Source organism: Pseudorca crassidens, chromosome 2, assembly GCF_039906515.1.
Source record: "Pseudorca crassidens isolate mPseCra1 chromosome 2, mPseCra1.hap1, whole genome shotgun sequence".
Lineage (NCBI taxonomy): Eukaryota > Metazoa > Chordata > Mammalia > Artiodactyla > Delphinidae > Pseudorca > Pseudorca crassidens.
The window spans coordinates 9,150,225-9,272,120 of NC_090297.1; the positions used below are offsets into that span (position 1 = coordinate 9,150,225).

General features: G+C 51.4%; 4 protein-coding genes, 1 long non-coding RNA gene and 2 other non-coding genes across 11 annotated transcripts; 5 read left to right on the forward strand and 2 right to left on the reverse strand.

Moving 5' to 3' along the window:
• The first annotated feature begins 21,262 nt into the window (after nt 1–21,262).
• Nucleotides 21,263–21,379, forward strand: LOC137220396 (U5 spliceosomal RNA). Its single transcript, XR_010941685.1, has one exon. It is a non-coding gene; the product is annotated as a U5 spliceosomal RNA (small nuclear RNA).
• A 6,986-nt stretch (nt 21,380–28,365) lies between these two features.
• KIAA2013 (KIAA2013 ortholog) lies at nt 28,366–33,478 on the reverse strand. The gene is made up of 3 exons (XM_067720777.1): nt 32,261–33,478; nt 29,081–29,934; nt 28,366–28,620 (listed from the first exon to the last, which is right to left on the reverse strand). The coding sequence occupies exons 1-3, from the start codon at nt 33,291–33,293 to the stop codon at nt 28,603–28,605; spliced, it is 1,905 nt and encodes a 634-aa protein (XP_067576878.1). The 5' UTR covers nt 33,294–33,478; the 3' UTR covers nt 28,366–28,602.
• Nucleotides 33,479–38,163: 4,685 nt separating this feature from the next.
• Nucleotides 38,164–65,184, forward strand: PLOD1 (procollagen-lysine,2-oxoglutarate 5-dioxygenase 1). The gene is made up of 19 exons (XM_067720814.1): nt 38,164–38,344; nt 45,090–45,181; nt 46,590–46,723; nt 47,185–47,348; nt 48,502–48,614; nt 50,388–50,451; nt 51,754–51,851; nt 52,715–52,816; nt 53,390–53,521; nt 55,004–55,125; nt 57,072–57,176; nt 57,608–57,733; nt 58,021–58,162; nt 58,789–58,902; nt 59,571–59,636; nt 60,280–60,384; nt 61,610–61,756; nt 62,525–62,650; nt 64,084–65,184. The coding sequence occupies exons 1-19, from the start codon at nt 38,269–38,271 to the stop codon at nt 64,237–64,239; spliced, it is 2,184 nt and encodes a 727-aa protein (XP_067576915.1). The 5' UTR covers nt 38,164–38,268; the 3' UTR covers nt 64,240–65,184.
• LOC137215525 (uncharacterized) lies at nt 61,142–70,845 on the reverse strand. Of its 2 annotated transcripts, none has more exons than XR_010939306.1 (3): nt 70,446–70,845; nt 62,697–69,371; nt 61,142–61,392 (listed from the first exon to the last, which is right to left on the reverse strand). It is a non-coding gene; the product is annotated as an uncharacterized lncRNA (long non-coding RNA). The 2 variants fall into 2 exon arrangements; XR_010939307.1 differs by having other exon boundaries at nt 70,370–70,845.
• Nucleotides 70,846–70,963: 118 nt separating this feature from the next.
• Nucleotides 70,964–98,608, forward strand: MFN2 (mitofusin 2). Of its 3 annotated transcripts, XM_067720784.1 has the most exons (19): nt 70,971–71,192; nt 72,403–72,538; nt 76,845–77,023; nt 81,097–81,232; nt 84,263–84,425; nt 85,109–85,233; nt 85,951–86,059; nt 86,173–86,280; nt 87,922–88,075; nt 88,243–88,310; nt 88,452–88,573; nt 89,976–90,102; nt 90,513–90,617; nt 90,893–90,995; nt 91,780–92,000; nt 92,581–92,736; nt 94,158–94,354; nt 95,161–95,295; nt 96,522–98,608. In XM_067720784.1, exons 3-19 carry the CDS (start codon nt 76,849–76,851, stop codon nt 96,589–96,591), a joined length of 2,274 nt encoding a protein of 757 aa, XP_067576885.1. In that variant the 5' UTR covers nt 70,971–71,192; nt 72,403–72,538; nt 76,845–76,848; the 3' UTR covers nt 96,592–98,608. The 3 variants fall into 3 exon arrangements, with proteins under 3 accessions (XP_067576895.1, XP_067576903.1, XP_067576885.1); XM_067720794.1 differs by lacking the exon at nt 72,403–72,538 and having other exon boundaries at nt 70,964–71,192; XM_067720802.1 differs by lacking the exon at nt 92,581–92,736 and having other exon boundaries at nt 70,969–71,192.
• A 7,435-nt stretch (nt 98,609–106,043) lies between these two features.
• On the forward strand, nt 106,044–106,170 carry LOC137220315 (small nucleolar RNA SNORD22). Its single transcript, XR_010941618.1, has one exon. It is a non-coding gene; the product is annotated as a small nucleolar RNA SNORD22 (small nucleolar RNA).
• Nucleotides 106,171–111,094: 4,924 nt separating this feature from the next.
• Nucleotides 111,095–120,934, forward strand: MIIP (migration and invasion inhibitory protein). Of its 2 annotated transcripts, none has more exons than XM_067720843.1 (10): nt 111,095–111,215; nt 112,948–113,143; nt 113,393–113,728; nt 114,155–114,236; nt 117,890–117,998; nt 118,084–118,136; nt 118,837–118,966; nt 119,127–119,223; nt 120,187–120,321; nt 120,606–120,934. In XM_067720843.1, exons 2-10 carry the CDS (start codon nt 113,030–113,032, stop codon nt 120,636–120,638), a joined length of 1,089 nt encoding a protein of 362 aa, XP_067576944.1. In that variant the 5' UTR covers nt 111,095–111,215; nt 112,948–113,029; the 3' UTR covers nt 120,639–120,934. The 2 variants fall into 2 exon arrangements, with proteins under 2 accessions (XP_067576944.1, XP_067576954.1); XM_067720853.1 differs by having other exon boundaries at nt 113,393–113,719.
• The last annotated feature ends 962 nt before the right edge of the window (nt 120,935–121,896 follow it).

The window sequence follows — 121,896 nt, forward strand, 5'->3', positions numbered from 1 at the left end:
AGGTGTGGGTATTCCTCCTGCCAGAACCTCAGAAAGCTGCACCTGGAGCTCAAGGTAGGTGCCTGACCTTGCAAGGATAGATGGATGGATGGATGGATGGATGGATGGATGGACGGACGGATGATAGATGGAGGCGTGTCAGCTGCTGAGGGCCAGGCTAGGAGGAAGGTTGGCTAATTGTTGTATCATGGAACAAGGCAATTTTCTGAACAATGCCCTGGCTGTTTGAGTCCAGAGAGATTGGACAGGCCAGCTGGAGCCTCATGTCATCTCTATTTCTGATCAGCCTGAAATTTTCACAACAATCATGACTATTAATGAGCCTGTGGCCACTGCCACTATAAACCTCCCCTATCTTCCCTCTCCCAGCCTAAGTGTCCACAGAGCTTCCGCTGAGGGTTGTCTGGGGTGACTGGCCTCAGGAACCTAGGAGAAGCAGGCAGCTCAGCCCTAGGGAGGGAAAGGAAGAGATCCAGGCTGTTCCCCACAGCTAACATCTATCAAGCATGTCCTTTGTGTCAAATCCTGTGTCCACACACAACACACAGGGTCACATGGACCATGGCTGTGACCAGTGAGGGAGGGACGCTCGTAACCAGAGTCGTAACCATCAGCGTCCACAACCCTCTGCCTAGATGAAGGTCTCCAGGACCCAGTCCTCCTGACCACCTTCCACTGTTCAGGCCACAAAAGGAGAGGCATGGTTGGAGTGTTAAGCAGGCAGCCTCCAGAGCCAGACAGTCTGTCCTGGTCATCACCGATCAGCAGTGTGATCCTGAGCAAGTTACTTAACCTCTCTGAGCCCCACTTTCCCTGTCTCTGATATAGAGGTTGTGACGGCACATACCCAGGGCTCCTGATCCCCCAGCTGGCACAGCCAAGAGTCAATTCTGACTGGTGACCGTGTCATGTGGTTGTTACATTATTTTTCTATTATAAAAATGTCAAACATCATAAAAGTGGAGAACATACTATATAAGAATCCCCACAAATATATCATCATCATTCTACCATATATCACCTGATCCTTGTGTTAGTGCTAAAGCATTATACACGTAGAAAATGTTCTTACTGAAAGAAACATACAGAAAGTAGCCATCTTGGTGGATTTTTCAGTGAATCAGATCAAAATATAGACCATTTCCAGCCACCCCACCTCCACCCTGAAGTCCCTCTCATGGCCCTTCCCAGACATGGGTAATCACCATTCTGACTTCTGTCATCATTGATTAGTGTTACCTATTGGGGGAATTTATAAAAATGGAATCACCAGTGTATACTCTTTTGTGCCTGTCTTCTTATTTTCGACATCAAGTTGGGAAGATTCATCCACATAGTCATGTGTTCTGTGGTTCTGTCTCGCTGTGTTTACATTTATGAATGTATCACAATTTATCCATTCTAATGTTCGCGGACATTTGGGATTTTTTTTTTTTAAAGAGAAAGGTGAATATATGATCCAATTTTTTTTTAATTTTATTTATTTAGTTAGTTTTGGCTGCGTTGGGTCTTCGTTTCTGTGCGAGGGCTTTCTCTAGTTGCAGCGAGCGGGGGCCACTCTTCATCGAGGTGCGCGGGCCTCTCACTGTTGTGGCCTCTCTTGTTGCAGAGCACAGGCTCCAGACGCGCAGGCTCAGTACTTGTGGCTCACAGGCCTAGTTGCTCCGCGGCATGTGGGATCTTCCCAGACCAGGGCTCGAACCCATGTCCCTTGCATTGGCAGGCAGATTCTCAACCACTGCGCCACCAGGGAAGCCCCCATTTGGGATGTTTTATGTTATAATTCTGCTGTAGATGTTCTTGTCCATGTCTTTTGGTACATATGTATACACACACTTTTTTTTGGTTATGCACCTAGGAGTGGAAACACTGGATCATAGGACATGTACATGTCCAGCCTCATTAGATGCTTCCATGTAGTTTTTCTTTTATATAAATTTATTTTATTTATTTATTTTTGGCTGCGTTGGGTCTTCAGTGCTGTGCACAGGCTTTCTCTAGCTGCGGTGAGGGAGGCCTACTCTTCGTTGTGGTGTGTGGGCCTCTCATTTTGGTGGCTTCTCCTGTTGTGGAGCACGGGCTCCAGGTGCACGGGCTTCAGCAGTTGTGGCACGTGGGCTCAGCAGTTGTGGCTCGCGGGCTCTAGAGCGCAGGCTCAGTAGTTGTGGCACACGGGCTTCAGTAGTTGTGGCTCGCGGGCTCTAGAGCGTAGGCTCAGTAGCTGTGGCGCATGGGCTTAAGTTGCTCCGCGGCATGTGGGATCTTCCCGGACCAGGGCTCAAACCCACATCCCCTGCATTGGCAGGTGGATTCTTAACCACTGCGTCACGAGGGAAGCCAGTGGTGGTTTACCTTTTAACTCTCTTAATGATGTCTAAGCAGATCTTAACTTTAATGTAGTCCAGTTTATTGCTCTTTTCCTTTATGCAAAAGTGTTTTTAGACTCCTGTTTGAGAAATCTTTCAAGGTCATGAAATCCTCTCCTAGTTTTTCTTTTCCAAGATTTATTGTTTTACCTTGACTTGTAAGTCTATGGTCCACTTGGAATTGGTCTCTGTGTATAGTGTAAGACAGGTGTCAAGTTTCTTTTTCTCCATTTGGATGTCCAGTTGATACAGCACCATCTATTAAAAAATAACATTAGGGCTTCCCTGGTGGCGCAGTGGTTGGGAGTCCACCTGCCGATGCAGGGGACGTGGGTTTGAGCCCTGGTCCGGGAAGATCCCACATGCCATGGAGTGGCTGGGCCCGTGAGCCATGGCCGCTGGGCCTGCACGTCCGGAGCCTGTGCTCCGCAACGGGAGAGGCCGCAACAGTGAGAGGCCCGCGTACCGCAAAATAAATAAATAAATAAATAAAAATAACATTAGCTGACTAATATATGGGACTCTTGTACATCAGGTGACTGTATATACGTGGCTCTATTTCTGGACTTACTATTTTGTTCCATTTGACCATCTTTGCACCAATACCACACTATTTTAATATCTGTTGGTGATAATAACTTTAACATAAACAGCTTTATTTTAGCCAATACCATAGTCCTCACCAACATTTGGAGAAGTAGGTATTTTTACTTTTAGCTATTCTAAAGGGTGGTATTTCACTGTGGTTTAATTTTCACTGTCCTGATGAGAGATGATGTTGAGCACCTTTTACGTGCTTACTGGGCATTCATGTATCTTCTTTGGGGAGGTGTCCATCCAAGCCTTTTGCCCATTTTTTCTTGGGTTCTGTTTTTCTACATGGATTTCTGGGATTTCCTTATATAGTCTGCATACAAGTCCTTTTCTAGATGGATGTGTTATGGATATTATCACCCTGTCCGCAGCTTGCTTTTTCATTTTCTTATTTTCATTTTCATTGACCTAATGAGCAGAAGTTTCACTGTTGGTGGAATGCGAACTATCTATTTTCTTTTCTATTTAATGCTTTTGCTTATCTCTAGAAGTAGTTTTGCCTATGCCAAGGTCATGAAGATATTCTATGTTTTCTTCTGGAAATGTTATGGTTATACTTTTTATAGTTAAGTGTATGACCTATATTAATCCCCACTTCGGGGTTAATTTGCTCTTCTTTTTCTAGCTTCTTAAGATGGAAGAATATTTATTTTTAAACGTTTCATTTAAAGCTACAAAATTCCTTCTAAGGACTACTTTAGCTTCATCCCACAAGTTTTGATGTGTTCGTTTTTATTATCACTGACATTGCAAAATAGCTCTTAATTTCCCTTTTGATTTCTTCTTTGGACCATGGGTTATTTAGAAGGATAGTGTTTAATTATCTAATAGTTAGGGCTTTTCTAGATAAGTTATTTGTTTTGATTTCTAATTTAATTCTCTTGTGGTCAGACAACATATTCTGTAAGATTTTAGTCCTCTTCCTTTAGTTCTGTCAGTTTTTGCTTCACTGCACTTTGAAACTCTGTTATTAGGTGAATAATCATTTAGGATTATGTCTTCCAAATAAATTGACCCTTTTATCATTATGAACTATCTTACTTATCTTTGGTAATATTCCACGTCTTAAAATATACATTGTTTCATATTACTACAACCACACAAGCTTTATAATGCTTACTAAGGCGTAATTTTCCATCCTTTTCGTTTCAACTATTTGTGTCCTCATCTTTGAAGTGTATTACTTACAGCAGCACAAAGCTGAGTCTTGCTGTTTTTATCCTATTGGATAACCTCTGGCCTTTACTTGGAAGATTTCATTCATTTAGATGTAATGTGATGACTGATAAGGTTGAGTTTAAGTCTACCATCTTGCTATTTGTTTTCTATTTATTCTATTTCTATTTATTCTATTTCTATTTATTCTATTTCTATTTATTTCTATTTCTATTTATTCTTCTTCTTTGTTGCTCTTTTCCTGACTTCTTTTAGGCTAATTGAAGAATTTTACATTCCACCTTATTTCTTTTACTAGTTTTTTAACTATACCTTTTTATATTGCTTTAGGGATTATAATATGCATTCTTGATTTTCCAGAGTGTACCTAGAATAAATACTTTACCACTTCAGGTAAAAAGTAAATACTTTAAAACAGTATAATTCCATTTAACCTCCTCCTTTGCACTATCAATGTTATATTCTACCTATGTTATAAACTCCCAAATACAAAATCACTATTTTTGTTTCAGACAGTAGTCTTTTAGAGAGATTAAGGAAATTAAAGATAGTTTTATATTTAGCCATGTGTTTACCATTTCTGGTGCTCTCCATTCCATGAATGTCAGTTTCCACCTTGTATCATTCCTTTCAGCCTGAAGTACTTGCTTTAGAATATCTTGTCATGCAGTTCTGCTGGAGACCGATTGTCTCAACTCTTTTCCTGTGTGTCTGAAACAGTCTTTATTTCACTCCTGTATTTGAAGGATATCTTAGCTGGACATAGAATTTTACATTCACAGTTTTTTTTTTTTCTTTCAGCACTTTAATGTGGGCATTCCATTGTCTTCTAGCTTCTGTTGTTTCTGATGAGAAGACAGTCATCAGTCTATATTCAAATTCCCCCAGTTATCTCCAAAATGACTTTTTATCATTGTTTAGTTCAAATCAAGATCCAAAAAGGACCCTCATATTGCATTTTGTAATTATGGATTTTTTTACTCCCTTTTAATCAATGGCTTTTGTTTCCTGACACCGTGTGTATGACTGTGTGTGAGTGTGTGTGTGTGTGTGTGTGATTTTTGAAGGACTGGATCAATTGTCCTAAGGAATGTCCTCATAGTGAATGTGTCTGAATTCTCCCCTCATGGTAGGTACTTCTTCCTCCAAATTTAATTTGTCCCTATATCCCCTAAGCTTCTTGTAACCTGGACATCAGCTCTGCAAGCCTGATTAGATTCAGGTGTGTCATTTTTATATTGTCTGACATTAATTATATTGAACAAAATCTCTCCATCTCCCTCACAGGGTTGGCAGGGGGATTAAAGGATCATAAAGCGTTTCTCAGCACCTACCTTAGAGCAAGTGAACATAAATGTTAGCTAGTGTCATTATTATCATTCAGTCAGTTATGCCACTGGTTATGCTACTGACAGCCCGCTGGTTAAATCCAGACTACAGATGTATCTGGTCTTATTTTTTAGTTTTGAATTAATCTCCAATGTTTTTTTTAAAGATTTGATTATTATTTATTTATTTTTGGCTGCGTCAGATCTTAGTTGCAGCATGCGGGATCTTCATTGAGGCATGCAGGATATTTCGTCGCAGCACCTGGGCTTCTTTCTAGCTGTGGTGTGCAGGTTTTCTCTTCTCTGGTTGTGGTGCGCAGGCTCCAGTGATCATGGGCTCTGTAGTTGTGGCGCGTGGGTTCTGGAGCTCATGGGTTCTGTCGTTTGTGACACACAGTCTCTCTAGTTGTGGCGTGTGAGCTCAGTAGTTGTGGCACTCGGGTTTACCGGCCCCGCGGCACGTGGGATCTTAGTTCCCTGGTCAGGGATCCAACCTGCGTTCCCTGCATTGGAAGGCGGATTCTTTAACACTGGATCACCAGGGAAGTCCCTCTCAATACTTTTTTAAGTACTGGAAATTTTATATAAAATTCTAAATTTATGGCTTCTCTGGGAAAATGAGAAGTGACAACACTCGGTCTCTCTTTCTGCATAGCCTTGATCAGCTGGAGCTAAAGTGCGGATGCTTCCCTCAGAGGGGTCCCACTCACCCCAGTTGGTAGTCATTGCCTCTCAGTCTATGTGGGTTTGTAATTCCTGGTCCAAGCTCACCCCGTCTCTTGTCTAAAGAGCTGGGACCATTTCTGAGGTCCTTTTCCTGTAGTTTCAGTACTCTGATCTTCAGAAAGGCTGTGACTGCCACTGCTGAGAAGAGTTCCATTTCAATTCAGCAGATATTCACTGAGTCCTTTAACCACTCAATTAAAACAACAAAAGCCATTCTCAGCAACCATTCTGTCAATAACCCAGGGCTCTCCAAAGGGTTCTACAATTACTCTCAAGGGCAAGTGAGCTAACCCTTGGGAAAAAAATTTGACTCCATGCTTGTGCTAAAAAATGGACAAACCTACCAGTGGACCAAAGGTGGGGAAATAGGAAGGACTTGCTATGATTCATGTAATTCATTCCTGTGTATAAAGTAAGACCAAGATAGAAGTGGCGTGAGCATCATGGTGGCGTGAGATGCTCTCTTTGTCTCTCCCCTTCAATCTACACACAGAGGAGGTGGAACTGGGAGAACAGTGGAAATGACACCTGCAGTCCCAGACTCCCAGCTGTGGCAGCTGAGTCTGCAGCCCCAGACAACCCAGTGGCAAGAGGGGCGGTGGTGCACACAACTCCAGCCTCCTGGCTATAGCAGCTCCCACGGCCACAGATAGCTGGGCAGCAGTGAGGGCTGTGAACCCATCTCTCTGGCTGTAGAGGCATCCATGACTCTGACCCCGTCCCCACCCACCGCGGTGAAGCCTGAACCCGACGGACAAGGTATATGCAACCCTGACTCCCCGCTCCTTCCCCTTTCAACTGCAGTGTAGCCTGCAACTCAGGAGGTCCTGGACTAAGCACCTACCATTCTGGTGCCCCAGACGGTGATGCCAGTGACACCAGCAGCAGCAAGGCGCCGACAACCCTTAGAGGCACAAGCAGCACTAATGATGGCACTAGGTGACACCTACGACAGAGGCAGTGGAGGGTGGAAAGTGCTGACTCTCAAATATAACCAGAGGGAGCGCCGCTAAGAGAACCCAAAAAAAGTGTGCTATAGCGCCACCTACTGGAAAACTAAAGAAAAGCCTCTAATTTCTAATCCATTGAATTGTTAGAATGAATTTTTTTTAAAAAGCTTTACTTAAAAAAGAAAGGTATTCATTACTTCAAATGTGTCAGCAGAGGGACAACTCATCAAGTACCATGAATAAGCACAGTAACTCTATGTCACGAAAAGAAAATGACAATTCTCCAGAAAGCAAACGTAACGCCACAGAATATTGTGATCTACCTGATAAAAAACATGTTCAAGGGCTTGTCTGGTAACGCAGTGGTTAAGAATCCGCCTGCAATCCACCAGGGGAGGGATAGGTTGACATCCACCCACCAGGAAGCCTGAAGTTGCTCAGAAACTACCAAAGCGTAGACAAAGCGGGTGGCAGCGTGGTACCAGGGCACCACACCACTTGGGGGCAGCTGCCACTGCCAGGCCTGGAGCAGGAATGTCAGGGCCACCACGGCAGCCAAGTCAGGGCCGGTCTTCAGAGCTGCGAGCAATTCCTTCTGGTCTTTCAGGAGCCGAAGCAGCTCAGAGATGGCACCTGAGAAGAGCAAGCTGGGCTCAGGGACCTGACTCCAAGGGCACGCTGGGGTGCCTGCTGCCGTCTCCACGTGTTGCTTGCAGACTAAGCCTGATCTCCCCTCACACTAGGCATGGTGGGCACATATCCTGCCCAGTTCCCCCTGACAGAGGGCCTCCATCTTCTGAGCATCAACCTGTCCAGGACCAGGGCTCAGCATCGCCCAGGGCGTCCCAGCAGCAGAGGGCTTGCTCTGCTTGGAGGAAGCAGATCAGCAAGGCTCGGAGGACGTGCCTGCAGGACAGAGCCCCCAGTGGCCTGGTCCATGGCTGCCATTGGCTAACGCAGGTCCAATATGACAGCCCCCATCAAGGCCACCGGAGAAACTGCACAGGTGGCCAGAATCCTCCACATCTGGCTGGCTCCAGAGATGAAAAGGAGGCACTGGGGATGGAAAGCCCCACCGACACGCCCAGGGATGTGCTGCTGGACACCTCAATGAGGCCAGGGGTCCAGGAGTGGAAGGAGGGGGAGCTAACAATTTTACAGGAGTTTCCAGGGAGGACAAGGATTCATGGGAAAGTCAAGGTCCCGCATGAGAGTCAGCAGGGGTCCTGGACCCAGAACTATATCCAAGGTGATGGCCCTGACCAAGGTATATTTCCTCATCTGCAAATCCCTAATGATGACAACAGTTATCCCATTAAGCCATGAGAATTAAATGAAAGGATGTGGGTAGAGCCCATGGGAGGGGCTCAATAAATGGGAATATTTAGATTATGACTGAGGGAGGGTAGAGTCATGGTTAGGGGCATGGACTCTGGAGAGACTCTCCTGGGTTCAAATCCAGGCTCTGCTACTTACTACCTGTGGGCTTTCACCCCTCTGTGCCTGTTTCCTCATTTGTTTGTTTGTTTGTTTGTTAGTTAATATTTATTTATTTGGCTGCATCGGGTCTTAGTAGCAACATGCAGGATCTTTCATTGCAGCGTGTGGGCTCTTTGTTGCGGCGCATGGACTTCTCTCTAGTTGTGGCGCCTGAGCTCAGTAGTTGTGGCACGCAGCCTTAGTTGCCCCGCGGCATGTGGGATATTAGTTCCCCGACCAGGGATCGAACCCATGTCCTCTGCATTGAAAGGCAGATTCTTTACCACTGCACCACCAGGGAGGTCCCCCGGTTTCTCAGACGTAAAGTGAGGATGGTAAGAATAGTGACAAACACATAGGATTGATTTAAGGATTATAAGAGTGAAAATAACTAAAGATAATTAACACTCATATGGTCATCCCAGTATCAGCTCTCATTCTCTCTCGATCTGAGGGTGATTACCAGCAACAGATTTCTAATACTAGCCCTTCCCTTTCTCAAGCCATCTTCTGAAAACTGCAGAGGAATTCTTTTATCTATGACTAAACCGAATATCAGTAGGAAAGTAAATCTACTAGAGTCACAGCATGCACTCCCAAGCCAAGGCAAAACGATGGAAGTTCCCTGAAGTTTTTGGTTTGCCCACTCTATCGCTGTGGATGATGGGAAGTTAACTGCGTTAGTAGGCGGGAGCTTGGGTGGGTGCCGGGAGTGAGAAAGCAATGAAGCAGGAGGAAGCCGCCTTCTCCTGGATGCCCAGGGTCTAAGCCCAACTGGGAGAAGCGCAGGGGCAGCTACGGAAGGAGGGCTCCCCCCACCCCTTCCCTCACACCCAGCAGCGCAAGGTTCAGTCCAGAGACTTGAATTCTGCAGATTCAGGGACCACCTGGGGTGAGGGCTTCATCTAATTATCTGCAGCCAGCAAGTCTACGGGAGGGCTGACTGGGGGGATCTTGGCTGGTCCATATTCTGGCTCAGAGCCCTGTGGAAGCCGGGGAGAGCGTGGAAACTGGTCGAGGCTGCGCTTGAAAAGGGGGACACCTCTGGGAAGGACCAGGGAGGTTGGAGGCTCAAGGACTCCAGCCTCTCACCTGCTCTGGGCTCGGCTTCCCCTTAGGGTGTCCCTGACGCCCTCCTCTTCCCTCCGTTCCTCCTTCCTTGCCTCCCTCCCCGTCAGGCAGTGGAGACCCTTCGTTTCTGTCTAGGCTGGGCCAAGCGTGTCGGGGAGAGCGGGTCCTCCCCTGCTCTGACTCGAAACAGCACACCTGTCTTGGCCGCGGGGCGGTGGAAAATGAGGACCTGTCTGGATCCGAGGGCGGCTCCTGTCCACGGTGCTGAAATGCGGCAACCGCTACAGGCCCGGCCAAAGCATCTGCCCTGCGCGCTCCCGGAGGCGCCCTGCCCTCCATGAAGCCCCCGAGTAGGATTTGTGGTGCGGTGTTCATGGCTCTTCTCTCAGCCTCTGTCCTTACGTGATCAAATCCTGCTTTCTGTCCCCTAAAATTGTCCCTAGTGCTTCCTGGGGATCTCTCTGGGCAGACATCACAGGCTGGCCCGTTTGCTCATTATTTGCACCTTTGTCTTACACTCCACGCCACCTCCCAACTCTGTCCCCCACTGTCTTTTTGGGGGGACATTGACGTTTCCCACCCTTAACCAGGCTTTTTTTCTGATTATAAAAGTAACTCTTGGGGCTTCCTTGGTGAGGCAGTGGATGAGAGTCCGCCTGCCAATGCAGGCGACACGGATTCGTGCTCCGGTCCGGAAAGATCCCACATGCGCGGAGCGGCTGGGCCCATGAGCCATGGCCGCTGAGCCTGCGCGTCCGGAGCCTGTGCTCCGCAACGGGAGAGGCCACACAGTGAGAAGCCCGCGTACACAGTGAGAAGCCCGCGTACCGGGGGGGAAAAAAAAAAAACAAAAGTAACTCTTGGGACTTCCCTGGTGGTGCAGTGGTTAAGACTCTGCGGTCCCAATGCAGGGGGCCTGGGTTCGACCCCTGGTCAGGGAACTAGATCCCACATGCATGCTGCGACTAAGAGTTCGCATGCCACAACTAAGGAGCCCCCGTGCTGCTACTGAGGAGGCTGCCTGCCGCAACTAAGACCCAGTGTGACCAAATGGATAAATAAATAATTTCTTTAAAAAAGATCATGTTATTAAAAAAAACCCTCTTATTTATTGCTGGGAATAAATTATTTATTATTAATATTTTTATGTTTACTCTTAAGCCTTTTATAGGCACACACGTCTTTTTTTCTACCTAACTGGAATATACTTTTGTATCTTTCTTTTCTACCAAATAAATTGTAAACATATTCATATGTCATTATACATTCTTTGGAGAAAAACATTTTAATGGCTTCAAAATAGTCCAGTTTATGGAGCTACCACAATTTAGTTAATTGCTTATTGCTAGATGTTCATATCACTTCCAATTTTATTTTCATTGTAAAAAGTGCATTTTTCCACACGTATATTTTTCTACATTTCTGTTCCCTTAAAATATATTCCCAAATGTGAAATTGTTGACTTGAAGTACATGAACTTTTTTTTTCTTTTTTTTTTTTTTTTTTTGCGGTACGCGGGCCTTTCCCTGCTGTGGCCTCTCCCATTGCGGAGCACAGGCTCCGGACATGCAGGCTCAGCGGCCATGGCTCACGGGCCCAGCCGCTCCGCGGCATGTGGGATCCTCCCGGACCGGGGCACAAACCCGTGTCCCCTGCATCGGCAGGCGGACTCTCAACCACTGCGCCACCAGGGAAGCCCATGAACTTTTAAAATACTCTTTTTAAGACTCTTGATAACCAAGTGAAATTCTTTTTTTAAATTTATTTATTTATTTATGGCTGTGTTGGGTCTTTGTTGCTGCACGTGGGCTTTCTCTAGTTGCGGATTCTTAACCACTGCGCTATCAGGGAAGCCCACCTGTGCTTTCTTTTTTTTTTTTTTTTTTTTGCGGTACGCGGGCCTCTCACTGTTGTGGCCTCTCCCGCTGCGGAGCACAGGCTCCGGACGTGCAGGCTCAGCGGCCATGGCTCACGGGCCCAGCCGCTCCGGGGCATGTGGGACCTTCCCGGACCAGGGCACGAACCCGCGTCCCCTGCATCGGCAGGCGGACTCTCAACCACTGCGCCACCAGGGAAGCCCCCACCTGTGCTTTCTTAATAGCCATTTTCTCTACCAGTTGTTGACTGCAAGGCCTTGGGTGAGCTACTTCATGTCTCTGTTCAAACGCTTTTTCTGCATCTATTGATATGATGATGTGATGGACTAAATGAATTGATTTTCAAATATTGAACCAGTCTTGCATACCTGGGATAAATCCCACTTGGTTGTGGTGTATAATTCTTTTTATATATTGTGGGATTCAATTTGCTATTTTTTTAATATTTATTTTTTATTATTATTATTTTTTGGTTGTGCCGGGTCTTACTTGCGGCAGGTGGGCTCCTTAGTTTCAGCTTGTGGGCTCCTTAGTTGTGACATGTGGGCTTCTTAGTTGTGGCATGCGAACTCTTAGTTGTGGCACGCATGTGGGATCTAGTTCCCTGACCAGAGATCAAACCTGGGCCCCCTGCATTGGGAGCATGGAGTCTTAACCATTGCACCACGAGGGAAGTCCCAATTTGCTATTATTTTGTTGAGGATTTTTGCATCTATATTGATGAGACATACTTGCCTATAGTTTTCTTTTCTTGTAATGTCTTTGTCTGGTTTTAGTATTAGGGTAATTCTAGCCTCATAGAATGAACTAGGAAGAATTCTCATCTATCCTCTGAAAAAAATTGTAGAGAATTGGTATAATTTCTTCCTTAAATGTTTGGTAGAAGTCACCAGTGAATGTATCTGTGCCCTGTGCTTTCTGCTTTGGAAGGTTATTAATTATTGATTCCATTTCTTTAATAAATATAGACCTATTCAGATTGTCTATTTCTTCTTGTGCAATTTTGGAGGATTGTATCTTTCAAAGAATAGGTTCATTTCATCTAGGTTATCAAATTTGTGAGCACAGAGTTATTTATAATATTCCTTTATTATCCTTTTAATGTCCAAGGATAAAAGGAACTGTAGTGGTGTCAAAAAATAGGATGTCTCATCCCCCAGTTTCTTTCAGTATTGGACTGGGAGTCCTGGTTAGTGCAATATGATGAAAAGGAAATTAAAGGTATACAGATTTGAGAATTCCCTAGCAGTCCAGTGGTTAGGACTCCGTGCTTTCGCTGCCGAGGGCAAGGATTCAATCCCTGGTCAGGGAATTAAGATCCCACAAGCCGTGCAGCATGGCCGAAAAAAAAAAAAAAAAAAAAAAGGTATACAGATTTGGAATGAATAAATAAAACTGTCCTTTTCCACAGATGACATGATTATCTATGAAGAAAATCCAAATTTTTTTTTTTTTTTTTTGCGGTACGCGGGCCTCTCACTGCTGTGGCCTCTCCCGTTGCGGAACACAGGCTCTGGACGCGCAGGCTCAGCGGCCGTGACTCACAGGCCCAGCCGCTCTGCGGCGTGTGGGATCTTCCCAGACCGGGACACAAACCCGTGTCCCCTGCATCGGCAGGGAGACCCTCAACCACTGCGCCACCAGGGAAGCCCCCAAATAATTTTTTTAAAAAAACACCTCCTGGAACTGAAAAGCAATTATAACAAGGTTGTGGGATAAAAGGTAAATATATTGATACAAAAGTCAATCAATTTCCTATATGCCAGCAATGAACAAGTGGAATCTGAAATTAAAAACACATTACCATCAAGAGAAAGAGAAGATAAGACACAGATTTGGGGAGAATATTTGCAAAAGACATATCTGACAAAGAACTATTATCCAATATATACAAAGAACTCTTCAAACACAATAAGAAAACAACCCCACGGGCAACAAAAACAGACAAGTAGGACTACATCAAACTAAAAAGTTTCTGCATAGCAAAGGAAGCAATCAACAGAGTGAGAAGGCAACCTACAGAATGGGAGAAAATATTTGCAAATTGTATATGTATTATAAGGAATTAATATCCAAAATGTATAAGGAACTCCTATAACTCAATGGCAAAAAAACAAAAAAGATAAAAAATGAGCAAAGGACTTGAATAGACATTTCTCTAAAAATATACCAATGGCCAACAGGGGTATGAAAAGATGCTCAACATCTCTAATTAGGGAAATACAAATCAAAACCACAATGTGTGGGACTTCCCTGGCGGTACAGCGGTTAAGGCTCTGTGCTTCCAATGCAGGGGGTGAGGGTTCCATCCCTGGCTGGGGAACAAAGATCCCACATGCTGCGCAGTGAGGCCAAAAAAAAAAAAAAAAAAACAACAATAACCCACAATGTGATGTTATCGCACACCTATTTGGATGGCTATCATCAAAAAATAAGAAGTGTTGGCAATGAAAAACTGGAACCCTTTTACACTGTTGGTGGAAATGTAAAATGGTGCAGGCACTATGGGAAACAGGATGGAGGTTCCTTAAAAAATTAAAAAGTAATAGTATCATATGTTCCAGCAATCCCATTTCTGGGTATTTATCAAAAGAATTGAAATCAAGATATCAAAGAGTTATACACACTCCCACGTTCATGGCAGCATTATTCACAATAGCCAAAATGTGTAAACAACATAAATGTCCACTGATGGATGAATAGATAAAGAAATGTGGCATATCCACACAATGGAATATTACGCAGCCTTTAAAAAGAAGGAAATCCTGCTAAATGTAACAACATGGCTGACCCTTAAGGACATTATGCTAAGCGAAATGAGTCAGTCATTGAATAATTCCTGTTATGTGAAGTATCTAATATAGTCAAATTCATGGAAGCAGAGAGTAGAATGGTGGTTGCTAGGGGTTGGGGGAAGGAGACATGGGGAGTTGTTATTCAATGGGTATAATATTTCCTTGTGCAGGATGAATAACTTCTAGAGATCTGCTGAGTAGCATTTTGCCTATAGTTTAAGTGTATTGTACACTTAAAATGTTTTAAAAGAGTGTATCTCACATTAACTGTTCCTACTGCAATAGAAAGAAAGAGAGAGAGAGAAAAGGAAGGAAGGAAGGGGAGGAAGAAAAAGAAAGAAAAGAGAAAGAAAGAAAGAGAAAAGAAAGAAAACGAACATTCAGATTAAAAAATGGGCAAGACTTGAAAGACACCTCACCAAAGAAGACATACAGACAGAAAGTAAGCATATGAAAAGATGTTCAACATCATACGTCATCAGAGTTGCAAATTAAAACAAAGAAATATCACTACGACCTATTAAAATGGTCAAAATTCAGAACACTGACAACACCAAATGATGTTGAGGATGTGGAGCAACAGGAACTCTCATTCGTCATTGGTGGTCATGTAAAATTTTACACACACTTCGGAAGTCAGTTTGGGAGTTTCTTACAGAACTAAATAAAGTCTTACCATGTGATCCAGCAGCTGCACTCCTTGTGGTCTACCCAAAGGAGGTAAGAACTTATTTCCACACAAAAGTCTTCATGTGAGTGTTTATAGCAGCTTTATTCATAGTTGCCAAAATCTGGAAGTAACCAAGATGTTTAAATAAACCATGGTACATCTGACAATGGAATATTATTCGGCACTACAAAGAAATGAGCTAGCAAGCCATTAAAAGACATGGAAGAAACTTAAATGCACATTGTTAAGTTTAAAAAAGTCCATCTGAAAGTCTACCTCCTGCAAAATTCCAACTGTATGACATCGTGGAAAAGGAAAAACTATAGAGACAGTAAAAAGATCAGTGGTTGCCAGGGGTTAAGGAGGAAGGAGGGATGAATGGGTGGAGCACAGGGGATTTTTAGGGTGGTAAAACCACTCTGTATGATACTACAATGGTAGATAAGTGTCCTTATACTTTTGTCAAAGCCCATAGAATATACAACACCAAGAGTGAGCCCTGATGTAAACCAGGGGTTTTCGATGGTAATGATGTGTCAATGTAGGTTCATAGATCATAACAAACGTGCCACTCTGCTTGGAGACGTTGGTAGTGGGGAAGGTTGCAGGGAGGTGGGCAAGGATCTACAGGAACTCTCCGTACTTCCTGCTCAGTTTTGCTGTGAGCCTAAAACTGCTCTAAAAAATAAAGTTTGTTAATTTTTAAAAATCTAACGAAACAATTTCACACCAATAAATTTAAGAACATAGACAAAATGGATACATTTCTAGAAAAATATGAAGTGCTGAAACTGGCATAAGAAAAATTAATACATTTCTGTACATTAATAGCCAATTAAAAAATTGATATGAGAATCAAAAACCTTCCATCCCCAAAGCCTCAAGCCAAAATGGTCATAGATAAGTTCTACCAAACTTTTCAGGAGTATTTATCTCCTATCTTATACCAGCTGTTCCAGTCATTTGGAAAAATACAAAATTATATTCATACCTGACACCATACACCAGAATAAACTTCAAACACACCAAAGATCTAAATGTTTAAAAAAATGAAACCATATAAGTACTAGAAGAAAATATGAGCGAATTCTTTTTATAATATGCATGAGGAAGCCCTTTCTAACTATGACTCAAAACCTAGAAAAAAATAAATGATTGATAATTTGACTCCATCTTTAAAAAAATACTTTTGCTCCGCAAAAATGAAAAACAGAAAGAAAATATTAGCAACTTACCTGGCAGATAGAGGACTAATATCCTTAAATATAAAGAACTCTTTAAAATTACTGGGAAAATCTTTCCTTTCTGCGATATGCAGCTGCAAGATGGTAGTGCAGGTTTCCAAGAAAAATTAACTGAAAACGCACACAAAAAGAGGTAGACAAATGGCCCTTAAACATACGGAAAGATGCTCACGGTTACTTTAAGAAAGAGAAATGAAAATTAAAACTATATTGGGGGACTTCCCTGGTGGCGCAGTGGTTAAGAATCCGCCTGACAGTTCAAGCGACATGGGTTCGACCCCTGGTCCGGGAAGATCCCACATGCCACGGAGCAACTAAGCCCGTGCGCCACAACTACTGAGCCTGCACTCTAGAGCCCACGAGCCACAACTACTGAAACCAGCGCATCTAGAACCCATGCTCCACAACAAGAGAAGCCACCGCAATGAGAAGCCCGCGCACCGCAACCAAGGGTAGCCCCTGCTCGCCGCAGCTACAGAAAGCCGGCGCGCAGCAACGAAGACCCAACGCAGCCAAAAATAAATAAATAAATAAATTTAAAAAAATAAATAAATAAAATAAAGGCCTTTCTATCACTTAAAAAATGTATGGAATCTAAAAGATTAAAAAAAAAAAGACATCAAGATACCATTTCTCACCTATTAAATGGGCAGAACTTCTCGACAATGTCCTATCGGCAGCTCCTAGTGGCCACCTGCACTTCTTGGCTCATGGTCCCTTCCTCCATCTTCAGAGCACATCACTGCAATCTCTGTTTCTACGTTCTCCTGTTCTGTGGTCAAATCCCACTCTGATGCCTCCTTAAAAGGACCATCTCAAGATGTTTAGTGTAAGCACATCTGCAAAGTCTCTTTTGCCATATAAGGGATTAGGACCTAGGTATCATTGGGGGCCATCTTTCAGCCTCCCACACACACTACTGTCCATTCTAGAGCCAAAATCAGGGTACAGGGATTGGAAGATGTAATGGAAGCTGCTAATTTTCTACCTTGAGCCGCTTGCCCTACTTTTACCTGGGCACTGTGGTGTACTCAAAAAATGGGTTGTGAGACTTCCCTGGTGGCGCAGTGCTTAAGAATCCGCCTGCCAATGCAGGGGACACGGGTTTGAGCCCTGGTCCGGGAAGATCCCACATGCCGCAGAGCAACTAAGCCCCTGCACCACAACTACTGGGCCTGAGCTCTAGAGCCCGTGAGCCACAACTACTGAAGCCGGCATGCCTAGAGCCCGTGCTCCGTAACAAGAGAAGCCACCGCAATGAGAAGCCCGCGCACCTCAACGAAGAGTAGCCCCCGCTCGCTGCAACTAGAGAAAGCCCATGCGCAGCAACAAAGGCCCAATGCAGCCAAAAATTTAAATAAATAAATAAATGAATAATTTAAAAATGGGTTGTTATACAACAGATAAAATGCATGACCTGGAACTAGGTCTACAGATATACCCACACAAATAAATATTGAAAACATAAATGTTGCATGAAAAAGGCATGTTGCAGAAAGATGGATCAAATATATTATAAATCTGAATTTTAAAAACACAAGATCAAAGCTTTTTGTGTTTGGAGGACCCACCTCAGCTTTACTGGAGAGGAAGCAAATGCAGGTTTCAACTGTATAAAAACAGACCTAAAGCATATTTGGAGAAATGTTGACATCTCTTAAATTCAGGTGTCAGATGCACTTTCATTGGTTACAATTTTCTGTGGAGTTAGAAGTATTTCATGATTTTTTTTTTGGTACTATTGTTGTTAATTTGTTTCCGCTTTATTGATGTATAATTGACAAATAAAATTGTAAGATATTTAAAGTGTATGTTGCATTAATTTAAAATACATATACATTACTAAAGGATTTCTCCCATCCAGTTAATTAACAAATCTATCAACTTACATATTTATATTTTCTTGCATGTGTGAGAACATTTAAGTTCTACTCTCTTAGCAAATTTCCATTATACAGTACAGTGTTATCAACTATAGTCACATGTTATACCTTATTTTTTTTACAGCTGAAAGTTTATAACCTTTTACCGAACTCTCCCTATTTCCCCCACCTCCCAGCCCTGGCAACCACTTTCTACTCTCTGTTTCTATGAGTTTGATTTTTTTTTTAAGATTCCACATATAAATGATACCATGCAGTGTGTATTATATCTGTCTGTCTCTGATTGGCTTATGTCACTTATCATAATGCCTTCAAGTCTCACCCATGCTGTTGTAAATGGGAAGATTTCACTCTTCTTTATGTCTGAGTAGTACTCCACTATCTATCTATCTATCTATTCCATTATATATATATATATATATATATATATATATATAAAACACATCCTTTTTATCCATTCATCTGTTGGTGGACACTTAGGTTGTTTCCATGTCTTGGCTATTGTAATAATGCTGTGATGAACATAACGGTGTATATATCTTTTCAAATTAGTGATTTAGCCTTCCTCAGGTAAATACCCAGAAGTGGAATTGCTGGGTCATGTGGTAGTTTTCATTTTAATTTTTTGATATAATTTTGGCCTCTCCTCCTACCTCTTTGGAGCAGGTCCTCAGGGCTGTCTGAGGAGCTATTTCCCAGGCTGTAGTCCTCAGTAAGGTCCCTGAATAACGCTGAAAACCACAACTCTTTTTGTTTTTTGGTTTTGGGGTTGTTTTGGCCGCGCCGTATGTGGGATCTTAGTTCCCCTGAAAATCGCAACCCTCAATTGTGCATTTTTCATTGTGTTGACAAGGGGAAGATACTGACCAGCTGGTAGATTTGGGGGTGGGAAGATAAGGCTCCTGTTCTCTCAGTGAAACCCTTGGGAGGTCATGGGCTGAGAGTGAGTCAGGGATGGGGGGCATGAAGGTGAGAGGAGAAAGTTTAAAAGGAGCATACTGGGGGTTGGACAGCCAGAGAAATGTCCAAAAAAACTGAGGCCCTCCTTCGAGTTTTGCTCAATTGTCTGATATTTCCAGCAGTTCAGCCGCCCCAGAGCAGATGCTGAAAAGGCAGAGGGTGGGGTATTCCCAGCTGAGGAAGTTGGAGGGAACTTGGGGCAGGCAGAAGGAGGTGGATGGAGGAACGGGCTCCATCAACGCCAGTCTTTGGGGTGGAGGGATCACCATGCTCCCCCTTCCCTCCTTTCCTTCTGCTACCTAGGGCTTGGGGTCCTTCCTCTAACCTGAAGTCAGCTACTGCCCCCTCCCCATTTCCCACCCCACCCTCATCTATTGTTTTTCTTTTTAAAATTTTTATTGAAGTATAGTTGATTTTCCATGTTGTTTAATTTCTGCTGTACATCAAAGCGACTCAGTTATATATATATATATATTCTTGTTCATCTTCTTTTCCATTATGGTTTACCACAGGATATTGGATATAGTTCCCTGTGCTGTACAGTAGGACCTTGTTTACTTCCCCTCTCCTGCATCTTCATTCTCTCCCTCTGCGCTGCCTCCTCCCCAGCGAAGTTTGAACCCCTTTAACACTTTCCTGATGTCAAAGAAAGAAAAAGTCCTCCTCTAACCTCACACCCCTTCCGGCCGGTCTCTCTGGAGCCTTCACTCTTCACCCCACTCACTCCCTCATCAGCTCCCCACAGTGGGGCTTCTAACACTTCCACTCCCTGAAAACGCCTCTGGTCAAGGTCATGACTTCTGTCCCGTGACATCCACTGGCCTTTACAGTCCCCACCTTAATTGACCTCTGGTGGACATTTGACACAACTGACTGCTCCCTTCTGCCCTTGATTTCTCGGTGGTCCCCAGTCCTGGTCTTCCTTCTGCCTCCCTGGTCTCTTCCTAATGACCTTCACATGTTTCTCCTGCTGCATCAACTCCCCTCAATGCCACCATCCCCTAAGGATCTCCCTAGAATGTTTTCTCTCCTCGACTTTGACCCTTTCCCAGGCCTTGTCCCCCATCCAGGCCACCGTATTTCTCTCTGCTTTAATTCTCAGGCTCCTAATTTGCTTCCCCAAACCTCCTTGCTTTCCAACAATAGCCACACTTTAACCAGAGTGGTTGTCCAACAGTGTTTCTCAACCCAGCCGGCATCACACTCACCTGGAGGGCTTGTTAAAACCCAGCTGCTGGGCCCCACTCTCAGAGTTTCAGATTCAGTGGGTCTTGGAGTAGGACCCAAGAACCTGCATCTCTAACACATACCCAGGTGACACTGATCTGCTGGTCCCAGGACCACTGTGTTAAAAAGCTAATCTGATCATGTATTCATTTTTAAAGCTCTTCACTGCCTCCCCACTGTCCTCAGGGTAAATCCAAGCTCTTAGCTGGCACTGATGGCCATCTGGTTACTTGCCCTCTCAGCACTGTGCCTCCCTGCCCGGAATACCCTCACCACCCGGCTCCTGTTCTGCCCAGATGTCATCTTCTGTTAACAGTGCTCATCACTGACACCTGGCTCCCCATCACACTGAGCACTCCTTGAAGATGAAATATTACGGTTATCACTCTATCCCTAGAGGCCGGCACGGGGTTGAACACAGTGTTCAATAAATTTTTGTTGAATGAATGAAGATAATTATTTCAAGCTTTTAAATTATTTTATTTTATTCTATTTTATTATATTTAACTCCAAGAGAAATTTTTACTTGTAATGCCACCTATAAAACAGACTTTTTCTAGCTGGATCAGCCTCAGCTCTCTATCCCTGTTAAGTCTCGCCTCCGTTCTGTCCCCTGGCGGTAGTCTCGGTCCCAGCACAAGATGAATGAACTATTTGAGGTATTTCCGGAAACCGGAGAGTAAAGACTGCGGTTTTAATTTGCATATCCAGAATGCATTGCACCCAGGACAAACTTTCGACTAAAAATGACTCGATTCTCCTTCTTTCTTTAATTATTTTTTCCTAGAAGTGAGAATTCTTTCATAGAATTGTCTGAGAAAAAAGCAGATATTAATAGCTCTTTCAGTTAAATAATCACCATTACTGTGTTAGGGGTAGCAGTTACCCGAGGAATGCGTGCCGCCCACAGAAAGGTATACTCTGGTTTCTCTTCAGATCGTATAAATCTTTCGCCTTTTACTAAAGATTTCCGTGGAGAGGAACAATTCTGAGTTTGTACCCAATTTTTTGAGGTCTTGCGTTTTGCAAGGCCAACGATAACGTTTAAAAACAGATTATCAGTTTTGGGTGTTCTCGTTGGAGTGCGATGTTTAACTTCGCGCACCATGTTTGTTTTTCAGAGAGAAGTTTGTTGTGGTTTTTTAGACTGCTGCCGTTTTTGAAAACGTTATTTTCGGTCTCCATCATGGGAGTAAACGCTGTCAACCTACTTAAAACAAAAGGACCGAACTACGGAGAGTGGAGTAGTTGCTGTTGTTAAAGTGGAAGGGGTGTAGTTTATTCGTATTCTTTGGTTGCTTTTTCGGTGCCAAGTGCGGCCCGCGGTGGGAGAATTTCTTAAACTGTGGCGTGCAAGTTTTGGCGCTCCGGGATTTAATAATGGTGGTCAGTGGGCATAGTTCCCCCGCATTATGCAGAATCATAGTTTCGCGACCACGAACCTAGACGCCGTCCCCCGAATTAAAAGAGAGATTCTTAACCGTTGGACCGTGAAGGAAATCTTTAAAATTTTTTCTTCAGAAAAAATTTAAGCGTGGATTCATTGTTTCTTCTAGAGCGTAAGTATCGTTGTTTTATTCTGTTGAGGTAATTTAGGTTTAGAACAGAAACTCTACTATGCGAAAAATACCACTCAAGAAAGACGTTTGATCACGGTTACAACGAATTTGATAGAACCCGAACGGAAGTGAATATTTTAACCGATCACAGTGGCCAGAATTCAACTTTCTGAGCCCGCATAACTGCAAAGCAGGCTGGGAAATGTAGTTTTTTCTCCAGGCAGCCATGACGTTTGCGAGATCCTAGGAGGGAGGAAGTGAATATGCGGAAAGAAAACTAGCAGCGTCTGCCCAGTAAAGAAAGGAGGGAATCCATCCGCACGTTTCCTTCTTGCAAGTTCCTTTGTTGAGTTTCGTGTTCCTGCCTTCCAGGTTTCTACCTGTGGCCAGATCTCCCATACATGTACAAGAAACCTCTCGGAGGCTGTCATGCGGCTGTGGGGATCACCCCTTCCCAGGCCCTTTTGAATGTTCTCTTGTGTAGAAAACCAGAATCCCAGGCTCAGGCAGTTGTCCTCCGTCTACCCCTGCCCCACTGGCGCGGGTAGCTTTCTTGTCCCCCTAGAAGAAGCGCTGCTTTTCTCACGACGAGGTCTGGTCAGTGAGAACGAAATACTGGTGACAGTGCTTTCTTGGGCTCTGAAGACCGAGTGTTCATCCAAAGTAGGGGTTCTAACATTTTTGTTGTTCACCTTCGGCAAAAGCAACGATCCAGAGTAACGAGCACGCCGAGCAGCCAGAGAGCTAGATATTATATGTCTCCGGGTGAAAGAGTGCGCTGCTCCCATGAAATTGTCTGGCCGGGGAAAATCGAACTTGAGTTCGCTGAAGACTAGATCTGACCACTAATTGACAGAAGAGCAGAACACAGTCGAGCTTGTCTGCATCTCTGCGGGGATGGACGCAATCAGCAAAGCCCTGGCTGCGAGGAGCTTTTCAGGGCGAACCATCAGATTTTTTCAACAAATAAATTACAAGAAGAAATGAGAGAGGGAGATAAAAAGGGAATCTATAGGTTAAAAGAGTTAAAAGAACCCATCTTACCAAGCAGAACTTACTGGGATTCCGGTTTAAACAAACACTATTTTCAGAACTTATTACATTTATGAGATGTCTTCATTTTTCAATCTGACCAGATATTTGATGATATTAAGGAATTACTGAAGAGTTTGGGGTACGATTACCATATTGTGGTAATGATTTTTGTTTTAACCTCCTTATACTTAGAAGTAGCTAAAGCAATATCTACAATATAAAGTTTTTTGGGGGGTGGGGCACACCGCACAGCTTGTGGGATCTTGGTTTTCTGACCGGGGATGGAATCCACGCCTGCAGCAGGGAGAGCATGGAGTCCTAACCACTGGACTGCCAGTGAATTCCCCGGAAATATCTACAGATGAAATGATATCATATCTTGGATTTGCTTCAAAAGAATGAGTGCAAAGAAAAAGCCCCACCCCCCCCCAAATAAAAAGAACAAAGACAAAAATAAAATTTTGTTTACGTGATGGTTGTTGGACTTGGTAACCAGCACACGGAGGTTCTTTATACTATTACGTCTACTTTTGTGAATGTTAAACATTACTCATAATTTAAAAGTTTTGAATATATTTTATTTATTTATTTATTGTTTTTTTGGCCGCACCGCTCGGCTTGTGAGATCCTAGTTCCCGGACCAGGGATCGAACCCAGGCCCCCTACAGTGGAAGCATGGAGTCCTAACCACTGGACCGCCAGGGAATTCCCTGAATACATCTTAAAAACAACTTTGCGGTTGGTAACATATGCACTTCTTTATTAATAGATCAAATATTGGTATCTAGTGGGAAGTCTCATGACTACCAGCATTTAAAAGTCACGATGAACGTGAGCAATATTTCAAGATGCCTGCCACCACCGGGCGCGTCATGACTGCATCTGTGATTTCTATTTGTGACAATGATGCAAATGTCAAAGTTAATCATGGAAGGAGATGCTGAATTTCAGTTGGAGGTTAGCGAAAATAAAGATTTCTTCCAATCCAATTTCGCAGACCCCCTGACTTCTGTTCAGGGACCCAAGGTTTAGAAGTCCTGATCTGCATTCCCTTGCCTCTAGGCACATAATACAAACAATTCCCCCTTGTATGGGGAGAAGGTTTTGAATTTATCAAAGCACCTTCACACAAGAGTCATTTATTTCATGGGAATTCCTAACCATCTTTCTGAAGTTGGAAGGTGTTACTAGACCCATTTTACAGGTGGGAACATAGAGCGTAACACATAACCCACTTGTTTGAGGTTACAGAATGATAATGACAGAGCTGGAGACAGAACCCAGGTCCCCTAACTCCCAGCCCACTCCCCACTCTTTCGCATCAAGCTCCCAGCTCCAGAAATGCTGCTTAGTTAACTTTTCTTGAAGTTTTCTTTTGAGAGACGCCACAGCCTTTCTCCTGAGCTCACCTGTCCTCCGTTTGGTCATCTCTCAGGACCCCCTTGAACAGCCACATTGATTCCTGTGGTGCTCGCGGGCAACCAGGAGCTCTGATTTCCAGCACTCTCCTTCACATACTAGCAGAGGTGATAATTAACCTGCCACTGGGAGAGTGTCAATCCTGCAAGGTGGTCAGTGACCTCTGGCAAGTCTCTTTCACTGTGTCTCAGTTTCTACTTTTGTAAAACAGGATGATGAACTGTCGTCCTTGGTTTTGGAGGAAGCTGTAAAATTGGCTAAAATTATGACAGTAACTAGGGGAGAGTAAGTGATTCATCCTCCGGAGAAATTATTACCCGTAATGTTATCATTGCCATGAGTTAGGGCCAGAGCCCACCTATACCTTGCCTTTACAGGTCAATGAGGTGGAACCATAAATCCCAACTCTCTAAGCTTATTACCTACTTTACTTCCCTTCCTGGATTCTATGCTCCAGACAAACTGAAGTATTACTGTCCATTGCCTCTCAAACTTCCCCATTTCTGTATGTCTACTCGTGCTCTGCCCACTGCCTGGACGGTCCTCTCCCACACCTTGACCTAGGATGTGGGATCTTAGTTCCCTGACCAGGGATCAAACCCATGTGCCCTGCAGTGGAAGCGCAGAGTCTTAACCACTGGACCGCCAGGGAAATCCCAAAGATTCACAATGAACATTTACTGAGTCAAATGATTTATTTGAAGCTTCCATCAGCCTAAGTCCAGAGGAGAGGCTCCCAGGAAGCACGATTATGAGACTAGGTAGCTTGTTCACGGAGAGGCTGCTTGCTCAGCTCAGCTGAGATGGGCCTCCTTTCTGCAAGGGGAGCAAGTGCCCCTCAGCAAGTGAGGGGATCCACCCAATCACCAGACCCCTAAGCCGATGGCCGGAGGTCAGACCACTGCTGCTTCTTGGGGGTGGGGTGGGGGGCTGAAAACAAGACCCCAAAGTGCAGGTTATCTTGTTCTTAAGGGTTTTTTTTAAAAGGTCAGGAATCCTTTTAAGAATCTGAGGAAAGCTACAGAAACTCTCCTCATGAAAAAAAAAAGTACATACATTTTGCAATTCCAGGGGTTCACAGGTCACTTGAAGCCAGGTTACGGACACTTGAGCAAAAAAAACTCTAAGGTTTTTTTAATCTAAGACCCTGCAAATGTCTGGATTTTTGGCTTCTTATCACCCTTGAAGAGTTCCATTCCTCCACTGGAAGAATATGACTGTCTTAGTCCGTTTGGGCTCCTACAGCAGAATACCACACACCAGGTGGCTTATGAACAACAGAAATCTATTTCTCACAGTTCTGGGGGCTAGAAGGCTGAGATCAGCATGCCGGCGTGGTCGGGTTCTGATGAGAGCCCTCTTCTGGGCTGGAGATAGCTGTCGTCTCTGTGTCCTCACACGGCAGGGAGAGGACTAGAGAGCTCCCTGGGGTCTCTTGTATAATGGCACTGATACCATTCATAAGGGCTCCACCCTCATGATCTATTCACCTCCCAGAGGCCCCACCTCCCCTAACCTTGGGGGTTAGGCTTCAACATGTGAATCAGCCCGTAACAACGCCCACAGGAGAATCCAACTTCCTCCTGGAAAAGCCCTCCAGAGGAGCCACAGACCTCCTGGTTAGTGTCTTAACCCGAAGCAAAACTTGTGTTCAGGTAGTTTATTTAGGAAGAGATCCCAGGGGACAGCAGAGGGAGGCTGGGGGAGGGTAAAATGGAGGGAGGGAAATCGAATCAAGGGTGTCTTCCCAAGTTCTTCGCCACTGTGGGCAGTGGGGGGCCTGATCTTGCCGTCTGAGGAGCCGTGTAGAATGTGTCACAGAACTGTCTGCCCAGGGGATGGCGGAGGGAGCACTGGTCCACTGGCTCCACCTCTCATGGGAGAATGGCTGCCCCTAGCAGCGATATCCTTGGCCTGCTTTGAGGCTACACACATGCTGAGTGCCGAGCAGCTTCCTGAAGGTCAGAGAGAAGGTGAGGTCAGATGCTGCCAGGGACCCGCACCTGGAAAGAGCTGGTGGCTGCAACCACGGCAGGAGTGAAAGGTGGCCTGAGAGGACATGAGATGGGGCATGAGAGGCCAAGGTGCCCGTAGGTTTTCAGGGAGTTAATACATTTCCAAACCAACTTTTCAGCTGTTGGGAACTGCTGGGTAGTATGCAATTCCATACCAGGTGTCTACCCCTGAAAAGCAACTTGACCAAGCCTCTTTGCGCATCCAGCCCAAGAAGAGAGCTCCAGTGCATTACCGGACCGTGAGAGGCAGACCCACTAGAGTTAGTGGATGGCCTGCTCCCAACTGAGGCTGAACTGGAGGCACTGCAGAGGCTCACGGCAGACGCCCAGCAGCTTTCAGAGTGGGCTGATGTCATCCCAGAGGGCAGGAGCAAATGCATTACCCACCCCATCCTGTGGGAGCCATCAGAGGAGTGTGTGGGGAGAGAGCATGGGCAGAAACAGAGTGTAGGGACTGAGAGAGAGGCTGGGCTGACAGTGAGCCCCAGTTTGCATCCCAGCCTGGGCTGCTCGGCCTTGAGCACATTTCCTCATCTCTCAAATTGGGATCTTAACCCTTAGCAACCTCCTCCCTGCATGAGGCCGTGTTGATGTAAAATACGTAACACACGTGCTCGCTTCAATGACCTATGATTCGCAAGTGTTCGTCTACTGAAATTCTAGTCGTTGGCTCGGTATTCTCCAGGCACAGGTACATGGGTTCATGTTTACATGTATGGGAGCCCACACCATGCCTGGTTCCAAGTTAACAGGGTGAGTGGGAGCCCTGAAGCGCTGCTCCTGTGGTCAAGTAACTTCCAGTTGAACGCAATGACTAGAGGGCATGTCACGCCAGACACCACAGCCCACCACACCCCGCCGCCAGCCAAGGGCCCCTGGCCATAAGGGTGAGGCACCCCCAGGGCAGGAGTGGAAGGCGCACAGGACTGGAGCGACAGCAGCAAAACCAGAGCAACTCGTAGAAGAGCCTGAAACCCTTGTGTACTTTCTCTCCCAGCCACCTGCGGGGGCCGGACACTCGGCAACTTGGCAAGCAAACCAGGCTTCCTGGTGAGCCAGGGTGCTCAAAACGCCCATCTGGGAAGCCAGGGAAACCACCAAGACACTGAGGGTGATGGTCCACACTCAGCCCGGCCCCTCTTTGCTCCATTCTCCCCACAAAGGAAGGACTCAGACCTTAGCTTCGAGAACAATCTGCAGGAGGCCCACTCAGGGTTTTTCCTGCCCCCGGTCCTATGGGCAGCAAAACCGGGGCAGGCAACTCTCTTTAGGGCAGGCAGGGGGAGAGGCACTGCAGCAGGAAGGGGCCAGGGTAATGCTCCTCGAGCAGCCCACTCAGCTGGGACATGCAGCAATCCCCCAGGTGGGCAGCACGGGGGCCACCTCCACAGCCTCTGAGTGGGCTCCTCTGAAGAGGAGAGGACGTGGGAAAAGTATACTGTCACCACGGCGGGGCCTTTGCTTCGGACTCCACCCAAAAGCCTGGTGACCGAGGAAGGTCCGATGTCTCCAGAGGTCTCAACCACACGCAAACCGGTCGTGGAGGTTTGAAAGAGATTTATTTAAAAACAGAACACAAAAAAAAGCTTTGGTATTCCAAAACCCAACAATCATCGATCACTAGAAAGTTAAACACCTCCCCTAAAGCCCAGAGGTACAAAACCACAGATCTCCATAGGCTCACGATGAGAAAGACGCAGTGTGCAAACCCGAGGGTGACGGAGACCCACTCCTTCACGCAGGCGGCGTGCGGGCCTCCAAACCTCCCGAGGTGGTGCATATTGGAAATCATTGCCAAGATTCCCTACCGAGAGTGGATGCAAAAGCCATCCAGCAAAATCTCAACAATAAATTAAAAATTCATTCAAGAAAGAACACATTAAATTAGGAAAAGAACACATTTTTTCCTAGACAAGAGTCTTTTCAAAAGAGGGTCTATTTCCTGGGACAGAAGAAAGGGGGAAAGTGGAAAGAGTGAATTCAATTTCAAGTATTTTCCATATAGGTTCACTTTATTGAGTCGAAAGCTTACAAAAGGTCCACCAGCCCCGCCCCTCCCGCTCCCTGATGCAAACTCCTGAACATCCACGCGCACTTCCGAGTCACTGGTGTCCCCCAACAAGGCACAAAAGGCTGGGTGCTTTCAAAGGATCCCTTGTTCGCAGCAGCAGGACTTTCAGTGCTGGGTGTCTTGTGCAAGTGGCGACTGAAAGCAGGACTGATGCCACTCAGACACTGGGATCTTCCTGTTCAATCAACAAGACAGGTCGTTACTGCTCACGCCAACCCCGGTGGACAGCTACAGAAATCTCAAGGGAAGCAGGCGATGGAGACACCCTGCTGGCACCCCACCCAGGCTCCGAGCCCACCTTGCTGACAGCACTTGGCCCAGGGGCGGGCTAGAGCTGCCACAGACTCGGGGGCCCAGGCGCCTCCTTAGGCGGGTGCGGCGAGTTCACGGGCTCTGCTCTGGCCAGGCCCGGCTGGAGCTCAGACCTGCCTCTGGCCCTTCTCCCACTCCTTCAGGTCAAGTGCTACTTCCTTCTCCAAACCAGAAGCCACAGAGCCCCTCTCTCCTGAGTCCGGGCTCTTTAAAGAGTGGGAGCACAGAGCTGGAGCTTAACGTACCCTCCACCCCACTACACTAAACTCGGGACAGAACGCGAGGCCAGGGCCCCGGGCTCTGGAGGCGCAGTGGCTTTATACCTTACTCCTGAAGAGGGGTTTGGCGCCAGGCCCACAGTACTCGTTGTAGATGAGCTTGAATAGGAAGAGGTGGAAGAGGGTGATGAGGGAGGCCACGCTGAACCAGAAGAGGAAGGGCAGCCCGGGGTCCTGCTGGGCCATGTGCTCGTCGTGGGCCAGGATGGCCTTGAGGTGCAGCGTGTGCCGCAGGTCCTGCAGGTGCGTGAGGTCAGTGGAGATGTAGAGCAGCGGCGTGATGGGCTGCGTCACCATGACCGAGAAGGTGTGGCCCTGGGGCGCCGAGGTCAGCTCCACAGGCTCGTCCAGGCAGCCCGCTTCGCAGGCGTAGATCTTGACGAGCTGGCCGCGGGACTCCACAGACACGTGCAGGTACGGCTTGCCCTCGGGGTCCGCGAGCACGGCCAGGTTGATGTGGTCATTCTTGTAGCGGATGCCATGCAGGGCGTAGCTGTTGTGCAGCACGTCGGGGTCAGCCTGGAACTGGAGGTGGTTCTCGGTGAACTGCAGGCCGCCGAAGCTGAGCACCATGCCCTGCAGGATGCCCGGGGCGCCCGCCCGCACCAGCCCCTTGCAGCCGCGCTTCTGCAGGGTCAGCCTCCACAGGTCCCAGAGCTGCAGGATCTGCTGGATGGAGGACAGGCGGCCCGGCCAGAGGTTCCCAGCGTGCATGGTGGCGTGGCCGCTGAAGCAGTGATCTTCATAGTTGAGTGTCGACTCCATCTGGTCTCGCTCCCTGTGGCTCAGGTCGGGGCTGAGCAGTGGCGCGGGGGAGCAGGAAAGCATGTAGTACAGCGTCAGGTTCACGGTCAGGCCTGATGGAGTGTGAGCATCGGTGATCTTCTTCATTTCCACACCTGCAACACCACAGAGGTTGTACATTAAGGAGGAACGGCATGGCCAAGAGGCTGAGGTTATGAAACAAAGATCAAGAGCAGCAGAGACACGAAGCTTTTGTCCTCAGGGATGAAAACAGCAGCTCCAGTCTCCCACAAGTACGGGAGAGCAGCATTGCCTGGCTTCCTCACGTGACCACCTTGAGCCCTCTGGGCCTGAAACTGAAAATCCCGCCAGTGGGGCTCCTGCCAGAGCCCAGAAGAACACAGATTTAGCCAAGCCTAGGGCGCCAAGTCAAAAGGCCAGTTCCCCGACTCCAAGAACTGTCACAACGCCCTGGCCAGTCGTGGGCTGCTTCTCTCTCACCGGGCCTGCAGCTTTAAACAACATCTGAGCGCAGGACCGCACAGACTTGTATGAGCTCTAGACTCAGACAGCTCACCGCCCACATGGTGTCTCAAGCTGGATGTCTGACAGGCGTTTGGGAACGGACAAGGTTTGAATCCTTCCAGCCCCACGCTAATCCTTCCCTAAATCACCTCCAGACACCCGCTGGAGCCCTCCCCCCAAATCCAGGAGTCACCTCAAGTTCTCACTCCCCACAGCCAGTCCACAGAACGCCCAGTGGCTCCAGCTGCAAAAGTTTCCGACTCATCCACCCCTGCTTCCACGGTCGCAGCGCTGGTCCCAGCCACCGTCCTCTCAGCTGGGCTCCTGCCAAAACCTCCTATGTGGTCTCCACACTCTACTTCCCCCTCTCCCCCACACTGTCTACACTCTGACACAGCAGCACCGCGACCTTTAAAAACGTGCACCAGATAGTGCCTCCGCCCTGCCTCCCATCTCACTTAGAATAAAATTCACTGTCCTCACCAAGGCCCCAAGGTAAACCCTCTGGCCACTGCCACCCTCCCCTTGCTCACTACCTGCCAGCCACAGTGGCCACTCAACCAAGCCCGCCCCTGCCTCAGGGCCTCTGCCCTGCTGGCTCCCTCCAGACCACCACACAGCGCTTCCTCTAGCTGTGTAGGCCTCAGCTTCTGCAATTCCTGCTCACAGAGGCCTGCCCGACAGCGGAGCTACACACTCTTAGCCCCACCCACTGCAGTCACTCACCCCCAAGCACATATTTTTATCTTTTCTCCTTATAACGCTTGAGCCTAAAAAGCTATCTCGCTTTTTTAATCCAAATTTTCGCTTTCTAATATCTGTCTTCCGCCCGCCCAGAATTTAAGAACCATGAGAACCGGAACTTTGTTCTGTTTGCTTCCGTATGCCCCACGTGAAGAACACTTTCTGGCAGAAGCATTCGATAAATACTTGACTAAATTAAAGGCTCTTTGAGCAACTATGTTTAAGGATTTAGACAACTAGAACTCTGGAAACCAAAATCTCTTAATCTCTCTCTCCTCTACACTAGGATTTCCTTTTCTTAAGCAGTCAAGGGGGCGAAGGAGTTTTCATTTGACAGGAGCATCCCACCTGCTGAAGAGATTCCACTACCCCCGCCCCCCATGAAAAAGCTGCAGCCACAACAGCGAGGCCACAGCTCAGGCTAGCGGGAGTCATGTCAGGAAGCCCATGCCTGTCACCAGCCAGAAATGTGGGGAACTGAGTTAAGAACCCCGGGATCGGGCTTCCCTCGTGGCTCAGTGGTTAAGAATCCACCTGCCAATGCAAGGAACACGGGTTCGAGCCCTGGTCTGGGAAGATCCCACATGCCGCGGAGTAACTAAGCCCGTGCACCACAACCACTGAGCCTGTGCTCTAGAGCCTGCGTGCCACAACTACTGAGCGCATGTGTCACAACTACTGAAGCCCGCGTGTCTAGAGCCCGTGCTCACAACAAGAGAAACCCGTGCACCGCAATGAAGGTAGCCCCCCACTCACCACAACTAGAGAAAGCATCCGCGCAGCAGCGAAGACCCAATGCAGCCCAAAATAAATAAATACATTAAAAAAAAAAAAAAAGAATCCCGGGATCGGCCAGGCCTCTGACCTCCCAAACCACGCTGCTCAAATGAGGCTTCAGCCACAAGAACGAATAACAGTAAGATCTGCCCTTTGCACTCCTCTTTCACGACCATCTCATAAAAGTCCTCTGAGGTACGTGCTACTGTTATTATTGAACACAAGCCCAGAGAGAGTAGGGTTCAAGGTCACACAGCTACTAAGTGGTGGAGCAAGAGTCAGCCCCAAATCAAACGCCAAGCCCAAGTTTGAACTATGCCGGGACCCCGCCCTTCAGTGTCACCTCTGCAGACTCTGCAGGGGCATCTCCAGGATGGACCGTGCTCACCCTGGTGCAAGGTGTGGACGGTGGACCAAGCACTCGCCAGGCCTCACCTGGGCTGAAGAGCTGGGCCCAGAGGCGCTGGTGGTCCTGAAGCAGCTCCGCCGCCGGCATCTCCAAGAGCTCCAGCATTTCCTTCCGTGCCAAGTCCTGGAGCACCTTGAGCTCCTTGCCTGCTTTGCTTTTGAGCACCTGGGGGTTAAGAGGGCCAGAGACGTGCACCACCCACAGCACAGTCTCGTCCAGTTGCGTCTTGGGAGCCACTTGGAGACGGTTCACTAACTTCTTGGCGGCCACCACCAGCAGGTGCACCAGCCCCGTGGGAAAAGGCGGGGACCGGCCCGAGTAGAGGAGGAACTGATGGTCTCCGACCTTCTCCAGGGTGCTGGTGAAGGCCTTGGGGACCGGGCCGGCAGTGGGCCCGACAGTCTGCAGCGCGGCCACGCGTTCTGTGGGGTTGTTGAGCTGGATGCGCTGCAGATAGACGTGGGGTCGGCCCCGGTGCGCCAGAAAGTCCTCTTGCAGCAGCACGCAGTCTCGGCCGGATCCCGTGACGAGGCCGGAGGCCGAGGCGGGGCCCGGGCCGGCGGCCGCAGGGCCGGGACCCGGAGTCCCGAGCTGCAGGCAGCGCACCCGCCGCAGCAGCCCTTCCCGCAGCAGCAACACTGACTCTCCAGCTTCAGAGAGCGCGCTCAGCGGGCGCAGCTGCACGAAGGGCACGAAGTCCGGCGCCACGGCGGGCTCCCGCTCCCCAGGGGTCACCCACAGCCGGTTGGCGACCACGTCCAGGGCCAGGAAGCCGTTGGCCACCAGGGCCGGCACTCCGGGGCCCAGTGGTACAGCCTCGCCCCGCTCCCGCAGGCCGCGCCACGCGCGGGTGGCTGCCTCCAGACAGGCAGAGGGCTCGGCGGCGCCCGGCTCGCCGCGGGGCCAGGGCAACAGCTGCAGACCGCCCGCCGCCTGCCGCGCCCCGGAGCCCGCGAACCACAGAAGCAGCACCAGGAGGCCGAGCAGGCAGAGTAGGCGGCGGGCCCAGCTGCTCGACAGCAGTCCCGGCAGCCCCTTAAGCCGCTGCTGCAGCCACATCGGGCCGCCAGGCGCGGGCGCGGCGCGGGGGCGGCCGCCGGGCCCGCCGCCCAGCCCACCGGCCCGGCCGCCCGCGCCTCACTCCCGGGCCCGGACCGCGGCGCCCACCCCAGCCCCCGTCACAGGCGCCGCGGCAGCCGCCACAGATGCTCCCTCCTCCTTCTCGGTTGCCTCCGGCCGTCAAACGACGCGGGCCGTCAAGCGCCACCTACTCTTTTGCGACAGATGGAAAAGGGGAGGGCGGAGGGAGGGGAGAGGGGCGGGCCCGGGAGAAGGAGGCGCGGCCACAGCGAGGAGGGGGCGGGCACCGCCGGGGTTTGACCACCAGTTCTCGGGCCTGAAAAGTCAAGTGCAGAAGAGGAGAGGGGTCTGCGGAGGACTGGAAGCGGCCAATTCATGGGAACTTAAAACAGAAACGAAAAAACCAACCGCGCTAGCCAACCCGAACACGTGTTGTGCCCCATTCGCTACTAATGGATTCAACAGCCCCAAGATTTTTAAAAAATAATTTTAAAACTTTTTTTCTGTAAAAATGATCCTCACTGCAAAAAAAAAAAAAAAGACTTAGTACAGAATAGTACCCCCAAAAAAAAGAAAGAAAGAAAGAAAGAAAAAGAAAAGTAAGCACTGTCAACCAGACTTCCTAGGATATATTTTGTTGACGACTCTTCCAGACCTGTCTGGCTGCATGTACAGCATATAGGACACAAATCAGGCCCAGGACTGTCCATTTCTCTACTACACCAAGTGGTCTTCTTGATGTCAACCGTGAGTCTTAATTTATTAAATAACATAAAACACTAAAGTCTCATGCTTTGAAAATGCTGTTAAATTCTGTATTATCAATGCAAAAGACAAATTTTGTTTCTGGGGAAAAAATTCAATCTGAGCACAGGGGCAGACAATGGGGCGATTGTTTCCACTTTAGTTTCAGGACATTCCAAAGCCAGACAGTGCTTCCCAGTTGTTGAAAATTAAATGGTCATTTGAGGTGGCTTCTTGTGGGCTGTGAGCAGACACATGTGTGTTTGCCAAGTCTTAGGGCCAGCACCCTATAAGAAGGCAGCTGTCCAGGTGATCCTACAGTATGCTTACCTTCTTTGTTTTCTTTTTTAAGATCATTATCAAAACATACACACAAAATTCTTAATTTCCACCAGGATTTCACAAACCCCACAGAATAACTTCATGGATGTGCAGGAATCCATAACCTACAGTTAGAGAGATAGGATCCATCCAAGCTCCTCAGGGAGGCAGAAACACTTGGGAGGCACAGTGAGATGAGAGCAAAGGACTAAACCAGGCTTGATCCCACCTGTGAAATGGGAATGACCAGAGAAACTGCCTCTCAGGTTTCTGAGGAATAAGTAAGTTAATACAGGCAAAGCAAGCAAGGTACATGACATGGGGTAAGTACACGGTAAATGTAAACCCACATAATTATTTTTCGCTATTATGAATGTCTGTGTAATAGACATATATAGGCCTACTTTTGAGACTGTTTCTGGGGGAGCAATTCCTGGAAGTAGATTCCTACGTTAAAGAGAAGGTTCATGCTGGTGCTCTTAACTCCCTTACCACTCTCAAACACCCCAGGGGAGGGAATCACAGCCCACCATCAGCAACATAGCCACAACAAAGCCAGGAGGTCAAGAGTAAGGACAATGGCACGAGGCTGCCTGGGTTTTGAATCTTGGCCTTGCCCCTTGCTAGCAAGTCAGCTAACTTCCTTGGGCCTTGGTTTCTCCATCCATAAAATGGGGATCATGAGACAGAGTAGGATTGCTCTGAGACTTAAGTTAGATAAACAAGTTAAACATTTAGCATACTGCCTGGCTTAAAATAACCGTTCATTATTTTATTTATTTTTACTAGGAAACAGGAAACACATGTACATGACACAAAATTCAACATATATGAAAGGGTGAAGAGTGGCCATTAAGTCTTCCTCTTTCCTGGAGTCCTAGCTAGTCAGTTCCTCTTCCCAGATGCAACCACTGCTTCCTGTTCCTTGGGTGCTCTTCCAGAAATTCTATTCACTTACAGATATATAGCCATATAGACAGAGACCTATATTTTTCCCTTCACAGAAATTGTAGCATATTATATACTCTTGCATATTACTTTTTTTTTTTTTTTTTGCAGTACGCGGGCCTCTCACTGTTGTGGCCTCTCCCGTTGCGGAGCACAGGCTCTGGACGCGCAGGCTCAGCGGCCATGGCTCTCGGGCCCAGCTGCTCCGCGGCATGTGGGATCTTCCCGGACCAGGGCACAAACCCGTGTCCCCTGCATTGGCAGGCGGACTCTCAACCACTGCGCCATCAGGGAAGCCCTTGCATATTACTTTTTTCATTTAAGGGAACAGCTTGGAAATTCCATTGTTATTATTATCATCATCATCATCATCAAAGGGGGTAGGTGCCAGTGGGACTAGCTGATGGGTGTAAACAGGGAGGAGGCTGAGAATCGGCTGGCAGCAGAGAACGTGGCTGTCCACTGAGGCCATCGCTCCTCCTCGGGTCAAGAAAGGAAATGGTAAAAATGGAGAAAAGCAGAGGATGAGAGGGAGAAAACCCCCTTGTGACACCAGACCACTACCCTCCAGTCCAGCTATCCTTTCTGCTTCCCAGAAAAGCAGAGTCCTGTGCCTTTAACTGTGCACAACAGGTGCAGCACTTACCCTGAGTAACATCTAGGCAGCAGCCACCCCTGGTTAAAGAGACAAGTCCTCCTTTTGGATGAAGCTTGGACCGATTTCAAGTTCCAGCAATTTGGTGAAGGGTGGCAGGTAGGCTTCACCAGGATGAATCCTTTCTCCAGGGGCGGCCAGCAGCCTCCCAGATTGATCCCCCCTCCCGATTTGCAATGACTCTGGGAACTCTACTGCGCAAGGATTTTTTTCCCGTCCATAGTATGCCACCATTGAGGTTCTCTTGGGCCCGAGCAAAAGGGAAGTTAGAGCCGGTTTCCAAAGTCGCCTCCCTTACTGTGGTCCCCCATCAGCTGTGTGACTTTGAGGAAGTTGCTTCACATCTCTGAGCCCCGGTTTCCTTATTTCACAAATGGGGGCAATACTGCCTAACTGGCAGGGCTGTGGGGAACATGGCATAAGCCAGAGCTTTGAAAATTGAGTCACTCAACACATGCTCCTCTTCCCCTCTGCTTATCCCTCCATTTCCTCCTCAAAGGAGTTGGAATTTCAGTCTGCATCCTCCTGAATTCAAAAACATCCGGTGGATTCTGGCACCATGTCCTGTCCCCAGCTGCAGAAACTCCCCGCCCTAGGTCCCAGGTCCCAACTGGATGGCAGCCCTGGATTGCACTCCTGCCTCTTCCCTTTACTTGCCTTTCAAATTTGAGCTTGCTCTTGGGTCCCCCTGGGCCTTACTTCTACCATCTTTACCATGAGTAAATCTCTGTTCAGTGAGATAATTTCCCAGGTTCGCAGGGATTGTACCTATCGTCTAAAAAGAACATGTGTTGGCTTTGTTTGGGTTGTACAAATAGTATATATTCATTGTAAAATGATTGTAAAAACAATGAAAAATATAAATAAGAAGATAAAAACTACCTGGCAAGAACACACACACACACACACACATTCCCACAAGTTGGAAATAATGACTGTAAATATTTGGCTGTCATTTTCTTTTAGCATCATCTCTATGCATTGTACCTGTAAGGATATATTTTTGCTGAGTGGGGTCATACAGTATATACTGCTTTTCCCATGTAACGTCATGTCGGTAGTGCATTACCCTGGCTGAATCAGTCTTAAGAGTACTGCCGATTTCTCTTTTCCCCAGGACCTAGCACGGCCTGCTTTATGTTGTTCATTGATAATCATGACATTCCTCCCCCCTCTGCCCTTTCCCCCTGTGGGTGGGGAACCCCCTGCCCACCCAGGGTTGTACCCACTACCCACTCCTCTGGAGCCTAACCTGCTGGAAAGGATCTCCCTTTGAGGGTCTCTTCCAAGGATGAAAATTGTTGTTGTTGTTTTCCCAGAGATGGCTGCCCCTAGCTGACATCTGCTCCAGGAACCCTTGTTCTAGAAACGCTTGAGTTGTGTTTTGAAGACCCACATCTGTGAAGAGACCCTAAACAACTTCTTTCTTCCTTCCTTCCTTCCTTCCTTCCTTCCTTCCTTCCTTCCTTCCTTCCTCCTTCTTTCATCCCTCCTTCCCTCCCTCCCTCCCTTTCTTCTCTCTCTCTCTCATTCATTCATTCATCCATTCATTCAACAATGTGACCTCAGGAACAAGACCTTCCTTGTCTCAGAGGTTCCCTTTGCCTCCCAGGGACAAAAAGGCAGATTAAGTGAGTCCCTTTTTGCGGGGCGGGGATGCACTTTCTGCACTTGCAGCAGCCAGGAGGGTCTTGGCAGGCGTGTGGATGCCTCTGAACACATTCCTGCCAGGCCTCGCCCGCTCCAGGCTCAGAGCCTCATGCCCAGGGCTTTGGACAAGGGCGAATGAAATCTGAATAGCTGAGATTTACTGAGGGCTTATCGAGGGGCTGTTCTAAGGGCACTGCAGGTAACAATGTCATTAACCCGTGCAAGGCCCAACGCATAGATACCATTATAAACCCCACTTTCCAGAGAGGAAACCGAGGGTCACGTTTATCGATACCATCAAGGCTTGGCGCGGGGTCCGGGGTATAGAAATTGTTGCCTCGCCCCCGTCTCCCCTCCTCTTTCCGGTCGGAGTGAAGCTCCCCGGAGACGGGAGGGAGGAGGCCGGCGGCGGAAGGACCCGGGAGCCGCAGGGACGGGCCCGCAGGGAGCTGCCCAGACTTGGAGAGGCGGCGGGTTCGGGCGAGTCTGCAGGAAACCCTTCCCCCCGGCAGCACGGCGCGACACCGCCCCCGGGGCGGGCCCAGTGCGTGGCAGCGGGATCGTCGACCCCGTCGGGAAGTTTCCAGCCTGCGAGCGAGCGCCGCTGGACACGCCGGACGTTCCCAGACACGGACCATGCGGCTCCAGCTGCTCCTGGCCCCGCTGGGCTGGCTGCTCCTTGTCGAAACGAAGGGTGATGCCAAGCCGGAGGGTGAGGGCTCCGGGCCGGGGGCGGGAGGGGGGATCCGGGGCCGGAGGTGGAGTGGGGGGGATGGGGGCAGGTGGGCTGGTCTGGGGGCTGCCTCCGTTAGGACCGGCCTGTAGGGGAGGCCTGGGCTTCCCGAGGGGTTCTGGGTTCAGGCCAGTTGTCCACTGACTCAGTGGTGACTTGGACAAGGCACTTCCCCTTTTAGGGTTGCGTTTCCCACTTTCGGGCAGCTGGAGGGGAGGAACGGCCCAAGTCCCGTTCATTACCCAGAGGGGCAAATAATAATAGCACTCATAATAATAAGGCCATAATAATAAGGACGATAACTACGTTTGTGGGGCACTGGCTATGAGTCAGACGTCGATTAAGCAGGACCCTAACCTTCAGAAGTGCATCCTTCTGTCATTTCCATTTTCTAGCTGGGAAAACTGAGTCTCCAGAGATGATTCACTTGCCCAAGGTCACACCGCTTGTGGGCTTTGAAATCAGGATTCACACCTAGGCCTCATAACTATGGAGTGCGGGGCACCTGGGGGGGGTGGGAGACAGAAGGGGTGGCTCACATCACAGAGCCGTTTGTACTTTCACCCGTGTCCTCAGTGGTCTGCTCTGCCCCTTCCAGGTGGGTCTTACTCTCTCTGGGTTGCACATGAGGAAACTGAGGCCCAGACAGGTGTAGTGACTGCCCAGGGGGATCCAGCTTTGGAGCGGTGGGTCTCAGATCTGCTGGACTCCGGGTCTAGTGCTTTTTCTACAACCCCAAGGCAGATTGGATTTCAAAGTGTGTCCCACTATCCTGAGCGGGGGCTGCTCTCCTCCCCAGCCCTCCCTGGACCACCTGCAGGGCCGCCCAGTCAGCATCTGAGAGCCCCAGGAGGACACAGACCACTGGCAGTCCCAGCGAAGCAGAGCCAGACTGACCACACCCTCCATCAGCCCCCGTTCCCCTTGGCCCACTCTTCTAGGGAAACTGGGAACCAGAGTGGGGCAGGATGGTAGTTTAGCAGACCCTCGGGCCAGGAAAAGGGATAGGAACCACCATTTCTTGAGTACTTCCTTTGTGCCAGGTTCTGCCCAAGGCCACGCGTCTCCCGTGGTAAAACAGTGGTGCTTAATCTCCACGAGGCTTGCTGTTCTAGCCTGCAAAACAGGTGTGATGATACCTGCGTCCTAGAGCTCTTGACAAGGATTCCGTGGGATGAGGCCTGTTGGTGAGAGTTCAGCTCAATGCCCAGCCCATAAAGGCATTTTCTTTCTTGGCCCAGCGCTGCCAGCTTTCCTGGAGTATCCCAGCAGGGCAGTAAGACAGGTCAAAAAATACAGTGAGGGAGGTGCTAAGCACAGGGCTGGGCTGGTGGTGTGTGCAGAGGTCCTGTGGCCTGGGTCCAGTTGCTGGCTTTTTTCCCCCTGGGCCTCTCTTCCCTCTGCTTTTGCTGATGTAGGCTCCCTCCACCCCAGACCATCCCAGGAGAAAAACTCCAGCTGCCCAGGGAGGTGATGAAGCCCGGGAGGTGAGTGGGAGGGACCAAATTGATGACAAGGCTTCAGGTGCCCTGACCCCTAGCAGGTGACGGGAGGGGACAGAGTAGACACAAGGCAGCCCCCACAGAGGGTACAGGATTCAGGGTGTTGCTGAGATAATCCAGGTAAAGCACCTAGTAGATAGTAAGCGGGTCCCCAGGCATGTGGCGAAAGTCAGGCCGCTCTCAAGTTTGAGGCCCTGTGCTTCCCTTGCTCCATTCAGACCCTTTTGATACATAAGGAATCATTGGCCTCATTTTACAGATAGGAAGACTGAGACCCTAAACGGTTAAACACCTGGTCTCAGGTTGCCACAGCTGATTGGAAGTGGCATCATTGACTGGGACTCAGACCCTCTGCTCATTCCTGCTGACCCCCAGCTCCAGATGGGGGGGCAGGTGTTGCCGGGAGATACACAGATAGAAAGAGGGACTGTTGTCCCTTTCAGCGTGCTCCCAATCTGAGGGAGGACACAGAGCTCCTCACCCCAGTGGACGCCCAGTCTGATGGGGGAGACACAGCCCTCTGCTCCCAGAGAGCCCTGTGCCTGAGGGAGGAGACAGTGCCCTGTGCTGGGGGGCCCCCAGACTGATGTGGGGGAAAGAAAAAGGCCTTCAACAAAGCGGCATCCAAACAAGCAAATTTGCACAGAGCTGAGGGGGTGGGAGAGTCCAGGAGCAACATGGTCCGTCCTTCTTTTTTTTTTTTTTTTTTTTTGCGGTACGCGGGCCTCTCACTGTTGTGGCCTCTCCCGTTGCGGAGCACAGGCTCCGGACGCGCAGGCCCAGCGGCCACGGCTCACGGGCCCAGCCGCTCCGCGGTACGCGGGATCCTCCCGGACCGGGGCACGAACCCACGTCCCCCGCATCGGCAGGCGGACTCCCAACCACTGTGCCACCAGGGAAGCCCCCGTCCTTCTTTTTGTAGTTGCTTCTGGCTGAGACCCCCTGTCTCCCTGGGCCCATGCCTTTCCCTGCAGGCCTTCATCTGGCCACGGAGAGGGAAGGAGCAGCCTGAGCCTGATGGCCGCTGAGACCTGAGACTCCAGGGATGCCGGTTGGTCTTGGGTGGGAGCTTCAGGTTGTGCTGTTCCGCCGCAGGAAATGGAGAAGCAGGCAGACCCAGCTGGCTGTGTGTGTGTCAGGGCGGGGGAGTCTCAGGAGCCCTGAGGTGGCAGAAATGAGTGGGAGGCCAGACCTGGGGAAGAGGCAGGGCTGGCTCCAGCCCTGGGAATCCCCATCTCCTGGCTTCCGTTCCAGCCCCAGGTGGGTGTGGGGGATGGGAGAGGAGCTTCATTCATTCCCGCCTCCCCAGAGAGCAGCCTGGGTGTGTCATGACCGTGCCTAGGGAGCCAAGGCCACACGCTGACCATCCACCCCCTTGCCTGGACCGGCACTGCTTGGGGAGAGGAGGTGGCATCTGAGGGAGCACAGCCGAACAGGGCCTGAGTCCTCAGCCTTCTCTTAGGATCCCAGAGAGATGTCTGCACTCCCCGCACGGCCCCCGTGCCCCCCCCCACTCCCCGTCATTCTCACTCTCAGGAAGGCGGCTCCTCTCCTTCCCTGCCCCCCAGGGCAGCACTTTAATTCCCTGACCAGGGATTGAACCCGGGCCCTTGTCAGTAAAAGTGCAGAGTCCTAACCACTCCTGGACCGCCAAAGAATTCCCTGGTACTATTGTTATTACTCCCATTTTACAGATAAGAAAACAGAGGCACAGAGAGGCTAAATTACTGTCCCAGCAATCTGTGGCAGTTTGCCACTCCACTCTGCTCTCTGGTTTGTCTCTGCTGACCCTGGATCATGGGTCATCCATCTGGGGAAACCACTGCTGGACTTTGAGCAGCGGGTCAGGGGGACCAAGAGCCCTGTATGTCGGGCCTCATGTGGGCCCTGGCCTCAGCCCAAGGCAGCTGGCTGGGCCAGACAGAAGCAGGTGGGCGGGGCCCTGGGCCACGTTGTCACCCTGTAGGCTGCCCAGAGCTCTGGCTGTGCAGTGAGTTGGGAAGAGACCTCATCCAGTGACTGGAGCGGGTGCCCACACTGGGGAGGCCTGAGAGAAGGTGGCTGGAAATGCTGGATTCAGTCTACAGCTGGGATTCCCAGCATTCCGGGATGTTGGACAGGGAAACAGTGTGGTGAAGGGCACGGGCATTTGGAATTCCAGCTCGTTTCCTTCTCCCTTCGAGGTCTTGTGACCTCGAGGTTATATAGCCTCTCTGTGCCTCAGTTTCCTCACCTGTAGAAGGGGGGGTAGAAATATCACCTACCGCACAGGGTGTTGATGGTTAAATTTGATAACGAATGTAACACGCTTCACAAGGTGCATGGCACCTAGAAAAGACTCAACAGTGCTAGCGCTTACTAGTCATCTCCACAGGGCTCCTGAAGGCCAGACACTGCACCTGAGGCCCAAGTCACACTCACTCCGAGTCCTGGGGAGGGGGAGGGACACCAAGGAAATAGAGACCACCCTGGCCTGGCAAAGGGAGAAGCAGGTTTGTACTGGTACTTCACCTACTGTGCACACGGAGACTTCACGGGCCGAGGACTGACTGGGTAAGGGGATGAGATTGAGGAGGGCTTCCTGGAGGAAGTGGCCTGGGGCCTTTTCAGGGGAAGGAGCAAGTTTTGCAGGCAGGACAAAGGAATGGGGTGCTGGCTGGATTCAGCAACGCAGTTTCATGGCGGTGTTGAGGGGTGATGCCAGGGTCCCTTAGGGGAGGGGCCTGCCTTGAGTTCTCTTGTTGTGAACCACCTCCCAGGCCCCTGCATTGGAGCCCAGAGTCAGAGGACCAAGGGATGGGTTGGACCAGCGGTTTCTAAACGTGGCTGACATCAGAAATCACCAGGGGAATGTAGGACAAATCCAGACTCCTGGGTCCATCTCAGATCTGTGGTCCTGGGGCCCAGGAATGTGGATTTCACAGCCTCCCTTGTGATGCCGATATGCAGGCAGGTTTGGGGCCCTCAGCACTGGGGGATTGTGGGGTCCTTGGCCAGGAGAGTGGGCGTTGTGTTGCCCAAGGAACCCAGGATTTGTTAAGGCACCATTGCAAGCACCTGGCAGGAAAACTGAGTGGAGACAGGCTGGGCAGGAGGAAGGGGGCATGGCCTGAGCTGGACACTCTCATTAGACAGATGGAGATGGACGCCTGGCCACATCCCAGGCCTGAGCGGTGCATGCAGAGGTGAAGAGAGGGGATTCTGGGTCCGGGTATCTGGGTCCAAATCATGGTGCTGCCACTTCGTGGCTCCCTTGGGCAGGTTACCGTGTCTGAGTCTTGGGTTCCTCACTTCTCCTCCCCCACTTCCTGACTTCAGGAGCCCTGGTCCAATGGAGAATCCAGAATCTCACATAGATACACACGCTGGCTTTTTCCATCCATGAAATGTGACACTCTTCCTGTCCCCAGCAGCCCCTGTTGTCGACAAGAGGGCCTCAGAGCTGGGGCTCTGGCTCTCCTTGCCTGAGGGCAGACTTAACCATCCTGGCAGGAGCTGGGGGGAGCCCTTCCCCAAGTGTGAGCAGCACCCCTCTTTCCTGGACCCCAGGGTCAGATGGTGAGGTCTCCCCTCTCCGTATCTGCCTAATGAATCCACCCGCTTCTGCCCCAGGTCTCTGGACCCACCTGCAGCAGATTCTTGCCAATCCTGGCTGGGCCACCTGGCACCAACCCCTTGCTCTGGGACCAGCAGCCTGCCCCTCGGCTCAGCCAGCTCTGTCAGGCTGGACTCCTTTGTTCTTTTAGCCCAGGCTCCTCCTGACTTCCTGGGGAGGTCGAGGTGGGAGGGCCTTACCTGCCTGTGCTGGCCTGGCCACTTGGTGAGTCTGTTCACCCAGAAAAGTGTTAAGACCTGGACCCCAGGGAAGTAAGGCTCACCTAGTGAAACAATGATGGGCGCTGCAAAGTGGGGTCCTGCCCTCTGCCCAGAGAGAGGTCAGGAGAAATCCAAGAAGGCTTCATAGAGGTGGTGGCAGGGAAGAAGTATCACTGGCCCTGGGACCTGGAGGAAGGTTAGAGAAAGAGCAGAGAGAGGAAGCCCTAGCAGGAGGGAGGAGCCCAGCCAGGAGGAGGGCCCACTCAATGGAGGGAATGAGTGTGTCACCAGGCCAATCAACGGGGGCCTTGAATGCCAGAGCAAGGCATTTACCTCTCAGTAATAAGCACCAATAATAGCTTAGTGTGTGCCAGTATCCCAACAAGGATTTTACAGGCCTGATCTCATTTAATTAGTCCAGCAGCCCTGGGAAGTAGGTACTACTACTATCCCTATTTTACAAGGGGGAAACCAGCTCAGAAGGGTCAAGGACTTTCCCAAGGTCACACAGTTGGTAAGGAGCAGAGCTAGGAGCCTAACCAGGCCAGCTACAGGGAATTTTTTTTTTTTGTTTCTCCTGTGCAGCGCAGCATGTGGGATCTCAGGTCCCCGACCAGGGATTGAACCAGGGCCTCAGCAGTGAAAGCCCGAAATCCTAACCACTAGGCCACCAGGGGACTCCCAGAGCCTTCACTTCTCGTAGAACACAGCCTTAAAGTATGGTCTGGGAGGTGCTTCTTCACGGCTCCCAGAAATGGCATCTGGGAGTGTTTTCAGCAGGTTCTGTTGCAGAGGTGAAGCCACACTACAGAGCCCAGAGAGGTCCCTTGTTAAAAAGGTAGCATAGCCGCTCTGGCCAAAGGCCAGGATTTCAAGTCAGTTTCCACTGCAGGCCAGCTCTTATTGGTTCTCACAGTGTTGGGAGAATCCAAGGCCAAGTGAGGCTCAGCAAGAAAGTCTGTTGGGATTGATTAGCAATGTCTGCCCTGAGTGCGGGCATGGAGAGCTGTGATTGTTGCCAGGCTAATGTCTGATATTGGCCAGAGAGGTCCTCCTGTTGTTCAGCATTCAGAGCGAATCCTTTCCTCTGCTCCTAAATCCAGAGAGACCCAGTCTCACAATGCAAGGTGCAGACACTTCTGCTCTGGGTACTTCCTGCCACATTGGTCAGTTACCAGATGAACGGAGCCCTGAAGGAGAATTGGGAGACCCAGGTTATGTCCCAGCTCTGTCATTAACCAGCTGAGTAGTCTTAGGTGTGTCTCTTCCTATCTGGGCCCTGGGCCCTTGTCTATAATGGGTTGACATGAAGATACGTCCTGTGGGATTTGACACATCCCGCTGGGCACGGTCATCCATTCCTGCTGTCACCTCTCTTCATCCTTCATTCCCTTCTCTGTCCCTAGACAACCTTTTGGTCCTCACGGTGGCCACAAAGGAGACCGAGGGGTTCCGACGCTTCAAGCGCTCAGCTCAGTTCTTCAACTACAAGATCCAGGTGAGGGGCTCCCCAGGTGGGGCAGAGATAGCCGAGGGGTGGTGGGAGAGTCCAGGAGCTGGATGTCTGCCTTTCCCAAACTGACTTGGGCCCAAAGGGAAAAGTAAGATGGGAAGAACATAAGCAAAGTCTAGGAGGTGCTGGAGATAGAGGGTGTGGGGAAGGTGAGACTCGAGAGGTATGTGGGCGTACTCATGTTAGTGCATAAGACTCACCTGGGGACCTGTGGCTAGTTTAGAGGGTAGGGCCTGGGGATCAGCATTTCCACAAGGCCTCCCAGGTGATTTGGAGATGCCCTTGTTTATACAGATATCTTACCTGTATAAACACTGCTGTAAAGAAACACAAGCTAACGCCATGTCCATTAGTGGCATGGATTTCATGTCCTGTGCGTGCAGTCTGTGGGGCTGAGCCCTGCAGGGAGAGATTCCTCCATTTCACTGAGTGTGCTGAGTGCCTCCTTGTGTCAGGTGCCGTGGTTGGCACTGGGGACAGAATGATGGACGAGACAGACCAGGGCACTGCCTACACAGCTTGCAGTGTAGTGGCTTTAAGCCAGAAAGAAAGTGTATTAGTTTGTGGCTTCCCTGGTGGTGCAGTGGTTAAGAATTTGCCTGCCAATGGAGGGGACAGGGGTTCGAGCCCTAGTCCAGGAAGATCCCACATGCCGAGGAGCAACTAAGCCCGTGCGCCACAACTACTGGAGCCTGCGCACCTAGAGCCCATGCTTCGCAACAAGAGAAGCCACTGCAATGAGAAGCCCGCGTACCACAATGAAGAGTAGCCCCCGCTCACCACAACTAGAGAAAGCCCGTGTGCAGGAACAAAGACCCAATGAAGCCAAAAATAAATAAATAAAATAAATAAATTTTAAAAAATTCATTATAAGAAAGTGTATTAGTTTACATAAATGGGGCTTGAGGCAGCGGGTTGCTTCAGGCATAGCTGGATCTAGGAGTTCAAGCAGCATGGTAAGGGCCTTGTCTTTCCATCTCTAGGCCCTGTTTGTTTTCATTTGCAGACATGCTCTCTCTACATGGTAGCAGGATGACCACCAGCCATAGACCCACATGCCCCAGCTTCACAACCTCAGCAGAACAAGACAACCTTTCCTTACTTTTAACAGAACAGTCCCAGGGAAGACTCTGATAGGCCCTACTTGGGTTACATGCTCAAACTCATGGCTCTGGGAGAGATGGGAGACTCTGATTGGCCAGCCATGGTCACATGACCACACCAGGAGCCTGCTCAGCCCCACATATGTCTTAGAATGGTTTCCCACGGGGAGGGGAGGAGGTGCTGGACACAGACAGAAGCACAGATGTGCACTGCCCAGGTGGGGTTGGAAATTGAGCTGGCCAGATCTTTTCTTTACCAAAAGCTCATGTTAAGGGGCCTTTCTCTGCAGGCGCTGGGGCTGGGGGAGGACTGGCATGGGGAGAAGGAGATGTCGGCAGGTGGAGGGCTGAAGGTTCGACTACTGAAGAAAGCCCTGGAGAAGCACTCAGACAAGGAGAACCTGGTCATTCTCTTCACAGACAGGTAGGCAGCTGAGAGGTAGAGGAATATTCTAGAATGAGGTCCTGCCAGGACATCAGGGATGAGGGGGGTTACTCTAGTTAAGGTTGCCTGCAGTTTTAAGGGGTCTGTGAACCCCAGAAAAGACCCATGTCCACTCTTGGTGAAAAGATGGTTGGGGGACCTGCCCAGGTATGGTGAGCTATGCTTTGAGTGTGAGATGGGCACAGATTATGGGGACCACGTCTCTGCCCAGGAAGGGGGTGGAAACATGGTGGGCAGGGGCAAAGGCAACAGAGCAGATCTATTTCCCAGACGTGGCCTGGGGCTGGCGTGGGAGGAGGGGGGGAGCCTTGATCCCTGGTCTCCTCCTGCCTGTACCCTCCTGAGCCCCTGCCTCCCTCTCCCCCGCCCCGCTCTCCCGCGCCCCTTCTCCTCCCTGTTCACCTCTGCCCTGCCCTGTCTTCTCCCGGCTCTGGCCATAGCTACGACGTGGTGTTTGCCTCGGGGCCCCGAGAGCTCCTGAAGAAGTTCCGGCAGGCCAGGAGCCAAGTGGTCTTCTCTGCCGAGGAGCTCATCTACCCAGACCGCAGGCTGGAGGCCAAGTACCCGGTGGTATCTGACGGCAAGAGGTTCCTGGGCTCTGGAGGTGAGGGGCCCGGGTGCAGAGTGTGTGGCAGGCTGGGCAGGCTCCAGAGGGGTCCGTCTGCTGCCCGGGTGCGGATCCCCCCCGGCTTGACATCCCATGCGGATGGCTCACGGGTCCTGAATGCAGAATGACCTCAGTAGAACTCCTGATTTTTTAACCCTTAAATCAGCTTCTCTGCAATCTTCCTTGTCTCATTCAATAGCCCCCCATCTGCACAGGGCAAAACAGGGAGTCGGGAGTCACCCCTGATTCCTCCCTTGCCTTCCCGCACCTCAGTCCATCAGCAAGTCACGCCACTTCCAGTTCAAAAGATCCCTGGAATCTGCCCTCTCATGTCCACGCCCCTTGCCGCTGCCTCATGGGGCCCCTGGCATAGGCAGTAGTCTCCTAACTGATCTGCCAGCCTCCACCCTCGCCCCTTCCAGTCCATCCTCTACCCAGCAGCCGGATGCGAGTCTGCACACATCACTCAGTGACTTCCTACTGCACGGAGAATAAAATCCATATTTTATTTTGGATTCCTCTGTCCAGCCATGGAAGGGGGATCCGCCCCCAGGGACCACGTTTCCCCATTGGCCAAGAGAGTTAGCACAGTCCAGATGGCCTGGCCCTGGCCCAGGGGTAGAGGTGTCCCCTAGGGCAGGGCCCTCCCTGGCTGCCCACCTTCTCCCTTTTCTCTTCCCTTCTCACCAGTCTGCACTGTAGCCTGGGGTCTGTGTGGGCCTTACCCTCTAAGCCCTCCTGTACTTTGTGACCTTGGCTCAGCCTCTGCCCTTCTCTGGGTCAAGTTTCTCAGATAACTGTAGAAAAGGGGCTCCAAGCCTATGCCCCACCAGCCCTGCTCTCCTGGGCTTCTGGTCTAATTCATTTATTCACCACCTGTGTGGTGCCCAGGACCTGAGCTGGTGCAGCTTAATGGACAGCACTGATTTTTCTCTCTGGGCTCAGTGGGAACTTGTCACCAAGTGGCATTAACTGGCAGGCTGTTTCCAACCTGTAGACATCACCTCTTCTCAATCCAGGAGGGCTTCTGAGAGGAGGCGGGGCTTATGGGTAAGGAAGAGGGAGTTGGATGAGAGGGGAGGCTGGGAAGAGGCCCCTGGCTTAGAGGCCGGAAGCTAAGTGTCTGTCTCTGTGTGTCCCCCACCCCCAGGCTTCATCGGTTATGCCCCCAACCTCAGCAAACTGGTGGCCGAGTGGGAGGGTCAGGACAGTGACAGTGACCAGCTCTTTTACACCAAGATCTTCTTGGACCCGGAGAAGAGGGTAAGAGGCAGTGGGTGGGACTGTGGGATCTTGACGCTGGATTCCCCCAGACCAGGCGGCACTGGGAGCAGCCCTTGCCCCCCAGGCCTGACCCCCTGGGTTGGGCATTGACACTCCATTTATCTATTCTTCGATTCACTCATTTTTTCAGCAGGTATTTATTGAGTGCCTGTGGTGTGTGAGACACTGTCAGGTGTAGGGCAGGGATATGGCAATGAACAAGACAGTTGGGGTCTCTGCCCTCGTGGACCTTCAAGCTGGGGACACAGGGAATTTACAGGTGGTGAGGATGGTCATGAAAGGAACTGACAGGCTGAGCCGCCCCTGCCCAACCCTACCTGGAGGGTTTCTAGGGGGCTGATGTGATCTTGGCTGGACTGGGCCCCAGAAGCTAGGCCTCTCAGCCTGTCTCAAGGCAGGGATCATTGGGGAATTCCCTGGTGGTCCAGGGGATAGGACTCTGAACTTTCATTGCCGAGCATGCGGGTTCAGTCCCTGGTTGGGGAACTAAGATCCCTCAAGCCACGTGGCAAGGCCAAAAAAAGAAAAGCAGAGATCATTGAGGGGAGTGGAGGCAGTAGAACTGGGCCAGTGTAGCCCCAAAGCCAGCCGGTGTCCTCTGGGCAGGCAGGAAATTTAGGGAGCCCTTGAGGGGCGTCAGTATTCCTGGATTCTTCCCTGCTTACCCGCACAACCCCTGTTTATTCTGTGCTGCGTGATGTAGGGTAACTCACTTTCCCTCTTTGGGCCTCGATTTTGGTTATCCATGAAATAATGAAATGAAGCAATTGGACTTGTGCAGTGGAAACTATGAACTTGATCTTTAGTTAGCTCAGTCCTTGCTCCTCCTTCCCCTTTGCCTCCAGTGACATTGCTAGCAGAAGCCCATGGTCTAAAACAAAACAGTGGAGCTGTTCTCTGTGGGATGAAGGCTGAGCCTAGAGTGTCACTTGGCCTGGCCTAGGGCTCCATGAGACACAGTCAGATCTCGAAGAGGCAGCATTATGCAGTGAACGTGGACCTCAGGGCCAGGCTGCCAGGCTCAGATGCCAGCTTAGCCAATTACTAAGTGTGTGACCTTGAGCAAGTTATCCAACCTCTCTGTGCCTTGTTTGTTTTTTTAAATTTTTATTTATTTATTTACTTACTTATTTGGCTGCGTTGGGTCTTCACTGCTGCACACGGGCTTTCTCTAGTTGCGGCGAGCGGGGGCTACCCTTCGTTGCGGTGCGCGGGCTTCTCATTGCCGTGGCTTCTCTTATTGTGGAGCACGGGCTCTAGGCACGTGGGCTCCAGTAGTTGTGGCACGCGGGCTCAGTAGTTGTGGCTTGTGGGCTCTAGAGCGCAGGCTCAGTAGTTGTGGCACACGGGCTTAGTTGCTCCGCGGCATGTGGGATCTTCAAGGGTGTTGTGTGGATTAAATTAATGTACATATAATACTTAGGATGTGATTGGCACACAGTAAAGTGCTAAACAAGCATTTGTTGTTACTATGGTGGTTGTAGTAGTTGAACCAGCTGTTTCCTTGGATTCCTTCCAGTTCTGAGAGTCCCTGGTTCTCTATGAATAGAGCCACTAGACTAGTAGATCCCAGGGGCTTGGCCACTGGCTGGCCTTCCCAAGGCTCCCAGCTGCCCTGATGTGACAGGGCGAAGTGGGTGTGGGGAAAGGAAGTGGCAGAAGTGGGAGGACAGATTCCCCACACTGGGTGATGGAGCCTTGTCCTCTGCCAGGGCCTGTCCCTGCTGCAGCCTGGTGCCCTCTTTCCTGCAGGAGGGGATCAACATCACCCTGGACCACCGTTGCCGTATCTTCCAGAATCTGGATGGAGCCTTGGGTGAGCAGCCCTGACAGGGAGGGGGATCCTGAGAGGAGTGGTAAGGAGATGAGGATTCCAGGCAGGGCCTGAGCCGAGGAGGTTCCTCTCGGGTTGTTGTGCTGGGATGTCGCCCACCTCATCCCCAGGTCCCCAGAGACCACCTGGATGTCCTCTGGGGGCAGAGCTGTGTCTCTCTAGGGGTGGAGAAAGGAGAGCTAAGAGGTCATTCCAGAGAGCCTGCCGGACACCAGGGCTCAGCCTGGGAGGAGCTGGGTGATGCGCTCAGCGGGTACCTGATCCCTGCCCTGCATAACTGGTCTTTAGAGGTGAGCCTGCTTCACCTCCTTCCCCTGCCCTCCCACCTCCCAGGTGAAGACTTCCTGGGCTGGGGGCAGGGAGTTGATGGATGGCTTCGGAAGCAGAGAGGCCACCTGGCCCTTGAAACCACAAATGCTCTTGGCCTGGTCCCGTCGGTGGCTGGCGATGACATTGCTTTGCCACTATCTTGCTGGGTGACCTCAGGCAAGACACACACACACACCCCTCAGGCCTCAGTTTTCCCATGCTTAGAAAAGAGAATTTGGACCAGATCATTGATTGGTGATTTAATGGGGTAAATGGACCCCTTTGAGAATCTGAGGAGAGCTCCGGCTCCCCTCCCAGGGAGGTGCAGCAGCATGGCACGCTTTGGCCTGTGGGTTCTGGGAGTTTGTGGACCTATGTTAAGAAGCTGGGCCCAGACCACCTCTTAGGTGGATCGGGAGCTTGCACAGAGGGGCTCCCATCACATGATCACCTACCACAAAAGGCCTCCCAGCCCAGCGTCTTCTCAGGCCTCTGGGAAAAGGCCCTTCTGCCTTTTATAACTGTCAGGCAAGGCAGCGTCCTACCCGCACTGACCAGGTCAGAGCTAGGGTATTGGGACCCTATTGCAGGGGCTTTCTCCACCGGGACAGGATCTGTCCCTGCCCGACCCAGGCCTCCCTGCTGGTTGAACTGCACCTGGAGCTGGGATGTTTCAGGTCTTTGCTTGCTCCCATCCTCTGCTTCTGGCTCTAATAAGTAATCATAACAAACAGTAGGGGTTGCCATGGATTCCATGCCTACCACGTGCCAGGCGTGGTGCTAAGTGCTCGCAGGACACGGAATCCTCCCACTCTAACCCCCATTTTACAGATGAGGAAACTGAGGCTCAGAGAGGTGAAGTGACTAGCCCAGGGCCTCACTGGGGGAGGCTTCGAATTCTAGCCCATCCTGTGAGCCCTGGAGCTTGGCCTGTGGGCCTGATGCTGGACACGTCTCTGCTCTCTGCCCCCACAGATGAGGTGGTGCTCAAGTTTGAAATGGGCCAAGTGAGAGCAAGGAACCTGGCTTACGACACCCTCCCAGTCCTGATTCATGGCAATGGGCCTACCAAGGTAGGGAGGGGCCCCAGCTCCCGGGGGAGAGTGGGATGGGGGTCCAGAATCCCAATTGTGCTCCCACTGTGACACCACAGCTTCTCCTTGGGGTCAGGGCCACCCACCTGGGACCCACTCATCGCCTCTGACCTCACATCTGAGTTCAGTATGGTGCCTTCTCTCCTTACTGTGGTGGTTGGTGATGCCCTGTCCATCTCTGCTGGACCACAAAGGAGGCTCCTGTCCGTATCCAGGCCCAGACTGGGCTGCCCTGAGTCATCTGTACTCTGCCACTCCCGGGCAGGCTTGTTTCTACATTCAACAAACATCGATTGAATGTTTGTAGCAGGGCCTGAGGACTCGCCAGCCCTGAACAGGACAGACTGTTCCCTGTGCTCCCAGAGCTACAGAAGGGGCGGGGGAGCAGGCCAGACCCAACTGGACCCTGGGGAACGGGCCCCTGGATCACAGCACATTTCTTGGAGTGTGGTCCTTGACCACCCTCGTCGGAATCACGTGGACGGAGGGGAAGGAGAGGGTGTTCAAATGCAGATTTCCTGATGCCACCCAAGAGCTGCTCATTTGGAATGTCTGCAGGGGTGGGGCTCAGGAATCTGCATTTTCCAAGCTCCCAGGAGATCCAAAGATGAAGAAGCACCAGAGCGCTGAGTCCTCCCTCGGCCCTCCCTCAGAGCAGCTTTGGTGATCTCCAGGGGGACGGACATGCTCTCCAAGTCCCACCCCAAATAAAGCCACATTTCTGTCCCCTTAGGGGAGGCTGGGGTGCAGGCCCACAAGGGGCCCAGGGAGATGTGCCTTGTTGGTTGGAGGGGGCGGGGGGGCTGAGCCTGTTTCCTCTCAGACCCCTCGTCTCCCCACAGCTGCAGCTGAACTACCTGGGCAACTACATCCCACGCTTCTGGACCTTTGAGACGGGATGTGCTGTGTGTGATGAGGGCCTGCGCAGCCTCAAGGGCATCGGGGTGAGGCTGCTGGACCCCGGGGTTCCGTCCCTCGGGGAGGAGAGGATGGTGGATTCTGGAGACTCTGTTGTCTTTGGTGGGAGGTAAAGGGGTCACCTCCCTGTCTGGGGTTCCATCCTCCCCCGCCTCACCTATGCACCTCCTCCTGGAAACCGTCTCAAACTACACGCTCCAGCTTCCCCCAGATGCCTACGTTCCGGTTTCTTCTGCCTGGTCCTTCGGGTACTCCTGCAGCCTTCTCCCCATCCCACAAAACTTACTCCTCATTTAAGGCCCACCTCAGACCCCATGCCAGCCAAGCCCTCCCGACGGCGTGCCGTCAACCTGTCCTCGCTCCAAGTCTGGGCTCACGCTGCTCTCGTCCCCGGCAGGGACGGCCTCCTGCTGCTTCCCTGCCAGTCCCTGCCTCTGCCATCTGCACATCCTGCTCGGAGCGCCCCGTCCCAGGCCCCTTTCCTGCTAAGTCCGCAAGCGTCTGCCTGTGGTCCAGATCCCTCAGGCCATCCTCGGGGCTCAGCGGTGGCGCGGTGGCTGGACATCAACGGACTCTTGTGCCGCCCTCTCCCCTTGCAGGATGAAGCTCTGCCCATGGTCCTGGTTGGCGTGTTCATCGAACAGCCCACGCCGTTCCTGTCCCTGTTCTTCCAGCGTCTCCTGCGCCTCCACTACCCCCGGAAACGGCTGCGGCTTTTCATTCACAGCCATGTGAGTAACAGGCACTTGGTGGGGTCGCCGTGTGGCTTGGGTCAAGGGCTCAGCCTCACAAGACGCCCTGAGACCTCTGAGGAAGTGACTGAACGAGGGTTGTCTGGGCCAAACGGAAGTGGGCAGTGGGCTGTATCCCCAGTCGCTGGGTTCACTCGGGAGTCAGACTGGCCGGGTTTGAACCCCAACATCACTGCTTATATTAGCTGTGTGACCTTGGGCATGTTATTCAACCTCTCTGGGCTTCAGTTTTCTCATCTCTTAGGTCTATTAGATAGGGATAATGTTAGAGCAGGCCACGTAGAATTGCTGCAAGGGTTAAACAAGTTGCATAGTAGGTGCTCTCAGCTGATGTCATTGTCATTGTTTCCCTTCCTGGTCCAGGCTGTCTTTCCTGATTTGACCTGGTGATGGTCAAATTGGTTTTCATTCTTTGAGTACCTTCTGAGGAATCGGGGAGGGCCTGGAGGCCTGCTACTTTGTGGCTCGCAGGGCTAGCTCCCTCCCTTGCCTGCCTCTCCTTCCCAGCCAGATAAAGTCCCACCTCTCAGCTTTTGCTGAGAGAAGCCAGATACGCTCTCCAAATTCTACCTGCTGTTTAGGCTCCTTGCCTTCCCTAGAGTCTTCTCAGCTGCCCCGTCTAGGGCCACCCCTTTCCGAGACCTCTCGGCCCTGACTGCCTGCACCCCACCCCCAGGGACCTGTGATTCCCCCACTCAGCTCAGCTCTGCGTGGGTCACAGACATTCATTCAACTGTGCCACCTGGAAACAGGACGAGGGTGTAGGCCCTGCCCTTGGGAGGCTCCCAGCTTCCCTGGAGACATCAAACCTCACACGCATGAACTGTGACTTTGTATAGAAAAAGAGAACTGTTCCAGGCAGTCTTTGAGGACCTGCTTTGTGCTCTGCCTTGTTGAGTCCTTGCAGTGACCCCGTGAGGGAGGCATGATCACCTTCCCATTTTACAGAGGAGGAAACTGAAGCTGAGACGGGTGAAGTGACTTGTCCAAGTCCATGCAGCGAATCAGAGCAGAGCTGGGTTTCTCTCTGGGCGCTGGGCTTGTCTCTAAACACCCCGCCCCTTCCGCTTCCCGGTGCAGGGGCCCCAGGTATAAACTGGCTCTCAGAGTGCGCTTTGAAGATCGTCTGGAGCATTTTACAGCAAAGCAGACCCCCCGGGCCACACCCTGGCCCAGCAGAGTCAGCGACTATGGGTGTGTGGCTTGTGGGGTGAGGGGCACTGTCCTGGTGACAGAGGCTCTTAAGAGGCCTGTGGGCCTGGCCTGGTCAGAGGAGGATGGTCCGAGGATGGCCAGGAAGGGCACTCCAGGCAGAAGGTCTGGTGTGGGCAGAGTTCTGGGGATAGGAAAGCAGATGGCCAGGGATGCTCCAGGAATGATGGAGAGCAGCTTGCAGTAGCAGAAGGTGCTGTGGTCCCTGGGGTGAAGCCTCATCCTCACCCTCCATCCCCTCACCCCCAGGAGCAGCAACATAAGACTCAGGTGGAGCAGTTCCTGGCAGAGCATGGCAGCGAGTACCTGTCTGTGAAACTGCTGGGCCCCGAGGTGCGGGTGGCGAACGCGGACGCCAGGAACATGGGCGTGTGAGTTGGGGGTCACGGCAGAGGGGCTGCAGTATCAGGAGCACCAGGCGGGGAGACAGGTTCAGAAGGCTGTGTGGTCTCCAGCAAGTCCTGCCCCTCTCTGGGCCTCAGTGTTCCCATCTCTCAAATGGGGAAATAGTTGAGCCAACCTCGGTGCTCCTGGGAGGGGCTGAGCACTGTCAATTGGATTCAGGAAGCAAATGAGAGAAAGAGGAAGGACTGGAGGCCCAGAGTAGATAAGTGCTGACAATAGAGAAACAATCTCTGATTTTTTTTCCTTTATCATTAAAACAAACAAGTAATTTGTGTTGACTATAAAAGAATTAGAAAGTCCAGATCCGAGACTGGCAAACGTTTTATAAAGGACTAGCTAGTAAGTCTGTGTAAATTGGCTTTGTGGGCTCAGCCGTGACCACTCAGCCCGGCTATTGGAGCATGAATGAGCGTGGCAGCGCTCCAATAACATTTTATTTATCAACACTGAAATTTGAATTTCATAGGATTTTCACATGACTTCTTTTGATTTTTGTTTTCCCCAACCATTTAAAAATGTAAAACTGTTCTTACAGAGTTGTGGGATGGGGTGGGGAGGGATGGATTGGGAGTTTGGGATTAGCAGATGCAAGCTATTATCTATAAGATGGATAAACAACAAGGTCCTACGGCTTCCCTGGTGGCGCAGTGGTTGAGAGTCCGCCCGCGGACGCGGGGGACACGGGTTCGTGCCCCAGTCCGGGAAGATCCCACGTGCTGTGGAGCGGCTGGGCCCGTGAGCCACGCCCGCTGAGCCTGCACGTCCGGAGCCTGTGCTCCGCAACCGGAGAGGCCACAACAGTGAGAGGCCCGCCTACCGCAAAACAAACAAACAAAAACAACAAGGTCCTACTGTATAGTACAGGGAACTATATTCAATATCCTGCAATAAACCATAATGGAAAAGAATATGAAAAAGAATGTGTGTGTGTGTGTGTGTGTGTGTATATATATATATATATATATATATATAACTGAATCACTTTGCTGTACAGCAGAAATTAACACAACATTGTAAATCAACTATACTTCAATAAAATAAATTAAAAAAACACAACAAACCGTTCTTAGCTCACGAGCTAACCAGGCAGTGGGCTAGATTTGGACTGTGGCCCGTAGTTTGCTGAGCCCAGCACCAGATAAACAAAAAAAACATAGATTTTTTTTTTTTTATGTAACTATTGTTGACTTACAATATTGTGTTAATTTCAGGTGTACAGCTTCAGATTCCTTTCCATTATAGGTTATTATAAGATATCGAATATCGTTCTCTGTGCTGGAGAGTAAATCCTTATTTTTTATTTTATATGTAGTGGTTTGTATCTGTTAATCCCATACTCCTGATCTATCTCTCCCCCTCCCCTTTCCCCTTTGGTAACCATAAGTTTGTTTTCTATGTCTGTGAGTCTATTTCTGTTTTGTAAATAAGTTGGTTTGTATTACTTTTTTAGAATCCATGCATAAGTGATATCACATTTGTCTTTCTCTGTCTGACTTACTTTACTTAGTATGAGATTTTTAAGGCTTTGGGTACAAGTTGTCAAACTCTCCTCCAGAAAGGCAGAAACAGTTTACCCACAGCCCCGGGCAGTGTAGGCACCTGTCTGTGGGCCTGCTCTCGCCAGTAGCAAGGTTTTCAGGGCACTAGACACCACTTGCCAGGCTCTGGGCCTTGTCTTGACAGCTCCGTAGCCCAGGGGTTGTGTCTCAAAGTTGGGAGGGACCTGGAGGTGGCTGGTCCCAACCTGCAGCAGGGCCGGCCTGAACTCCCTAAAGACCCTTGGCTGGTACCTGGTGATCGTAGATATGGGCAATGGTTGGGGACTGCAGCCTGAGGGTAGCTCTGGGATCCTGGGTGGGGAGGTTGGTGCCAGAACCCTGTCCCCGCTGACCCTGTGTCCCCCTCCCTGCAGGGACTTGTGCCGGCAGGACCGTGGCTGCACCTACTACTTCAGCATAGATGCCGATGTGGCCCTGACCGAGCCCAAAACCCTGCAGCTGCTAATCGAACAGAACAAGTGAGGCTTGGGTGGGCTGTGCCTGCTGGAACAGCAGGCCCTCGGAGCCAGGGCTCACGATGTCCCTGGGCCTGGGCCTGGGCCTGGGGTGGGAGCCCCTCCCCTGTCTTTCTCCTCCTCCCCCGCCTTGGCCTCACCTATGACCCCAGGCTTTTCCCAGCCTGGCTACCTTGGTCTAGGACGTTCCCCACCTCCCGGCCACAAGCCCCAGCCTCACCCCCCCACTCCCATCCCCCCAACCCGCCCCCCCCAGCCTTTCCTGGCTGCCCTGTGGGAGGGAGCTGGCACCAGATGGGCCAGACCCAGCTCCAGGCCCTACCCTAGGGAGGTGCTTGCAGGGTGAAGGCACTGTCCCTCCCCTTCCCCATACCTGGGTCTGCCCCAACCTCCCCGTGGCAGAGGGACTCCCTCTGAGGTGCTTCCTTCCCCAGGAATGTCATCGCCCCGTTGATGACCCGCCACGGGAGGCTGTGGTCGAACTTCTGGGGGGCACTGAGTGCAGATGGCTACTACGCCCGCTCCGAGGACTACGTGGACATTGTGCAGGGACGGCGTGTGTGAGTACCTGCAGGACGGGGGGCACCCTCATCTGTTTCCCTCCCTAGTATTCCTGTCCTGTTGCTGTCAAATTCCTGTTTAACTGAAGAAAGGAAGACTGCAGTCAGACACACAGAAGGACTTTCTGATTGTCATCCTGGGCCCATGTGCCCAGGGTGGGGGAATCAAATCACCACCATCGTGCCCTCCCAGCCTGTGACTGCCCCTTTCCTCCTCCCCCTGACCCCCAGACTATGACCCCTCGCCATCGCCTGTGGCCCCCTCCATCTTCCTTTCTCTCCTTTAGCGGCGTCTGGAACGTGCCCTACATCTCAAACATCTACCTGATCAAGGGCAGTGCCCTGCGGGCTGAGCTGCAGGAGATGGACCTATTCCACCACAGCAAGCTGGACCCGGACATGGCCTTCTGTGCCAATATCCGGCAGCAGGTTAGCCCGGGCTGGGCAGTCAGAAGAGGCCCTGTTGACAGGGAAGATGGGCCACCTTGTCACCATAGGCCCTGCAGCTTCTGAGATCCCAGCAGGGCTGCTTCAAGGCTGCCAGGCCCTGGTGGGGGCACTTGGGGCCCCGGGCATGAGGGCTGGTCCTCGGGATCTGCAGGATCATTTTTTTCACACCACCTGTTTTCACACCACCTCTTTTATTTACATTTTCGACAGAGCCTAAAGAAAACTTTCTACCTAAAACTTTCCACCTTTACACCAAGTAATGTGCCCGAGATGCCCTTATCCTATCCCCGTGCCCCACCCAATATTATTTTGTGGTTATTTTAAAGACTATAACGGCAGGGTAATGTTTCCCCTGTGCCCACAACTTACTCCAGGATCAGAACACCATCCTTTTCTTTTGCACATTCATTCTTTCATTCCTGTTCAGTCCTCCAGGAAGTCTTCCTTGATTGCAACCCCAGTGTCAGGCCTCATCCAGGCACTGGGGAGATGAGGTGAACTCAAATTCGGTGGGCAGAGGAGGCTGCAGTCGTGCCCCCCCACCCCACCCCTGGGGGCGTGCAGGGGAGAGGGAGGGTCTCTTCCATCCGGCCCGTTCTCCCCAGGATGTGTTCCTGTTCCTGACCAACCGGCACGCCTTCGGCCACCTGCTGTCCCTGGACAGCTACCAAACCACCCACCTCCATAACGACCTCTGGGAGGTGTTCAGCAACCCCGAGGTGAGGCCCTTCGTGGGTGGGCAGGGGTGGGAGCGGAGGAGACCCCGGTGATCCTGTGGCCTGAGGAGCCTCCCTCTCACAGCCTGACCTTGGCTGGGACCCCAAGCCACCCCCACCCCCGCCGCCTCCCTCTGCCCCAGGGGCTTGTTGGGCAGGATTTCAGTGGGGAGAGGAGAATATCTCCAGAGGCAGCGCCGTCTGGTGGAGGAGGGCCCAGGAGTCAGAGGCCGCGGTTTGTGGTCCATCAGCTGTGACTTAGTTGAGCCTCTCCACCTTTGGAGCCTCGGTTATCTTAGCTCTAAAATGGGTGTACTGTCCCAGCCTGTCTCACCTCTGAGGGTGTTGTGATGACAGCATCCCTAGACGTTGCAAGCTTGTGGCTGATGTGGGCACATGTACATACCTGCAGGCAGACCTGTACACACACACACACACGTGTACACGCACATGCAGACACCCCCTCCTGCAGGCACACTTGTGGGCCCATCAGCTCACATGACCCAGTGGCACAGGCACATACCGGCTCCCCACCCCCCCCCCCCCGCCCCACCCCCCAGGGGGCTTGCGGGGCAGAACTCCATCTTGGAGCAGCGCATGCGGTGGAACAAGGGGTGAGCCCGAGCTGGCCCAGGCAGGCCCGAGAACCCCACCTCTCCCACTCCCCACAGGACTGGAAGGAGAAGTACATCCACGAGAACTACACCAAGGCCCTGGCAGGGAAGATGGTGGAGATGGTAAGGACTGGAGGCCGTTTGGGAACAAAGCTCCTGGATTCACATCCGGCACCTGCTGCAGGGAGGGGGACAGACAGCAGAGGAGCAAAGCCGGCTGACCCGGGCGGGGAGAAGGCACCTTTCTATGCTCTGGCACTGCTTGGGGTGAGGGAATGGACAGTGGGATGGGCCCCCTCCTCTTGCGGGCACTTTCCAACTGGAGTCTGCAGGGGCCTGGGGGTGCCTGACGCTTCCTCCCTGGCCTGAACAAGAAAGAAGAAAATATCCCCAAATGTGGTCTCAACTGTGGACCGTGGGCCTAGGATGAGAAACAAATGCTTCTCTGCTTCTCCCGGAGCCTGCGGGCCTCTGCTCCCTGGGGGCACTGGGGATACGCATGTCCCTTTCCTAGCCCAGGCTGCTTCTGGCTGAGAAGGGCCAGCTCTGAGCTCTGCTTCCTTCTCCCTTCAGCAGCTCACTGAGCCCCTGCTCCCTGGGGCCGCTGGTGGGGACATGGAGGGCCCACAGACTGGAGCGTGTGGGACCAGGCATAGACCACATGATGGGCCTTGCCTGTGATGGGTTCTGCAGAGGGCCATGGGGGCAGAGGGAGAATGTGGTGATGCCACTCTGGACCCTGTGACCGAGTCCCTGCCCTCCCCAGCCTTGCCCAGACGTCTACTGGTTCCCCATCTTCACGGAGACGGCCTGTGATGAGCTGGTGGGAGAAATGGAGCACTATGGCCAGTGGTCTCTGGGAGATAACAAGGTAGGGGTCCCAGGCGCCTGGACCGCGGCTGATGGGGGCCGCCCCTCCCACCATGCCTGCCCTCTGGGCTCTTTTCCTGGCAAGCCAGCCAAGCTCTCTGGGACTCTTGGAGATGGGGGCACTGGCAGGGGGGCCTGCAGGTACTGAGGAGTAGAGGGATTGAGAAATGGGATGGGGTGTTGGTCCTCAAGCTGCCACTGCCGCTGGGTGACTTTGAGCTACCTTAAGCTTCAATGGCAGGTTTTCCAGTTCCTGGTTTCTCATTAGAATGATGTAGCTTCCTTCCCCAGATGAGGCGTGGATGGAGATGGGGGAGGAATGAGCAAGTGTGGGACGCAGAAGAATTAGGAAGCGACAGCAGTGCCAAGTTCACCAGACAGCAGAAGCAAGGGGCATGGTGGATGTGACAGGCTGTGCACTCCCTGAAGGAGGGATTCATACCTGCACCCATCTTGGAAAGTTCAGGAACCATTTTTAAAGGCACATGAGCCCCTGGGCCTCTGTGCCTCAGAGACCAGCTAACCTTTGGGCTGGCAGCTTGACTAAGCAGTGGTTCTGGTTACTGCCTAATCTACATGCTTGGTGGCAGAGCTCATCTGCAGAACCCAGTAACTCACGTAGCCCGTGTGTGAGGTCTGGTGAACCCTTGTGCTCCACTGACCGGGCCAGTCCTGGGATGCTAGTGCCCCAGCTAACCTGTGGCCTTCTGCATTGGTTTCCTGTGCTGTGTAACAAATCACCAAGTTTATCAGCTTAAAACAACACCCATTTATTATCTCCCAGTTTCTGTGGGTCGGGAGTCCGGCTCGGGGCCTCGCAAGGCTGCAGTCATGGTATCAGCCAGGATTGGGGTCTCTTCTGAGGCCTGGGGTCCTTTTCCAAGCTCATGTGGCAGAACTCATTTCTTTGCAGGTGTAGAATTTCAGGCAGCTTGCTCCTTCCAGGCCAGCAGGACACAGAGTCTCCCTCTTCAAGATCCTCCTTGAAGGGCCCACCCAGGATGAGTTCCTTTTTGATTAACCCAAAGTCAATAGACTGCTTACATTAATTACATCTGCTCATCCCCTTCACTTTTGTCCTGTAACCTAACCTTATCCCATCGGGTTCACAGGTCAAAGGGAGAGGATTAGGCAGAGCCTGTACACCAGGGGGCTGGAATTCCAGCGGGGTGGCAGGGGGCCCATCTTAGAGTTCTGCTTACCACACTCTCCTTGGTCACTTCCAGGACAACCGCATCCAGGGTGGCTACGAAAACGTGCCGACCATAGACATCCACATGAACCAGATCAACTTTGAGCGGGAGTGGCACAAGTTCCTGGTGGAGTACATCGCCCCCATGACGGAGAAACTCTACCCGGGCTACTACACCAGGGTGGGCATGCCTGGGGTGCAGCCAGGATGAGGGCTTGGGGTGGAATGGCTGGGGCTTGTGGGCAGGAGGGTGTTCCTGGCTCGGGGGAGAAGTGATGGAATATTTGGTCTCCAGGAGTGAAGTCTCCTCCCATCAGGTGTGAGGCGGGGCCCTGGGAGGCATCTAGGGTAATGGAAGGCCCCTGGGCCTCTAGCCTCTGACTCACTCCTTTGCATCTTTCCCTGTGTACTTAAATCCTGCCTCAGTGACTCCTATGCTAGCCCACCAAACAAGCCCCCAGTTAGCTGGCCAGCGTGCCCATTCCTTCAGCTCCTCCGTCGTGTGTCTTTTGACTGTCTCTTTGGCTTTTGCACTCCTTCTCTCAGTCACCTCCTCTTTAAATGGTTTTCTCCAAATACCTGCTTTGAGTGTGCCTGGGCCTTACCCTCAAGGAATCACCAGCCAGGACGGGTCGTGAGGATTAAGTTCATTTCCTCCCTTCTTTTTCTCCCCTCCTGTCCTCTCCATCCTCTCTTTCTCCCTCTCTTCCCTCCTTTCCTCCATGTCCTCCCCTTCCTTCCCTTTCCTTCTTTTCCTTCCCTTCCTCCCCACATTTTAACTGAGAACCTTTTCTGTGCCACGCACTGGAGAACACAGCATAAACAGACTGCTCTCCCGGCTAACGTTCCAGCGATTGGATGAGGGGTCCCTTCTATGCACCCTTGCCTTTCCCGGCCTTCGGGGGCCTCTCTCTAACTCCACTTCTCTTGTCCCGCTTCCTCGACGCAGGCCCAGTTCGACCTGGCCTTTGTCGTCCGCTACAAGCCTGACGAGCAGCCCTCCCTGATGCCACACCATGACGCCTCCACCTTCACCATTAACATTGCCCTGAACCGGGCTGGGGTGGATTACGAGGTGAGTGAGGGCGGGCCGGGGGGAGGGCTGGCTGGGGAGTACTCACAGCGTGGTCGGGCAGAGGGGCCCAGGGTATGCCGGTGCCAGGGAACCCGAGAGACAGGATTCCAGGTCCATGGGGACAGCTTCTTGGAAGGGGTGGATTCAGAGCACAATTTGGTGGGAGGAAGAAGGCTTTGGACATAATAGAGCAGCAGCACAGGAGGACCAGGACCAGGCTGCCTGGACCTGGGTCCTGCCTCTCCCCTCACCAGCTCTCTGTAACATATAACCAGGCACGTTTCTTAGCATCTCAGTTTCCTCACGTCTTAGATGGGAAAACCTAGAGGGGCCCCCATAGAATGGTGAGAATTAAATGAGTTCATCCAGGTAATTGCTTACATGGACCCATAATGAGTACTCAAGGAATGATAGCTATTAGTAATCAAAAGCTTAGGGTTTTCATCATTCTTGAAAGTAAGATGCAGCTTTGGGAATGACAGGACAGAGTTAGTGCAGGTGCGGGGCACAAGCTAGAGGCCAGAGGGGAGGGCTGAGGAAACCAGGAAGACGTGAGGGTTTCGAAGGAGCAGTTGAGGGCCTCAGGGCCCCAGGGAAGGCCTCTAGGTGTGATCAACTAGGGAGCCAGCCATTCATTCATTCATTGACTCCTTAAGCTACTATTTTCTAAGAGCTTTTTGGGACTCGGTCCTGAGCAGGCACTGTGAAGGACACCCATAAAAACACCTATCATTTTTTTGAGAGTTTACAATGTATCAAGGTTCTCATAGGGGATGATGTTGCCCCCCTCCCTGGGGGGGACATTGGTAATACCTGAAGTTGTCACAACGCTGGGGGTGCTACTGGCATCTAGTGGGTAGAGGCCAGGAATGCCCAGGACACCCCCCGTAAGAAAGAATTATCTGGCCCATGGTGGTGATAGCTGTACAGCAGTGTGAAAGTACTTAATACCACTGTACACTTAAAAATGACTATGATGGTAAAGTTTATGTTACGTGTATTTATCCCAATTAAAAAAAAAACAAAACGGGGGGGAGAATTATCTGGCCCAAAATGTCCGTAGTGCTGAGGTTGAGAAACTGAGCCCTAAGCTCTTACTTGTATCATCTCATTTAATTCTTACCACCCTGTACAGTTTGATGCCCATTTTCCAGAAGGGGAAACTGAGGTTCAGGTTGGTCACAGAGTTAGTTGGCACTGCCCAGTGCTGCCTCCCTGCAAGGCCAGCGCTCTGGGTCCCTTGCTCTTTGCTGAGTGTCTTCCTTAGGCAGCTCGTGGCCATCGCTCTGCAAGGCATCCCCAGGCAGGCTGTGCTGAGAACCCCTTGGCTGTGATGGCTCAGATGGGAGAATGGGGGTAGTAGGGGAAGGGCCCAGCGTCCCATTGGGGAACTGGTGCTTCCTGTTGGGGAACTGACACCTCCTGTCTCCCAGGGCGGAGGCTGTCGGTTCCTGCGCTACAACTGCTCCGTCCGAGCCCCACGGAAGGGCTGGACTCTCATGCACCCCGGGCGACTCACGCACTACCACGAGGGGCTCCCCACCACCAAAGGCACCCGCTACATCGCAGTCTCCTTCGTCGATCCCTAATTGGCCCGGCCCGGCCACCACAGACCTTTTCCTCTTTGTCAACAACCGCTGCCCAGCAGCCTCTGGGACCTCGGGGTCCCAGGGAACCAGATCCAGCCTCCAGGCTCCTGACCTCTCATTGCTCTTGGAGCTGCCATCCGAGAGACTGGGCCACAGGCTAGAGGCAGAGCACACCTCCTTGGCTGGGACCTTCCTGGTGCTCTGGACACAGCCCCGGGAGAAACTGTTCACTTTCACTGCTTTGTAGCAACTCGTCCTTTCCCATCCCTCTTCCTGAAAAACCCAGTCCCACTTCCTCTGCTTCTTCCAAGGGGCAACACTTGAGCAGAAGAGGGGCTGACCCAGCTGCCCAGAGAGACTCTCGGGGTGAGAAGCCACGCCCCAGAGCTTCTCCCTGGCAGAGCCGCAGCCCCGAGGACTTCTGCTTCAAGCTTCAGGGTTGACACCGAGACCTGGATCAGACTCAAGTCCCCACCCTGACCGTGGGACTGCTGAAGCCCCATCCTCCCTGACTCCTATCATGAGAGCAAAACTCTGTCCCTTGGAGATGGTGACTCAGAAAACCTCCCGGGAGACAGGAAATGCACGGATGCCACAGCTCCATCCTCTACTTGACCTTTTCTGGGGGCGCAGAGCAGGGAGTGGTATGTCCAGACACTGCACTGCGTCACCCTGTCCTGAATGCCTCCAGAGAGAGGGACAGACAGAAACAGGAGAGTTTCTACTAAAGGTCATTCAAACCACTGAGTGGGAGATGCTGGGGCGGGTGGGTGTCTGCAGGGAGAAACTTTAACAGCTCACGATTGGCAAGGAAGGCCGGCCGTGGGTGACTTGGCATACTGGGTCAGGCAGATTGGGTGACTTGTGTTTCCCACACTCAGTCACATGTGATCTCCATGTCCTTTGTATATTCCATAAATCCTCCGTATAAGCCAGGCACTGCTACCTGGGGCACACTGTGTCATCTCTTAAGATCTGAATCTGGTGTCACCCTCCTCCGAAGCCTTCGCTGACCACCCTTCTTGCAAACATGAATGTCAGGGAACAGTGAACTTCTGCCCCACCGTACCCTGGGCAGATGTGTAGCACCAATAACACTTCAGGGCATTTATTAGTAACGAGCAGTAACCTCTATCCATCCCTGCTCTGGGCTGGGCATCGTGCATGTCAGGCCGGCTCCGCACGCAGTCCTCTGGGGTAGGGGCTAGCATCATCTTTTTATAGATGAGGAGATGTAGGCTTGGAGAAGCCAAGTGATTGGCCTAAAGTCACACAAGTGCTAAGGACAGGGATTTGAATATGATTTCAGCAGAAATCTGGTCCCTGTCCCCGCCCCCCTCCGCCCCAGGCATCCTGTAATCAGTGGTGAGGACAAAAAACCAAATGCAGTTCACTGTGGACCCAGTGTGGACGGGTGTGATAAGTGCCACAATGGTTGTAAGAACTGCTGTGGGGAACAGGAGGGACCAGCAGCGTGTGTAATAATGCTTCTCACCTGAGATGATTTTGCCCCCAAGGGCATCTGGCAATGTCTGAAGGGATTTGGGGTTGTCACACCCTGGGAACGGGGGTGGAATGCTGCTGGCACTAGTGAGTAGGGGCCGGGGACGCTCCTAAACATCCTGCAAGGCGTCCCTGCCCCCCAACAAAGAATTACCCAGCCCCAAATATCAGTAGTGCTGAGGCTGAGAAGCCTGCTAGCAGATGCCATTGAAGCTGGGCCTTGGAGGGGAAGGAGGTATCCAATAGGCAGAGACGCTCTTTAGGTCAAGGGCTAGAGCCGGGAAGGCACAGGTGGGATCTGAGAAGCAGGTTGGCTCGTGTGGGTGGGGTGGAGGGGGTCAGATTGCAAAACCCATTTTCCCCGGCTAAGGAGAGTTGGACTTAATTTAATTGGAGTCATTCAGGGGGTTTGCATATATATACTAAAGATAAGTTTTTAAAAAAAAATTTTAAAAATTGAAGTATAATTGATTTACAATGTTTCAGGTATATAGCAAAGTGATTCAGGTATATGTATATTCTTTTCCATTATAGGTTACTACAAGATATTGAATATAGTTCCCTGTGCTATACATTAGGTCTTTGTTGCTTATCTATTTTATTTACAGTAGTTGTGTACGTGTTAATCCCAAATCCCTAATTTATCCCTCCCCTCTAAAGATAAGTTTTTGTGTTTAAAAAACCCATGGTGACGGGCTTCCCTGGGGGCGCAGTGGTTGAGAGTCGGCCTGCTGATGCAGGGGACACGGGTTTGTGCCCCGGTCCGGGAAGATCCCATATGCTGCGGAGCAGCTAGGCCCGTGAGCCATGGCTGCTGAGCCTGTGCGTCCGGAGCCTGTGCTCCGCAACGGGAGAGGCCACAACAGTGAGAGGCCCGTGTACCGGTAAAAAAAAAACAACAACAAAAACAACAACAACAAAAAAACCCATGGTGGGGCCTCCCTGGTGGCGCAGTGGTTGAGAGTCCGCCTGCCGATGCAGGGGACACGGGTTCGTGCCCCAGTCCGGGAAGATCCCACATGCCGCGGAGCGGCTGGGCCCGTGAGCCATGGCTGCTGAGCCTGCGTGTCCAGAGCCTGTGCTCCACAACGGGAGAGGCCACAACAGTGAGAGGCCCGCGTACCGCAAAAAAAAACAATATGGTGAATTCAAACAGTGCAAATCTTAATCTCTTTCCCGTCTCTCACCCCTGGCTTCCCAGTTCTCCCCAGAAGTGACCATGCCTAATCAGTTTCTTGGGTGTCCTTTCTGAGATGGTCTGTGCTATACGTGTGTGTGTGTGTGTGTGTGTGTGTCTTAGGGTTGTTTTTCATTGTTAACCTTTTTCTGATTATAAATGCAATTCATGTCCACCGTGGAAAAGTTCATCAAAATAGAAACAGGTAATGTGGAAAAGATGTCCTGCGAATGCACCGCACCCCTGCCCTGCAGCCCCACAATCACACGACCAGCCAAGCTAGGGGAGCCTTGTTATTGGAGGCCTCACAGCTTGAGGCAGTGCTTCGGAGAGAAAGCAGGGTGCTGGGTGGACGGTCATACTAGAGGCTGGGGATGGATTCCAAGGCTCCTGCAGCAGCCCAGGCAAGTGGCCAACGCCTAGGCCAGAGCTCGCAGGAGGGAACGGACAGGACAGATGTTTGAGGGGGAGAACCTCCAGGCAGAATCTTGCCCTAACTTGGGCAAGATTCTGCTGAAGAAGGGAAATGGAATTCACTTCGTGCCCTTGGAGTATTGACAGTCCCCTTAGGGAGGCCAGGGAGCTTGGAGGAGGAAAACAGACAGCTGCTCTACAAGGCAGCAAGTACAGGCCCCCGTGTGTGCCACATCCAGAGGCCTGGCCACACCCTGAGGCAAGGTCTGAGTGTGGCCTCACAGTCTGGGGTCTGACTCTTAGGATGCGAGGCTACTAACTCACTTAGCACAGAAAGGGCGGGACAGCTACCTCTGACCAACCTCACTGGGAACTGATAAGCTGGTTGGTCCAGAGGCTAACGATTTGCTTCTTAAGGTGTCCGCAGGCAAGATTCTACCATGGTTATAAAGCAGTGCAGTCCAGTAGGAATAAAGTTGGCCTTCCTTATCCAAATACGTATTTGGATGTGGAGGAGCTGTTCTATGCCATTTTATATAAGGGACCTGAGCACTGAAGGATTTTGGTGTTCCAGGAGGGTCCTGGAACCAATCCCCTGTGGATACCAAGGTACAACTGAATAATGTGAACCATAAATCCTCATGTAGAGGAAAAACTCTATTGTTTTTCCTTATACTCCACACAATACTCCACTTAATGACACTTCTGGTCACCAAATGTGTCTGGGTTTTTCCCACACCAAGCAGTCCTCCAATTCTGAGTGAAAACAGAAAGGCTGTCTTGGGGATAGCATCAGATCCCATAGGTTAAGGGCTCAGTCCCACAAGACCGTCCCCACTTCAAATGCCAATTGCAAGTCCAGGTTGTCACCTGTGCTTCTGATGAACCATTTATAAATTTCAGATTCCCATGAGCCCCTCCTGAACCATTTATAAATTTCAGATTCCCATGAGCCCCTTAATTTAATTTAATTAATCAAATTAAAGTTTGATTAATTTACTAGAGTGGCTCAGAGAACTCAGGGAAACAGTTTACTTACTAGATTACTAGTTTATTATAAAGGGATACCACTTAGGAACAGCTAGATGGAAGAGATGCAGAGGACAAGGCATGTGGGAAGGAGTGAGGAGTTTCCATGCTCTTTCTTTTCTTTTTTTATAAACTTATTTATTTATTTTTGGCTGCATTGGGTCTTTGTTGCTGCGCGTGGGCTTTCTCCAGTTGCAGCGAGCAGGGGCTACTCTTCGTTGCGGTGCTCAGGCTTCTCATTGCAGTGGCTTCTCTTGTTGCGGAGCACGGGCTCTAGGCGCGCGGGCTTCAGCAGTTGTGGCTCGTGGGCTCTGGAGCGCAGGCTCAGTAGTTGTGGCGCACGGGCTTAGCTGCTCCGCGGCATGTGGGATCTTCCCGGACCAGGGCTCAAACCCATGTCGCTTGCACTGGCAGGCAGATTCTTAACCACTGAGCCACCAGGGAAGCCCGCCATGCTCTTTCTGGGCACGCCACCCTCCCAGCACCTCCACTTGTTTACCAGCCTGGAAGCTCTCTGGACCATAGTTCAGGGCTTTTTATGAGGACTTCATTACATAGGTGTTAAAACAGGCAGGTAGGGCTTCCCTGGTGGTGCAGTGGTTAAGAATCTGCCTGCCAATGCAGTGGACATGGGCTTGAGCCCTGGTCTGGGAAGATCCCACATGCCACGGAGCAACTGAGCCCAAGCACCACAACTACTGAAGCCCATGCCCCTAGAGCCCGTGCTCCACAACAAGAGAAGCCACCGCAATAGAAGCCCACGCACCGCAATGAAGAGTAGCTCCTGCTGGCCACAACTAGTGAAAGCCCACACGCAGCAACGAAGACCCAACGCAGCCAAAAATAAAATTAATTATTTTTTAAAAAATACACCAAAAAAACAGGCAGGTAGCTAGATGTGAGCAGAGAAAGGGGAGCACAGGCCAGATGGCAGGAAACCATGCATCTTGGGGTCCACAGGCAGACAGAGAAAAGCAGGAACCTCCAGACTGACAGGAAAGCACATATCCTGGGGTGGCAGACAAAGAAAGGCGGGAAAAGGTGGGAATCTCCGGTGTCCAGATGTAACCTTTTGCTCATTATGCTCTCATTACAATAAAAATTAGCCTTGCAGATAAGAAATACCCATCATACACTGGCGCCACGACACTTCCAATCAAGGGTTAAATAAAGACAAAAATCCCTCTTCCCCTCGGGAAGGTAGAGCTGGAATGAAAATCAGGGAACACGACCCCCAAGCCTTCCTTCTGCAATGAATATTCCGCCCCACATAACCGACTTGCCAAGAAAACTCGGGGCAGCCACTCACCTCTCTGCCCGCTCTCCCTTTGAGAGAGTACTTTTGCTTAAATAAATACTCAATTTACTTTCTTGACCTCCCTGTCTCATCTCTGAATTCTTTCTGCCATGGACAAGAACCTTTCTTTCACTGAGAATATAGGCATGGTTGATTAAGCCATCGGCCATTAGTGATCAAGTCAATCTCCAACTCCTCTCTCAGGAGGTTGAGAGGGGTGGTGAGGCTGAAAGTTGCAACCCTCTAATCACGTGGTTGGGTTCCCCTGGCAACCAGCCCCCATCTTTAGGAGTTTTCCAAAAGTTGTCTCATTAACACAAACTCAGGTGTGGTTGAAAGATGTGAATAACAAAAAGACACTCATTTCGCCTTTATTTGAATAGCTCTGAAACTGTTTCAGAAACTGAGGACAAAACTAAATATTATGACAAAAGATGCCCCTATGGCTCTTATATAGGTAATTACCAGGGCTTTAGGAGCTCTGCCAGGCACAGTAGACAAAGACCAAATATATAGTTCTTATTATAAACCACAATATCACAGCGAGCCACTTATGTAATTTTAGATTTTTTAGTAGCCACATTTTAAACAGTAAAATGGACAGGTGAAATTCATTTTAGTAATATATATTTTTTAACCCAATTTATCCAAAATACTATCATTTTACAATACAAAAATATCAATGAGATTGTTTACATTCCTTTTCTTACCGAGTCTTACACATCTCAGTTTGCACTGGCCACATTTCAGGAGCTCGTAGCACATATGGCTGGGGGGGTACCATACCTGAGAGCGCAGGCTTGGAGCCTTCCCTGCTGTTGTTGAGGCCATCAGGAGTCTGCTTATTGCGGTGTCCCAGTGCCTGGCACATAAGGAGGCCTAGTAAGCTGCCATATGTGAGCTGGGGTAATCTCCCCTCTGAGCCAACTGGGACCGCTGTGAAAGTCAAAACGATGTATGTTAGGTAGCCTGCTCAAGGACTGTTGCTGTTCTCACTTCCTCAAAGTCAATTGAAGGGCGGCAGGCCCAGGCTTGCTTCCTGTCTTACTCTTGAGAGCTCTTGTCTAAAATACCAAACGCAAGCTTGGATTCCAGAGCAGACAGGGTCCTTGGGGTCAGGCTCTGGGGCAACAAACGAAAGAGCGGGAACCTCTAATCTACGCCCTTGGTTTCTTTTCCCCTTGACAGCTCGTGGCCCCGCCCACCCCAGCCCTTACCGGCGCCTGGCGGAACTACAGCCCCCATGATGCAGCGGGAGACCCGAAATTTACGTCATCGGCTTGGGACGTCTGGGCGGTGAATAAGATCGCTGAGGCGCTTCTCCAGGCGCTGAGCCAGCTGACCCCTGACCCATAAGCGTTGGTAGGGTGGAAGCTGCTGAGCTCGGAGTCCAGCGACTCACTGGGACCAGAACGGCGAACCTGCGGCGGCTGGTGACGCGTGCGTCCTGCCTCCTCCTCCCGCCTGTTCTCGGGGGGCGCGTGTTGGTGACGTCGGGGTTATGATGGCCACCGGGAGGCCGGGAAGGTGAAGGTGAGAGAGCGAGCGCGTCGGGTGGTGGGGTCCGGCCCGGGCCAGCACGGCGAGTCCTGAGTACCCCGGCGTGGGCCTGTGAGACGCCGGGTTCCCGGGGGCTCAGGATCCGGGCCGGCGGACGTCCCCACGTTCCAGCCTCGCCGCCGGGCCCTAAGCGGCCCTGACAGGAGGGGGCGGGACGCGGGACTCGGGAGTGGGGTCCCCTAAGGCTTCTTATCACCCCCGCTTTCTCACCCTTCACCACCACATCCCACCCCTGCCCTTTCCCCATTTCTCATCCAGTTCTCTGTATTTGCCTGCACTTATTCAGCGCGAGAGGTGCCTACGTTCATCACCGTAGGCGCCCTGCTCTGACTTCCCCAAATTTGGGCATTTCTTGCTCTCGCACAGTTGTCTCTTGTTTGGCTTCTCAGTGGACGGTAAGCCTCCTTGAGGGCAGGGACTGTTTTTTATCCATCTCTACCTCTAGCGCCTAGCACACACACACACACACAGGGCAGACAGAAAATGTCGAATAATTAGCTGCTTGGATGCTTGAAGACAGAGTTGCCCATTCCCGTCTGTTTTAAGCCTTGATTGCCCTGTTTCTTTAATTTCTCTATTTACTCTCTTTCTCTCCTCCCAGACTGTCACCCTTCCCATCCCCAAGGGTCGGGTGAGGCAGCTTCCCATAATTGAAAATAAGTGAGCTTTACAATCAACGGGAGGTGATATCTCAGTTCCCAGCTTGGCCGCTTAACCAGCAGCCCATAAATCTCTTAAGTGTTCCAAGCGTCTCTTTGCATCATGGAATTGAGAATTAAGTAAGATATTTTACAACATCTGGTAGATAGAGGCTTTCAGTAAGTTCCACTTCTCTCTCTCAACTCCACCTTCCCGTCTCTAATCCTCAGTGCCACAGCCCTCAAGCCCAGTCCTTGACCTGGTTCTGCCCCCTCCTGTCACCCCTCTGGATGTGCCTTTACCAGGGTCCCTGCTTCTCACCAGCACACGTCTGAACACGTGTTTGTGCACACCCGGGCTTGGCCTCGCACCTGTGTGTTGCGTTTTTCCCCAGGGCACTTCCTCACATACCACCCCAATACCTCAGTGAGTAAGCTTCCCTCGGGGATGAGTTTGTTTGGCTCTTAAACCTGATTAGACTTCTTTGGCTTTTTTTTTTTTTCCTGCCCTGTTGACACGTCCCTTTTCCTTTCCAATAACTCAGAATTGGTGGAGTCAACACAATCAGTAGCCAACCTCAACCTGAGACAGGACAGAGGAGAACTCAGATTCTTTTCATCTTTTTGCCTCCAGCCATGTCCATGATGCCCACCCTGTGAAGGTCTCTCACCATCCATAAAGTAAGTGGGGTGGCTGTGACACCTGGCACCCTGGATCTGGGTGGAGGGGAAAGGGGTGTACTCTGCTGGCCATCCAGCAGCAAGTCTCTTGGATGGGGTCATCTCTGCGCGGAGCTGGAGCATTCCAACCCACGTTGGAAAGAACTGTAGTTCCTTTTACCTTTCATGGAGGATTTCACTGGTTGCCGAGAGAGCCCGGTTAAAGATTGACTGTTCAGAAAGTGACTGGGATCTCTGGGCTCCCGGAAGAATGAGTCTCTATCTCCCTCGTTTGTTCTCTGCTGTGCTGGCTCCTCCCTCCCCGTCTCTGCCCAGCAGAAGTTGGCCCGTTGGCTCCTTATCACAGCTCTTCTAAGAGTCTGCTCTGCCCCTTTACCCTGCATACTCTTTTGTTTCGGTTTCTCAGCTTTTCCTCTGTTCCAGTTGTGCCAGCAGACAGTCCGTGGATCCATTTTATTTTCCCTGCTAGGAGCTGCTCTGCATGAAACTGGGTGAAGAGGTGGTGTGGATTCAGGGACTGTGCCTGGGGTCCAGACACACCTTGTGGTGAATTTTGCTGTTGCTATCCCTATACCCAAGGCACTTAATCCTCCTTAACTAACAGCCTAGGTTGAGGCAGAGCTTTTCAGTACCTGGGAGTGCTAATAGCTGTTTAATTTTTTTTTTTTTTTGGCTGCATTATGTGAGATCTTAGTTCCCTGACCAGGGATTGAACCCATGCCCCCTGCATTGGGAGCATGGAGTCTTAACCACTGGACCGCCAGGGAAGTCCCTAACAGCAGTTTAGAATTGGGTTTGGTTCTGGTCTTAGGTTAATATCTGTTAATATTGTGCCCCCAGCACTTTTTTGGGGTGGGAGTGGGAAACTACTAGGATGAATGAAGCTTTTCCCAAAGTATGACCCACAGGGTTTTAAAAACTGTGACATAGAAGAAGGGTTTCTGCAGATAAATTTGTGAAATGCTGCGTTAAATACAGTTAAACAGGCCTTCCTTCCCAAAGTCTTTGCTGTGCTCGTGTACTCCAGTGGAGGGGGACTGTAGCATATAGTGTTTTACAGATTGATTCTGCTATGGGATCATTTTTGTCCACTGCAGTTCTGTGGACCACGCTTTGGGAAATGCTGCTGTAAACTCTCTGAAACCACGACCTCAGGAGCGCTTTGAGGCGGTCACAACAGCTTGAAGCGTGCCACGTAGTGTATAGCTGATACCGGAGCTCAACTCTGGCCCAGCTGTGCTTGGGGGACTGGCTGTGCCTGCCTGCTGTGAGCCCTGCGGTGAAGTAGGGGCTGTCAGGGCTTTCCAGAGGAGGAACAGGAACCAGCTGTTTCCCCCAGCTCTAGAAGCATAGGAAGCCAGCAGGTGGAACCCCAAGATAGCTGGGGCCCTATCTTGGCTTGTGTGTGTGTACTTGCAGCTGTGGTCCGTTTGTGCACGTACGTATGCCCAGCTTGCTCTTTGGAAGGATTACATTCTGGAATCTGAAAGATTTGTTTAACTCTCTTGACTCACTGAACTCCAAATAGTAGGAAACATACTTAGCCAAAGGCTGCTTTTTAAGAAAAAAGTAAATATACGTATTCCAGGATTGGAAGGGTAGGAAGGTAATCCCCTTTAGGGCATTCACTATCTCAAACGCTGTCTCTTACAGTTGTAGAGGAGGAAAGTAGAAATGGAAATAGGTCACTGCTGTGTATTAGAGACTGGCTTTCTAGAAGGTCACAGATTAGACAGGGAGAAAGTATGACGAAAAAAAAAGCCAAAAGTCTGGTAAGGTTGCACGGCCTCCACAGAGATGTCAAGGAAGGCTTCATGGAGGGGGTGACACTAGCGTTGGGTCTAGAAGGACAGGAGGAGTAGGCCAAATGGGTGAATAAGGAAAGAGGATTCCAGGCTGAAAGCAACATGTGTAACACGAACATGGAATCTCAGCTCAGGCACGAACAGAGGCAAAGAAAGCAGTTTGGAGGGGTTGGCGGTTCGGGACATGCAGCTGCAGGCTGGGTAATGTGAGAGCAGGGCAGCACCTGGATGGGCTGCACTCTGAGCAGACCAGGTAACCTGGAAGCACTAAGCTTTAACTAGTGTGTATGCTTTTAAATCTTGCATTTACTGAACACTAACGCCTTTGGTGTCATACCCTTTGGACTTGCAAACAATGACCAGAATTTGAAAGCACTTGCTTCTAAAAGCCCAGCTGATCTGAGAACTTGCTGCCTGCAAGCAAGTCACTTCTGGGGTGGGGCACTGCGGAGCCTCACCCCTGAGCTGACCTGTGTCCTTGGTCCCCATGGCAGCCGTCAGGCAGCTGTGGGTGTGCTGGTGGAGGAGTTGCCTCTGCCCTCCCCTGAAGGCTGGCTATTCCAGGGGGAAGTCTTGTGATCTTGCTGGTGGAGTTTATTACTCTTGTTGTTTTATAACATGTAAAACTACCTTTGAGTTCGTGCCATGTCATCTTTAATCTTCTCATGGTCTACGTGATATCATGCTTGTACATGTGACGAATCCAAGCTTCTGAGGTTTAAACAGCCGAGACATTTACAGTCACGATTTGAACCCAGCTCTGTCTGATTCCAGAATCTATCTATAATGCTAGCTACATCATGCCATCCCAGACCCAGTTCTCCTTTCGGTGACTTTCCTCTTCTGCTTACACATATCCCCTGTTTCTCTAAGAGTCTTTCCTGCTGGGCCACAGTAAGCCTGATTTCAATGTACTCTCCTTTTCTGCTTTGGAGGAGCCAGTGGTATTTTCTTCCTAGTTCCCCTTCTCAGAGCTCTGCTGTCTTTCTTATTTCAGCCTTTGACACGTGGGCTCCATGCTTAGAAAATCTCCCAGCTGTGGTGTATTCCTGGGGAGGGGGACACACACTCACTTTCCTCTCTCATCTCCCCAGAAATCAGGAACAGCGCAAAATAATTGGTAGGTTTAGGCAAAACCTGTGGGTCCCCATTTCCCTGCGTGTCTCTCTTTCTGCCCACCCTTTGGGATGGTTAGTTCCTAAGGGCCACTTTTCAGTTATTATGCATTTGTTCCAGATGTTCTTTCTGCTTCTCAGGAACTGGTTCAGATGCTTTGGCAGTTTCTCGTGTATGTTCGCTTGTGGGCAGTGCGCTGTCATTTCCCAGCTAGAGCGAGTGCCGGGCCTGGTGGAGAGCGGCGTGATGAGGGTGGCTGGGGGAGAGGGGCCAACAAGAAATTGCTGGGTGTTGAGGAGGGCAGAACCGGGCACACACAGCTGTGCACACTCCCCTCATCCTCAGAAAGGCCTTTTCCCTGTGACTTCCCAGTGTCTGAGGGCTCTACTGAAGAAATGGCACTGTGCGAGCTGGGAACTCTGAGGAACGATCCAGGGATGCCCAGCCACATCTGGGGACCACCTTCTCTGGTCTGTCTCCCTCTTTTGACTTTGAGCAAAGATCTCTAGGGCTTTGGAGTTAAGCCTCATGGCCCCTCGCATGTTATTGCCATGTGAAGAAAAAGAGCCTGCAAAGATGTGCGTGTGATTGAATAAGAGCAGGAGAGCTACCCACACAAAAACAGACTGATGATAGGCAAATGTTAACAGTGGCTGTCACAGAATGGTGGGGTTGTGGATTTTTTTTTTCCTTTAGTTTCCACATTTTCTACAGTGTACACATTTAAAATGAAAGAGAACAGTAAACGTTTTTAAGTAAATTGTAGAAGTAGACCTCTCTCATTTGAAGATCACCCTTCCTTGCCATCCACTCCTTCACCCCTCCCCAGCAACCAAAAATAAAACCAAACACCAAAAACCTGTTAGGAATTAGGGCCATCAGGACTGGGCAGCAGAGTAGCCAGGGCAGGGTGGTGGGAGGGCCTGACCTTGAGTGTCACTATGCTGTCACTGCTTTCAATATTCAGCGCTTTTTCTCAGGGGGGTGATGTATAGGAAATAAGTGAAATTTCTGTCACTCTTTTCTGCATAAGGCTAGGAAGAGGGCTTCTCTGTGTGTTACCTTGTGGTTCCCCTCTGTCTCTCTCTGAAATGGGGAGGGCAGGCCTGTCCCTGTTCACCAGGCAGGGAACAGCCAGCGCTAGACCTGAGCTCAGGGCCCTGGGTGCCCACACTGTGTGACATGGAGACAGGCCCAAGTGGTCCCTTCCTACTCTTGAGGTGCTGGTTCTGATCTTGCTGTCCCTGATCTAGTCCTGGAGGGCCCAAGTTCAGGATGGACCCTCGAGCTGGTGCCTGTCCCCCTGCTGCACCCCGCTGCATGCCAGCAGAACGTCCTGAGCTGGGTGTCCCTGGGTTCGCTCACGTGTCTTCTTTCTCTTGCAGCGCAATGTCCCTGCTCTTCTCTCGATGCAACTCCATCATCACAGTCAAGAAGGATAAGAGACACATGGCTGAAGTGAATGCTTCCCCGCTCAAGCACTTTGTCACCGCCAAGAAGAAGATCAATGGCATTTTTGAGCAGCTGGGGGCCTACATCCAGGAGAGCGCCACTTTCCTTGAAGGTGAGACAGGCAACCCACTCAGCCAGGCCCACGCCTGTCAGCCTCAATATTTAGGTGGCAGGATTGGGGATGGGGAAGTACAGCACTGCTCTTAAGGAGCTCATGACCAGATGGGTTGTCACCTTCAGTGGTGCTCTGCTCTTGGAATCATGGAATTGGACTCCGGGGAGATTGGGCCAGGAAAACAAGAGACCTGTCATTGAAGAATTCTACGAACTCTGTTCCATTTAGTCACGAGGGGTAGGTGAATCGTCTCCTCATCTAAGAGACAAGCAGATTGAGGTTTTGAGAGTTGTTTGATACCTTGGAAGTGACACAGCGGCCTTTACCCGGGTGTCTCTGACTCCAAATCCCAGGTGTTTTCCTTGGCCCGGTCTGGCTGCCAGCAGTCCGGGCACTGTCCGGGTGTTGGTTGTTCCTGACCAGGGTGTTCTCTCACTGATATTTTTAGACAACAGGACTATGAATAAGAAACTTGTGTCACCAGTACCTTTTCCTCTAGTTACTAATCTGAGCCCAACCTCTAATCCCTGCTCTGTCAGCAGAGAAGGACTGGTTCCCAGGGCCCCACTAGTTCTGAGCACCAACTCCAGCCACTGGCTTCTCAGACTCCCTCTCTAGAAGGCACACCTTGGCTCTAGGTCCTGGGATTGTCAGTGAAGACCCAGTAGCTGAATCTTACCTGTCCTTGGTTTCCTCATTTGTGAAAGAGGGGCTCAGGTGAGACCAGGGGGTTCCAAATTCTAGTCTGCAGAACCCTAAAAGTTCAATGGGAACGCCCCTGGGACACACTGCTCTCCACTCTCTGCTTTCCACTGGAGCACCTTGGCTTCTGGCTGGGTTACATGTCAGGCTGCTACTTTAGCTCCCTTTAAAGAAGGGAAATAGTTCCAGTACTGTGGTGTACATGTTTGTCCCTCCATGTTCACATGTTGGAATCCTGAGGCCCAAAGTGTTGGTGTGAGGATGTAGGGCCTTTGGGAGGGGATTATGTCACGAGGGTGGAGCCCTCATGACTGAGATTAGTGCTCTTATAAAGGAGACCCCACAAAGCTCCCTCGCCCCCTTCCGCCACGTGAGGATACAACAGGAAATCTGCCACCTGGAAGAGGGCCCTCACCTGACCAGGCCGGCACCCTGATCCGAGACTTCCAGCCACCAGCACTGTGAGCAATACGTTTCTGTTGTGCCTAAGCCCCCAGTCATGGTGTTCTGTTCGAGCAGCCCAAATGGACTAAGCATGGACTCTATGCCCTGCCCTCAGCGTGGTGCTTGAAGCAGGAGAGGCGTTCCCGAAGTATTGGTTCCATTTAAAAATTTGAATTTCAGGGTTATAAGATTGGTGGTTGCAATTATTCCAGTTTATTATCGTTTGTTTAGCAATAGTTCTGGTGTGCCTGGCCCTGTGCCTGCAGAGATGGGACAGACCAGGCCCCTGTCCCGCCGGAGCCCAGACTAACCCTCTGTGATGCTCTGACTCACTCAGATGGTTCTGTGGACGAACACGTGCTTAATAATGAAGGTGTTTGTGTGATGGCATCAGGAGTGGGTGTTTTGGTTTCTCTTTTTGTGAAAATATGGAGCCTCTCGTATTGGCGGACTAGAAGGGAAAGCACTGGAGTGATCCTGAGATGTATTTGGGATTGTCCTGGCTAGCGAAGGGGTTGGCTACTGCCTTGGGACTGTTCTCTAAAGGGCAGGTAACAAGAGCTTGTTGGCCTACTGCCTGTTTCTTTTAAATGTAGCCACAGGCTTAAGAGCCAGCTTCCTCTGGGGCGCAGTCCAAAGGCCACACCCCGGTGCCCACATAAGGGAAGAATGTTGATGGGTCTGAGTAGCGGGTGACCAGTGGATGTGGGGAGGTCTTGTTGGTTTGCTCACTTCCTTTCGTGGCACCAGCTGCGGGGGAAACTCACTGGGCATCTCTGAAACGCGCTCGCCGTGCTCTGGATGCTGTGGGAGTGCTCTGCGTGCTGGGGCCTGTCAGCCCAGTGGTTCACAAGTGCCTTAGTCCGTTTGGGAGGCTGTGACAGATACCATAGACTCGGTGGCTTGTAAACAACAAACCTTTATTTCTCACAGTTCGGGAGGCTGGGAAGCCCAAGATCAAGGTAGCGGCAGATTTGGTGTCTGGCGAGGACCAGCTTCCTAGACTGCTGTCTTTTCTCTGTATCGTCACATGTAACCACACGGCAGGAGGGGCTGGCTAGCCCTTTGGGTCTCTTTTGTAAGGGCACTAATCCCAGGCATGGGGTCTCCATCTCTATACACAGTTGACTCGAATAACATGAGTTTGAACTGCGCGGATCCACTTATATGTGGATTGTTTTCAATAGCAAGTACTATATAGTAGTACAGAATCCAGGGGTGAATCTGGGGGTGCAGAGCCGTGGATGCGGGGGGCTGACCAAATTACATGCTGAGTTTTGACTGGGTGGAGAGTCGGCGCCCTAACCCCCGTGTTGTTCAGGGGTCAGCTGTACCATCATACCGTCATCACATGGGGGCACATAAACATTTAGTCCATTGCAGCAAGAGTGTGCTGAGGGGCAAACACCCGTCTGCTGTCCAGCCAGCTCGTGACCTTCCTCGCGCAAGTACTAGATGGGATGGGGTCAGGATCTTGCTCAGTTGCTCCCGTCTGTCATCGTACGTTATCCACCTGCCTGTCAAGGGCCCTGGGAAGAAGCAGTGCAGTGATCCTAGTATCTGTTTGCTTAGTGAACATTGTGTACCTGCTGAGCGCTGGGTGCTGGGATCAGACAGCTTGGCCTTCACATGGTAGGTGGTGCAGACAGGTGAGCTAGGCGGCTACCCTGTGGTGAGATAAGGGCTAAGATAGGAGAAGTACAGGGTGCTGTGGGAGCATAAACAAGGGGACCAGACTCAGGGGCGGTCAGGGCAGGCTAAGTGGGAAAGAGCCAGGCACCGTGAGGCGGTGCATTAGTTCTTCAGAGTGGGGGAGGGGCGTGGGGAAGCACTGAGCAAAGCCCAGAGCAGTGGCAGGTGTGGGGATGTGGTGAGGCAGCACGCGAGGCAGCGGGTGCCCAAGACCTGGCTGGAGCAGTGAGCGGGTCCAGAGCAGGCAGGGCCTCGTGAAAGTGCACAGGGACCCGGTCCCAATCCCAGCTCTGCCATCTGCTAACTCTGATGGGTACACGCCGTGGATTAAATGAGACCGTATTTGAAAAGTGATCAGGGGCTTCCCTGGTGGTGCAGTGGTTAAGAACCCACCTGCCAATACAGAGGACACGGGTTTGAGCCCTGATGTAGGAAGACCCCGCATACCGCGGAGCAACTAAGCCCCTGAGCCATAACTACTGAGCCCGCGCTCTAGAGCCCACGAGCCACAACTACTGAAGCCCACATGCCTAGAGTTCATGCTCCGCAACAAGAGAAGCCACCGCAATGAGAAGCCCATGCACCACAACAGAGTAGCCCCCACTCGCTGCAACTAGAGAAGGCCCACGTGCAGCAACGAAGACCCGACACAGCCAAAAATAAATAAATAAAAATTACAAAAAAAAAAAGAGAAGTAGTCAGAACAGTGTCTGGCATATAGTGAGAACTCGGTAAGTATTTGTTAAGTAAAAAACATATAACTTAATTAGGTACCTGCCCCCATTCTTAGCGATTTTGTGTTTTAATCCATTTAATCCTTTCAGTAGTCACATGAAGTAGGTACTGTTGTCATCTGTGTTTTAAGGGTGAGGAAACTAAGACCAGGAAGGTTCATTTGCCTGGGGTCACAAAGAGCCAGGAAGAGGTGAGAACCAGCACTTCTTGCACTGGGATTCAGGCAGACTTGCTCCCAAGCTGTGTTCTTTGTTTTCTGGCTGCGCGGCCTGCGGAATTTTAGACCTCCCACCAAGGATCGAACCCACACCCCCTGCAGTGGAAGCTTGGAGTCTTAACCACTGGACCGCCAGGGAAGCCCCCCAAGCCATGTTCTTCACTGCACTGCGGCCCACAGTAGGGAGTAGCAGGGAGCCGTGGTGGTGGACCCTGCCTTCCAGACTTGTGACTGTGGGACTCTGACCGTGGGGTGAGCCATTTTCAATCTCCGCCTCCAGACACCTACAGGAATGCGGAACTGGACCCTGTTACGACAGAAGAACAGGTTCTGGACGTCAGAGGTTACCTGTCCAAAGTGAGGGGCATCAGCGAGGTGCTGGCCCGGCGGCACATGAAAGTGGCTTTTTTTGGCCGGTGAGTCTCAAAGCCCTCATACCTTCTTTCTTCCCAGCGGGGGGCAGGCAGGGAGGCAGGCACTTTGTGTGGGATCACAGCCTGAGGGCCCCAAGGCAGAGAAGCAGCTGGCATGCTTCAGTGCTCTCCTTCTTATTTATTTTTAACTGTGGTTAAATACACATAACGTAACATTTACCATCTAACTATTCTTAAGCGTATGGTTCAGTTTCGTTAAATACATTCACGTTGTTGTACAACCATCACCACCGTCCATCTCCAGAACTTCTTCCCCTTGGAAAATTGAAACTCTGCCTGTTAAGTAACAACTCCCGTTCCCCTCTCCCCACCCCCCTGGCAACCACCATTCTCCTTCCTGTCTCTATGAGTCTGACTACTCGAGGTGCCTCAGGTAACTGGGATCACACAGTATTTGTCTTTTTGTGACTGGCTTCTTTCACTCAGCATAATGTCCTCTAGAATCATCCATGTTGCAGCATTTGTCAGAATACCTTCCTTTTTAAGGCTGAGCAATATTCCATTGTATGTATATACCATATCATGTTTATCCATTCATCCATGATGGACACTTGTTGCTTCCACTTTTTGGCTATTGTGAATAATGCTGCTATGAACGTGGGCGTACAAATATCTGTTTGAGACCCTGCTTTCAATTCTTTTGGGAATATACCCAGAGGTGGAATTGCTGGACCATATGATCATTCTGTTTAAAAATTTTTTTTCTTTTTGGCCGCGCTGCACGGCATGCGGGATCTTAGTTCCCCGATCAGGGATTGAACCCATGCCAACCTGTGCCCCCTACAGTGGAAGCTCAGAGTCCTAACCACTGGACTGCCAGGGAAATCCCCTGTTTTTAATTTTTTGAGGAACTACCCACCATATTGTTTTCCATAGCGACTGCACCATTTTAATTCCTACCAGCAGTGCACAGGGGTTCCAGTTTTTCCATATCCTCCCAATACTTGTTTTCTGTACTTTTGATAGTAGCCGTCCTAAAGGGTGTGAGGTGGTATCTCTTGTAGTTTCGATTCGCATTTTCCTAGTGATCAGTGATGTTGAGCAGCTTTTCATGTGTTAGTTGACCATTTGTATATCTTCCTTGGAGAAATGTCTATTCAAGTCCTTTGCCCACTTTTAAATTGGGTTGTTTGGGGGTTTTTTTAATGTCGTTTTGGTGTGGTTTTTTTGTTTTTTGTTTTTAAGTTGTAGGGGTTCTGGATTTAATTCCTTATCAGACATATGATTTGGAAATATTTTCTCTCATTCTATAGGTCGCCTTTTCACTCTGTTAACTGTCCTGTGACGCACAGAAATATTTTATTTTGATATAGTCCAATTTATGTATACTTTTTTGCCTATACTTTTGATGTCATATTTAAGAAATTGCCAAACCCAGTGTCATGAGGCTTTTCCCCTATGTTTTCTTCTAAGTGCTTTATATTTTTAGCCCTCAGATATCCTTCTTATTATACTTTGTGGTCTGGTAGGCACCTCTGGAATGTTTGCTACAGTACCAAGGACTTCTCCAGTTCTCGGTGGGCACTGACTGGGTGGCCTACACAGTGAACTCAGTTCTGACACGCTGCCTGGAGGTGGCGTCAGAACCCCCAGGTTAAGAGCCCGGTCCCCCAAGACGCCCCCGCTTCAGGTGCCATTCGGAAACCTGGGCGTCTGACCCACTGGCTATAGATCAGAGGTTCCCACGACCTCCTCCTCTTAATTTGCTAGAGCGGCTCACAGAGCTCAGGGGAACATTTACTTACATTTACTGGTTAGTATATAAGTATGGGATACTGTAAGGGATACAGGTGAAGAGGCACACAGGGTGAGGTCTGGGAGGGTCCTGAGCACAGGAGCGTCTGTCCCTGTGGAGCTGAGGTGCACTGCCTTCCACCCTGAAGCTCATCAGTTCTCATTGTTCAAGAGCTTTTGTGGAGCTTAATCCACAGCGCCCTCCTTCCTTTTCCTGGAGGTCAGTGGGTGGGGCTGAAAGTCCCAACCCTCTTATCACTTGGTCTTTCTGGTGACCAGCCCATCCTGAGGCTGCCTGGGGGCCCCACCTGAGTCACCTTACTAGCATAAACAGGTGTGCCCAACAGGGGCTCCTTATGAGTAACTGCAGACACTCCTGCCACTCAGGAAATTCCAAGGGTTTTAGGAGCTCTGTGCCAGGAACTGGGGACAAAGACCGAACATATTTTGTGTTATACCACAGCACCTTTAAAAAAAGTAAAGCCCAATACAGGAAAAAAAAAAGACACCCAGACGGTTGGGTGCTGTGCGCACAGTGGTAGCCTGAGGAATTGGCACTCTGCCACCCCTGCCCCTAATCACCTCGGGGTGGCCCTCACACCTCTGGGCTGACATTTTGCGTCCTCCCCTCAGAGGTGTGGCCCTGGCTTTGGTGAGCTGAAGAGATGAGTCTGCAGAGTAGAGCTGTTTTCAAGACCCAGAATGTCGGAAAGGGGTGTGATGGGCAAGAATGCTACAGTAATCTGCCCTGTAGCAGGCCCTTATCAGCTGGGACTGACAGGTGGGACTTCATGTTTGGGAGGAGCATGGTGGGAGAAGAGCGGCAAAATCGGCCTTTTGTAGAAAACCAGGGACTTTGGGTTCATTCAGCTAAGGTCACTTAGACTGAGGAAGACACCCTGGGGGTGAGTCAGTGGTTCCAAGTAGAAGAGGAGGAGTGGGTTGTCCCTCGGAGTCAGGTCATCTCCAGAGTGATGCTGAGAGCCTCAAGCTCGATGGTGGGCTCCCTTGAGGGCAGTGAGTGTCTGCGTGCCAGTGCCACACCGAGGGAGCCCCTCGTAGGCTGGTTTGCCGTGATGAACCGGGAGCACATCACAGACATGGGTCACGGTGTTTGTCCAGCATTTTCATAAACACAGAGAGCCCTCCCTCTCTGCCTGTCTGGGCACACGTCTCACTGTGGAGAACAAGACTTTGGACTTCCAGGCCGTAACTTCTTAGTGACAGCCTGAGACGCAGATAGTGGTAGCTTCACTGACAGCCGGGATTTCCTCGTAGGACGAGCAACGGGAAGAGCACTGTGATCAATGCCATGCTCTGGGACAAAGTGCTGCCCTCCGGGATCGGCCACACCACCAACTGCTTCCTGCGGGTGGAGGGCACGGATGGCCACGAGGCCTTCCTCCTCACGGAGGGCTCAGAGGAGAAGAGGAGTGTCAAGGTGAGGGGACAGCGCCGGCCCGGCTCTCAGCCCTGGGCATGCTGGTGGGTTAAATCTGGGCTTAGACCAACCAGCACATCCACTGTGCCAGGACCACTGGAAGCTCTAAGGAGAAGGCAGTGCCCTCCACTGCGGTAGAGTCTGGGAGGCCCTGTCCTAGCCTGGCTGCTTGGGAGTTGCGAGAGCTTCAGGGAGGGTCTGAAAGCTGGAGCGCCTGAAGTCGGGATTCATAGTCCTTGTGAATTGCTGGGCAGGCCTTTTCTCTTTGTGATGAAGAGCATATGTGCCTTGTTCTTTGGCGTGTTGCCAGAGAGCGATCCCTGCATTTGCTCTGTGATTCTGACACGTCAGCTCGGGGCTTGCGTGTTGTCATTTTTCTGAGAGCCAGCTGCATTCTTGGTTGGGGCCAGATGCTCATTTTGGTTCATAAAGAATTAATTAATGCAGAAAACCCTCAGTTTTAGGACAACATCCAAGAAAGAAACTCAAAAGAGGAGTGAAGAATAGTTGGTTCTTATTGACAGCTCCCAGCTCTTGACTTTTTATGTGTGAAATGAAAGAAAAAGGGGTAGCAGATCAGGCAGCAGTCTCAGGCCATCGTGCTGTGGCCACATGGCACTGGAAATCTCCACGCTGGAGGCTCTTCCTCAGCCCTGATCTTTTTTTCCCTTCTACCCCATCAGACTGTGAACCAGCTGGCCCACGCCCTTCACCAGGACGAGCAGCTGCATGCCGGCAGCCTGGTGAGTGTGATGTGGCCCAACTCCAAGTGTCCGCTTCTCAAAGATGACCTTGTGCTAATGGACAGGTAAGAGGGCAGGTGCCTCCCCAGGAGGTCCAAACTGGGAGGGCACGAGGTTTCCATTTCTGGATCATCCAGGCCAGGATCCCCTAGGTCCCGTTGTTGCTCTGCTTAAGTATTGCTTTTCAAACTGGCTCAACCAAATCTTCCTGCCTCTTGGATTTCCTCCAGGGTCTGGTTACTGTATCCCTGGGCAGGTGTCAGGGCCCTGAAGATGTCCCAGTGATGGCCTGTAAAGAGGGATAGGGAGGATGCTCAAAAGTTGGGAAGGTTCTCAGCCTCAGCCCAACATTAGTGTGTTTATTGGGGGCGGGGGGGTGGAGCTTGCGGTGGTGAGGTCCATGTTGTATTTTATTTTTCTCAAAGGAACACTTTGCTCCTGCTTTGTGGACAGGCTGTAACTATACCAAGAAGTGGGGTACTAGGGTGCTTGCCAGACTCACATAAATACAGAGCTTCACCTTAATTATATACCCCCAAAGTAAAATTCAGATCATTACGTTTTTATAAAAGTGATAGACGTGTATGGCAAAAACCACATTTTCAGAGTCTGGAAGGATATGAGATGAAAAGTAAAAATCCCTCCAATAAGGGCCAGGCCCAATTTCTCTCCCTTCTGTAGCTTTCTCCTCCTTTGCCTGGCTGCCTCAGGTCTGTTCAGAGCAGGAAGGATGGGGCCCATGGTCTGTGTGTCCGGTGACAGTTTATCCTTGTCGCCTCTAGCCCTGGCATCGATGTCACCACAGAGCTGGACAGCTGGATTGACAAATTTTGCCTGGACGCCGATGTGTTCGTGCTGGTGGCCAACTCAGAGTCCACCCTGATGCAGACGGTAACCCCTCCTCCACCTTTTCCCACACTCCGAGGACCCAGCTGAGTGGGCGGGCTGGCAGGGCCTCGGCTGGCACAGCTCCTCCCCCACTGAGGTCTTCCCCCCCCATCCAGGAAAAGCAGTTCTTCCACAAGGTGAGCGAGCGCTTGTCCCGCCCTAACATCTTCATCCTGAACAACCGCTGGGACGCGTCCGCCTCGGAGCCTGAGTACATGGAGGAGGTGGGTGCCTCTTTACCCAGCAGTTTGGGGAATGCTACCCCATGTGTCTACCCAGACCCTCTTTATGCTCTCCCAGGCCACATCCCTGAATGAATTTCAGCACCAAAGAAGTCCCGGGTGTTCCTTGGGGTCGCTGATGGCTTTAAAAATACCCCTTCGTGGGTGTTCCCTGGCGGTCCAGTGGTTAGGACTTAGTGCTTTCACTGCTGAGGCCCCAGGTTCAATCCCTGGTCAGGAAACTAAGATCCCACAAGCTGTGCAGTGTGGCAAAAACAAAACCAAACAAAAACAAACTGAAAAAACAAAAACAACTCTTTGGGACTTTCCTGGAGGTCCCGTGGTTAAGAATCTGTGCTTCCAGGGGCTTCCCCAGTGGCGCAGTGGTTGAGAGTCCGCCTGCCGATGCAGGGGACACGGGTTCGTGCCCCGGTCCGGGAAGATCCCACATGCCGTGGAGCGGCTGGGCCCGTGAGCCACGGCTGCTGAGCCTGCGCGTCCGGAGCCTGTGCTCCGCAACGGGAGAGGCCACAACAGTGAGAGGCCCGCATACCGCAAAAAAAAAAAAAGAAAAAAAAGAATCCACGCTTCCACTGCAGGGAGCACGGGTTCAATCCCTGGTCCGGGAACTAAGATCCTGCCTGCTGTGTGGTGCGGCAAAAAAACACAACAGCAACAAAACGCAAACCCTTCACTTCTCCCATTCGCTTTCCCGGACCCCTCTACTCTTCAAAAGGTTTCCTTCCAGGTCTGAGAAGCATCCCTACCACATTAGCTGCTGCACCCTTGCTTGCTCTCTTTATTTAGTTCATAAAGAATTAATCATTATAGAACAGGCTTAGCTTTAGAAAGACATCCAGGAAAGAAATTTAAAAGAGGAGTGAAGAATAATTGGTTCTTACCAACAGCTCAGAATGCTTTACTTTTTATGCGTGAAATGAAAGAAAAAGGAGTAACAGACAGGTGATATGGGGTGATGATAAAGCACGTAGTCAGCAGGCTGACACTGGGCAGTGTGACTGGTAAATTCCCTAATCCCTCCGGTAAATCCTCACCTGTGAGTTGGATATAATAGAGTTGTTGAGAGGATGAAATCTGTTAACTTTGAGAAAAGGCCTGGCATGTGGCAGGTGTCCACAAGAGGCTGTCATCACTTTTAAGTTCCAGTAGTAGAACCCTAGGGCTTCAGAGCTAGGAGGGATTTTGGGGTGCGGCCACTCATGTAATAAACGAGGCCCAGGGTAGACTCAGCTTGTCAGTACAGAGTCCAGGTGTAGGTTTCTTGACCAATCCCCCCCCCACCCAGGTTCCTTTCCTTCTGGGGCGCCAAAGTGAGACACTCTGTAGGCTCTAACAAGGCAATTTGGGGCACATGTAAGCATTTCATCTTGTTGATGCACCAGCTGTCTTTGACAGGCTGTACCCGAGGGAACCCCTGTGACGTGGGTTCTGGGGAGCCTGGTGGCTGGAGAACAGATGGTGGGAGATGGTCGCTGCATGTGTGTTTGTACCTTTTGAATCCTGAGCTGTGTTAACAGATTATCTGTGTTTTAGAAAAGAAGCAGTTGGGGGCCGCGGGCTCCATCAGGAGGGGCCCACCTGCACCCTGCCTGCTCACGTAACGCCCGTCTGCTTGGGCTCCAGGTACGGCGGCAGCACATGGAGCGCTGTACCAGCTTCCTGGTGGACGAGCTGGGCGTGGTGGATCGAGGCCAGGCTGGAGACCGCATCTTCTTTGTGTCTGCCAAGGAGGTGCTCAACGCCAGGATCCAGAAGGCCCAGGGCATGCCCGAAGGAGGTGACGATGGAACCAGCTTCTTGCTTTTCCCGAACATTTGAGTCTTTGGGTCTCATACTAAGTCAGCCAGTAGAAACAGTTCTGAGAACGAGGTGGTGAGAAGAGCCCTGAGTGAGAAGCTCTCGGCTGCGAGTTATTTCTCGACTAATGTGGTGCAATTCTCCTAGGGGGCGCTCTTGCAGAAGGCTTTCAAGTGAGGATGTTTGAGTTTCAGAATTTTGAGAGGAGATTTGAGGTGAGCACAAGCCTTTGATCCTGGTGTCTGGCGATTCTGTGCCTCCCCGGCTCTTTGCAGCCGTGTCCCTGGCAGTGGATGCCAGAGCCTGGCCCTTGGCCAGTGGCCTCTGCCCCCCTCTGTGCCTCTTGTGTGTTCCAGGAGTGCATCTCCCAGTCGGCTGTGAAGACCAAGTTTGAGCAGCACACAGTCCGGGCCAAGCAGATCGCGGAGGCTGTTCGCCTCATCATGGACTCTCTGCACATTGCGGCGCAGGAGCAGCGGTAAGAGCCCCGGAGGTGACAGGAGGGAGCGTGGCAGTGACCGCCTCACTGCGGCCTGGACCCAGCCCAGGGCCAGAGCCTGGCCGCCAGATTGGAGTCTCAGGGCTCCCTCCAGGCCCCATTCGAGCCACGAGGAGCAGCCTGGTGAGGAGGCCGTGGGGCGTCTGTCCGTCCCACCTGGCCTGTGCAGCGAGGCTCCGCACGAGCCCACGTTGGCGGCCTTGGGCCAGTGCTGCGCCGAGCACAGCAGCCGTTCTCAGAGTTGAAGCAGGACATACTTCTTAAAAATACCCTTTTTTTGGAGAAATTAAAATATAGGAAAGTACAGAGAATAGCATACCATGCTTCCATTGCACAGAATTGACAATATTTGCTATATTTTTAAGTTAAAGTAAAAGACATACGGCAGAAACTAACACAACATTGTATAGCAATTATACTCCAATAAAGATGTTAAAAAAAAAAACACAACAACAACACAGAAAAAAATGTTGAATACCCTTTGATTCTTCAGCCCCTGTCCCAGTGTCCCTCTGCCCACTCCTCAGAGGCAACTGCAATCGTGAATTTGGTGTGTAGTCCTGTCATTCACTAAGCAGTACTTTTTATGTAAGTTCTGAAGAATACATAACGTTGCTCTGCAAGTGCTTTAAATGTGCAGGTACGGGATCGCGCTGCACCTGGCTTCTCTTTCCACTCGGCATCGTTTTTACCCTTTGTCCTTGTTGACGCCTGTAGATGGAGTTTAGGACTGTTAGCTGCTGTGGAGTAGTCCATTGTGAATGCACCTCGTTTTCCCGTAGGTTGAGTTTTAGATTTCATTATTTTGCTATTGCAAACCCTGCTGCAGTGGATGCCAGTCTGTGTGTCCACTTGTGCACATCTGCAAGAGTCTAGCATTAATTCCTGGAGGTGGAAGTTTTCCTCCTAGGGTATATGCATTTCAGTTTTACTCAGTTTTACTTGTGGCTTTCTGAAACATCTGAACCCGTCCAAGGTCCCACCAGCAGTGTGTGCTGGAACTCCCATTTCCCTGACCCCATCAGTAATTCAGACTTGGGGAATTTGGCCAGGCTTCTGGGTAGTGTAGTACCTCTTTTTTCTTTTTCTTGATTATCCTAGTGATTTTTTTCTATATTAATTGGCAGAACTTGTTCTAAAGCCCCTGAAAGCTCCCTCCCCTGTCGGTCACCACCACATCTTCCAAATTTGGAAAACCTGAGTGAGTTGTCGGCGCCATCTCTCCCTCATACCTGGGAAGGGGAAGAGCAGGCGTCCGGGGATGTGCGTGGAGCTGCCAGGATCACCGCTGGGGCCCACACAGGCTTCCCCGCGTCACCTCTTGCTTCTCTGCTTAGTCGTGTGGGGACCTGCGTCGCGTAACCAGAGCTCGCTCTTTCAGGGTTTACTGCCTGGAAATGCGTGAAGAGCGGCAGGAGCGGCTGCGATTTATTGACAAGCAGCTGGAGCTCTTGGCGCAAGACTACAAACTGCGAATTAAGCAGATTACGGAGGAAGTTGAGAGGCAGGTGAGAGGCGGGAGAGGAAGCACACTGGGGAGATGCGGACTCCGAGTAGAGGCTGGGGAGCTAGAAAAGTGAAAACACAGACGTCCTATTCCTTGGGGGCTCCTCAGCCTTCCAGGAGGAAGTCGTGGCCCTGATTCAAGAATGTGGCGCCTCCCTGGGTTTGCTCTTCCATCGTGTGACCCTGGGCAAGTCCCCCCTCCTCTGGGCCTTCTCCTCCATATCTTACAGGAGTGTTTGGTCAGCCAGTCTCTCTACCTCAAAAACTTTTAATTCCGTAGATCAGCTGAGGACACTGCATGGGTGAGGGGACAGATATCCAGTGTGTTAGAGTCTGTTAGACTCTCTCCTGGTGCTGCGGAATTGAACCACGTTCCTCCTTGACGCTTACCAGCACGCTGCTTCTGCTGTAGGTGTCCACCGCGATGGCTGAGGAGATCCGGCGCCTCTCTGTGCTGGTGGATGAGTACCAGATGGACTTCCACCCTTCCCCAGTGGTCCTCAAGGTTTATAAGAATGTGAGTCGTTAAGTGGCAGGTGCTCTGGGCAGGGGCTCCCCTTATTCCCTGTTGGTTACTGGAAGGGATCACCAAGCAGACGGCGATTCAGCCCTGCTGCTCTGAGTCAGGGCCCCTCAGCCGGGGACACGAGCCCCGGGCTCCCATGTGGCCTGCCTGCCGCTGTCGCCTGGTGGGCCTGGGCTGACCAGCCTCGGATTTCCCTGTCCCTGGGCTCCCCAAAGGGAACCTCTGGCAGAGGGCGCCGCTTCCCTTCACCTCTCTTCTGGCTGCAGGAACTGCACCGCCATATAGAGGAAGGACTGGGCCGAAATATGTCGGACCGCTGCTCCACGGCCATCACCAGCTCCCTGCAGACCATGCAGCAGGAGATGATAGGTCAGTGCTGCGGGGGCCTCGGGACCTGGTCCCTGAGCTGCCCAAAGATCAGTTCCAGGCCAGTCTACAGAAGTAACGGCCTTTCCTTGTCTGTCACCTTTTATGATGAGTCAGCTCCATACCTTGGGGTTCTGGGCATGTGTCATGAGTTCATTCCACACATAGACGTGGGGGGGTCGGTCGTGGGGGAAGGGCGTCCTTTTTTAATTTTTTAAATAAATTTATTTATTTATTTTTGGCTGCGTTGGGTCTTTGTTGCTGCACGCGGGCTTTCTCTAGTTGCGGCGAGTGGGGGCCACTCCTCGCTGTGGTACGTGTGCTCCTCATTGCAGTGGCTTCTCCCGCTGTGGAGCACCGGCTCTAGGCATGCGGGCTTCAGTAGTTGTGGCTCGCGGGCTCTAGAGTGCAGGCTCAGCAGTTGTGGCGCATGGGCTTAGCTGCTCCACGGCACGTGGGATCTTCCCAGAGCAGGGCTCGAACCCGTGTCCCCTGCACTGGCAGGCGGATTCTTAACCACTGCGTCACCAGGGAGGTCCCCGTGGGGGTGTGTTGTGTTACCACCTGGAACTAGCAGAGGCTGAGAGCTCGGCCTGCTCCTTAAATCCGCACGTTAGCTGGTGTGGAACCTTGGCCTGCATCCCCTCACCCACTGGCCCACTCTTCCAGGCCTGGTTTCTGGGCCTCACCGTCAGCATCCTGGGCCGCAGCGAGTGTTCTGAGGCTCAGCCCTGGCGTGGCACGGGGCTGAGCTGCTGTGCTTCCTCCGCATTTCTGTTCCTGACAGACGGCTTGAAACCCCTCCTTCCTGTGTCCATGCGGAGTCAGATAGACTTGCTGGTCCCTCGGCAGTGCTTCTCCCTCAGCTACGACCTGAACTGCGACAAGCTGTGTGCCGACTTTCAGGAGGACATCGAGTTTCATTTTTCTCTCGGGTGGACCATGCTGGTGAACAGGTTCCTGGGCCCCAAGAACAGCCGCCGGGCCTTGATGGGCTACAACGAACAGGCAAGCGAAGTCCCGCACCCTCGGGCATCAAGGGAGGTCAGTCTGCACCCCAGGCACACAAACTGTTCTGAAAGGGGTGCCCTGAGGTCACAGCCGTGGCATGTGGGCCACCACCACGGTCAGGTTTTTGCCACAAATCAACCTAGCTTTATCCTAAGCACTAATATTTGTGAAATTACAAATGCAAGCTGCATTTTTTTTTCTATTACACGTTAAAGTGAGCATGTAACTATTAAATATAGATGACCTATCTGTCCACATACCACCATTTTCATGTTTGGATGTTGAACCCCCCATCTCTGTACCATTGGAGTTACTGCCCGGGCTGCTCTCGGGCCACGTCCCACACCTGGGGACCTGTGCTGAAGCGTTCCAGGGCGGCCACTGCTCCCGTTCTGTGGTACCCCACGGTGCTCACCTTTGGGCCGGCAGGTCTGTTAGGAGCTTAAATTCTCTGCTACATGTGAAGCTCATTTTCCCTTTTGGGAAATTGAAGAGCCACTCCCCGTGCCCCTGTTCTGGACCCTAGAATGAGAGACTGGCCGGTATCTTCTTAGCCCCGCCTCGTTTCTCTCTGCAGGTGCAGCGGCCCATGCCCCTGACCCCGGCCAACCCCAGCATGCCCCCACTGCCCCAGGGCTCCCTCACCCAGGAGGAGCTCATGGTTTCCATGGTCACCGGCCTGGCCTCCCTGACCTCTAGGACCTCCATGGGCATTCTCGTCGTTGGAGGAGTGGTCAGTGACAAGCCCTGCTCGGGAAGGGGGGTGGCAGGTGTGTGGGGACCGAGAGGCACAGTCTGGTGGGTGTCCCCGCATCGGCCCTGCACTTCACATCTGTGATGACTTTTTGCTGTGATCTCAGGAGCCGTGTAGCCTTAGCCCTTTAACATACATTTATTGACTTATTTAAGTCTCACTCAACTAACGTGACATTTAGGTTCCCGTTTTACAGAAGAACATCTGCAGTTGGCTTGCCAAGTACACACAGCTAGGATTTGAACTCTGGCCCCATCTGACTCCAGGACCATATTCTTTCCCCTGTAGGGCCAGTAGGGTAGGGAAGTGACCTGAGAAATTGACGGACCTGGGTTCTAGAGAGGTGGGTATGACCAGGAGTTTCTCACTGGTAGGTGAGTAAACCGAGAGCAAAACTTGCAAGGGCTTGAGACAGAAAGAGGCCAGGCTGGGCCTTGAACCCTTGTCTCTCCAGCTGCAGTTTTATTGCCCTTTCTTTCTGCCCCAAGGCCTGAGATCACAGGCTGCCTTCTTGATTACTGGGGTACTCCCATGTCTTGACCCAAGACACACTGCAGCTAGAGTTATTTATGCCTTGAATTTTCTTGATGATGTGGGAAAGTTCTCTTTGTCATGGTCATTTGAGTTGTGGAGTGGTGGCAGAACGTAACTGTAACAAAACTGCCAGGAATTCCATTCTCAGCTTGTAAGACTAGGGCGGGCTGGAGCTGAGGTCCCCTCCCTCCTGGCTGTAGATGGTACATGCTCTGGATTTTTTTTCACAGATGGTGACCTGGCAGAGGGTCATGATCTGAGAAGCTGACACTTGACGGTTATGTAACCCTTTTTACAGTCAGTGTCTCATTTTACCCAAACAACCCTGAGAATTGGGTGGGGGCCGTTATTCCTATTTTGGGAGGAAACAGGTGTAAACAAACTTGCCCAAGGTCACCAGCCAAGGAAGAGCTTCACACTAGAGCCTCGATTTCTGGCTCCAAGTCCAGTGCTCTTTGACTGTAACTACACTGCCTCCAACCAAAGTGTTACAAACCAGACCAAAAGAAGCCATCTACTGAGGACCGATGTGCAGAATTCTGCTTGTCAGTGTCACCAGAATGGAAGGTCCCTTCAGAGTACTCCAACGTTTATCTTTAAGATTTTTCTGTGCCTGGATCTGTGCTTCTGGTGCTCACAACCACAGAGGTGGACTTTGCACAAGTCATGTTGTGTGGCCCACACTAAGTTTCCCTCGTCTCCAAACTAGACAAGGTCCCTGCCCTTCTGGCCTCAGTGAGACCAAGGAAGACATTGAAAGGAGTGTTCTGAGTAGAAGCACAGAGGCTCTTGGGAAAGTCCTAGCTGAGAGGATGGGCGGTGGGATGGCAGAGGGACTGTGCCAGCTGACCACTGTGCCTCTGCAGGTGTGGAAGGCTGTGGGCTGGCGACTCATCGCCCTCTCCCTTGGCCTCTATGGACTCTTGTACGTCTACGAGCGTCTGACCTGGACCGCCAAGGCCAAGGAGAGGGCCTTCAAGCGCCAGTTTGTAGAGTACGCCAGCGAGAAGCTGCAGCTCATCATCAGCTATACCGGCTCCAATTGCAGCCACCAAGTCCAGCAGTGAGTGGCCCCGTCAGCCCCGAGGGGCCGGTGCCGGCTCCCGTGGTTCAGGACTGCCCTCTAGGTTTCCTCCTAACCTGACCTGGAAACCACTGGGCCCTGAGTGCTGTCTGACTCTGGCCTTCAGCTGTGCAGCGCCAGCGTGGAGGCTAGGGATGGGGGAGGGGTCTCCAGGGACACCTTACGTCCTGGGCTGGGACCAAGTAGGCCTCTGGTCTCCCAAGGAAGGAAGACATGGGAAGACGAGGGGTGTTACCTGTAGCCATCTTTTAAAGATTACCTCGAAGGGCTTGGGTTGTGGGCGTAGCTTTGATGTTCTGAGCCATAGCCCATTCTTCATGGCGTATCTTAGGGCAGGTGGGAACGGATGGCTTGATCTGGGTGGTGGTCAGGAAGGTGCTGGCTGCCTGCCTTTTATTGCTGTGTGGCAGGCCCTCTGCTAGGCATTTTGCACCTAACTCTTCATTTCCTCCCCGAGCCCTTTGAGGTAGACGTTTTTACTGGCACCTTGTTTTTCAAAATGAGGAAACTGAGATGTGAAGAGGAGTCATGTGTCTCCTGCACTCGGCTGATTAGCAGCGGGGCCGGGATCTGCATCCTGGTCTCCTGTGCCCGAGCCGGGGCGCCTTGCTCTGTGCTCCGGGTTCTTGCTCTGTGCTGACGCTAGTGCGTGTGGTGGCTGTGATGTCCGCGGCCTCAGCAGCGGGCGGGGACGATTCTGACAGACCAGGACAGGCTCAGGGGACAGATGGGCTGGCTGCTTCACCACCGACGTGGCCTGCTTGATCCTGACTCTCGCCCCTCAGGGAACTGTCTGGGACCTTTGCTCATCTGTGCCAGCAAGTTGATGTCACCCGGGAGAACCTGGAGCAGGAAATTGCCGCCATGAACAAGAAAATTGAGGTTCTTGATTCACTGCAGAGCAAAGCCAAACTGCTCAGGTGAGGTTGGCCATGTGGCAGCAGAGGAGGTCTGGTCCCTGGGGTTACAGCTCACAGGCACGTCCTTAACCGTGGGTTCTCAGGCACTTGACACGTGCTGTCCCATCTTCAGCGTCCCTTTAGGGACGTATCATCACCTTCACTTTATAAAATGGAAGATCGAGGCCTAGAGAGGTTAAGTAACTTATCTGGGATCCCACAGTAAGTGGTCAAGCCAGAAGGAGAAGAATCCAGGCGTGCTAGGCTCCAGCACTCTGTGACACTCCACACGTTGATTGTCCTTTACCGTCGGCGGGAACAGTGGGCTACACCCGGCCCCCACTTTCCGCCATTTCACGGTGCGGCACGGCAGCATCTGTGTCCACAGGGGAGCCGGCCAGGTAGCCGGTGACCGACAGAACCCGGAGCAGAACCCAGGTCTGCGTAGGGTCTCTGTTGAAAGTCAGAGCTTCCAGCAGCAGGTTGCTGGGGAGAGGATGGGTCTCAGGAGTCAGGAGTCCTGGCTTCTGGTCCTGGCACCCCCATTTGGGCAAATCGCTGAGCTTTCCTATGTCTCATTGCTTTCATCTGTGAAATGGAGTAAGGTTTCATGACACAGTCACAGAGCTGAGTGTGCGAGTGCTCTGCAGAAGCCCTCGGCCCACTCAGGCCGGGATAACATCAGCACACGGGGACTCTGTTCTTCCTGCCCCCGCGCTGACGTCAGCACAGAGGGGAGCTGCATCAGAGGGCACTGGTGGGCCTTGCCCTCCCCGCCCACTGCCCTGGGACAGCTGTGTTCTAGAGACACGCTGCTCATCCCCGGGGAAATCTCACGCGGCGTGTGGCTTGGGGGTGGCGGTGTCTCTGCTGCTTGTCACCTGCAGCGACAGGGTGAACCTGAAAAGGGTTGCGTGTGTGCAGCCCAGCCTCCTGCTGACAGGCAGGAAGACTGTTCCCAACAGTCCAGGGACTTACCCGTGGTCCCGGCATGAAGCAAACACAGAGCTTGAGGGTCAGAAAAACCTGATTTTATTTCCACCGCTGATTGGTCGCGTGACCGTAGGAAGTTATTGAACCTCTCTGGGCCTCATTTTCCTCATCGGTGAAGTGGAGGTTATTGGAGAGATAATGAGTAAATGAGTCTGTACAAGTCAAGTGTCCGGTAGAGCAGCACTTGGCCTTGGCACACAGTGCTCTTACTTGTTATCAGCTGTTACTGCTACAAGGTAACCGTTTCTCTGCAGGAATAAAGCTGGTTGGTTGGACAGCGAACTCAACATGTTCACGCACCAGTACCTGCAGCCCAGCAGATAGTGGGCAGCCCGGAGCCGGAGCCCGTGTAGGGAGGGGCAGCGCTGCCAGCCGCGAGGGGCCTCCCACCGGGGCCACGTGCAGCTCCTGTCCGTTGCCGCCACCGTGAGAATGAAAGCACCCACTGTCTCCCACCGTTTTGAGCCCTGAGACGCTAGTTATTTTCCCCCTCCTTTGCCTGCTGTTGCAGGAAGATATTCCGACTCATACCCCTAAAGGAGACTTGTTTTTTTCAATGATGACTCTGGACAGCATGATACTGAGGAGTTAAGTCGAGTCTATTCTCGGTTTTGTCAGGCTCTGTTGATTGAGAATCATGATTGCTTGATGAGGTCTTGGGATCAGCCAGCATTGCAGAAGGCCTGGTTGGGCCTTTAAGGATATCAGGCAAGACACCCCCTCCTCCAGCCAACGCTAACACTGACCCACGCGCACCTGCCTACCACGCACCCCAGCGCACCCACAGAGAAAGGCCACCTTAGGAGGTGGTTGCATTTTCTTCCCGGATTGCGCTGGGAACAGTTCCAGGAAGGCCAAGGCCGTCCCAGGATGGTTGTGGCTTACGTGTCAGTTTGGTCCTTCGGCTTTCATACCTCATCCCATCTGCAGAGCCTTCCAGACCAGCCCTTCAGTCTTGGTGGCGGGGCTGAGAGTGCAGAGGTAGCTGGAACGCTGACTGGCATGTGTGGAGGGCGTGTCCCAGTGCCCCTGCTGTCACAGGCGGCCGGGGCCGTGATGGGGGGAGACTTGCCTCCTTCTCCTCATTCTGTCTCTTGTTCTGGTTTCGGTCCTTAGCCTATCAGTCTGGTTTCTTATTTATGAAAGATAGGTTGGTGCAGATAGTTAAAGGATGTAGTAGAAGGAAAGATGGCGGAAGGAGGGAACCTTGGCGGCAGGCTGAGAGGAGTGGGCCCCTCCCAGGACAGCTAGAGAATCTGGAGTTGATGCAGAACAGGACCTTGCATTTGACCTCGCTCTGTGAGGGGTTCGTGGGGTCTGAGAGCCCACTCTACTAGCTTGATGCTCTATAAGAGACATGTTCCCACCCCTCACCCCACCTCGGCCCAAGCTGCCCTTGGCCACCAGACCTCTGGATGAAGTCTCCTGTGCCAGCGATGCTGCACGTGGCCAAGAGACAGTGCGGGGAACCCAGCACCCAGCCTCCCACCCTCCCTGATCCCAGAGCCTCCAGGTGACACATGGGGCCTCGTGTTGATTTTGAGAAGTGTTTCCTGTTGTTGAGTTTGGGGATTGTTACCGGTCAAAGTGGGGGCAGGTTCCTGTCTCCAAGGTGTTAACTGTCTGGGGCAAACAGCCTTCGGGTGACAGCCTTTGCGGGGCAGGTCAGAGAACTTCCTAGAAGCCAGCAGCACGTCTCTCCCAGAAAGAGGCTCAGGCAGAGAGGTGGGGCTTGTCCTGCTCTCTTGAATCCACCTGCCCTCCGACTTTGGGGAAATGACTTGGTGGCCTCTGCTCACTGGCGGGTGGCATGCAGGTGGCGAGCTCTCCAGGTGCCCGCTTGTCCTTCAAACCCTCAGTCTACCCTGGTGCGTGGAACAAAGCGATGGACTTGGCCGAGGCCGCCGTGCGGCGGGAGGACGCTCTGAGCTTTTTGCCAGCCTGGATGGTGGTTACCTCCCAGTGTGTCTGGAGAAATCAGTGTCACACAATTCCAATGAATCTTGTGCTTTTGCGGGGGGGGTTATTTAGAATAACTAAACATGAATTTTTTTTGAATGTAGCCTCTGGGCAGTGAATGAGATTTTGAGCTTCTTATACAATAAGTAAAATTGAAATTACACCACTGAGGGCGAAACTCTGAAAGAACTGTGGCAAAAAGCACTTTAATTTAATGCTGCTGACTTCGTCCTCTGCTTTTATGTTCATTTGCTGGAGTTCAGGATGTGCTTGACATGGTAGGTTTTTTCTCTGATGTATTTAAGGTGATATATTTGCCTGAATTATTCCTGTATCATTGCTGATAATATTGAACACTAAAATAAAACCTAGTTGGAAACCATTTGTGTTTTGTGTGTCTCCTCAGCTTACTGTTCCTATGCAAACTCTCTTTGACGTGACAAAGTCTGCAGGCAGTATTTTGAAATGACCTTAACTTCGTTTAGGGGAAGTTCCCACTGTAATCTGCCTGTGGGTTCCTCCTGACTCTTGGAAGGAATCTGATACTCTCAGAGGAGCAAAAGGCGTAACTGATCTTTGAGAACCAGGAAATCTAGAGTGATTTCTTTACAGATTTCGCCATAACTCTAAACCATTCATTTTTCACTTAAAAAGTAATGACTCAGACTGGTTCACCCTAGTTTGTCTTCTGAGAAATTGGTTGTGACCTTTTCTTTCTTTTTTTTTTTTTAAAGGGCCCTCAGCAGTGGCTTGGGCGTGACTAGTCAGTTTCGCTGACCCTGCACACCTGTCCCCTGGGCTCTGCACTGCCCACTGCCTGCGCTGCTTATCCATTTCAGAGGCCTCCACACCTCAGCGGATGGCATCCTCGTCCCTCCAGATTCCCAGGTCACAGACTTGGGGCGTGATCTGGACTCCCCTGTCACACGTGCTGCATCCAACCTGTCAGTTTCTGTCTTAAAAATACACCTCGCCCCTGACCATTTCATCCACTCCATTCACAGTCACGGCTCTGACCCGTGTTACTACCTCTAACTCAGCCCCTCCTCCCACCCTGGCCCTCTCACACTTGTTTCAAAGCAGCAGCCAGAGTGACCTTGACGTAGGCTGGAAGTAGAACCCAGCTCGTATTACTCCTTTGCTCAAAATACAGCTCTGGCTCCCTGTCCCACCCAGAGTCGAGGCCCAAGTCCTTGTGGTGGCCTTTCAGGATCCACTGCCCCTGATTGCCCCTCCCTCTTCGGCTCCCTCTGTTTCGGCCACACTGGTCCTTGCTCTCCCTTGAAACTGCTGCCCACAGTCTACCGTACAGCCTTTGCCTGGCTGACCCTCTGCCCGTGGTCCAGAATGCACCACAGCTGACTGACTACTTTACCTCCAGGTCTGCTGAGACGTCACCTCATTGAGGTCCATGCACACCCTTCCCTGTTAAGATCCCTCTCTCGCCTCACCCCTGGCACTTCTGAGTACCCTTCTGAGTACCCTCCTACCTAGTCATCTGAGCAATATTGTCTGTGTCTGCACCTGCTAGAGCATAAGCTCTAAGAACATAAGCAAAACATGAGAGTTTTACATGTTTCGTTCATTGGTAAAGCGCCCAGGGTCTAGACCAGTGCCTGGCACAGAATCAGAACTCAGTAAATACTTGCTGAATTAACAGATCCTGCCCTGATAACACAGTCGCACCATTTATCAACCCTCTAGCGCCGGGGGACAGAAGTAACAAATGCTACTGGAAACTTCCGATAGGTAGGCATGGCGCCTAGGGGCTTTCAAGTGTGTTGTATGTTTAGTAATTAACATTTTCCACTCCACTGTGGAAACTGAGGCTCAGAGAGGTTGGGACTAGTTCAGACATCAGCAGCTGGAGGGTGATGGAGGCTGGATTGGAGCCCAAGTCCAAATTCCCCAAAGCCCAGTGGCTTTTGAACATTTTTTTACCCTGACCCATTATTAGAAATGCATCACGATTGAGTACACACATATATGTGCGAGTGAAACCAAAAAAAAGTCAATCATTACCCCTTTTCTGCAATACACAGGTATTTTCTCATGAAGAAGCTGCTGTTTGCAACCCACTAAATTGCTCACCAGCCACTCCTGGGTCGTGACCAGTCGTTTGAAAAACGGTGTTCTACCCTCTTTGCCTCACTCAACACCTCCTAGTTCTTTATTCCCAGTCAAGGCCAGACTCATTCCTGTGGCTCCTCAGACTACCTCATCTGCCCACTGAGAGTTCTGGGGAATCAAGAGCCTGAGATTTGGGGCCCTTCGGTAACAGTGTCGCAATTTAATCACGGAATATGTAGCCGGGAATGTACCTCCCTGTTCCAAGCGCTGGGTCCTGCTCACAGATGTCAGCTAGGTTCACTCTGACCTCCAGGCCAGGGTTTTCTGTCTCTGAGCCAGACTCAGAGATTAGAACAGGCAACTTCTATAGAGAGCTTGGCTTGTGTCAGACATGCATACGCGTGACTGCCAATCCTCTCAAAAACCTAGTGATCGATTTTCCCCTTTGTACAAACGATGAAGTTTATTCATCAAAATATTTGAGTGCCTGCTGTATGCCGAGCATGGTTCTGGGCATTGGAGACGCAGCAGTGAATAAGGTGGAAAAAAATCCCTGCCTTTATGGCGCTTACATACTTGTGGGGGAAGGCAGACAGCAGGCAAAACCACTGAGTTAAAGAGTATGTCAGAAGATAAGGGCTATGGGGGAAAATGGGGCAGGGAAGGTCAGGGAGGGGGTAACAAGAGTGTGGCTGGGGTAGGCCTGGCTGAGAAGATGATGTTTGAAGAAAGAGCCGAATGAATTCGGTAGGGAATGAAGCCCTGTGGACATCTGGGGCGGGGCATTCCAGGCAGAGCCGCATGTGTAAAGGCCCTGAGGTACGAGCATGCCAGTATCTTCAAGGAACAAAATGAGACTAGCATGGCTGGAGCAGAGCAAGGGAGGTGGAGAGCAGTTGGACTTCAGTTGCGAAAGGAACCAGGGGAGACTGGGGTCTTGCCGGCCACTGTGAGGACCTTGGCTTCACCGTGAGCGAGGTAGATGCCATGGAGAGTTCCGAGCCAAGGAGTGACGTGAGCTGACTTACTTATGCTCGAGCGGTCCCGGGTCCTGCTATAGGGAGAGTAGACAAGAGAGTAAGGATGGAAGCAGGGGGGACCAGTCAGGAGGCAAGTGCAATATTCCAGGGAGGAGAGGATGGTGCCTTGCACCAGGCGGTTCTGATGGAGGCTGTGAAAAGTGGTCAGTTCTGGAGACCTTTTGAAGACAGAAACAATGCAATGTGCTGATGGACTGGATGAGTCACGGCTGACTCGGGTTTTGTCCTGGGTCGGTGGCAGGATGGGGAAGCTTCCTGGTGGAGCAGGTGTGGGAGAGAAGATCGGGAGTTTTGTTTTGGACGTGTTGAACTTAGGGTCCCTCTTCCATAGTTGGATATGTGAACCTGGAGTTCAGGTGACGTCTGGTGCAGAGACGCACACTGGGGAGTCAGCATGTGACAGTGGCAATCACAGCTTAGGGTTCCTGGAATGCAGAGCCTAAAGCAGAAGGCTTGTGCGCCCTCGTTTTAATCGGCAGAACGACCCCAGAGAAACGCAGTGAGGGCGGGGGGGGGGCGGTCAGAAGGAGGGAGAGCCAGCAGGGGTGTGCGTGGTGGAGTTGGCCGCCACCAAATGTGACCCTGAGGAGGCATGGAATAAGTCTCGGCGCCCCTTCCTGGTGGAGAGGAAGGGGGCAGAATTTATTCACCGTCTCCCTCTTCCAGCTGGTGAAGATTTGCCCCATGGGACATTGACTCTGTGCATTTCTGGGTTGCATATTGAAATGCTTGAGCACCAAGTGGGGCCCGCGGGGGGTGGTGGAGGTGAGAGGGCCAGGACTCAGGCAGGGGGTGTGGCCAGGCGAGTTGCGTTTGCATCAGACCACTCAGCCGAGGCAGAGCTGGAACAAAAGGCGGGTAAGGCCAAGAGGGTCTGAAGCGTTCACCCGTCCGATCACTCAGATCTGCTCTTGCCTCCCCGCCCTTCTTCCCCGAGAGGGGAGGTCTAAGTCCCATTAAACCGAGTCCCCTTCGAGGTGATACGGTCGGTCCCTCGTCCACCCCCATTCCATGGCCAAAGCTGCAGCTAGTCTGATTATTTCCTGGTGGGGTCACCCAGATCTTCATCCCCGAGGGATCTGAGCCCTTGGCTGTTTGCCCTGGGTGGGCTGTGATTGCCGCAATTGCCACTTACTATTTTCAGTGGGTGTGGAGACACCGAGAGACACCAGAGGAGGTTCTGGAAAAACCTCTGCCTCATTTTGTACACGCTGTCCTGACTCCTCATGGGGATGGGAATCTATTAGCCCCAGCAGTACAGTAATTCTCTTTGCCTGCTGGTCCACCAGCAGAGAGGCCCAAAGACCAGGTGATGGTCACGTCTTCAAGTTCATTGGGACTGTGGGACCCTATTGTGTCCCCTGGCAGAAGTTTCCTAGCCCCGGGCACTGGCACTTCCAACGGGGCAGAGCCAATGTTTGCAGGGATAGGAAACGCAAGTTCCACAAGCGCTTCACTGCGAGCAGTAGGGAGAGGGTCCACCCTCTGCTTCCCTTCCCCATGTAATCTAGCCTCAGGGGACACAGCTGCATATGTCAACTTCCTGGAGAACACAGCTGTAGCGTATGGTCCCTGAGCTATGTCTTTAGCAGGACATGCCACTCGGGTGTTGGGGTCCCTGGTAAGATCAGTGGATCCTTTAGTCAGATGCCCATTGTCCCACCTGTTCTGCAAAAAAATGGGTCCCTTGGTGTGAGACAATGTGGTGTGGCATACCACGTCACTACATCAGGCAGCCTTAAGCCCTCAGGTGGTGGTGCGGGCAATAGCCCTGAAGGCAGGTCAGGCGAACCCTTACATGGAGTAGCATCAATTTCAATAAGTACAAACCGCTCCCTTTAGGGTCAAAGGGGACCTGATGTAATTGATCTGCCACCAGATCAATGGCTGGCTGGTCTCTTGGAGATGTCGTATCAAGGGCTCAGCTTTGGTCCTGCAGACTAGGGGTCCAGCAGCAGCAGGACCGAGCCTTTAGGAAAGGAGCCCAGGCTACTTCACCCCGTCATCTTGGCTGCTCTGTCCCTGGGCCCATCGCACCTGCACTGGGGTGGCTGAGCAGAGAGGGGGGCTGATATTTACCAGCTGCATCGTCCGTTCCAGCTGGTCGTGGGCCGTCTCCCAGGCAGCAGATGTCCTCTGGTGGATTTGAAACATGAGACACCAAGATGTGATCCCGTGCGCCCCCATGTACCGGACAGCATTGGTTCATCTTCCCCCTTTCCCCAGTTCTTGGCGCTAGTCTTCTGATCTCTTTCTCCTGAGCTCTGACCTCCAGTCACACCATTTGCCACCACCCAGGAGATTGTGTATCATCTCTTCCTTAGACTGTTCCTTAGACTGTCTTCCTTAGACTGTTCTAGAGGCCACCCTGGTGGCCCTCCTCATGAATGGATGACCAAGTGTACAGCTCACAGCTCTGACCACCAGGAGGATTAACCTTCATCCCTGAGGCGGCATCATGGCATAAGAGTGGAAATGGTCCATTTCCAGTGAGGGCAAACATACTGCGCCCAGCTAGGCCAAGTTCTTTATTGTTTGCTTACTTGCTTCATACCTTTTAATAGCTTTATTGAGATATAGTTAACATACAATAACTGCCCATGTTTTTTTTTTTTTTTTTTTTTTTTTGCGGGCCTCTCACTGCCGCAGCCTCTCCCATTGCAGAGCACAGGCTCCGGACGCGCAGGCTCAGCGGCCATGGCTTACGGGCCCAGCCGCTCCGCGGCATGTGGGATCTTCCCGGACCGGGGCACGAACCTGCGTCCCCTGCATCGGCAGGCGGACTCTCCAACACTGCGCCACCATGGAAGCCCTGCCCATGTTTAAAGTGTACAATTTGATAAGTTTGGGCAGATGTATGCACCTATGAAAGCATCACCACAATCAGGACAGTGAACAAACCCATCATGCCCCAAGTTTCCTCGTGCCCCATCATCATCCCTCCCGCCCACCCCATCTCCAAGCAACCCCTCATCTTTCTGTCACTATAGATGAGTTTACATCTTCTCAAGTTTTATATAGACTGAAGATTCAGTGTGTACTCTTTTCCCACTCAGCAAAACTTTGTTTTTTTACTTTTTTTTTTTTTGGCCGTGCAGCTTGCGGGATCCTAGTTCCCTCACCATGGATTCAACCCACGCCCTCAGCAGTAAAAGTGCAGAGTCCTAACCGCTGGACCGCCAGGGAATTCCCAGCATAATTATTTTGAGATGCATCCGTATTGTGTGTGGACAAGTAGTTTGTTCATTTTTATTGCCGAGTAGTATCCATTGTATGGATGGATGTACCACGATTTGTTTATCCATTCCCCCCTTGATGGACATTTGGATTTACAATATGGCTGCTATGAACATTCATATACAAGTCTTCATATAGATTATATTTTTTCCCTTAGATAAATGCTTAGAAGTAGAACAAATGGGTCACGTATGTTTAACTTAAAAAAAAAAACAGCTTTACTGAGGTACAATATATGTATCATAAAATTCACTCTTTTTGTTTGTGTTTTGTTTTGTTTTGTTTTTTGCGGTACGAAGGCCTGTCACTGCTGTGGCCTCTCCCGTTGCAGAGCACAGGCTCCGGACGCGCAGGCTCAGCGGCCATGGCTCACGCTCCGCGGCATGTGGGATCTTCCCGGACGGGGGCACAAACCCGTGTCCCCTGCATCGGCAGGCAGACTCTCAACAACTGCGCCACCAGGGAAGCCCCTAAATTCACTCTTTTTAAATGTACAATTCAATCATTTCAGCAAATTTACAAAGTTCTGCAGCCCTCATCACCACAATCCAATTTTAGGATATTTTCATTACCTCACAATGATCCCTCCTGCCCATTTGCAGTAAATCTCTGTTCCCACCCAGACACATGGAACCACTAATCTTATTTTCTGTCTCCATAGATTTGCCTTTTCTGGACATTTCATATAATTGGAGTCATCAGTATGTGGTCTTTTTTGTATGGCTTCTTTCACTTAACGTTGATGAGGTTCGTCCATGTTGTAGCACGTGTCAGTACTTCATTTCTTTTTATTGCCATTTTCTGTTGTATGGATACCACATTTAGTTTGTCCATTTATGAGTTGATGGACATTTGGATTATTTCCCCTTTTTTGTGGCTATAATGAATAATGCTGCCAGGAACATTCTTGTACAAGTCTTTGTGTGGACGTGTTTTCATTTCTCTTGGCTAGATACCTAGCACTGGAATTTCTGGGTCATATGGTAAATTTATATTTAACTTTTTAAGATACTGTCAAACTGTTTTCTGAAGTGATTGTACAATTTTACATTCCCACCAGCAGAGCACATGGGTTCCAGTTTTTCCCTGTCCTCGCCAATACTGGTATAGTGAGTCTTTGATTTTACATGCCATCATTTTAGACACAGAAATAGTTACGCGGCGGTGTCTCATTCTGGCTTTATTTTACATTTGCCTAGCAAATGGAGTCTAGAGCAAGAGAAGACTCTAGAAAGACAGATTGGGATAAAAGCTGCTGCTAGGTGTATTAATGGTGGGTAAGGATGCTGAGCTGAGTCTCTGACCAGCCTCAACAGGAGAGTTCTGTGACGTGGAGCATCTTTTTGTGCTTATTCACCATCTGTATGTATCTCTTCTTTGGTGTTCGATTCTTTTAATCATTTAAAAAATTGGGTTGCTTGTTAGCCAAGACATGGAAGCAACCTAGGTATCCATCAACAGATGAATGGATGCCAATGAGGAAGGCAAGCATCCTGTCTTACCCCTGTTCTAGCCCCAGAGCCTGTAATGGTGAACCCGCTGGAGCTAACTGGGAGAGAGGATGAGAACTTGTTCCATAAGGAACTGTCTAAGATACAGCAAATGTCTGTGGACAGCATTTGCTTGGCTTTTCTTGGCGATTCATAGCGAGAATAGTTTTGGCTATTTTAGATACTTGGCTAATTACATGATGTTCTCATTCTGCAGCAGCTTGTTCCTTGTTCCTGTATCACCCCTGGAAAGCCTCCCGAGTTAAAAGGTACCATTGCCACTTACCTGCTTGTTCACCCAAAGGTCCAGCCCCTTGTCTGGAGCCTGAGAATGATTTCAGGGGAAAGGAGTAAGCCATATTTCTGCTCAACTCCAGTCTGAAGTTAAGAGGTCTGAAGAAAGAACAAAGCACACATAATGGAATCCAATTCTTGGAAGACATCAAAAATGGAACATTCTTGGGAATTCCCTGGTGGCCCAGTGGTTAGGACTCTGTGCTTTCACAGCTGAGGCCTGGGTTCAATCCCTGGTCAGGGAACTAGGATCCCACAAGCCGTGAGGTGCAGCCTGAAAAAAAAAAAAAACAGGAACTTTCTTATACAACCTAGCTGTTCAAATTAGCATACAATCCTTTCAGCCTTTCTAAATAAAAGTTTTGGTTTTTTAACCTTAAAACAAACAAACAAACAAAAAAACAGATGAATGGATAAAGAATATGTGATTTATATATATATATATATATACACAATGGAATATTACTCAACCATAAAAAGAATGAAATATTGCCATTTGCAGCAACATGGATGGATCTAGAGGATATCATACTAAGTGAAGTAAGGCAGACAGAGAAAGACAAACATTATATGTGGAATCTAAAAAATAATACAAATGGACTTATTTACAAAACAGAAACAGACTCAGAGACATAGAAAACAAACTTATGATTCAGGGGGAGGGATAAATTAGGAGTATGGGATTAACAGATATACACTACTACATATAAAATAGATAAACAACAAGGATTTACTGTATAGGGAACTATAGTCAATATCTTGTAATAACCTATAATGGAAAATAATATGAAAAATATTTAACTAAATCACTTTGCTATACACCTGAAAATAACACAATATTATAAATAAACTATACTTCAATAAAAAAAATTGGGTTGTTTTCTTGTGAGTTGGGAGAGTTATTTATATAATCTGGATACAAATTCTTTATTAGACATGTGATCTGCAATTATTTTCTCCAATCTTGTGGCTTGTATTTCCACTCTCTTAACAACGTCTTTCAAAGAGCAGAAGTTATTAATTTTGACAAAGTCCAATTTATCCATTCTTCTTTTAGAGATTGTACTTTTGGTGTCGTATCTAAGAAATTTCTGCTTAATGCAAGGTCACAAAGATTTTATTCTCGGTTTTCTTCTAGAAATTTTATAGTTTTAGGTTTTACAATTAGGTCTATGATACATCTTGAGTTAATTTTTACATATGGTACAGATATGGTACAGATAGAGGGTTTTAAAATTTTTGTTTTGTTTTGTGGTGTGTGTGTCATTAGCATATGAACATCCAATTGTTCTTGTACCATTTGCTGAAAAGGCTGTCCTTCCTCCACTGAGTTGCCTCTGCATCTTTGTCAAAAATTAATTGATCATGTATGTGTGAGACAATTTCTGGACTTTCTATTCTATTCATTTATTTGTCTACCTTGATGTCAATACTACACTCTCTTGATTACTGTAGCTTTTTTAAAAAATTTATTTATTTATTTATTTATTTTTGGCTGTGTTGGGTCTTCGTGTCTGTGCTAGGGCTTTCTCTAGTTGCGGCAAGTGGGGGCCACTCTTCATCACGGTGCGCGGGCCTCTCACTATCACGGCCTCTCTTGTTGCGGAGCACAGGCTTCAGATGCGCTGGCTCAGTAGTTGTGGCTCACAGGCCTAGTTGCTCCGCGGCATGTGGGATCTTCCCAGACCAGGGCTTGAACCCGTGTCCCCTGCATTGGCAGGCAGATTCTCAACCACTGTGCCACCAGGGAAGCCCGATTACTATAGCTTTATAATAAATCTTAAAGCAGGTAGCGTAGGTCATCTGAATTTGTTGTTTTCAAAATTGTTTTGGCTCTCTAAGTCCTTTGCACTTCCATATGAATTTTAGAAATTGTCAGTTTATACAAAGAAACTTACTGGGATTTTATTTGGGATTTTATTTGGGTATTGAGTCTATAGGTCAATTTGGGGAGAATTGATATCTTAAAAATTTGAATTTTTCAAGCCATGAACACAGTATATCTCTCCAATTATTTAATCTCCTTTAATTTCTCTCAACACTGTTTTATAACTTTAATATATAGGTCTTGTATTTTGGGGGTCAGATTTATCCTTAAGTATTTAATTTTTATATTTCTTGATGTATTTTAAATGGTTTTTTAAAAATTTCAGTTTCTGATTGTTTATTGCTAATATATAGAAATACGACTGATTTTTGTATATTGATCTTGTATCTTGCAACTGCAAAACCCATTAACGATTCTAGTAGCTTTTTTGTAGAGTGCATGAGATTTTCTGTTATCATGCTGTCTGTGAATAAAGAGTTTTACTTCTTCCTCTCTGTTCCAGATGTCTTTGATTTTTCTTATTGCACTGGTTAGAACTCTAGTGTAATATTGAATTGAACTGGTGATAGCAGACATCCTTACCTTTTCCTAATTGTAGGGAGAAAGCATTCAGTCTTTTATTATGAAATATACTGTTAAATGTAGGTGTTTCATAGATGCCTTTTATCAAGATGAGAAAGTTCCCTTCCAGTCCTAGTTTGCTGCAAGGTTTTTTTTTAATTTTTATAAATTTATTTATTTTTGGCTGCGTTGGGTCTTCGTTGCTGTGTGCAGGCTTTCTCTAGTTGTGGTGAGCGGGGGCCACTCTTCGTTGCGGTGCGCGGGCTTCTCATTGCGGTGACTTCTCTTGTTGCAGAGCACGGGCTCTAGGTGCGTGGGCTTCAACAGTTGTGGCACATGGGCTCAGTAGTTGTGGCTCGTGGGCTCTAGAGCGCAGGCTCAGTACTTGTGGCACATGGACTCAGTTGCTCCAAGGCATGTGGGATCCTCCTGGACCAGGGCTCGAACCTGTGTCCCCTGCATTGGCTGGTGGACTCTTAACCACTGCGCCACCAGGGAAGCCCCAAGATTTTTATTTTTAAAGATTTTTATTAATTTAGTTAAACTAAAAAAAACCCCACTTCACCCATTTCTCCTACTCCTTGCCTCTTGCAGCCACCAATCTCTTTTCTGTATCTATGAGCTTGCTTTTTGTTTTTGTTTTTTTAGATTCCACATATAAGAGAGAAATACTGTATTTGTCTTTCTCTATCTGACTTATTTCACTTAGCATAATGCCTGCAAGTTCCATCCGTGTTATTGAAAATGGCAAGATCTCCCCTTCTTTTTTTTTTTTTTTTTTTGCGGTACGCGGGCCTCTCACAGTTGTGGCCTCTCCTGTTGCGGAGCACAGGCTCTGGACGCGCAGGCTCAGCGGCCATGGCTCACGGGCCCAGCCGCTCCGCGGCAGGGGGGATCTTCCCGGACCGGGGCACGAACCCATGTCCCCTGCATCGGCAGGCGGACTCTCAACCACTGCACCACCAGGGAAGCCCAGATCTCCCCTTTTTTACGGCTGAATCATAGTCCATTATAGATATATACTACACTTTCTGTATCCACTCATCCATTGCTGGACACTTCGGTTGTTTCCATATATTGGCTATTATAAATAATGCTGCAATGAACATGGGGGTGCATCTAGCTTTTCAAATCAGTGTTTTTGCTTTCTTCAGATAAATACCCAAAAGTGGAATTGCTGGATAATAAGGTAGTTCTATTTTTAAATTCTGAGGAAATCTCAAACCTCCATACTCTTTTCCATAGTGGTTGCACCGATTTACATTCCCACCAACAGTGCACAAATGTTCCCTTTTCTCCACATCCTTGCCAACACTTGTTATTTCTTGCCTTTTTAGTAATAGTCATTCTAACACATGTGAGGTGATAACTCATTGTGGTTTTGATTTGCATTTCCCTGATAGTTATTGATATTGAGCATCTTTTCAGGTACCTATTGGCCATCTGTCTTCTTTGGGAAAATGTCTATTCAGATCCTCTGCGCATTTTTAAGTTGGATTGTTTGGGGTCTTTTTTGCTATTGAGTTGTATGAAGCTGGAAGATTTTTTTAAAAATCAGAAATGAGTGTTGGATTTTGTCAAATGCCGGAACATCTCTTTAAAAGATTGTGGCACGCCAATTGCAGCTACTAAGAAAAAGGGACAGTGCTTGGTGGATTTTTCTGTATCTATTGAGATGGCTTTTCTTCCTTTCCTTTCGTCTGTTAATTTGGGAATTATACTGACTGCCTCTAAAATGTTCTGGTCAAGTCACTTCATCTCTCATGACCTCGTTTTTTGCTTTGTCTGTAAAACGGGACAATAATATTCATCTTAAAGCACATTTATGAGGCCGGCATGCATTGGCATATGGAAAATACATGGCGCAAAGTAGGCACTCCATATAAACTTGCCCATATTTTACAGACTGGATCACAGCTACCTGTGTTCGTATCTTACCCGCTGCCTCTCCCCCTCCTCCAGGAAAGGACCCTTCTTAATTCTTTCCTGCCTCCCAACGCTTAGTACAGTGCCTCTTGGCACAAAATAGGCCTAAGTACTCGAAAGAAAGTATGAAAGCATGGGTCACTGGCCGCCGCCTACCCACAGCTGCATCTTTTGGCTCTGCGGAAGCATCAGGTCCGGACTCTGACACTGCCGTCACCAAACGTGAAATAGCCGCGGCCTTGTCTTGACCAATCGGAGCCCGTCTTCTGGGGTCCCGCCCCATTCCGACTATCGACCGCTAGACCTGGGAAGTTGACCAATCAGATGTTGAGCACCGTCGTTATCCCCGCCTCAGTGTTGAAAAGGCAGTTTCTGAAGGCGAAGTAAAGCTCGCAAGAGCGTCCCGGCTCCGCCCCACATCTGACCAATCAGGGCTCCCGGATCAGGCCCCGCCCCCCCGGCCGCCGAAGCGTAGGGTGGCCTGGGCGGAACTCCCGGCAGCGCAGGCGGCGGTGGGCTGCGCGGCTCCGGGGCTTCCTAGAGGTGAGTGAGGCAGTGGCGGGGCCGGGTATGGAGAGGAAGGGCTCGACGGGTTGCCTCACGTACGCCCCCACGGAGGGTCCGTGGCCCGCGAAGGGAAAGAAGAGGGAGGCTGAGTCTCCCTTTCCCGGGGGTCCCGCCCTTTTGTTCCGCGGCACCGCAGCTGGTACTCTTGCTGCCCCAGTTTCTCTTTTGAACGTCGCCTTCCCGTTACCTTGGTGCGGCTTTAGCTTTCCGGAGCGCCGCCGGAGCCGGAGGTGTTCTCTTTAACACCGTGCGAAAACGGAGATCCTCCAACTATAGGTCTGCCCCAGAGTCAGATAAGGACGGGGGCCGGGAGTCCCTGTCCTGCGGATGAGGCTTTTTATCCCGCTTGTCTGCACCACCCCCCGCACAGTCTGTACTCGCATCTCCGCTGCCCCCCTTCCCTGCATGGGTATATGTGGGGACGGCTCCAGGGTAGCCTGGCTTCTCTCTGCTTTAGCCACTGCAACCGGGCCCTGAGGAGGGGGCCCGGGTGTGGGCGGTCCACACGTGAGGAGTGGTGGTGGGAGGGCTGGGGTTCTGAGAGTAGGGTGTCTGTCTGGACGCAGTGTTAGAAAGGGATCGTGTGTACTGGGGGAGACTCAGTTTCTGGGTGGAGGCATCTGGGCTCGGGACTCTGAGGGAAGAGGAAGCCTCTTCCCCTAGTCTGCAGAAATCCCTTCCAGCAGCATCAGTGTGTCCCTGAGTCTGGATCCCTGGGGGGCCAAAGGCTGGGAGAAGGAGGAGGCAGCTTCCCAGGCCCCCCTCCACACTGTTTGGGGAAAGGCTGGCATAACCGTGTACCCCGGAGCCCGGTTTGGGTTCAAATCCTGGCTTTGCCACCTACAAGCTGTGTGACTTGGGGCTAGTAGCTTAACTTCTCTGAACTTTGGTTTCTTCATTTGTAAAAGGGAAGAAGGAGGGAGGGCAGGAGAGAGGGAGGAGTCCCTTCACAAATCTGATTTGTGTTGAATTTGAAAGTTATCATGCTTTACATCTGTGGACTTGCTCTAGTTGTCTTCTACAAATTAATCTAGTAATTTCATAGTTAAGGTTGTTAAAGAGGGATTTTTTTTTAAGATGTTGGGGGTAGGAGTTTATTAATTTATTCATTTATTTTTGCTGTGTTGGGTCTTCGTTTCTGTGCGAGTGCTTTCTCTAGTTGTGGCAAGTGGGGGCCACTCTTCATCGCGGTGCGCGGGCCTCTCACTATCGTGGCCTCTCTTGTTGCGGAGCACAGGCTCCAGACGCGCAGGCTTAGTAGTTGTGGCTCGTGGGCCTAGTTGCTCCACGGCATGTGGGATGTTCCCAGACCAGGCCTCGAACCCGTGTCCCCTCCATTAGCAGCAGACTCCCGACCACTGCGCCACCAGGGAAGCTCGTTAAAGAGGGATTGATCTCTTTTGACATGTTAGGAAACACGCTGTGGCCAGTGTAATAATAATAGGCATTTACTGAGTGCTTACTGTGTGTGCCAGGCACTGTACTAACATTTAATATACATGATCTCCTTTAATCCTTACAACAGACTTATGAGGTCAATGCTGTTATCATCTGTTTGGCAGATGAGGAAACTGAGGCATAGAGAGGTTAAATAACTTGTCTGAGGCTGCACAGTTAGGGAGTATCAAAGTGGGGATTTGAACCCCGGCCTCTGGCTCTGCAGGGCAGCCTCCTCAGCGCTATGTTGTGCTGTCTATCTTGGCTTCAGGTAGGAGAACTTGGCCGTGAGGGCGCTCTGTGGTCCGGGAGTCGGTGACACCTGTCGTGGGAAGCCAGTGGATACGCCTGGGATGGTGGAGACCAGAGATCTGGCACAGCTACGGCAGCTCAACCTGGAGCTCCTGAGGCAGCTGTGGGTCGGACAGGATGCCGTGCGGCGGTCCGTGGCCAAGGCAGCCTCAGAGGTGAGCGCCTTGGCCAAGTCCCGGGAGTGAGGGAGGGGCTGCCTAACCCTCAGGCCAGAATCCAGGGCTTCCGGGTCCTCTCGTGCAGCATGCCCATTTTACTGATGATGAGAAAACTGAGTGAGGCCCAGAGTGGGAAGGGACTGGCCTGGGACATGCAGAGGCTGGAGCAAGGGTGAGGACCAGGCCTTCATGCCCAGTGCAGGCCAGCTGGGTAGATGGCTGGGTGAACTGGCCTCTCTGTTCCAGTCAAGCCTGGACTCCAGCAGCAGCTACAACTCAGAGATGCCATCATCCCAAGAGACGTCCTCAGTGGCCTCAAGAGCCTCCTGCCCACAGGATGCCCACCGAGGTGACCCCTGTGATAGGGACGGGGCCAGCTCCGGGGTGGTCTCTCTCCCACCTGCCAGGTGCCTCCACCAGGAGCCCCCGGGCCCACTGAGGCCCTGCTCGGCTCCCCTGCTGGCCACCTCAGACTCGAGCGACCCAGAGCCTTCAGCAGAGCTGGACAGTCTAGACACCCAGGAGGCACAGGCCCTGAAGTCCCTCCTGGCTCAACGGAGCAAGCTGTCCGAGGTAATGCGGGTGAGTGGAGCATCCACTGACGGGCACGTCCTCGAGCCTCAGTTTCCCCCCTGACAGATGCACTCATGGGCAGCCTCCCTTCCAGGGTGAGACTCCTGGGAGGTACCGTGAGTCAAGTCCAGCTCAGCCTAAGTGCTTGATAAGTTGTGGCCATTAGTTTCTCAGACAACACTTTGGGAAGAAGGTGACCAGCCCCATTATGCAGATGGGAAGACGGGCGTTCAGAGGACAGACTTGTTCAAAGACACATATGGAGGCGGGTGGGGGCCAAACTCTTGTCCTCCAGCCCCCAAGCCCTCGGCTGAGCCCTGGGGCCCCTGTCAGTGTATGAGTTAAGACACAGCCCTTTTCCTCCCTGCAAGGTGGGACCTCCCTTGGGCCAGGCCTGCTGGCCTAGCCCTTGCCCGTCTTTGCCTCCCTCCTCAGCCGCGAGTGACCAACAAGGAGTCTCCAGTGCCTGAGAAGAGCTGGCGCCTCAGACCGTGCCTGGGCTGCGACTGGATTGCAGGTGTGACTAGCCCCCGTGCCCGGGGCGCGGGTGGAGGCCCCCGCTTGCTTCTGCGCCTGCCTGCGCCCCCAGCGGGCGCTGCTGCTCTTTTTCCGACTGTTCCACCCCCCTCGGGGAGCACCTTCAGTACCGCGTCTCCTGTCTCAGCCCTTGGCACAGTGACAGGCACAGAGATGGTGCTCACCGAGTGTTTGTTGAATGAATGAACAAATCAGAGCTGCTGTATTTTCTTGGCATTTATTGTGTGCCAGGCCCCTGTGAAACTCTGTATGCGTGTCATCTCTTTATGTTTTACTGCCCATCCCCCCACTCCCCCAGCACTCAGTGGCTTCCTGGCTGGTCTCCCTCTGGGCTCTTTCACCCCCATTATCATCCATTTTCGGCACAGCAGCCAGAACTAATGTTTAAACACGGGAATCAGATCACGTCACTCAGAGTACTTAGCACTTAGAGTAAAATCTGAAATCCTTATATAGAGTTTTGAGGTGTGATCTGGCTTCTGCTTGGCCCCGTGACATGGCCTCTTAACCATCTACCTTCTGACTCCTCACGCCGGCCTCCTTGCTGGTCCTTGAACTTGCCATGCTCACGGCCACCTCGGGGCCTTTGCACTTGCTGTGCCCTTTGCTTTGAACGCACCTCCCCAGGTTCACACCTGCTGGTTCCTTTTCGTCACTGAGTGTTCAGCTCAAATGGTAGGCCTTCCACGAGCACAACGTTGTAGGGCCACCACACCTGCATCCTTGCCTGTTGCATCAGCCGTTTGTATGTTCCTTGTATCATTCATTCATTCTCAGAAGTCATCTTGTTTGCTTGTTTCTTGTCTGACTTCTCCGGTGGACTGTAAGCTCTGTTGGAGCAGGGGCCTGGCCGTCATTTTTGTTGCTGTGCTCCCCGAGTCTGAGCCTAGAACGGTGCCTGGCACGTAGTAGGCCCTCAGCCAACGCTGGCTGAGTGAGTGAGCGGGCGGCCCTAGGAGGTTGGTGCTATCGGACCCCCACTTTCACAAAGGAGGAAACTGGTGTACAGAGAAGTTGAGTTGCTGCCCCAAGGCAGGTGCTCTGTGGGGCTGCTGAGACCCTGCGGTGGTGGGGACACAGGCCCCATCCCAAGGACTTCCCTGACTGCCAGCTCACTGCTTTGCTTCCTGTCTCTAGGAAAGTAGAGGCGGCTGCCCCCTGCCTGCCCTGTGTGTGTGTGCGCACGTGTGTGTGCGCACGCCTCTCACCCCCCTTTCCGAGCCCCCGTCCTGTCCCTGCATTTGTGTGCTTGGGCCCCATCCCTTCTTGGCTCCCAGAAGTTTTTTTTTTTAATTAATTAATTTATTTATTCTTGGCCGCGTTGGGTCTTCGTTGCTGCACATGCGCTTTCTCTAGTTGCAGCGAGCGGGGGCTACTCTTCGTTGCGGTGCGCAGACTTCTCACTGCAGTGGCTTCTCTTGTTGCGGAGCGTGGGCTGTAGGGGCATGGGCTTCAGTAGTTGTGGCACGCAGGCTCAGTAGTTGTGGCGCATGGCTTAGTTGCTCCGTGGCATGCGCGATGTTCCCGGACCAGGGCTCAAAACTGTGTCCCCTGCATTGACAGGCGGATTCTTAACCACTGCGCCACCAGGGAAGTCCCTCCCAGAGGGTTTTTTCCCTGTAATTCTCTCCTCTCCTTCCTCCACCATCACTCTGCCCCGTCAGTATATGAGCGCCAGGGAATATTAATGACAATTGATTTCAGTGAGTGCTTATTATGTGCCGGGCCCTGTGCCAAGAGCTTTCCTCTGCTTCGCTCCCATTCACTCCTTAACTTCTCACAATGATCTGATTAGGTGGATGCTGTTACTGTCCCCACTGGCAGATGAGAAGGCTGAGGCATCAAGAGACTGAAAAACTTAGCAAAGTCTCACATGTGGTCAGGGGTAAAGCTGCAGTCTGTGATTTCCCATCCTGAGGAAGCATCGCTCCCTTTATATCCTGCCTTTGCTTCTAGTTACTGCCCGTGTTCTCTGCTTTTCTTTATAACAAAACTCCTCAAAAGGGCCATCTAGACTCGCTGTCTCCAGTTTCTCTCCCTGACTTTTTCTTAAACTGGACTTCAGCCCCTGACACCCTCTGACGCTGTCTTCGGCCGGGTCAGCAGTGACCTCTGCATTGCCAGCTCCCAGCTCAGTGCTCAGTCCAGAGCTTTCTTGGCCCCTGGGTAGCGTGGACACAGCGGCCACTCCCTCCTCCCCGAAGCTCTTTCTTCCTCTGACTTCCAGGCCCGGACCCCCGAACTGGCTCTTCCCCACTTCCCTGGCTGCTCTATCCAGTCTCTGCTGGATCCACTTCCTTGTTCCACATTCCAGAGGCCCCCCCTCAGTGCCGAGGCTCTCCATGCTCTCTTCTCCCTGACTTTATCTCTACCCGTGCTGCTCCTCTGAATTCCAGACTTGTATATCTGGCTTTCTTCTCTGCAGAGCTCATTAGGTATGTTAGACTAATCTCAGGTCCAAAATCAAGGTCCTGATTTCTGCCCCACCTGGTCCTCCTGCAGTCTGTTCTATCTCTGTTAGTGGCAACTCCATTTATGGAGCTAATGGCCATAATCTTGAGATCAGCCTTGATATTTTCCTCTCCTTTTCAAACACTGTGCATCCTGGTAGTCCTGCCTTCCATGTATTTCTAGAATTTTACTGTTTGTCTCCACCAGGATGCCTGCAGTAGCCTCCTAACTGGTGCCCCTGCTTCCCCTCACCTTGCAGCAGCCAGAAGGGGGGTCCTATAAAAGTACATGACTGATCTGATTGCGTCACTCCTTGTCCCCAAACCCACCGCTGGCTTCCCAGCCTCATCTCCTCCACCCTCACCCCTACACCTATTTTTACCTCCTGGGTGTTCCTTAAACATACCAACCACAGCTGCCCCAGGGCCTTTGCATTTGCTCTTCTGTCTGCCTGGGATGTCCCCACGGCTCCCTCCCTCCCTTCGTCAGGTCTCTGCTCAGGTGTCACCTCCTCAGGGAAACTTCCTCTGGCTCCCCTGCCCTACCAAGTTCAGTTTTCTGACTCTCTTTTATTTATTTATTATTTTGGGCTGCGTCGGGTCTTAGTTGTGGCACACGGGCTCTTCATTGCGGTGCACAGGCTTCTCTCTCTCTAGTTGTGGCGTGCAGGCTCAGTAGTTGCAGCACGTGGGCTTAGTTGCCCCGTGGCATGTGGGATCTTAGTTCCCTGACCAGGGATCAAACCCGCGTCCCTTGTGTTGGAAGGCAGATTCTCAACAACTCGACCACCAGAGAAGTCCCTCCTGACTCTCTTTTATTTCCTGGCAGGTGTCACCCCTCAATGTTGTATTACAGGTTTCTTTGGTGACTAGCTCGTCTGTTGCCACATTAGAAAGTAAGCCTCATGAGGGCAGGGGCTTTGTCCAGGTAGCTGTTCTTTCCCCAGCACGTAAAACAGTGTCTGGCCCGTAGTAGGGGCTCTATAAATATTTTTTGCGTGGACGATTGGATATGCATGAGGGTAGACAGACACGAGACAAAACCAACAGTCACATGAGTGGAGGTCCCCTCCAGGTCTGTACGAGGTATGGTGGGGTCAAAGCAGGTGGCCTGGGGTGCTAGTGCCCAGCTTCCCCTGAGTCTTGGCCACACAGCAGCTCCTTTGTGTGTTGCCCGCTCCAGGGTCTCCGGACAACAGCTCTCCTGTCACCAGCAAGCCCGAGGCCTTCTTCTCGAAGCTGCAGAAGTTCCGGGAAGCCAACAAGGAGGAGTGTATTTGCAATGACCCTGAGTGAGCAGCGGCAGGCGCGGGGCGGGCAGGGCGGCGGGCTCAGGGCCTGTGTCACCCTGGCCTGCTCACCCTCTCGCCCTCACAGATCCCAGTTCCTAGGCCTGCAGGAGAGTAGTGCTGCGGAGGGGGACCACGAATGTGAGTGTAAACGCTCGGCGGCTGCCCTGTAGCCCAGCTAAGGCCTGGGGGCCTGGGGAGGCAGCTGGGGACGGGGGGGAGGGAGGCCTGGGGTCCAGGCAGGGGGGCCGCGAGCCTGGGGTGAGCTGAGGCCTGGCCTCAGGGGGAACAGGGCCTGCCCTGTGCTATCCACCTCGCCCCTTGTCCGCGCCTTCCGTTTTCTCCCAGCTGCCTCATTTTCCCATGTGTCCCCACTCCCTCCACCTCCTCTCCACACAGGGGTCGTCTGGGTGGGCAGCGGGGGGGGGACGTTCCAGCTCAGTCATGTGGGCACCCAAGTCTTTGCTGTGGGTTTGCACGAGCAGCATACAGTGTATACATGTCTGTACATATGTGTGTGACGCGTGTTCCTATGGATGTACGTGTGTGTGCACCCTGTGTGTGTGATTACAAGTGTAGGCACGTTCATGTGTGTCCACAGATATGACTGTATGAAGCCGTGCTTTGTGTTTGCACGGATGACATTTGCACATGTGAAGTTGCTGGCATGTGCACGCGAGTGTCACGCTTGAGTAGAAGGCGGTGCTCAGTGTTGTTGCATGTGAGCACGTGTGCGTGTGCATGCTCTGTCTGTGTACACGTGGGTGAGCCTGTGTGGTTGGGGTCCAGGGACCTAGGTTCCCTGGCTGAGGGGGGCTTCTGCTTCTCACGGATCTCACAGGTGTGTATTGTTACTGTGTCAACCGGCGCCTGTTTCTGGTGCCTTCGGATCCCGGCACCCCCTGCTGCCTGTGCCGGACACCACGGGGCCAGCGGGGTCCAGAGACCCTGGCAGAGCCAGCGCAGGTCAGGTGAGTGGCCAGAGTAGGCAGGACACCGGGGGGAGCTGTAGGGGCAGCCGCAGCTGAGGACGAGAGCAGAGCCTGGGGCCTGTGGTTTTGAGGGAGGGCAGGATGGGCCACAGCGGCCTGGAGGCGCCTGCAGCAGTGCCCCCACTATTACCCCCGCCAGGGTGAGGATCCCGCTGTCTGTCCTGGACCCCCCGCACCGGTACCGCATCCACCGGCGGAAGAGCTTCGACGCCTCCGACACGCTGGCGCTGCCCCGGGTGAGGCTGGCCTTGGGGCTGTCCCCTGTCTGGCTTAGGTCTCTGGACGTGTCCTGAGGCCCAGAGGGCCAGGGACTGTCCCAAGGCCAATAGCAAGGCTGGGCTGAAGGACCGAAGTCTCTGGGGTTAGGGCTGGGCCACTCATGTCATGTGTACCGTGCTTGTTCCCTGAGGGAGGCTGGGCTCCCCACCCAGCCCCTGGCTTCCAGGAGGACTGTCTGCCCGTGCAGTGCATTGGCCTAGTGCACACGGGCCCCGTTTCTTGCGCTCTTGTGGCCACATGCACAGTCCTTAGGGCGATTATCTCGTGGAGCCACAGCAACTGAGAGTGCAGGTACGACTGTTATCCCACTTTACAGATGAGGAGACTGAGGCAGGGGGAGGTGACTTGTCCAAGGTCAGCGGGATGGAAGAGCTGGGATTTCAACCTAGGTCCTTTGTGTCTCCTGGGTAGGACAGGGGTCACTGGGGACCCCACTCATTCCCAGTGGAGTCCGGAGGTGCTGGGGTTGCGGGGAGGAGAAGGGGTACTGAGGAAAGTCAGTTTGCTCATCTGTAAAATGGGCACAACATACTATCCTCAGGCTCATGGGGTGGACAAGGGGCAGGTCAGTGAGTCAATACCTGTCGGGGGCTTGAGGCAGAACTTGGTCCACAGGACGTGCTCCATCAGCGTCCACGGCCTTCCCTCCACCCATCTGTGGTCGGGGCCCAGGGCCTGGGTCAGCAGGGTTAGGAAAGGGAGGCCTGGGGTAACAGTGGTGGATAAGACCCCTGCCCTCGGGGAACCTCAGTCCATGGGGGACACTGATTGGGAGGCCCCTTCACCCTCATGGGGGACACAGCCCTGTCCTAGAGGATGCTGCCAGTCCAAGGGGAGAGGTACAGCCCCTCCCTGGGGTGTGCCCAGTCAGTGGGGAGCCCCGCTCCAGGCCAGGCACCTTAACCCTTTGCTCTCCACAGCACTGCCTGCTGGGCTGGGACATTCTTCCTCCAAAGTCTGAGAAAAGCTCAGCCCCCAAGAGCCTGGACCTCTGGTCCAGTGTCTCTTCTGAGGCCCAGCGTCGGAAGCTGTCAGCCACCAGCCCTTCTCACCGGGTACGGTCCAGGGAGCCCTGGGAGAGACAGACGCCTTGGAGCGGCCTGGGGACCGCAGAGTCCTGGGGGGCAGGATTGGGGTAGGAGTGCAGAGCCTGGAAACGGCTCTCTGTGGGGTTCCCTGGCCCTAGCCCTGGCCCTGACCCACGGCACCTCTCCAGGCACCACTGCTGCCTGCTGGCTACCCCACCCCACCCTGGAAGGTGACCCCAACTCTGAGATCCAGAAGGGGACGAGGCTGCCCCCAAAGAGGCCCCCCTGACACTCTTCCCTTCACTCTCCAGGCCGTGCCAACGTGGGTCCCAGCCCCACCCTGATCTGGTCAGAACCCTCCATGCCCCAGCCCCGTGCCGCCCGGCCGAAGCCCTGAGGACTGGCCACTGGGAGGTGGACAGTGCCCCTACCGTCGTTTCAGCCTCTCTCCTCCGGCAGGGGCGCCCACGAGAGGGGAGCTTTGCCCAGCCTCAGCTGGAGGTGGACTCTGGCCCCACCTTCCTAGGCTGGGCCGGTGGGTGGCCTCAGGCCTGTCTCCTTCCTGGGGACAGAGGAGACCCTGGGGTTGGGCCGAGGGGCTTCCGTGACACGTTTGTAAATAAAGCTTAGCACTCCCGCAGCTCCAGGTTCCCACGTGCGCCGGCTCTGTCCTGCTGACGCCCTCAGAGCCCTAGAGGCGCCCTGGCCTCGGCCTGCCCCCCTCACTTGCAGAAGGACACCTCTGACAACCTGTGCTGGGCAGGGTGGATCCAGTGCCCTGAGTGTGGCTCTTTGTGCAGCTTCTAACTCTGGGTAGGTGGCCTCCCCACCAGATAGGTGGGGGTGAGGCTCCCCAGAGTAAGGCTGAGGCCAAGGTCAGCGTTAAAAATCCATCTCAGCAAGGGGCTTGGGGTCTCAGGCTGTTCCCTGTGGATGAGGCTGGAGCTGTGACAGTGGGGAATGAGTGAGCTCTCCCCTTATTCTTGGCCCCTGACACTGGGGTCCAGTGATGGAGGGACTCTCTTGAAGTCCCTGGGCCAGGTGGCTCCTTCACTCCCATCTCTAGCCCAGCCCTAGAAGCCACGGGTGATCTAGAACCCTGTCAGGGACACATGGGGAAAAGGCCAGGAGGGTTGGAGTCAGAGGCAAGGTTGGCCGAGAGCCCAGATCTGCCCTCCTGGATTAGTAAGCAGCGCCTGTCTTTATACTCCCATAGGTTGAACAATATGAAATTCCTGATTTTTAGGTACAAATGGAATAGCTGGAGAACCTAAGCCCAGGGAAGGCATGTGCTTTTTCTGAGGTTTCTCGCTTAGAGCCGTGGAACTATGGCTGTGGTCCGTGGCTCCCACCTGGAGCTTGTGAAGCTGAGAAAACCTTTCCCCGTCCAGCACAGCACATGTATTAGTCAGGATAAGCGAGGTTATGCCACGGTAACAAATTAACCCCCAAATCCCAGTGGTTTGACATAAAGGCCTATTTCTTGCTGACTTGCTCATACTACCTGTCTGTCATGGGTCACATGGGGCCTCTGTTTTGACATCATCTTTTGGGGACCCAGACCAGTGGAGGCTCCACTGTGGGGGGACATCACCAGTTGCT

What these genes read in the sequence shown, in the direction of transcription:
- KIAA2013 (XM_067720777.1), bottom strand. Translation starts at nt 33,293, where the DNA reads ATGTGGCTGCAGCAGCGGCTTAAGGGGCTGCCGGGACTGCTGTCGAGC. An exon ending in GGCCCAGCTCTTCAGCCCAG is followed by an intron (nt 29,935 to 32,260) that starts GTGAGGCCTGGC and finishes GTGGTGTTGCAG; the next exon opens with GTGTGGAAATGAAGAAGATC.
- PLOD1 (XM_067720814.1), top strand. Translation starts at nt 38,269, where the DNA reads ATGCGGCTCCAGCTGCTCCTGGCCCCGCTGGGCTGGCTGCTCCTTGTC. An exon ending in TCTTGGACCCGGAGAAGAGG is followed by an intron (nt 48,615 to 50,387) that starts GTAAGAGGCAGT and finishes TCTTTCCTGCAG; the next exon opens with GAGGGGATCAACATCACCCT. An exon ending in ATTGTGCAGGGACGGCGTGT is followed by an intron (nt 57,734 to 58,020) that starts GTGAGTACCTGC and finishes TCTCTCCTTTAG; the next exon opens with CGGCGTCTGGAACGTGCCCT.
- MFN2 (XM_067720794.1), top strand. Translation starts at nt 76,849, where the DNA reads ATGTCCCTGCTCTTCTCTCGATGCAACTCCATCATCACAGTCAAGAAG. An exon ending in AGTCCACCCTGATGCAGACG is followed by an intron (nt 86,060 to 86,172) that starts GTAACCCCTCCT and finishes CCCCCCATCCAG; the next exon opens with GAAAAGCAGTTCTTCCACAA. An exon ending in AGCCTGAGTACATGGAGGAG is followed by an intron (nt 86,281 to 87,921) that starts GTGGGTGCCTCT and finishes CTTGGGCTCCAG; the next exon opens with GTACGGCGGCAGCACATGGA.
- MIIP (XM_067720843.1), top strand. Translation starts at nt 113,030, where the DNA reads ATGGTGGAGACCAGAGATCTGGCACAGCTACGGCAGCTCAACCTGGAG. An exon ending in TGTATTTGCAATGACCCTGA is followed by an intron (nt 117,999 to 118,083) that starts GTGAGCAGCGGC and finishes TCGCCCTCACAG; the next exon opens with ATCCCAGTTCCTAGGCCTGC. An exon ending in GCAGAGCCAGCGCAGGTCAG is followed by an intron (nt 118,967 to 119,126) that starts GTGAGTGGCCAG and finishes TACCCCCGCCAG; the next exon opens with GGTGAGGATCCCGCTGTCTG.